Source organism: Salvelinus alpinus, chromosome 26 (assembly GCF_045679555.1).
Source record: "Salvelinus alpinus chromosome 26, SLU_Salpinus.1, whole genome shotgun sequence".
Lineage (NCBI taxonomy): Eukaryota > Metazoa > Chordata > Actinopteri > Salmoniformes > Salmonidae > Salvelinus > Salvelinus alpinus.
In genome coordinates, this window is record NC_092111.1 from 16,216,857 (window position 1) to 16,361,035 (window position 144,179).

At 42.5% G+C, this 144,179-nt stretch overlaps 3 protein-coding genes across 5 annotated transcripts; 1 reads left to right on the forward strand and 2 right to left on the reverse strand.

The window, feature by feature from the left end:
* Nucleotides 1–27,216: 27,216 nt before the first annotated feature.
* Nucleotides 27,217–36,618, reverse strand: polr3gla (RNA polymerase III subunit GL a). 2 transcript variants are annotated; one of them, XM_071368022.1, is made up of 8 exons: nucleotides 36,526–36,618; nucleotides 35,795–35,930; nucleotides 35,299–35,428; nucleotides 34,412–34,480; nucleotides 33,999–34,055; nucleotides 29,303–29,373; nucleotides 29,042–29,161; nucleotides 27,217–28,019 (listed from the first exon to the last, which is right to left on the reverse strand). In XM_071368022.1, exons 2-8 carry the CDS (start codon nucleotides 35,912–35,914, stop codon nucleotides 27,933–27,935), a joined length of 654 nt encoding a protein of 217 aa, XP_071224123.1. In that variant the 5' UTR covers nucleotides 35,915–35,930; nucleotides 36,526–36,618; the 3' UTR covers nucleotides 27,217–27,932. The 2 variants fall into 2 exon arrangements, with proteins under 2 accessions (XP_071224123.1, XP_071224122.1); XM_071368021.1 differs by having other exon boundaries at nucleotides 36,400–36,584.
* A 3,778-nt stretch (nucleotides 36,619–40,396) lies between these two features.
* On the reverse strand, nucleotides 40,397–86,835 carry LOC139554843 (transcriptional repressor p66-beta-like). 2 transcript variants are annotated; one of them, XM_071368018.1, is made up of 11 exons: nucleotides 86,704–86,835; nucleotides 58,401–58,775; nucleotides 57,877–58,006; nucleotides 57,553–57,684; nucleotides 56,834–56,962; nucleotides 55,964–56,131; nucleotides 55,288–55,672; nucleotides 54,722–54,924; nucleotides 51,539–51,649; nucleotides 46,025–46,268; nucleotides 40,397–41,972 (listed from the first exon to the last, which is right to left on the reverse strand). In XM_071368018.1, exons 2-11 carry the CDS (start codon nucleotides 58,772–58,774, stop codon nucleotides 41,836–41,838), a joined length of 2,013 nt encoding a protein of 670 aa, XP_071224119.1. In that variant the 5' UTR covers nucleotide 58,775; nucleotides 86,704–86,835; the 3' UTR covers nucleotides 40,397–41,835. The 2 variants fall into 2 exon arrangements, with proteins under 2 accessions (XP_071224119.1, XP_071224120.1); XM_071368019.1 differs by having other exon boundaries at nucleotides 41,692–41,972; nucleotides 46,049–46,268.
* Nucleotides 86,836–114,738: 27,903 nt separating this feature from the next.
* On the forward strand, nucleotides 114,739–129,412 carry LOC139554832 (gonadotropin-releasing hormone II receptor-like). Its single transcript, XM_071367997.1, has 3 exons — nucleotides 114,739–115,281; nucleotides 124,323–124,524; nucleotides 124,841–129,412. Exons 1-3 carry the CDS (start codon nucleotides 114,739–114,741, stop codon nucleotides 125,257–125,259), a joined length of 1,164 nt encoding a protein of 387 aa, XP_071224098.1. The 3' UTR covers nucleotides 125,260–129,412.
* Nucleotides 129,413–144,179: the final 14,767 nt, after the last annotated feature.

Below are 144,179 nucleotides of genomic sequence, written 5' to 3' on the forward strand. Positions count from 1 at the left end.
ATCAATGATGAGATGGTTCTACTGTTCCTTCCTTTCACTTTTCCGTCACTGATCTGATTCTGACATGGTGAGATTGCTGATAGCAAAAATGACTCATAAAATAATTTCAAGCAATTCTATGTCATTTTACATGACTGGAGACATTAGACAAATATTTTTTAATACCACACAAATGACCAAAATGACAGGCTAACACTGACAAACAATACCATGGTTTTAGCTATATTGTTACAGAAACTGTAATGGCATGTTTAAACATGTAGCACAGAAACTGCAACCAAGTTTCTACAGAACAAAAATATAAACACAACATGCAACAATTTCAATTTTTTTACTGAGTTTCAGTTCATATAGGGAAATCAGGGGGCCTCCCGAGTGGCGCAGGCCGGGTTGTCCTTGTCCCATGTCATTAATGAGGCTGAATGAACTGTTTCACTGACATACAAGGCTCCACTGATAGCCAGGTGTAGTGGTGGTAAGGATTCACTCCATGGTGCTGAAAAGAAAGCTCTGCTGTTGGGACAGCTTTATGTAGGCATGTCACGCCCTGACCTTAGAGAGCCTTTTAATTTCTCTATTTGGTTAGGTCGGGGTGTGATTAGGGTGGGCATTCTAGTTTTTCTATTTCTTTGTTGGTCAGAGGCAGCTGTCTATCGTTGTCTCTGATTGGGGATCATACTTAGGCAGCCTTTTTCCACCTTTAGTTTGTGGGATCTTGTTTGTGTGTAGTTGCTTTCTGCACTGCATGTAGCTTCACGTTCGGTTGTAGTTTATTGTTTTTTCGTGTTCATCAAAATAAATGATGTACGCTCACAACACTGCACCTTGGTCTGATTCTTCCATCAACGAACCTGACAAGGCACTAACAGTTTGTGGGCACCGTTTGAGTGCAATTAATGTATTGTTTAGTGTTACGAAGCCACACTGTGACGAGTAAATCTTGACTGTAATAATGTTTCATCAAATGTTGAGAACTGATTGAACTGATTGACACAAACCGGTGTGCCTTGCACCTACTACCATACCCTGTTCAAAGACAATTCAATATTTTGTCTTGCCCATTCACCCTCTCAATGGCACACATACACAATCCATGTCTAAATTGTCTCAAGGCTTTAAAATCCTTCTTTAAACTCTCCTCCCCTTAATCTATACTGAGTGAAGTGTATTTAACAAGTGACATCAGTAAGGGATCATAGCTTTCACCCTTGATTAATCTGTCATGGAAAGAGCAGGTGTCCTTAATAATTTGTACACTCAGTGTATATATCTGTAGATGACTGAGCCACCACCAAAGCTGTCTGCAGCCCCTTTTTATCTCACAATCGATTGGCTGACCAGCGATCCAGTGTTACTTAATGGGGTATACCACCCACATCTATTTCAGACGTGTATGCAAATAAACAAGGCCCCCTTAAAACAACTGAACTCTAGGGCCAGTTCTTAGAAACACTACTGGAAGCCTCGCTATGTTCCCTTGGCATAGGACGGAAGCTATTTCTCATCCGAGTGTGGAAAGATATCTCCGGTGGTACAGTATGGTCGTCTTTCACATGGTCATACTAGGTTATGAAGAAGACAACTCTATGTCCAAAATCAACACGCTATTGCTATGTGTCAACATTGCTGTCATTAGATAACTCTTGTGTGTGTTTATCTCTAAACAAAACCTGTGATCGTATATACGTACATAGCATGTGCTGTAAATAGTGCTCCTCAATGGGAAATATAGGGCACTGGGAGCAACCAGTACTTTACAAAGTACAAGGGCAGAAATCTTATCTGTGTGGACCTCTGCTTATATAAACAGTTTAGTGTGTGAGCAGCTCCTTACTTTCATCCTCTCAGATTCCACAACATACCCCAGCAGTCCCATTGTAGTGAGCCCCTACAGACACCATATGAGCAACCCAACACTTGTTTTCTCCACCTGCAGCTGTTCTTAGAATAGAGGAAGACTCCCCTTCGGACCTCTCACCTCTTTACCCAACCCCCTAGCTGTCAAAATAGCGGTCCAGGTAACTACAGACAGGAGAAACCAGACACGAGGGAGCGTCCAAGTGAGGCCAGGTCCATCACCACTTCCCTATTATGTGTGAGCATTTCCGACCCTCTCATCGGCAACTAATGACACTTGGCTTTGTTGTAATGATAGTACCAAACAGTACCAACCTTGTTAACATGCCCCCACCTCACAAGGCTAGGATCCAGGTTCATGCTATTTCCATGGGTATTTTATTGTGTTTGTGAGAGGAGGTAAAGTGTAGATGAACGGAGCCAGGAACTTATTGGAATTTGGAAATGTGACAGTATTTCAGTAGTATTTTCTGTTAGACGTCATTCATTCCGAACAATCTTTTGGTACAACCCACCTGAGGTATATAAAGAATAAATAAAAAATGCTTACGAATATTATATTTATATCTAAACAATTTTTTGCACTATCCCCAAACTCTCCCCTACATCCCATAAACCCTTTATCAAACCGAGAACTCTACTTTTAAGGATTTTTCTTGAGATCCTTCAGATATTTGTAGAACTATTAGTTGAACTATAGCATTATGGTCTATGGAAATAACAGAATTCATCTTAAAGCGGCAATCTGCAGTTGCTACATCAATTTTTGGTCTTATGAATGAATGATATATATCCATTGATTCTTGGAGAATATAACTGCCTGCTGAGCATAGTTAAACGTTCACACCCTGTCAGAACCCAAAATATAAGCTTGTTTCACTCCAATGTTTTGTAAACATAGCAAAAGTAAACAAATATTGTGTAGCCTCAAAACATGCTGAAATCTATAAGTTGTAAATCATGGATGACCAGTCCTGGCATCCATAGCATAAATTGAGAGTAGTTACATTTTCTCCAGCCCCATCCCTCAGCTTTTGACCAAAACAGGGGTAACCACTTTGTAATGTTTCAACTCTCTGTTTCAACACTCAACTCAGAATCTCTCAATTCTGAAGAGGCATATCGTCATCATCACCGTCACAAATGGAACTGAATGCCCTGTGGAACAACATGAGCTGCGAGTACAGTATGTGAACTGTGTAAGAGGAGAAACTGGCCTGATGAGCCCTATTTTATGTTAAATTACGCCATGTGGAACAAAGGTGACAGAAGATAAACCTGTTCTCCAGTTTCTATCACCTGCTGGGGAGCCAGCGACATTGCAGTGGAGATCACATTGCTTAAATCGTTTTAAATCCAGGCACTCGGGTGACATGCAACACGTGGTGTAAATGCATTTGTTTTGGAACGTTCAACGGCAAGCACAGCCTAGAGGTGGAACAAACAAGGTCATGTCCAGCGACCCCCTGAGCCGAGAGGACGTAATATGAGACCTGTTCTGGGATCTGTCTGAGAGAATTATATCAAAGCGAGTCTGACTGAGTAGCCCCATCTAGAATGATCTCATTACCAGCTTCCCTTTCACCCAGTTGGCAATACAAAGATCCTCAGGAACAAAGTGGATTCTATTTCTGAGACATTTGTGAAATGTAATCGGTCCCTAATCAATCAAAAGAAATGTGTATTGAGATATACACAGAAACTGCATGGTTATTGATAAAGATCCACATCTCTCTATAGGTCCAGTAAAAGCTCAGTCATTATAGAGTAAAAAGTACAACATCAATTTGACAGTCAATCCTCTGTGCATGAACAAACCAAATTCATCAAATAAAGCGGTTCTATGAGTGGTGTGTGTTTGGGTCGTCAAGAGAAATAAAGGACCATATAAGTCACAAAGCTTCAGGAAACTCATCTGAGAATGATGTCACAGAGAAGACACTCCACTCCACGGAACCCCAGGGCAGTAGGTGTAAAGCTAGCCATTGCAACCAGCACCACCAGACCATATTGATATGATGTAACTTAGATCTGTTTCATCTATTTTAAATATGCATCTGTTAATGCAAGCATTGTGAGTTATCTCCTATTGCTGAGCCATCCGTTCTGTACTTAAAGGTGCTGGAATGTCTTTGCAAGGACAGGGCAAGTGTGCACCCTGTCAGATAGCAGCCTGTTGATTAATAAGACATTGAAATCCTTGGATTAGTGGGGGCTAATTTTATACGGTGTTCATTAGTGCTCTGAGGCCCCAGCATGGGAAAGTATTTTTACACCTGCAATCAATTCATGGCAGTGTGTCACAGTGCCAAGTTCACGACCAGTCAAATTAGATTAAAAACATAGGGTCTAAAAGAAAGTGGAATACATTGGAATTCAAGCCAGAGTTCTAGATTTGACTTCATCAACCTTTACTTGAACTTTTTGAAAGAAATCATTTGACAACTCTACAAACAGCATCACTATAAAAACATGTTAGAAAGCCTGTTTAAATGGTTTTGCTCTGTGATCCTCAAGGTAATTGGAGCAAAAACAACATGGGAAGTTTGGTCCTTATCTCAGGTAGCTAAAGGCATTTCACACGCTCCTTATCAGAGCTCTGATTGGTTAAGGGGAGTTGTTCATGCAGTCTCCCATTGGCTGCCATGTCCCAGACACTTGCTTGGCAACTGACAGTTTGTAGCACATCTTGAGTTTCATATATTTATTTGGCCCCATGCCAAAGAGATTGAGACATAAAGTAAATGCACTAATTGTTCTACTGTCTTGTTTGTCTACGCGGATTGCAGAATCATCTTGAGGCATGGCATGGTATACAGACTACAGAGTGAATAGGATGGCGTCTGGTTTTCTGTGGGCTTCGTAGAGAGAGAGAGAGAGTTCTTTTGTACACCCAAACAGAGCAAAATATACAAACATGCACTAACACAAACACACGTGCCATCATTTTGGCTCTTGGCCATGGGGAAAAACTGCTGTAGCTGTGGATTAGCTCAGCTAATGGGAACAATCGAGTAGTCACTACCTCTCAGTGACATGTTGGAGTTTAACTGTTGTTTTGTCTGGTTAGCTTGGAGATTTCTCTCTTGGGGGATTTCTGTGACAGAGTGGTGGTGAAGGAGGATTTTGGTTCTCATTTAGCCTTTACTTTCCATATTCAAAGGCAACTATTTCAAGAAAGACTCTTATTTCGCAATATAACATGCCTCAGGGTCTAGTAGTCTATCACCACATCTCTCATTAAAGTTGTTTGTCTGTCACAGTATGTTAATCTCACAAAACGTTATATAACTTTGTAAGAAAAACAAAACTCAGAAACTAGATAAAGTTAAGTATAAATAAATATTGAACGTATAGTATAGTTCTTTGCAATTGAGGCTGTTTATGAGAAAGCTGAAGATGTTTCCTTTTCTATGTGTTTGCTCAATGAAAATTCCTGAAGGGGGAAATAATTCGGACAGGGAGCCTCCCATGTATGACGATGCCTTACTTGCCAGTTCATGTTAATCAATCAAGAATTTCATCATTATGAATCCCATTATAAATCCAGCTTGACACAGAGCTCTGGGAAGTGCTGTGCATGCAGAGTGCAAGTGGCAGCCCATGTGAAACTGGCCTCAGACAATGATGTTGTGATTTAGACCTCTGACCAATCAGAAACAAGTTGAGTCAGGACTAGAAAGAGGTAATCCTTAGTGATGACAAATATCAGAAACCAAGGTACTTTAGCAGTCTCTTTCCCTCTGACTGTTATCTTAGAACATTTGTATATGTGGAATATATTAGTCACCTTACCATTCACCATTCAGGCATACCCTATTGGGACATTCAATTGTTTCACAATGAACAATAATTGAAATAACAGACTAAAACTAATTTTCATCCATTTGTAACTGTTACAGGTATCCTGTGTGTATTTGTTTTCTCTCCTTCTGCCCTAGTCACAGGTGTCACTCATCAGTCGCCACTGAAGACACACCTGCTCCTTTCCCTTACCCAATCACATCCCCTTTCCCTTGGTTTAAAAACCCAGTCAGTTGTTTTCCCAAACTCTCTCTCTCTCTCCCTCTCTCTTTGTATGGAGCTATCTCTCTTTTGTTTTGGTGCCTACATCTCACTTTGTCCGTTATCCTGTGAGTGTATATTGTTGTGGTGCATGACTGTTTGTTTGTTGGTGGGAAAAGGGGATACCAAGGCAAGTCGCCCATGGGCATACACTACCCGTAGGAAAACTTTGTCTAAGAACCCTAGATAGAACTGGGCGGACCACCCACTGTATTTTATTGGTTAGTTAGCTAGCTGTGCTTGAGGCAGGTAAGACTAGCTTCTGGGTTTTGGATACCTATTATTTCTTTCCTTGGGTCCAGCTCAGCCCCTTTTTTCCCACACCCCATAACCGTGTGTTTGAAATAAACCTTAACTGTTTGATGGTAGATTTAAGTTTTCTGTGGATTTCTTTTAGTTCTCACTGTTTCTTTTCACTGTTATGATTTGCATGAGATATGTTACGGGTCTCGTTTCCATCCCCCCTAGACTGCAGGGCCAAAGGGGTTCGTAACAGTAACAAACACAAAGTCACCATGCAAAATGTCCTTAAACTTTTAATAATAATAAAAAGTGTTTATTTGTGTTCCCTATAGCTTTTCTGTGACAGAAGTGATGAGTCATTTGGTAAACTGTCAGAAAGGATGCATTAGAATATATGCCATGTAGCTGACGCTTTTATCCAAAGCGACTTACAGTCATGCGTGCATACATTTTACGTATGGGTAGTCCCGGGAATCGAACCCACTACACTGGCGTTACCAGCGCCATGCTCTACCAAATGAGCTATTATTCATGTAAAAGTGTTATTTAAGGGAGACGATGGATAAAATGTAACTACTTTACGTAAAGTTGACAGACATAATGCTTTATAACTTGTTATAAACATGTATGAGCTTTTATAATGTGTTATTATTTTAAGGATTCCTGTATGATATGTTATGTCTATGGAGCAAATTGTTGGATTCTAAATGCCTGTTATTTAGTAAGGATGTCATACGTGCTTATGGCAAGTCTGAATGCATCATAATGGCATGAATGCATCATAATGCTTATGGCATTATAAATGCATCATAATATATTATACCTTTTGGTGATATGTATTGTGTTGTGACCAAAGGCTTGGCCAGCATTGTAAAGCTGAGAGAAGCGCCATGTCAAAGTACACAATGTTCTCTTATACGTTCTCTCTGACCAAACAAGGTTAGTCTGTCTGCTGCAATGCTCTCCTTCCCTGTTCAGTGCTGCTCTGGTATGCCCTGACTACTATGGCCTGTGCTTCAAGACTTCCCAACACACGCACACTGGTCTCTTGCCCAGATATGTCCAGACGTTTTTCGAGGAAAAAGGAAATACTCCCCATCCAGTTTCCTCACCTGACCAGGCTAGTAAACCGTGAACGCTGAAGCTACTGTAGTAATAGTTCATGTTGCAGCTAACTTTCAGTCACCGACACAAGAATTGTACCCATTGTGTGGTTATGTTGGTCACTCTTGAATCAGATTTTGGAGTCACTGGTATATATCTTTCGCTTCAATGATCATTCCATATTCAGAAATAAGCAGGTATGAATACAATAAATATGACATTTTGTGGGAAGATATGCCAGGATGACACACAATTAACACAAATGACAATAATGATACCGTGGAACTCTATTCACTTCCTGAATACCTTTGGAAATAAGCCTCAATGTAAACATTGCAACACACTACCCTGCCCTCGTTCTAACACAAAACCCTCTGATGATATAAAACCATCATACTCAAAACAGCAGTCACACTCTCTGGTTTCTTTATAGGGCTTCTCATTGGCTCAGGCCCTTGATCACTCACATTGTGATTGGTCTAGCCGGTTGTTCACGAGGGCTCCCATTCAGTCAGCACGTGTTCACCACACCCTTCCCAAGAAATCCCTGCCCTCCCACTTGTGGATTTCCTGTTTATGTTCCAGTGGCCTGAGTCAAGCAAGCCTCCCTCTTTTCTCTACTCCTCCTTTCTGTTCTGCTTTTATTACAGTTGGTTGAGAGAATCCAGGCCACCATGTGCTTGTTAGGTGCTATAGAAAACAAACAGCATCTCTGATCAGTTATAGACATGCTTTTACGACTATTAGGTTTAGGCACTACTGAAAGGCCTCGATAAATGGCAGGGCACACAATAGAGTGTAACATAAAATGGTTTACAATAGACTCTAATGTAAAAGACTTCTATATTTTTACAAATATAGAACATATTTATTGTACAAAGAGATGGGTGGAGCACATGTGTGTTAGAAAAAAAGCATGTGTAAGATAACAATGAAGCCTGATCTGTGAAAGACTGTCATAAGCCATCATACTGCCAGGGCAACCGATTTCCGTCTATCTAAACCCCCATCAAACTGTGCAATCTTCCTTTCTGTGCCTTTCTCGTTCATGTTCCCAAGGGAGAGCATGTCCAGATAAATGCGTAGGCCTACTTGGCATGCTGGCTTTACATTATATTACAGTTCGGTTCGACTATTTGACTATTGAACATTGTAAATATTGACCCAAGACTACCCCTCGGGCCTTTTTCACTTGTAACAATTAACTTGACAAATTAGTGAGGAAGTCCTACTGTATGTAGACTACATGACACACAGGATATTTGATGGGTAGGTGAATGTTAACTTGACAACCATTTTGACATGGGCATTAGATAACTAGAGTCACAGTGTGACACAGAAGAGAGAGTATAGGGTAACTGTTATTCTCTTATGCAAGCATGGCCCCTTTCATTCCCATTATAGCCCAGTCTGACTCCGAAATAGGAAACTGAGCAGGTCAGTGTAAATGCTGAAAAAGGAGAGCTGATCTGATAGCAGTATATGATCTCACGGCAGGGATGATCAAAGTCAAAGTAGAGCCTTGTTGTACATATTTTTCTATGATTAAATGGGGAATTACTCATTGAAATATATATGGAATTGATGGTGAAAAGGAATGGGCTAAAAATGAATTTATCACAGGTTAAAGTTGATTTAAATGTGTAAAGGTTATATTGTTTTAGAAGAATCTAACAAACACATAATGTACTGTATGAAGTGATAGAATTTGTATGACCTTCAGAACATTTGCTACAGTACAACAGGCCCTCGCTTGAGGTGAACTCAGCCTTTCCTCTCTGCATATCCTCAACAGAAATTAAGTGAGCCCCCATTGGCCGACACGCACTATCACTCGCTCTCTGATTGGCTGAAGGGCGTGCGCATGCGGCTGCCATGCGAGGACGGCATGCAAGCATCCCCTGTACACTGATCAGTTCAGGCTCTGGTCTTGAGACATAGCTTTTTTTTTGGGAGAGAGGCTTTCTTAAGGGCCTCCCTCATGCCACTAAGGGAGTGAATGTTATTTATAATAAAATCTGACTTCTCTGAAATGAAAATGGATGGCCCTCCCTTCAGCAAAATATAGAGGAGGGAAGCAAAAGTTATTCCCCTACTTAAGGATAGTAAAGCCCCCTTTACAGGCTCAAATAGCCGACTAATCAGCCTGTTACCAACCCTTTGTAAACTTTTGGAAATAATGTGTGTTTGACCAGATACAATGCTATTTTACAGTAAACAAATTGACAACAGACTTTCAGCACGCTTATAGGGAAGGACATTCAACAAGCACAACACTTACACAAATGATTGATGATTGGCTGAGAGAAATTGATGATAAAAAGATTGTGGGGGCTGTTTTGTTAGACTTCAGTGCGGCTTTTGACATTATCGATCATAGACTGTTGCTGGAAAAACTTATGTGTTATGGCTTTACACCCCTTGCTATAATGTGGATAAAGACTTACTTGTCTAACAGAACACAGAGGGTGTTCTTTAATGGAAGCCTCTCAAACAAAATCCAGGGAGAGTCAGGAATTCCCCAGGGCAGCTGTCTAGACCCCTTACTTTTTTTCAGTCTTTATTAACGACATGCCCCTGGCTTTGAGTAAAGCCAGTCTATGTATGCGGATGACTCAACACTATACACGTCAGCTACCACAGCGACTGAAATGACTTCAACACTTAACAAAGAGCTGCAATTAGTTTCAGAATGGGTGGCAAGGAATAAGTTAAACCTAAATATTTCAAAAACTAAAACCATTGTATTTGGGACAAATCATTCACTAAAACTCAAATAAATAATGTAATGAATAATTTGGTAATTGAGAAAGTTGAGGAGACTAAAGTGCTTGGAGTAACCCTGGATTGTAAACTCTCATGGTCAAAACATATTGATACAACAGTAGCTAGGATTAGGAGAAGTCTGTTCATAATAAAGCGTTACTCTGCATTCTTAACAGCACTATCAAGAAGGCAGGTCCTACAGGCTCTAGTTTTGTCGCACCTGGACTACTGTTCAGTCGTGTGGTGATGTGCCACAAAGAGGGACTTAGGAAAATTGCAATTGGCTCAGAACAGGGCAGCACGGCTGGCCGTTGGAAGTACACAGAGACCTAACATTAATAATATGCATGTCAATCTCTCCTGGCTCTCAAAGTGGAGGAGAGATTGACTTCATCACTACATGTATTTGTGGGAGGTATTGACTTGTTGAATGCACCAAGTTGCCTGTTTGAACTACTGGCACACAGCTCGGACACCCATGCATACCCCACAAGACATGCCACCAGAGGTCTCTTTATAGTCCTCAAGTCCAGAACAGACTATAGGAGGCACACAGTTCTACATAGAGCCATGACTACATGGAACTCTATTCCACATCAAGTAACTCATGCAAGCAGTCAAATTAGATTAAAAAAACAGATAAAAATACACCTTATGGAACAGCGGGGACTGTGAAGCAACACAAACATAGGCACAGACACATGCATACAAACACATGATAACATATGTACTATACACACACGGATTTTGTGTTGTAGATACGTGGTAGTAGAGTATGGGCCTCTGGGCGCGCACTTAATATGTTGTGAAATCTGTTGTGAATGTATTATAATGTTTAAAAAAATGTATAACTGCGTTAATTTTGCTGGACAACCTGGAAGAGTAGCTGTTGGCTTGGCAGTAGCTAATGGGATCCATAATAAATACAAATACATGACAACGCAGGAATTTTGACAGCACACAGGGCTGCAGGCCAAAGGTTGTGGGTTTGCAGACCACTGTGGACAAGAGTAGGGGTTGAAAGATCTATTTTACAGTAAAAGCATTGAATGAATCTACCATCTTATTTGCCGGTCTGAGAAAAAAATTACTAATAAAAATGTCATGCAATTCTACTTCATTTTATATATTAGCAGAATATTTTTTTTTATATCAGCCAAAACACCAAAATTACAGGTTAAGAATGGACAGAGAGATAGGCCTATGTGTTCATCTTATCATATTTCTCCAATGACAAACCAAGTGTCTTGTTTGCAAAGAAACGGTCCCTGTTTGCAAATAATGAAATCTGAGACATCATTAGGAATCTGAGCATGGCATTTTCAAAAGTTAGGCCTACCTTTCCACCCCAGACAGAGTGGTTCCACCGACGCAGCAAAAATGTAAGCTTTAACTGCTGGCTACTCTTCTTCTGTGGCTTAACCCAACGAGAGAAGGTCACAAGTATTTTCCTAAAAGCTGTCTGGGTTTAAACATCTTCTATTGTACAGAAAGTGAATAGCTTAATCAATTGATAGTGACAGAATTAGATTACTTCCCAAGCAAAGTAAATGTTTTGTCTCCTCAGCTATAGAAGGTTGTAGCTCAGCCTCTGAATGTCAAAGAAACTAAACAATGTGCATCGGCGTCAAGTCTTTTCGAAGTATTTTACATCTTGTTTCTAGCATAAAGCATCGCGGACCAAAGTGCTGTTATAGATAACTTAAATAAATCAGATCCATTTTATTTTCTTCTGCCATTTTCTTTAATAAAACGTAGGCCTATGTCCTACCCTTGCAATTTGAGTCTTGGTTTTAACAGCCCTTCACTGACATAGAGTTAGGCAATTTAAGAGTGCATGTTGGGTGGAGGAATTGACCGACAAATCTATGAATATAGCAGCCTATAGCCTAATTTTGTCTGTCAAACAGGTAGACCTAACTCTTATTTCTTAAATAGGAATAAATAGGCTCCAACACAAAGCTCACTAAATTGTTAGTGAATTATGCCTACTAGAATTTCAGCCACATGAGCTGTCCATTTCCGATTGATTGTGCTTAAAGTTTCAACACCACAACGTAAATTACTAAAATCTGGTTATTGTGAGGTCAATAACTCTGATAAATAGGCCGACATCATGGGCAAGGAACATAATGTTTTTAATAAAATCAATTCTAGTTGTAGCAAACTATCAAAGTTGACCTCAGGTCCTCATCTTCATGCTCTTCTTCTCAAACTGAACAGAACATACAGTACCAGTCAAAAGTTTGGACACACCTACTCATTCAAGGGTTTTTATTTATTTTACTATTTTCTACTACATTGCAGAATAATAGTGAAGACATCAAAACTATGAAATTACACATATGGAATCATGTAGTAACCAAAAAAGTGTTAAACAAATCAAAATATATTTCATATTTTCATTCTTAAAAGTAGCCACCCTTTGCCTTGATGACAGCTTGGCATTCTCTCAACGAACTTCATGAGGTAGTCACCTGGAATGCTTTTCCAACAGTTTTGAAGGAGTTCCCACATATGCTGAGCACTTGTTGGCTGCTTTTCCTTCACTCTGCTGTCCAACTTATTCCAAACCATTTCAATTGGGTTGAGGTCGGGTGATTGTGGAGGCCAGGTCACCTGATGCAGCACTCCATCATTCTCCTTCTTGGTCAAATAGCCCTTACACAGCTTGGAGGTGTGTTTTGGGTCATTGTCCTGTTGAAAAACAAATGATCGTCCCACTAAGTGCAAACCAGATGGGATGGCGTATCGCTGCAGAATGCTGTGGTAGCCATGCTGGTTAAGTGTGCCTTAAATTCTAAATAAATCACTGACAGTGTCACCACCCCCACACCATCACACCTCCTCCTCCATGCTTCACGGTGGGAACCACACATGCAGAGATCATCTGTTCACTTACTCTGCGTCTCACAAAGACACGGAGGTTGTAACCAAAAATCTCTAATTTGGACTCATCAGATCAAAGAACAGATTTCCACCCATCTAATGTCCATTGCTCATGTTTCTTGGCCCAAGCAAGTGGTTTCTTTGCAGCAATTCAACCATGAAGGCCTGATTCACTCAATCTCCTCTGAACAGTTGATGTTGAGATCTGTCTGTTACTTGAACTCTGTGAAGCATTTATTTGGGCTGCAATCTGAGGTGCAGTTAATTGCTGATTTCTGAGGCTGGTAACTCTAATGAAATGATCCTCCACAGTAGAGGTAACTCTGGGTCTTCCTTTCCTGTGGCGGTCCTCATAAGAGCCCGTTTCATCATAGCACTTATTGTTTTTTTGCGACTGCACTTTAAGAAACGTTCAAAGTTCTTGATATTTTCCGTATTGACTGACCTTCATGTCTTAAAGTAATAATGAATGGTTGTTTCTCTTTGCTTATTTGAGCAGTCCTTGCCATAATATGGACTTGGTATTTTACCAAATAGGGCTATCTTCTGTATACCAACCCTATCTTGTCCCAACACAACTGATTGGCTCAAACGCATTAAGAAGGAAAGACATTCCACAAATGACCTTTTAACAAGGCACACCTTTTAATTGAAATGCATTCCAGGTGACTACCTCATGAAGCTGGTTGAGAGAATGCCAAGAGTGTGCAAAAATGTCGTCAAGGCAAAGGTGGTTACTTTGAAGAATCTCCATGATTGAGTGGACACAAAACCGTCAGTTATATGGGCCAAGTCTTCTAGCATATCCTCTATCTATAGACATATAGCTTATAACGTCACTTACAACGTCACAAAAAAAATGTGCGTGCTTCAATGGGGCAGAAGGCCGTGTGTTGTGATTCTGGATGGCCTGATGGCCAACAACGACAAGAAGCTGCCATGTGGGGAATCTTAGGTGGCCCGTTTCAGCAAGTTTTATATTGTTGTTAATACCATGTCTTGTTTTGAGTTGTTTTGACTGATGTCATGTCTACGCTAATATGACAACAAAAATTCTAGCTAACTAACCAACAACTGTATCAATGTATTTGAGAGACAAGTGCTCATTGTGCAAGTGTATTTGTTTTCAATAAACATTGTAGACGAAATATACATGTTGTCAACAATCTAAGCCAATCCTGTCAGTTTTGCTCCATAGTTGCGCACACGTTGGTGTTGTTGCTAAACAACCAACCTGTCTATGGCATAACACGGAACTCGTCTGAAACCATACTCTGATGTGGCCCATTTACTTTACTGTGCCCACTGTAGTAAATTGTGAAGTTGGAAAAGTTAGATAATTAAGCTAAACATATGTAGTGAGTAATTTTTTTTCTACTCTGTGTGACATGCCATGGCAAAATGGGGTTTAATGAAGAGGGAGAAAAGATATTTGCTCCAGTCATGAATCTCTTGACCATGAGTCTCTTTTCACTCTCAACGGGTGTGGAAATCAGACAGTTAAATAGTTACATAAGCAAGTCTTCAAATGCTATTAAAGGTAACATAAGACATTTTATTACAACAAATGACTGCTGAAATCAAAGCCTTTGTTCATCTATTGACATCTCTTTCACACTCTTTCACACCTGAACCACTACAATACGTCCCGCAGCAGTAACCACATGGCTTTTTTAATGTATTCGTTGTTTAACGCAGATAGAAGGTGCTTTCATGGTCAGGGACTGTGCTAACTTACACATAGTCATGAGACTCTGGCTGCGTTAAATCGGGTTGATCCGCTAACACAGCAAAACTGTAAAAGAGAAAACGCAACACAAGGACTGGTGAGACATATAACAGGACGAGGGCTGGTGAGAGATATAACAGGATGAGGGCTGGTTGAATTTGATATACTGCAGTCACATGTCTTAAATGATGTCATGTACAGTACATGCCCTCTGCAGAAGTTAGAGAAAGTACCTGCTATTCCGCCCACCCCACAACACACAGACATAATCTGTAGCTACTTGCCTGGTTAAACTCTATGGGGACAGTTTCGCACAGACACAGATTAAGCCTATTCCTGGACAAAAATTGATGTTCAGTGGAGAATTTCTAGATAAGCTTTTTATTCCAGGACTAAACTACACTAGGTTTAATCCATGTATGGGAAACTGGCTATTAACACATTTTCTGTCTGGATCATAGTAATGAAAGAGTCTATCTATGACCAGAATACACTTGGTTCTCCTTTAAGAAAATTTGAAGATAGAATCAAAACATCTTGGGCAAGATCGTTAACAAATGTGCACAGAGTGTGTGTGCGTGTGTCCTGCGTGCATGTGGTATATGTGTGCACATATTTGTGTGTGGACGTGCAGAGGCCTGCAGAGCAAGACTGAGCAAACACAGGCCTCCCACACTCGGTGAGGGATCGGAATGTGCTGTTTACCTGAAGCTTCAGCACACCAGGTGAAAAAGAGCAAAACAAGAGACACCACGAGGTTAACTCCCCTCGCAACGTCTAACTCCGCCTTAGTTATCTGATAATGACCTCACTGTACTGCTTGATTGTTGATAGCGTTGCAAAACACGCCAGTCAACTGTAATGCAACTGCATTTCAATTAGTTAAAACACACAATTTTGCTCAAAATGATACTTTTTTTTTACCCTTTAGTATGTGTACTTTACTGTATTTATACATGGGATTTCACTTTTCAACAGTAAAAGTTCAGAAATTACTGGAGAACGTCTTTAAGCTCTAAACAGCATTGCATGTGCCAGAGAGTTCCCTTACCTCTAAAAGTGCCTTGTAACTCGCAGAGAAATGCCCTTCTCACAATACCATGACACGGTCCCTCTGACCTAGGCTAATAATAGCATCAGTATCAATCATGGCCTGCTGAGCTCTGCTGGTTGTGGCAGTACGGAGCACGGATGTCCCCGCTGTCTCACTATGGGTCAGGGTTGAGTTGCCTCAGTGTCAACTTGTTGACATGGGCTTGGCAAAGGAACAGAATGACGATATGTCGCTGATTGGCCCTCTTAAATGGTAGAGAGAAGCTTTAATGAAAGGAATAAAGAGGTTACAGAGCATGGAGGGTTTTGACAGGACGTCAGGGAAACAGGCCTGGAAGTCCCATGCCACTGTTCTGTAAAATTGTAATGGAAGGAACTATAGGTCTTAAATTAGCCATTTGAGGAAACAAAGACAGATTGATATGATAGTAGACAGACAGATAAAGTGGTAATTTGTTTGAATGACTGCATTACATTACAGGAATTGTTTCAGGACACAGATTTGTCAACGTGGAAGATGCTCAGATGCAGCTGCTAAGTTTTTGTTCTGGACATCAGAAAAGAAAAACTGGAATCCTACCAAAGGAAAGGTCAGGGATTGTGTGACTAGAACTCTATAAATCACTCAGACGGAGTGTGACGTCATCAAGGCCTCGACGGAAGAAAACCAGTCCCTTTAGCCACACACTACTGACCTTGCGTTGTTCCGAGTATTTCACTCTGTTATGGCTAACGGCTAAATTTCAGCATATTGTTGTTTTGATTTTCCATGTACTCATCCAAAATAATTTATATGGCTATGGCCTGCTTTGTTGTCATGGATACTGCATATGCTCACTGATACCAATGGCTGTAAACTGCTTCTGATTTGGTTTGATAAGATGGAGTGTGTTTCACTTCGCTATGTGTGATGTAACAACCCTTCAAAAGGCAATGGCACATCAATCTTCAGAGGTCTGACCCTCAAAATACAGATACACTTACGTCGATATCATTGTACTTCCAGTCTCTTCCTATTAAAGATGACACGTAATGGTATCTTTAGCTTAGTCCTACATCCATGACATTACATTCATAACCCTTCAGCAATGTGCAGATCCACCTCAAAAAAGGTACAGTATGTAAAATATGGCAATGATTTAAAATGACTACGCATTACACAGCACTAAAGCTGATAGATAACATGGTGCCTTGATAGGGCTATGCTTTATGGGTGGCAATAACATCAGCATTGACTACCTCATTCATAAGCATTAAAGGTTAATGATCTGCTGCTCTTGAGGAAGTACACTGCCATCAATGAAAGTGCTATCGAGGGCACAGGCACACACATAGGTGGTGTTGACAGCTAGTAGGGCTTCATCTCTCCCAGGCTGTTCCCATGGCTGACTGTTAATGCATAGAGTAATTGGTTGAAAACACGAAGGCGAAAAGTCATCATGAGAACTGGGGACGAGGCCTTCATAGGATCAGTGATTCCTCTATAAAGAACATAAAAACCTTTGATGTTGATAATATAGTAAGTAAGAAACTGAATCAGTACAACATAGTCATGTAATAACCTATAAATAAAGGCTATGTGTTATTACATGTCCATAACAGAGGAAATATGAGAAACATAAGAAAAGGGGAAAGTGTCAAACCGGTTTCATGTCATATGTCCTGTTTATAACAACAATGAGGTGTTTGATTAGAAATGTGATATATATTATATTTAATTCAACCTTGGCAAGAGTAAACACTAATATTTTCTTTGCTTGTTGAAATAAGAGTGTGCAGTCTCAGGGTAGCAAGCCCGGGTCAACGACATAATCCCGAGGAAGCAAAAGCTGTAAAACAAACCAACATAGGATGTACAACATTGACCCTCCCACAGTCAGGGTCCATCCGGAAAGGAAACGCAATTAAATGGCTTGTTCTGCACTGTGGGCGAAACAGGAAGTGGTTTGTTGGCCTGTAGTCTCGTGGCAGTCAGGAGACATGAACACGGCACACCAAATCAGCATAGGAAAAAAGGGCAAGACTACCACGTCTGCCCCTTTAACAGCATAAACTGATTACAGGACATAAACATTATAATCCAACGGTGGCTTGATGGCATTCACATGAACCTGAAACCCTATTTTTAGATTTGTTTATTACACTTAGTTCAGTTTATCGTACAGCGTAAGATAAGTAAAGTAGGAGGAAACATGCGTTAAATCACCAGAGGCTGTGTTCATAAAATGGCAGAGGTCACGGTGTTCCATTTCTTTTTTTTAAACCAGTCACAAGACAGAGTCTATCAGATTAAAAAGACATTGGCTGTGAGCCAAATATACCCAACAATAGATACTTTTTTGTCAGCCCCACAAAACTTCAGATTTATGTTTTTTGAAGCCATGACATCATAAGAGAAAGCAAAACTAAGTTGATTGGGAAATGAGCTGATGCCTCTTGACGAGCAAGAATCTCTCTGATTTAAATCACTATATAAAGTTATTTCTATCCTCACAGTTAGACAGAGTATCAAACAATTAACGGCACAAATTGGTTCACTGTCATTTGGAGCTGTTGCTCCGGGCCCATATGGGGCTAACTTTGCTGTGGCCAAAGTAGAAGGCCTCATATTTTAAGCGCAGTGCTAGACATCCAAGTCAGCCTGTGGCCTGAGGTATAAGATGTAGGGCTCAAGTAAGAGGTCAGGAGTTCTAGTGCAGAGTAACGGCTCTCGGTTAACCTGTGATACTCCCTTTCTATAGGTATGCCTGGCTAAAGCTGAATTCATAGTTCACAGCCAGAGCTGCAATAGTACGGTAGCCCATTAGGACATAAATAAGAGCATCATTAAATTGACTCTTACGAGGTTCGGACAAGGGTAGTAATGGTCCGACAGACAATTGCGGCTGTTTCAAGCTTTTCTCTCCATTCCTACTGTTAGATTAGGGAAGAACAGATTAATGGACAGACCAGAGCATCAAGAACCTACACAATGGCATCAGTAAACTTAGGTTTGGGCACACTTCGTAGGGATCACATTGCTGTTATCCTCCTGTCGTCCTCCTCTTCCTCTCTCCTTCTGCTCAGCTCTCCTTGGCTGGAGTGACACCATGGGAAGTGGTGACATGTGCACCCTCTCATTGGTCCAATCCTATTTTTTGTTTTACTTACTGCGTTCTAGCAGTGCCCCTATATGTATCCCCTCTTCCATCCTCTACTTTCATCTGTCTTGTTTTAGTAGTGTGGTGGAAACCTGCGCCATGTTGTGTCACCTGAAAGGCGGGGTCAGAGCTTGGTGACCTGGGGGTGATGACGTAGAATGAGAAGGCTGAAATCGGATAAGCCCATCCGGTCATCCCGCATGCTACCAGGACTGGCTTAGCCTCTAATGGTGGAAGAAGCATCCAATTGGGCCAGCGCAGTGATTGGATGACCAGCGGTGATGACGCTCAAAAAATATGGTGTTTTTATTGGATGGCCACCTGTGAAAAGAGCCTCTGGGAGCCAAAGGATGAGCTGCGAGACTAGCTGTGGCATGTGCGTGAGTCTGTGCACTTGACCTGGCTGAGAAATCTTGGAAAGTACAGGCACTGGGGAACATAGGTACTAACACGTTACACTAACACGCCATCTTTGAATGTACAAAAAGTCTACTGTTAACCTTATAGTTGTGAATGTGTGCAAACATACTGGTTAGTGTTCTGCATTTACACTAATGACGAGCAGCTACTCAGTTCTTCTTCTTCAGTTCCTCAACCTAAACGACCATTACCTCAGTTCAAATCAGTCAATCTCCACTGTTTTAACCATTGTAACAAACCGCACCTTGGTCAGAACTAATCTCTCATTACAGTGGATACAGATGAGGGTAGTCAAGGCAAAAATCTTATTGATTAGTGATGAGCTCCTTCATGCATGACAGGTGCTTGGGAACCTAACCCACTTGTGTTACTCAGCAGAACTCAGCTGGGTCAGCCAGGCAGAAAACAAAACCTCTAAACAGGCTAACATTGCAGAACTAGCCTAGAACCAAAGGGATTCTTTGATTAGTCACATACATTACATTTAACATTTACATTTAAGTCATTTAGCAGACGCTCTTATCCAGAGCGACTTACAAACATACAGACTGGATTTAACCTTAATCAGGGTTGAGGCCATTTCCAGTAATGCTAATGTAAAGATATTCCCTTACTGTTAATGCTTAACTGTAATTACCTAGTATTTACATTTCTATGTCTTTGGGTGTCATTGAAAACACAATGAGGTACTGTCTACTACCAGGACCAACCAATTCTGTTGACATAGTTGAAGTAGCTAATTACACAACATTTCTGCAGTCCTACCGATTGGGGTTTGATATATAAAACACTAAGCATGTGATTAGGCCAATAAATATACACAGTTTACAAAACATTAAGAACACCTTCCCAATATTGAGTCAGACCAGAACAGCCTCAATTCGTCGGGGCATGGACTCAAGGTGTCGAAAGTGTTCCACAGGGATGCTGGCCCATGTTGACTCCAATGCTTCCTACAGTTGTTTCAAGTTTGCTGAATGTCCTTTGGGAGGTGGACCATTCTTGATACTCACAGGAAACTGTTAAGCGTGTAAAACCCAGCAGTGTTGCGGTTCTTGACACAAACCGGTGTGCCTGGCACCTACTACCATACCCCGATCAAAGGCACTTAAATATTTTGTCTTGCCCATTCACCCTCTAAATGGCACACACACAATCCGTCTCAATTGCCTCAAGGCTTAAACATCCTTCTTTAACCTGTCTCCACCCTTCATCTGCACTCATTGAAGTAGATTTAATAAGTGACATCAATAAGGGATCATAGCTTTCACCTGGATTCACCTGGTCAGTCCATATCATGGAAAGAACATGTTTTGGATACTCTGTGTATGATACCAGACATTCAGTTTGTGCCACTACTCCAATAGGAAGTACAAATACAGGGTGTCCTTTCATGTTGTCCAGGATTTCATGTAGATCTTTTGTGCCAAAAAACAAAACACACACACACATCGGATTGCCCTTGTCAGTCTCATTATCAATGATTGTACCCACTGTTTAACAAGAGAGACATTCACCCTAACCGCCATAAAGTTGATGGTGGCTTATGAACACCTGTGCACTGCCACGCAGACAAACATACGGTGTGCTGAATGAACAGAATGGAAGAAACATGAAGGACACAATAACAAACTTCTTCAATGTAACAAATAATTCAAGTGAACCTCAACTACAGCTAGAGTTGGTTGCTCCTTCGTCCTTGTATAGACATATCTACAGATATTGTAGCAAATGCATTTCTTTCGATTACATATGATGGTTATTACTTTAAGTAAAGAAAGAGCAACATGTGTTGCATAACCTCACATTGTTTCCGTGGTTGGCGGGAGAAAGTGAGACAAACAACAAGTTCCCCTCCTATGAACTGTTTTGAACATGGCTCAGAAGAGTATACTGCCCCCATGCAGATTATGGTGGAATTGCACCATCAGATACAGATTTGACTGAACAAGCATTGTACAAATCTACTACATCTGATCAGAGGTTGCAAAAATGTGTTGTCTTAGTCACTTGCTAAGGAAAGCAGTCGTGATAGAAAAGATAGGGAAGCATTGCAGCCACACAATATTGTGCCATATCCTTAGGAAAACACAATGACACATTGAATGAAACAGTCAGATGCATTGCACTATCACACTCTTAACAAGCACTTTCCATTGCGTGTCCCTATACACAAGTTTGATGAGTCTATTTTTTCTAAGAGTTCATTTTCTCTGCAGACACCCACCCATCAAAGGATTCAGTAGAGTACACAGCACACAATGTTCTAGCTATGTTCTCTCCCACCATAAACAAAAGGCAAAACGCAATACCACTTCCGCCCTTAAAGAGGAAACGCGATATTGCTCACCTTTTTTTTTAGCATGCCTTATTGCACTGTTAGGCTTGCATCAATAACCACCAATTCTTTTCACAAATGTTTTGAGATAGCACCCAAACATAAACCCAGTAGAAGACACTGACAAAATGGACTAGCATGGTAGGGGACAGAGGGGAACAGGGACAAACCTATATACGGTTCAAACACTAGGTTGTGGACAAAGAAATAAGTGTGTGCCCTTGTAAAAACCGGAGGATGTCGCTTGTTGTGAAAAGGGGTGCCAGCACTATGGCCACAGGCCATTCCACTCCATAAGGCTGACATTCTTGTAGGCAGTTCAAATGTAGGGGCTGTCGAGAGCTGTAAATTGTCGCCTGCTTGGCCAGACACTAGAATCCTCTCTGGTTACGTCCCAAGACCCTGATTCAAGGGGGAGCAGCATGGCTCGATTCCAGAAAGTGGGATACCCATGGAAGGAGTGTGGTGAACAAGTCCACGGTCATGTTCATTCAGGACACGCAACAGAAAATATTTTGCCACGGAAAACAAACGTTTGTGTTGCTCTCAACAGCCCAGGTACTCCCTTTCTGTTTGGTGCCAAATTAACACAACCTTGTTTTGAAGGAGCATTCTGTGATTTTGACGACAAACTCTTCAGAATCAGTCAAGAGGCTGTTTGTCCTCGTCTATTTAGGTTAAATCTCAAATTGGGTAATAATGTAATCAAATAGAATCTCTTCTGTATTGACAGTGGATAAAATGCACAATAAAGTGATGAAACTGAATTGGTGACATTTAATCATAAACTCAATGACATTATTTCCCTCAATCAAAAGAGTTACATGAGTCAAAGATGACAACAGTTTAATCCCCAGCAGTATTATAACTGCAGAACCAACTCAGCGAAGATCATAGGATGAGTTTTATGGAATACATTTTTCACCTTTGCATGCACAGAGCCCCTGATAAAGCGGTGTTTCACTCTAAAACAAATGGTGTCCAGAACAATCCTGTGCAATCTATAGACAACTGTGCGTGGGTCACACATGTATAGTATACCGTCTTCCCTCGAAGAAAAACACGTTGCACAACGAAGAGTCATTCGGCAGAAAGAGCAGATGAGATATGCAGGTGTGTAAATAGAACTCATGGTGGTGTGACCAACCGACAAAGGAGCACCGACACCTTCACTCCTTCTGTGTATGTGACAGTAGGTGGGGCTGCCACCATGAATAGAAAGGCCCACAGAGCTTTGCCTTTGTTTACCGCTGGCTGTGGCTCTATGGTTCCCATACTGAACTTATGAATGTGAAGGCCGCCCGCTCAAGCTCTATGCTTTGAGTTGACAACAACAGGAGGGGACATCTTTGCTAGGGGTTAGGTCTGTGTATGCGAAGGCACAAATGAGCTACAGTGGGGAGAACAAGTATTTGATACACTGCCGATTTTGCAGGTTTTCCTACTTACAAAGCATGTAGAGGTCTGTAATTTTTATCATAGGTACACTTCAACTGTGAGAGACTAAACAAAAATCCAGAAAATCACATTGTATGATTTTTAAGTAATTCATTTGCATAAGTATTTGATACATCAGAAAAGCAGAACTTAATATTTGGTACAGAAACCTTTGTTTGCAATTACAGAGATCATACGTTTCCTGTAATTCTTGACCAGGTTTGCACACACTGCAGCAGGGATTTTGGCCCACTCCTCCATACAGACCTTCTCCAGATCCTTCAGGTTTCGGGGCTGTCGCTGGGCAATACGGACTTTCAGCTCCCTCCAAAGATTTTCTATTGGGTTCAGGTCTGGAGACTGGCTAGGCCACTCCAGGACCTTGAGATGCTTCTTACGGAGCCACTCCTTAGTTGCCATGGCTGTGTGCTTCGTGTCGTTGTCATGCTGGAAGACCCAGCCACGACCCATCTTCAATGCTCTTACTGAGGGAAGGAGGTTGTTGGCCAAGATCTTGCGATACATGGCCCCATCCATCCTCCCCTCAATACGGTGCAGTCGTCCTGTCCCCTTTGCAGAAAAGCATCCCCAAAGAATGATGTTTCCACCTCCATGCCTCACGGTTGGGATGGTGTTCTTGGGGTTGTACTCATCCTTCTTCTTCCTCCAAACACGGCGAGTGGAGTTTAGACCAAAAAGCTCTATTTTTGTCTCATCAGACCACATGACCTTCTCCCATTCCTCCTCTGGATCATCCAGATGGTCATTGGCAAACTTCAGACGGGCCTGGACATGCGCTGGCTTGAGCAGGGGGACCTTGCGTGCGCTGCAGGATTTTAATCCATGACGGCGTAGTGTGTTACTAATGGTTTTCTTTGAGACTGTGGTCCCAGCTCTCTTCAGGTCATTGACCAGGTCCTGCTGTGTAGTTCTGGGCTGATCCCTCACCTTCCTCATGATCATTGATGCCCCACAAGGTGAGATCTTGCATGGAGCCCCAGACCGAGGGTGATTGACCGTCATCTTGAACTTCTTCCATTTTCTAATAATTGCGCCAACAGTTGTTGCCTTCTCACCAAGCTGCTTGCCTATTGTCCTGTAGCCCATCCCAGCCTTGTGCAGGTCTACAATTTTTTCCCTGATGTCCTTACACAGCTCTCTGGTCTTGGCCATTGTGGAGAGGTTGGAGTCTGTTTGATTGAGTGTGTGGACAGGTGTCTTTTATACAGGTAACAAGTTCAAACAGGTGCAGTTAATACAGGTAATGAGTGGAGAACAGGAGGGCTTCTTAAAGAAAAACTAACAGGTCTGTGAGAGCCGGAATTCTTACTGGTTGGTAGGTGATCAAATACTTATGTCATGCAATAAAATGCAAATTAATTACTTAAAAATCATACAATGTGATTTTCTGGATTTTTGTTTTAGATTCCGTCTCTCACAGTTGAAGTGTACCTATGATAAAAATTACAGACCTCTACATGCTTTGTAAGTAGGAAAACCTGCAAAATCGGCAGTGTATCAAATACTTGTTCTCCCCACTGTACATGCTTAATAATGTGAAACTCATCCTATAACATTACTCAATTTAGGCTGCGCTTTTCAGACGTGACACTAGATAACTTGAACTGAAAGCCAAGTAGACTGCAGCAACTATTACTTTGGATGAACTGTACTCCTTAGCTCAGGCTAAACCACATAACCATAGGCAATACAATGCTAAGTTAACCTTATCTGAAGCAACATGTGCTGCTCAACTGGTTAGTTCATGCAAATTCCTGAGGAAGTTGTGCTGTACATGTCTTTCCACACCTTGGGTGAAAGGAAGTATTTTTTTTATTTAATTAGGCAAGTCAGTTAAGAACAAATTCTTATTTACAATTAGGCCCTCGCCCCGTCCAAACCAGAACCAATTGTGTGCCAATTGTGCGCAGCCCTGTGGGACTCCCAATCACGGCCGGTTGTGATACAGCCTGGATTCGAACCAGGGTGTCTGTAGTGACGCTTCAAGCACTGAGATGCAGTTCCTTAGACCACTGCGCCACTCGGGAGCCCACATTGCTACTGTAGGACTACTGTAAATGTTTAAGTCCACACCCAAAACATTTGGTCGACTTAAAGGGATACAAGATTAACTTGTCAATATAATGTCTATGTGTCCAGTACAAAGGAAGTTGAGGTAGTTTTGCGAGCCAATGAGCAATGACTGGAAGTCTATGGGTATCTGCTTTAAAACGGCAGCCAGGGGGCTATGCAGAGTGGGCTTACACACACACAAGCGGTCAATTTGTTGCGCACAGCCTATGCTGACTACAGTCTTCGGTTCCTAAAAAGGAACTAACCCCAGGTCTAGGTCCCAACACTGTAGCAATGGGTATCACTTCCCTTAGCAAATACATGAAAACATATTTCCCCATTTTCAACATGCCTTTGAAAAGGAGAAGCCCTGGAGCCAGGTTGCCCCTAGAGCCTCTAATGAGGGAATCGCAGAGGGAATGCTTAGATTGCAGATACAACCATGCCAATATGTAAGCTAACACTTTTGCATACATGCACATTTTGCATACGTGCACAACGTGACAAGTGCTATGGCTCAAACAAAAATACCAAAGAATATCTTTGGCATTTGGTATACCTCCTTGATTTATACCCAGCAGCAGAGGAGATGGAGTGCAGCTGCAGTAGGCTAGTCTGGATCACGTCAGGTCTGTGTGAGGATGATTATGAATCACACAAGGTCTTAACCCACTTGTCTGCTGAGGACTTTTTCATTTTTATTTATTTACCCTTTATTTACCTAGGCAAGTCAGTTAAGAACAAATTATTATTTACAATGATGGCCTACCAAAAGGCCTCCTGCAGGGACGGGGGCTAGGATTAAAAAATATTTATATAAATATAGGACAAAACATATCACAAGAGAGACAACACAACACTATATAAAGAGAGACCTAAGACAACCAAATAGCAAGGCAGCAACACATGACAACACAGCATGGTAGCAACACAACATGACAACATGATAGCAACACAACATGGTAGCAGCACAAAACATGGTACAAACATTAATGGGGACAAACAGCACAAAAAGTTAAAGACAACAATACATCACGCAAAGCAGCCACAACTGTCAGTAAGAGTGTCCATGATTGAGTCTTTGAATGAAGAGATTGAGATAAAACTGTCCAGTTTGAATGTTTGTTGCAGCTCGTTCCAGTCGCTAGTGACTGGCAGAACGGGTGTTGTATGAGGGCTGCAGTAGACATCTCAGATAGGGGGGAGTGAGGCCTAAAAGGGTTTTATAAATAAGCATCAACCAGTGGGTCTTGCGACAGGTATACAGAGATGACCAGTTTACAGAGGAGTGCAGTGATGTGTCCTATAAGGAGCATTGGTGGCAAATCTGATGGCCCAATGGTAAAGCACATTTAGCCGCTCGACAGCACCCTTACCTGCCGATCTATAAATTATGATTAAATGAGTAGTAAACAGACTGTCGAGCGGCAAAATAGACATGGTTTTTTATAAAAATTATTATTATTTGAGGGGACGGCTTATATTTGTCCTGTTTCTGTATGTAACAGAAACTCCCCCTGAGACACCTGCAGGAAGTGGGGTCACAGCCAGGGTCACCATTGTCTAGCGTCCCAAGAGCAATTAGTGGTAAGTGCCTTGCTCAAGGGCACAGCGACAGATCTTTCAACTTGTCAGCTTTGGGATTCTAACAACCTTTAAGTTACTGGCCCAACACTTTAACCTTGAGGCTACCTGCCACCCCGTTTAAGTGTTATTGATGTTGTTTGGATAGAGAATTTCTCAAAATCCAAATGGTAAGAGAGCAGAAGACGTGTGAGTAAACAAATAAACAATGCCTTTTTTCAAAACTAGTCATGCAATGGAAACTTTCTGCCCTTCGGGTTTTATTTTCACTGCTGACGGCAACATGTTAAACCTTGTTCAATGAAATGGAGGATCACACCATTTCAAGGGTAGAAATAGAAGAAGAAACATTCTGGGAGCTCACCACTATAAATGGCCTTTTACTTGGCAATGGTGAATAACTTTTTTTTTTGTGAGCTGCATAACCTACCAACTACACACAGTGAACATAAACCGCCCCTTGATTTACCTTGGAGTAATATGCCATCTGCTGGCTGATACAAAACACAACTATTTGCTAGAGTTCTTTAAAATGTATTCAGAGAATCAAATTCAACACTTTCAAATGTTCAACTCGCATAACAGAAATTTCACATTACAGAAATAAAATATTTAAAATGAACAAAGGTAATTTTTCGATTAGCTAAGACATTGAAAACTGTAATTAAAAACTTTGATTGTCGTATACACTTTAAAAAACAAAGATTGGTACACCAAGGAATTGTAAAAGCTAAATTACCTTTCTCTAAAACATGCCTTTACTCTAAAAACCCTATCACTGCAATTGCACATTATTTGTTAATTAAAACCATAAAATCTATTATTAAAGTTATAAAAGGCAACAATGGCCTGTAAATAAATCAGCTCCCATTACTACCTCAACATAGCTGAAGAGAGGGGAACTGTCAGCATGACTAGTTAGTATCTTTGGGACTTTAAACCACCACATACAACAAGTCTGAGTATTCGCTCTAGACATCTACATTGAGCAACTGTTTCCACCAGCAGTCACCACCTTCCATGTCTTGGACCTAGGTTATCAGATAGCAGCATATTGTTCGTTCCATGTTTTAGACTATACCTGTCATGGCTGAATAGCAGCAGGCATTCAATGTCTGTTACCATGGCCAATGACTCCACAAGTAATTAAAATACTGTATCTGCATCCACAGGGACGATTACTTAAGGCCTCCTCTTCTAGTCTATTTAGTGTTATCAGCACTCTTACGGTCTCTCAGTAAGTAGCTTCGTCAATGTTGTCGTCGCTGTCCCCTCCAAACTCCTCTCCGTTGTCAAAGTAAGACATGATGTAGTCGGTATCCTGGAACGCAGATGAGAAGCAGCGTTTCCATTAGGAAAAACTTGTGAGACCCATGGTAAGACCAGATTTTAATTTGCAAGGGTGCCCCACTGCCAAATGACACCACATATGGAATCGAGTCGGTTGCAATTAATATTGAGCTATGCAAGGAGTAATGATAGCCTACCAAGTGAACAATGGCTCTATGCACAATGCACATCTCCCTTGGTCCCGCTGGCTTGTCAACATTCTCTGTTTCAGTGTCGCTTCATTTCCCCACTTGTCTGTACCTTCTTGGTATAGTAGCTAGCTAGTTTAATTTGAGCTGTTTTTAGCATGTTTGACATAGCTATTCAAACATATATTAGAGGAAGGCATCTTACTTAATCAAAATACTCCCCCTTTGTGAACTTGTATGACATTTCAGTGAGTCCTCATTTGGAGAGGTGAATCTCGCAAAACATCATAGAACACTTATGGCCTGAGTAAATACAGCCGTGTCTGTCACAAACTCAATGGCACGGGAAACTGAAGGCCGGATCCAGTTGATAAAATGTGGCAAGTTTGCAAGCAAGAGCGCAAGCTCAAGACAGACAGGAATAATCGACTGATGATTGAAAGACAACCTGAACCAATCTCCATGCATAGCCAAAGTGACTATAAGAAGATATGGATTTTCATCAGGATATTTTCTGCTGGACAATGTGTCCGGCAATGTTTTTATTTTCGGCTTTTATGGGGGGGTTTTAGCGACCAAAAGACGGCTATTATCAGCTAATGGACCTCTGATGAGAAGGTGGGGATTTTATGGAGCCTAAACACACCTTAAACACCGTTTATGCACTTATATATTTTGTGAATAGTATTTGAGTAGCTATTATGATAAACGAGTGTTGTTAGCATCAGTGTTACTCGCCGCCCATTATCTCAACTGGCATTTCACCCATTTTTTTACCACTAAAACCCTGACCATAACAATCAGGTTCAAAGAGGAGAGGGTTACAAAACGTAAATGGGCCACATCAGTCGTCAATACCCCTTACCTCTTCAAAGTCTTCCTCGAATTCCTCTTCCTCTGCCTGTTCTTCTTCCTCGTTCGTCTTCTTTTTCTCCCCGTCTTCCTCTTCCTCAGAGTTCACCGCCTCTTCTTTCTTTTCGAGAGTCTGAAGGGTGGGAATTTCCACGAAACATCAAAACCAGAGCACGGTATATGCAAATCTCCCTTAATTAGCAGTAACTAAAAGGAATAAATGTATGATCTCTAGCCTTTCGAAGAAAGGTTAGTAATTTTTGTAGTATCCTACCTCCAGCTTGGTGAGAATCTCCTCTTTTCCCACAAGAGGTTTCTTTGGCTGTTTAACTTGGGGTGGATGTCCTAGAAGAGAAGAACGGAACATGAAGGTTAACCTAAAAGTAAATAAATAAAAAAGGAGAACAGACATGGCAACAAATGGCACAAGACAGAAGTATGGCCGTAACTACATATGAGAACACAGAGGTCAGGACCTCGTGAATTTTTTTCTAATAAATGTATCTATATATATATCTATATCTATATATATCTCTATATATATACACAGTTGAAGTCGGACGTTTACATACACTTCTAATAAATGTATCTACATAGATATATATATCTATCTATCTATCTATCTCTATATATATACACAGTTGAAGTCGGACGTTTACATACACTTAGGTTGGAATCATTAAAACTCGTTTTTCAAACACTCCACAAATTTCTTGTTAACAAACTACAGTTTTGGCAAGTCGGCTAGGACATCTACTTTGTGCATGACACAAGTAATATTTCCAACAATCGTTTACAGACAGATTATTTCACTGTATCACAATTCCAGTGGGTCAGAAGTTTACATACACTAAGTTGACTGTGCCTTTAAACAGCTTGGAAAATTCCATATAATGATGTCATGGCTTTAGAAATTTCTGATAGGCTAATTGACACAAGTATATATTTTTAAACCTGCATATTTTGTTAATATTTCCTGCTAACATGAATTTCTTTTAACTAGGGAAATTGTGTCACTTCTCGTGCGTTCTGTGCAACAGAGTCAGGGTATATGCAGCAGTTTGGGCTGCATGGCTCGTTGCGAACTGTGACGACTATTTCTTCCTAGCAAAGACAGCCAACTTCGCCAAACGGTGGATGATTTAACAAAAGCGCATTTGTGAAAAAAAGCATAATCGTTGCACGAATGTACTTAACCATAAACATCAATGCCTTTCTTAAAATCAATACACAGAAGCATATATTTTTAAACCTGCATATTTAGTTAAAAGATATTCAGGTTAGCAGGCAATATTAAACTAGGGAAATTGTGTAACTTCTCTTGCGTTCATTGCACGCAGAGTCAGGGTATATGCAACAGTTTGGGCCGCCTGGCTCGTTGCGAACTAATTTGCCAGAATTTTACGTAATTATGACATAACATTGAAGGTTGTGCAATGTAACCGGAATATTTAGACTTATGGATACCACCCGTTAGATAAAATACGGAACGGTTCCGTATTTCACTGAAAGAATACACGTTTTATTTTCGAAATTATAGTTTCCGGATTTGACCATATTACATTTACATTTACATTTAAGTCATTTAGCAGACGCTCTTATCCAGAGCGACTTACAAATTGGAAAGTTCATACATATTCATCCTGGTCCCCCCGTGGGGAATGAACCCACAACCCTGGCGTTGCAAGCGCCATGCTCTACCAACTGAGCCACACGGGATATTAATGACCTAAGGCTCGTATTTCTGTGTGTTATTATGTTATAATTAAGTCTATGATTTGATATTTGATAGAGCAGTCTGACTGAGCGGCGGTAGGCAGCAGCAGGCTCGTAAGCATTCATTCAAACAGCACTTTCGTGCGTTCGCCAGCAGCTCTTCGCAATGCTTCAAGCATTGCGCTGTTTATGACTTCAAGCCTATCAACTCCCGAGATTAGGCTGGTGTAACCGATGTGAAATGGCTAGCTAGTTAGCGGGGTGCGCGCTAATAGCGTTTCAAACGTCACTCGCTCTGAGACTTGGAGCAGTTGTTCCCCTTGCTCTGCAAGGGCTGCGGCTTTTGTGGTGCGATGGGTAACGCTGCTTCGAGGGTGGCTGTTGTCGATGTGTTCCTGGTTCGAGCCCAGGTAGGGGCGAGGAGAGTGACGGAAGCTATACTGTTACACTGGCAATACTAAAGTGCCTATAAGAACATCCAATAGTCAAAGGTATATGAAATACAAATGGTATAGAGAGAAATAGTCCTATAATTCCTATAATAACCTCAACCTAAAACTTCTTATATGGGAATATTGAAGACTCATGTTAAAAGGAACCACCAGCTTTCATATGTTCTCATGTTCTGAGCAAGGAACTTAAACGTTAGCTTTCTTACATGGCACATATTGCACTTTTACTTTCTTCTCCAACACTTTGTTTTTGCATTATTTAAACCAAATTGAACATGTTTAATTATTTATTTGAGGCGATATTTATTTGATTGATGTATTATATTAAGTTAAAATAAAAGTGTACATTCAGTATTGTTGTAATTGTCCTTATTACAAATTTTAAAAAAGTACAAAATTAAATCGGCCAATTAATCGGTATCGGCTTTTTTTGGTCCTTCAATAATCGGTATCGGCGTTGAAAAATCATAATCGGTCAACCTCTAACACACACACACACACACACACACACACACACACACACACACACACACACACACACACACACACACACACACACACACACACACACACACACACACACACACACACACACACACACACACACACACACACACACACAATTGAGCTCAGATGCATCCTGTTTCCATTGATCATCCTTGAGATGTTTCTACAACTTGATTGAAGTGAATTCAATTGGACAGGATTTGGAAAGGAACACACCTGTCTATATAAAGGTGCAACATTTGAAAGTGCATGTCAGAGCAAAAACCAAGCCTTGAAGTCAAAGGAATTGTCCGTAGAGCTCTGAGACAGGATTGTGTCGAGGCACAGATCTGGGGAAGGGTACCAAAAAATGTCTGCAGCATTGAAGGTCCCCAAGAACACAGTGGCCTCTATCATTCTTAAATGGATGAAGTTTGGAACCACCAAGACTCTTCCTAGAGCTGGCCGCCTGGCAAAACCGAGCAATCGGGGGAGAAGTGCCTTGGTCAGGGAGGTAACCAAGAACCAGATGGTCACTCTGACAGAGGTCCTCTGGAGAATAACGCTGTAAGGTAACAAAAAGTGGAAAATGGGAAGGGGTCTGAATACTTTCCGAATGCACTGTATATACTGAGTATAGCTGGATGTCCTTTGGGTAGTGGACCATTCTTGATACACACAGGAAACAGTTGAGCGTGAAAAACCCAGCAGCGTTGTAGTTCTTGACACAAACTAGTGCGCCTGGCACTTACTACCATACCCCGTTCAAAGACACTTAAATATTTTGTCTTGCCCATTAACCCTCTGGATGGCACACACACACAATCCATGTTTCAATTGTTTCATGGCTTAAAAATCCTTCTTTAACCTGTCTCCTCCCCTTCATCTACACGGATTGAAGTGGATTTAACAAGTGACATCAATAAGGGATCATAGCTTTCACCTGGTCAGTCTATGTTTATTGTTTTGTATACTTAGAGTATTTTGTACACAATAAAGATAATTTATTATGGGCCAACATCTAAATATTGCTCCAAGCGTTGATTAAAACTCAGAACGCTTATTTTTTATCTGACAACGTTCTAATTGTGCCTGCCTCTTTGCGAACGAGTGGAATCATGAACAGTGGTTTGTTCATTATGTTCACCTGCGTCCCCCGGATATGCCTCCTGGATTTGCCTTTTTAGGAGAACATTCACCAGTCTCTCAAAAGGCTAACTCCACTCTCTCGTGGCACAGGCCTCACGAGGGCCTGAGACGTGAAACAAACTACCCCAGCCCACAGTCAGTTCAAGTAAACAAGAAGAGATGCTGCTGAAAGTGCGTTTGTGAGATTTCGGACAAAAGGCAATTTTAAAACCGTCTCGCGACTCTGTTCGTATCTACAAACATCCCCCAAACAAAAACGGACTCTCGGATAATGCACAACTGGTAAACAGTCACTTATGTCAGTCAGTTAGGTGGCTAGCTGCCGGCAGAGACTTCTATTGCAGTAACGTTGAAGGTCTCTGGCTAGTATTACTTAGCTTCTTACTTCATCCTACCTCAGCAGGAGCAAACGATACACCAATACGTTCTCATAATAGGTTTCATTTACAGAGAGTAGGCTACTGAGACAGACAGTGATGTGGGCATGTGGCACTCAGTGTTGAGGCTGGGGCAGGCTGCAATTCATGCAGGAGGTAGCAGAGGAGAGAGAGGAAGCAAGCAGAGAGAGAAGTTACTACAGTGCTTCCTAAACTTGGGCCTCAGAAAATCTGTACTTATCTTATCAAACAAGATAAGAACTTACAAAAAGTATGATATGTTTGAATATGAACATCTTCGCATGGCCTATCTTCCCTATAGGCCTAGATTAACATGCAAACAAAGTTGTAAAATGCCATACGTTTTCATTTCGTCCCTGACGCTACATGTCAGTGTGAACGATTTCTCACATAACATTACAATTATAAAACTAATAGGCCATGTGTTTGTAGAACGACTGAGGTGAACGAACCTACAGCAGCCAAGTTGAGAATGGCTGGGGTCATTTTTGCTGTTCACCAAATAGCATTTCAACGTTTTTTTTAACGGACCTCACTAAAACTCAAACCCTGGTTACAGCCCTTGACAGAAGGGGTGGGAAGCGGTTCAAAATTGTTTCGCAAGGAATTCAAAGGCCAAAGTAAGTAGCTAAGAAAATATGTTGATGAACATATTAGTTCACTTATTGAGTATCTGGGAAAGAAAATTCTCAATTGAAAACAATACATGGCTTCCACAAAGTTTGAATTCCACACACAAATCTCAAGGCCTTTCAGACAAAGTACTCACTTTTAGCCAGAGGCTTCCTCACTTTAATGCAAAGCTCTTTAGGTAATCTGCTCCAGTCTGAAACAGAACCATAGAAAAAGAGAAACATGTTAACACAGAAAAATACACCATAATGGATCTTATTCACAGTATAAGGAATAATGACACCACAGCACAAGATTAAAAATCAGATAAATTCAGACCAGAAATGGACTTGTCTGGCACCATCTGCTGGACATATACCAACACTGCATCAAAAGAAAGCACCAGAAAAAGGACCGACAGCCTGGCTAGGAGTTGCCACTGAAGACTACTAGCAGCAGGAAAGTGGCACAGAGAACTAAATAGTTTATGAAAGAAACAACTGTTCTGTGATCAGTTGGGTGCAGATTCTAACCCCCAGTATTTCCACAAACCAGCCCATCATCACTCACCTGGGCTCCACTCGATGGCACTGTCCTTGGGCTCTCCGCTCTGGTACTTATCAGAGTAGCGATCGACATCTACAATGGAAACACCAGCATAATTACAACTAATAATGTCCTATTCATATAATACCAGCAAGGGAAAACAAGTATAACACTCCATTACAAAACCTTCTATACCATTTGTCTGACATACATTAACATCCATCATAACTGGGTACTTTTACATGCATTCAATAACCCGATTATTGTGAATACTTTGATAATATAATAGATTGATTTAAACATTTACATGCTTTGCCCTTACAATCCGGTTTACATGGACAGCTGATAAATTGGCTACCTAAAGGGACTTTGAACATTTTTTAAATTTGCCAATCAAAAACAAAGGTTGTATTTCAGCAATCTTATACATTTTGGGAAGCGTATTTGATTGAGTTCAGACATATACACATTGTATGTGAAAACTATTTCTAAGATGCATACTTTCGAGTCTTACGAAATTATTTCACGCGCGACAAATGACATAACAAAAACTTGCAATTTTCTTTAAAAGTTTACAAATAACATTAACCATATGACTTTGGAACTTAGCTCAATCACGGTTAATAACATTCTACGATTTCTCCACCCCTTAAAATGAAACTCGGCAATATGACATTACAACGAGCAGCACCGCAGATGTTGCAGATGAGCGCGATGCAAGACAATGCACTCACCGAGTATCAGAGTAGTTGTGCATGTGCAATTCAATAGCTACAACGTGATAGCTATGGGACCAAAATGGCAGAGCCTCACGCTTCAATGCCCTTACTTGTTTGCGGAAATTGGCCTGATATTGCCCTTTACTTTGTGCATCGCTAACTCTACTTTCAATCCTGTGTGTGCTGGCTTACCTCTTTTGGGAGCGGCCCGTCTGATGTAGAAGGGCAGGGTCTTGTTGGCAGCCCTCAGTTCCTGTTTCAGAGCCAGCATGTACTCCACCTCCTCTCCTGTCTGCAGGGGCACAGGCTGGACTGGCATGGGCTGAGGTTAAGGAGGGGGGACAGATCAAGAGGCTGGGTTGTTATAGCGCCACAACACTAGCAGTAAGCAAAGACATTACTACATTTAAATTACTATACAGTATTTCAAAATACTGCAACCCAGTTAGAGGATGGTAGGCAATATTGTGTGTTTAAACCAGTCAGTGTCCATACAAATGATATTGTACCTCAGAGAGAAAAAATGCCTCTAAGAGAAAAACAAAACATGTCTCCATTACATTACTAGTAATATTAGATAACTGTAATTATTTTAATTTTGTGACGCTCAAGACAAGAGCACTATAAGCAACAGTGGCAAGGTAAGTCTAGGCTATGTTACAAGCCCTGACTCCATGTGCACACTCACAGGGAAGAGGGGTGAGGGCTTAAAGGTGGTGGGGGGCAGGCTGTCTCCCCTTCCTATGCCCAAGTCCTCCAGGTTGAAGGTCATCTGACCCCTTCCACGACCCCTGCCTCTTCCAGCCATGGTGATGAGTCTGTAGCTAAATGCATGAAAGAAAACTGATAGTAGCCTAACAAACACAAACGCACATAACAGCCAGTATTGTGGATATCTAACTAGCATTTGAGACAGGGCTCCCAACACTTGGGCCCCAATTTACCTGTTTATAGATTGCTAGTAACTAGTCAGGTAGCTAGCACTCAATAACCACATGGGAGTCCATACAGAATAGGAAAGCTAATTACAGTAGCTATTGCATTTCACCCTTGCCCTACTGACTGCTGTATGGGCCTGAGTTCTCGAGAGTTAATTTCACACATGATTACATCACATTTTTTAGCAGGCAAAATATCTAGCTAGCCGTGATATTTTAACTGCCATCCAGTGCAGCATTGTGGTTGTTGTATAGCCAGCTAACTAACATTAGTATTGGCTGGCATTCAAGCTAGCTAGCTATATTTCACCGCTAAGGGTCATTCTGGCATGGTATTGTTTCCACTTAACGTTACCTAAATGGTTTGATAGCGATGAAGCTAACGATTAAGCTTGCAGGTTGAGCCTTCTAATAAACTGCAGGCTATAATACATATGTTGCTTATACTGTAGAACATTCAACATGTTAGGAATAAACCCACACGTGCAGACTGCCGGATGTTTTCAACTGGAGTAAACGTGTGTTCCGTCAGCCTTGAATGTCTCATGAAACATATTCTGTGAGGAATTGTTCCGCCCTACTGCCAAGTACTGATATAGAATGATCGTTTCCAATTTAATCTACAATGACACAATTTCCCCTAAAAAATGTGTTAGTGTTTTTTAGCAGTTGTGGTGAGCCATATCATAGACAAAAATGTAGTAATTGTTATTAATTCATTCTTCTGTCTGGGCAATAAGGAAAAACAGCCTACAAGACATTGATGCTTTTCTCATTCGCCCCCAAATAGCTCGGCCAGTGCTGCCACCTGATGGCACTATTATTCCTAGCGTATTTTGTTATTTGCCAATGGCTTATGTACAATGATTTACGATTGTTTGAGAAAGTAAGGGTGTGGTGTTTAGTTCGGAGTGAATTTTAGATTTGCCTGTTAGCTTTGTGCTTGTGTTGCTGAAAAGGTTAGACTCTTAAATGGTATGTAATGCCAAATAATTACTTTACATTTCACATCTACCCCTATAGTGACTTCACAGGAAATACTGGGGATATTTCCTTTAACAGAGCACAAGTCACACTACAGAAGTAAATCGTTCCATCCTTTATTAAACATAGCTTGCAAGAGATAAATATTACAAAGTTATTTCCTCCAAAATTAGCTTATTTTTTCAGTCAATGCATAATCATTATTAATCAACTGGCAGTTTTCAAACAGCATCAATATTTATTTTTATTTTTTTTATATATATTTGAAGACATTTAAATATTAAGTATGTGCAAAAGGTCAGGATTTACATTTGAAATCAAAATAAAACAAAAAGGGCTTTTTTTTATAGGATCAAAATTCATTTTAATGTTTTCATCCATTCCCCAATGTCCATTCAATTGATACAGATTGAGTCATTATCAATGTCATTTTTTTCTCACAAATGTAATATACAACATCAACATTATGCAATGTTCAAACTGAGGAATTGCAGTTAATTTTATATGTATAAAAAGAAAAGATTTCAGCATATTCACATCAAATTTAGAAAATGATTTGCAATAAATCGCCCCCTCCCTCCCCTTCAAAAAGTTACCTGTATTTCCAACAATAACTAATATGCCAAGAGTAAATGAAATTATACCAATAAAATAATATTATACATTTGTGTAGCCAGGAAATGTGATCAGTCCTCCATCAGAATGACATCACGATTAGTAAACCCCATAACTAACACTGTCCTGATGGGCAGCTTTATCTGCCTTAAAATGTTTTAGTCACAACCCCATTCTTTTTTAACTCACTTATATGGCAGTCAATATACAGTATTGTCAGTTTGATAACGCCATGAAAATTCCCCCAAAACAGATGTTGACCAGAACAAAATGGTGATGAGGGCAATATTTCACTCATCTCCAACAGCTCCTAGCACACTAGATTAAAAACAAATACTTAAAAAAAAAAAGACAATTTAGACAATTTATATGTTCCAATGGAAAACATGAGCATTACAAAATGTCACATTTTCATATTAATAGAAATATGGAAGAAAGCAAAGGAAATGTACATGTTTTAACTTGTCATTTCAGACATGGGTAGCCCTGTAGTTCAGTACAGAAATTGAAGTCAACAAAACACAGAGAGATCTGTGGATTTGATGACCATCCCGGGGTAGTACTGTCCGTCAGCGCTTTGATCCATGCCACATCCTCACACATGAAGTCTGCATGGGCTCAACCAAAGTAAGAAATACACTGAACAGTGTTGAGTTTCTAATAGAACATACAACAAACATACGTGAACTTGACATTCTTCACGCTCGAAGCATGTGGAATGGATCTAACTCCATCAGAACAATGACCACTTTTCCAGCAAACACTACTTACTACAACAACAAAAAAATACATCCAGGGAGAAAATGTGTAAAAAAAATAAGAGAATAATAATCCCATACATTTTGCACATTTGTTACACAATAATACACAGTGATCACAAAACGAAATGACAAGCTTCACTATATTCATGGCTTTTTGTTTGCTTTTCTACACAATATACCATTTTTTTTTGAAGGGAGAAAAAAAGCTTATGTACAATAAGTCATTATTACTTCTGACCTAGCAAATATCGTGTCATTTTTTATTTCAGTCAATAAAATGTTGTTTAATTATTGTTTTTATTTTTTCTTGAAAACTTAAAACATTACAAACAAAACAAAAAATTAACTGAATTGAGACATCAGAAATAGAAGAATGACATTTAAAAACCCTAAAACATTTGACATTTAAAAAAAGAAAAAAGATTGGTTGAAATTACCAAGGTGTGTGGATTCATCTATTACAGTCTGCAAGAGAGAGAAAGGATCTTCAATATACAAGTCCAGCTTTGTAGCAAGAGGACATAGGAAAAAAAATGAGACAGCCAAATCAAATATATGATGGGGTGGGAAAGAAAATGTACCCCGACAAACATTTCTTTTATGACATCCTATACTAACCAACCACAAAAGTGGGAATTGATTGACAATTGTATAAGCAACAAAAAAACTCTCTTCTGAATGTAAACTTCCATTCACATCTACATATTGCACCTGCCAATCAAACCCAAGGTAGTTTCATAATGACTTGGTGTGTGTTCAGTATAAATAACTTACGAGAACTAGGAAAGGGAACTTGAAATTTCATAGGCCACTGCATGAGTGCACTTGACACACCAAATCTGTGTTTCCAGTGGGCAGAGCTTGTATGCAATCTTCAGACTACTCTGCCGTAGGACTAAATGTAAGCCCGTCATGTCAGGCCTGCCAAACTGCACACACCCAGTGATAGTAGTGTTAACTATCATGAGATTGATCCAAATCAGTAGATTACCTTGTTGGTTCAGCTCCTCATAGCTTCCACTCTAACAGTGTTGGTCATAATCTCACAACCAAACCATACAGGTTGTCAGTGCATAAGATGGTGAAAAACCCCAAACTCTTTCTTGAGGCCAGTGAACAATACAGGTCAGACATTTTTAAGTGCCAATATTATTGCAGTGTTTCCATTGGGTCTTTCGATGGTCCTTTGGCTTTACTTAAGTCTCTCTATGGCCATTGGGATGGTGATGTGCCCTAACCCTTTATTCTATAACCTATTTGACCAAAAACTGACATAATACGCTGTTGAGCCCATGGCCTACAGGGGCAAATGTTTTATGTCATTCAACGGTTGACCTAAACTCCTGATATAGTGAGAGGTGAAATTGCAAAGATAGGTTATAGCAGTAAATAATGCAACAATCCTCTAAAAGCCCGAAAGACTGAAAACTGTAAAACTGAACCTAGCACAAACTAAAAGTCCTGTCTGATCTTCCCAAGACTAGCCATAAACCCCCTATAGCTTCTACACGGACACACATGTAAAAACTTATCTCTTTGGCCAACGAGACAAACCCCAAACTGATTAAAGATCTGCTGGTCGACCTCTCTCGGAGTAATACTGCATATTTACTGAACACTGCTTTAATGTATTGTATGACGTGTAGCAAACTTAACTTCAAAACCAAACCGAAAAACAAACATAGAAAGTGCTGCTGGTGAAATGTGTGTGGCAGTGGTAAAAGAGTGTTGACAGGCGTGAGAGACCATGCTTGTATGACCGATGCCCCAAAGGACAATGGGGGGCAAAAAAATGATAAAAACAATTTGGTGTCAGTGCCAGCGTTAACAAACCTGTTCAAATCATTGAAAAGATAAGAGGGTTAACCAATTGAATGTCGTCTGATACAGTCCACATGAACACTCTGGACAATGGTCTCTCTCCCGACTCTCTCGTAGACAATCGGATGACATCCACACCTTGGGGTACCTGGGAATTATAACATTATTACATTTTTAACCTTTTATTTTTATTTTATTCATAATAAGAAAAGTGCTCCTCGAGAATGAGGCATCTCGTGTGCATTGCCTGAACACGATGATTGATCCATCTCTCCCATTTTCTAGATAAATCCATATCAGTCTCCTTTCTCTCAAGCTAGCCATCAATACATAATCCATATAGATATTTGAATAGTTTCAATCTGTTCACTATTTTTTGATAGTTATCGTCTCCTGGGACAAGTATCTCACAGATACGCAGCCTTTTCTACAGGAGACGGCGAAAAATAAAAATAAACTCATCAAGAAAGCCTACAACAACAAGAAAACAAATAACATGCCACTGCCACCTCCTGCTCGAGTCCTCTCCATTTCCCTCACGGTACCATAAGGAACAGTTGGGTTTAGAAAGGTTTGAAGTCTCTGCATACTCTGAAAGTGAAGGCATTGAGGGGCAATGGAGAATCTTGGGGGCAGCTTTCATGACCCCATTTTCAGGCCTGTGCCAAGCAGTGAGATGGGACGATACGCCACAGTACAAAATGGCTGCCAAGCTCCTTCTCTATGCAGACCATTGCCTCCACCGGTGACATGGCAGGTATTTTTTCTCACCGCAAACACCGGTGGACTTTCCTGTGCTTAGTTCATAGATTTTTTAAAACCTATCTGCTCCTTAGTGCGTACTTTCTGAATTTTCTCGCTTCCATTAATACTGTGTCAAATAAAAATATGAATAGTGCTTCCTGGTCATGATCCGTCATCTTTGCTGGTCGACTCGAAGCAGGGCAGTCAGTCATTGGACCAGTGTCCAGTTAGATCCGGTTCATTCCACATGATCGCCCTCTTACATAGCGATATGTCCATCTCTTTTGCTGCGTTGAAACTTCACAAGAATCCAATCCATAACAGAAGGTGGCTTTAAACATTTTGAAAACTAAAGAACCATACATATGGAGTGTAGAAGGGGAGTAACTAAAATACAATTATGCCAAAAGAAAAACAATGATATCCTAAAGCAACCCTGCATTAGTCCCCCCCCCCCAAATAAATAAAAGTAAAGGTATGAACTGAAAGGCGCTCTACGTAGCATAACAATAAAAAAGCTTAATAAGAGTAATAGTAACTGAAGCGGTAACAGTTATCATAATAATAATAGTAACAACGGCAATAATAGTAGTACAAATTATTTGAGAGTCTTCTAAATAATTTTGCTATAGTAAGAAAGTCGAGAAGTTGCACTGACAGTTTGGTTGTCTTTTGTCTGGCTGATTGTGTCGTTTCTCAGGCTGATTGTGTCGTTTCTCATGGGTTAGTTTAGGTAGGCACACGGACAGGCACTGCATGCAATGGGGTGGGGGAGGTGGTCTTTTTTTTGTGAGGGCCTGGTGGTGGGGGGTGGAGAAGGTGGCCCTTGGGGCGAGGATTGGGAAGGTGGGGGCAAAGGGCAGGGTTCATTTCTGTCCGTTGATGGACTGTGATATGGAGCGCGGCGGGATCATGTCCAACAGGTACTCCCTCTGGCGGTCAGCTAAGCTGGAGCCCTTGTGGGCCCCAACCCCTCCTTGGTTCAGGTATGCAATGTTCAATCCTGACAGAAAAGGAGAAAGAGATCAAGAATAATAGAGAACGAGAGAAAGAGACAGAGTTCAAACAAGAGGTTGAGAGAATGAACAAGGAAAGGGAAGTTAAAAGGACAGAAAGAAAGAGAGAGAGGAAAAAGAGAAAGAAAGAGGAACACATTCAATAAAACCCTTGTACCCACAACATATTTAAAAATAAAAACTGTTCCAGTCGGCTGTGTCTGTTTTGCCCACCAGGGTTGGGGTCAATTGCAATTTAATTTGAAATTCAAAATGTAACACTTGATTTTACTCACGAAGCGGAGAATTTACATTGAATTCAATTAAAGTTTTAACAATCTTCAAGTTATGGAATTATGATTGAATTGGAATTAGTGTGTTTGAATTGGAATTGTAAAAAAATGTAATTGAATATTTGTACATTTCACAGTTAATGCACTTAGTATCAAAAATTGACCGCAGGAGTTGTTTTAAAATTATTTAAAGTTGTATTTCTATGTCCAGTATAACTACAGTACACTGTCTGAACAATGACATGTTCAGTCTAACAGCCTGAGGGAATTTCATTGGAATTTGTGGAATTGTTGGGGATAATATTGAATTGGCAATTTGGTTTTAATAACATAACATTGGAACTTGGAGGGATTGAATTGTCTCTGAATTCAAAGACTAACCTGGAATTTGAATTGAATTTACAGGGAATTTAATTAGAATGTAATTTGTTGAATTAATCCCAACCCTGCTGTCCTCCTCACCAGAGATTTCAGAGTTTGTTAGACAATCATAAGGTATGACAATTATTATTGCAATAATTATTTTATTTATGCTCTCAGTATGGCCATCTTTGTGAAAAATGTGTAAAGCCCATCGTGTATCACTCTATCGCTTTCTTTGAAAGCTCAACATTTGGCATCACCTTCAGGTATAATGCATTATAATGCATTGTAAGACCAGCACGTATGACCCCCATATTATCGTCTCATCATCTCATAATGATCCTGACTGAATTAAAAACAGGCATTTGGAAGATGTTTAAAATGTGCTACATAGAAGACATAACTTATTTTGAGCCTTACACATTATACTAATCCCTTAAGGAAATCGAACCCACAACCATTTATACACTGAGTGTACAAAACATTAAGGACACCTGCTCTTTCCATGACATAGACTGACCAGGTGAAAGCTATGATCCCTTATTGATGTCACTTGTTAAATCCACTTAAAATCAGTGTAGATGAAGGGGAGGAGACAGGTTAAAGAAGGATTTTTAAGCCTTGAGACAATAGAGACATGTATTGTGTATGTGTGCCATTCAGAGGGTGAATGGGCAAGACAAAAGATTGAAGTGCCGTTGAATGGTGTATGGTAGTAAGTGCATGTGCACCAGTTTGTGTCAAAACTGCAATGCTGCTGGGTTTTTAAGCAGCATTGCAGCTTCTTCTACAATGTAGAAAATAGTAAAAATGAAGAAAAACCCTTGAATGATTAGGTGTGTCCAAACTTTTGACGGGTACTGCATATATACACACAGCACCAGTCAAAAGATTGGACACATCTACTCATTCCACGGTTTTTCTTTATTTTTACTATTTTCTACATTGTAGAATAATAGTGAAGACATCAAAACTATGAAATAACACATATGGAATCATGTAGTAACCAAAAAAGTGTTAAACAAATCAAAAATACATTTTATGTTTGAGATTCTTCAAAGTAGCCACCCTTTACCTTGGTGACAGCGTTGCACACTCTTGGCATTCTGTCTCCTCTGAACAGTTGATGTTGAGATGTGTCTGTTACTTGAACTCTGTGAAGCATTTATTTGGGCTGCAATTTCTGAGGCTAGTAACTCTAATGAACTTATCCTCTGCAGCAGAGGTAACTCTGGGTCTTCCTTTCATGTGGCGGTCCTCATGAGAGCCAGTTTCATCATAGCGCTTGATGGTTTTTACGACTGCACTTGAAGAAACTTTCAAAATTCTCCATATTGACTGACCTTCATGTCTTAAAGTAATGATGGACTGTCGTTTCTCTTTGCTTATTTAAGCTGTTCTTTCCATAATATGGACTTGGTCTTTTACCAAATAAGGCTATCTTCTATATACCAACTTTACCTTGTCACAACACAACGGATTGGCTCAAACGCATTAAGAAGGAAAGAAATACCACAAATGAACTTTTAACAAGGCACACCTGTTAATTAAAATGCATTCCAGGTGACTACCATATGAAGCTGGTTGAGAGAATGCCAAGAGTGTGCAAACTGTCATCAAGGCAAAGGGTGGCTACTTTGAAGAATCTCAAATATAAAATATATTTTGATTTGTTTAACACTTTTTGGTTACTACATGATTCTATATATGATATTTAATAGTATTGATGTCTTCACTATTATTATACAATGTAGAAAATAGTAAAAATAAAGAAAAACCCTGGAATGAGTAGGTGTGTCCAAACCTGACTTATATATCACACACATACATTACATACATACACACAAACATACATACATACAACATGTAATAGCATTATACAGTGCCTTTAGAAAGTATTCACACCCCTTGATTTTTCCCACATTTTGTTGTGTTACAGCCTGAATATAAAATTGGTTATATTTAGATGTTTGTCACTGGCCTACACACAATACCTCATAATGTCAAAGTTAAATTATGTTTTTAGAAATGTTTGTTTTGGCAAGCGTAAATAAGTTCAGGAGCTTAGCAACTCACATAACAAGTTGCATGGACTCACTCTGTGTGCATTAAAAGTGTTTAACAGGATTTTTGAATGACTACCTCATCTCTGTACCCCACACATACAATTAATTATCTGTAAGGTCCCTCAGTCAACCAGTGAATTTCAAACACAGATTCAACCACAAAGACCAGGGAGGTTTTCTAATGCCTCGCAAAAAAGGGCACCTATTGGTAGATGGGTAAAAATAAAACAAAGCAGACATTGAATACCCTTTTGAACATGGAGAACTTATTAATTACACTCTGGCTGGTGTATCGATACACGCAGTCACTACAGGCGTCATACCTAACTCAGTTGCCGGAGAGGAAGGAAACCACTCAGGGATTTCACCATGAGGCCAATGGTGACTTTGAAACAGTTACAGAGTATAATGGCTGTGGTAGGAGAAAATTGAGGATGGATCAACAACATTGTAGTTATTCCACAATATTAATATTAACCTAAATGAAAAGAAGCCTGTAAAAAAAATATATTGTCTGCAATAAGGCACTAAAGTAAAACAGCAAAAAATGTGGCAAAGAAATTACCTTTAAGTGCTGAATACAAAACGTTATGTTTGGGGCAAATCCAACACATCACTGAGGACCACTTTTCATATTTTCAAGCATTGTGGCGGATGGATCATGTTTTGGGTATGCTTGTCATCGGCAAGGACTAGGGAGTTTTTTGGGATAAAAAAACCCGGAGTAGAGCTAAGCGCAGGCCAAACCCTAGAGGAAAACCTGGTTCAGTCTGCTTTTCACCAGACATTGGGAGACAAATTCACCTTTCAGCAGGACAATAACCTAAAAGACAAGGCCAATTATACACTGGAGTTGCTTACCAAGACAACTTTGAATGTTCCTGAGTGGTCTAGTTACATTCAGTTTTGACTCAAATCTGCTTGAAAATCTATGGTAAGACTTGAAAATGGCTGTCTAGCAGTGATCAACACCCAACTTAACAGAGATTGAATAATTTTTTTAAGTATAATGTGCAAACATTGTACAATCCAGTGGTGCAAAGCTCTTTGAGATTGACCTATAAAGACCCACAGCTGTAATCACTGCCAAAGGTGATTCTAGCACGTATTGACTCAGGGGGTTGAATACTTATCTAATCAAGATATTTTTGTGTTTTATTTTTCATATTTAAGAGTTATTATTCCACTTTGTATTTTGTGTAGATCATTGACAAAAAAAATGCAATTAAATCAATTTCAATTCCACTTTGTACAACAACAAAATGTGGAAAAAGTCAAGGGGTGTGAATACTTTCAAGGCACTGTATCTGCAGGCTTTATGCCTAATTGAAGTGTTACCATAAGGGGTTCTCAAAAACCCACCGGGGATGTTGTAGATCTGGCGACGGCCATCATGCTGGATCCGACTGCTGCCACCGCCACCACCACTACCGCTCCCACCTCCTCCTCCGCAGCGCTGCTTCCCTGTCATCCCCAGCAGGCCGCTGGCCACGGAGAGCTGGGATGCCTGGGCGAAGTTGGAGAGGACGCCCCTCGCCGAGCTGGAGAGACCCCTCTGCATGGAGGCCTGAGGCTGGGGAGCCTGAGGGAGCAGAGAGTGGAGAGAAGGTGGAGGAAATCAGTGACCTCCAGATACATCAGTCCAGTCAAAACTGTTTTTTTTTTGTAACATTACAATTTAAAACATAATATGATACTGTGCTGGAGTATGGTCTACAAACACTGCCAACTAAAACAAATCAAATTTTATTGGTCACATACACATGGTTAGCAGATGTTAATGCGAGTGTAGCGAAATTAAATTAAAGCAGGAAGCACCAGTGACTCGGTCTATAAAAAAGTGGTCAGATGAAGCAGATGCTAAACAACAGGACTGTTTTACTATCACAGACTGGAACATGTTCCGAGATTCTTCCGATGGCATTGAGGAGAACACCCCATCAGTCACTGGCTTTATCAATAAGTGCATCGAGGACGTCGTCCCCACAGTGACTGTACGTACATACCCCAACCAGAAGCCATGGATTACAGGCAACATTCGCACTGAGCTAAAGGGCAGAGCTGCCGCTTTCAAGGTGCGGGACTCTAACCCGGAAGCTTACAAGAAATCCTGCAACGAACCATCAAACAGGCAAAGCGTTAATACAGGGCTAAGATTGAATCATACTACACCGACTCAGACGCTCGTCTTATGTGGCAGGGCTTGCAAACTATTACAGACTACAAAGGGAAGCACAGCCGCGAGCTACCCAGTGACACGAGCCTACCAGATGAGCTAAATCACTTCTATGCTTGCTTCAAGGCAAGCAACACTGAGGCATGCATGAGACTGTGTGTTCCGGACGACTGTGGGATCACGCTCTCCGTAACCGAAGTGAGTAAGACCTTTAAACAGGTCAACATACACAAGGCTGAGGAGCCAGATGGATTACCAGGACGTGTGCTCCGGGCATTCTGCTGACCAACTGGCAGGTGTCTTCACTGACATTTTCAACATGTCTCTGATTGAGTCTGTAATACAAACATGTTTCAAGCAGACCACCATAGTCCCTGTGTCCAAGAACACAAATGCAACCTGCCTAAATGACTACAGACCCATAGCACTCACGTCCGTAGCCATGAAGTGCTTTAATGGCTCACATCAACACCATTATCCCAGAAACCCTAGACCCACTCCAATTTGCATACCGCCCAAACAGATCCACAGATGATGCAATCTCTATTGCACTCCACACTGCCCTTTCCCACCTGGACAAAAGGAACACTCATGTGAGAATGTTATTCATTGACTACAGCTCAGCGTTCAACACCATAGTACTCTCAAAGCTCATCACTAAGCTAAGGATCCTGGGATTAAACACCTCCCTCTGCAACTGGATCCTGGACTTCCTGACGGGCCACCCCCAGGCGGTGAGGGTAGGTAGCGACACATCTGCCACGCTGATCCTCAACACTGGAACCCCCCAGGGGTGCGTGCTCAGTCCCCTCCTGTACTCCCTGTTCACCCACGACTGCATGGCCAGGCACAACATCATTACGTTTGCAGACGACACAACAGTGGTAGGCCTGATCACCGACAACGACGAGACAGCCTATAGGGAGGAGGTCAGAGACCTGGCTGGGTGGTGCCAGAATAACAACCTATCCCTCAACGTAACCAAGACTAAGGAGATGATTGTGGACTACAGGAAAAGGAGGACTGAGTACACCCCCATTCTCATCGATGGGGCTATAGTGGAGCAGGTTGAGAACTTCAAGTTCCTTGGTGTCCACATCAACAACAAACTAGAATGGTCCAAACACACCAAGACAGTCATGAAGAGGACATGACAAAGCCTGTTCCCCATCAGGAAACTAAAAAGATTTGGCATGGGTCCTGAGATCCTTAAAAGGTTCTACAGCTGCAACATCGACAGCATCCTGACTGGTTGCATCACTGCCTGGTACGGCAATTGCTCGGCCTCCGACCGCAAGGCACTACAGAGGGTAGTGCGTACGGCCCAGTACATCACTGGGGCTAAGCTGCCTGCCATCCAGGACCTCTACACCAGGCGGTGTCAGAGGAAGGCCCTAAAAATTGTCAAAGACCCCAGCCACCCCAGTCATAGACTGCTCTCTCTACTACCGCATGGCAAGCGGTACCGGAGTGCCAAGTCTAGGACAAAAAGGCTTCTCAACAGTTTTTACCCCAAGCCATAAGACTCCTGAACAGGTAATCAAATGGCTACACGGACTATTTGCATTGTGTGCCCCCCCCCCAACCCCTCTTTTACGCTGCTGCTACTCTCTGTTGATCATATCAGTCACTTTAACTATAAATTAATGTACATATGTACATACTACCTCAATTGGCCCGACCAACCAGTGCTCCCGCACATTGGCTAACCGTGCTATCTGCATTGTGTCCCACCCGCCACCCACTATCCGCCAACCCCTCTTTACGCTACTGCTACTCTCTTTTCATCATATATGCATAGTCACTTTAACCATATCTACATGTACATTCTACCTCAATCAGCCTGACTAACCGGTGTCTGTATGTAGCCTCGCTACTGTATATAGCCTCGCTACTGTTTTTCCACTGTCTTTTTACTGTTGTTTTTATTTCTTTACTTACCTATTGTTCACCTAATACATTTTTTGCACTATTGGTTAGAGCCTGTAAGTAAGCATTTCACTGTAAGGTCTACACCTGTTGATTTGATTTGAAATGCTTGTGCTTCTAGTTCCGACAGTGCAGTAATATCTAATAAGTAATCTAACAATTCCACAACAACAACCTAAAACACAAATCTAAAGGGATGGAACAAGAATATGTACATATAAATATATGGATGAGCGATGACCGAGCGGCATAGGCAAGATGCAATGGATGGTATAAAATACAGTATATACATATGAGATGAGTAATGTAAGATATGTAAACATTATTAAAGTGACATTATTTAAAGTGACTAGTGATACATCTATTAAAATGGCCAATGATTCAAGTCTGTGTGTAGGCAGCAGCCTCTCTGTGTTAGTGATGGCTGTTTAACAGTCTGATGGCTTTGAGATTGAAAAACAGCTTCAGTCTCTCGGTCCCAGCTTTGATGCACCTGTACTGACCTCGCCTTCTGGATGGTAGCGGGGTGAACAGGCAGTGGCTCGAGTGGCTGTTTTCCTTGATGATATTTTTGGCCTTCCTGTGACATCGGGTGCTGTAGGTGTCCTGGAGGGCACGTAGATTACCCCCAGTGATGCGTTGTGCAGACCGTACCACCCTCTGGAGAGCCTTGCGGTTGTGGGCGGTGCAGTTGCCGTACCAGGCGGTGATACAGCCCGACAGGATGCTCTCAATTGTGCATGCCCCCACCTCCTCCCTATAGGCTGTCTCGTTGTTGTTGGTAATCAAGCCTACTACTGTTGTGTCGTCTGCAAACTTGATGATCGAGTTGGAGGTGCCCATGGCCATGCAGTCATGGGTGAAAAGAGAGTACATGTGGTTGAGCACGCACCCTTGTGGGGCCTCAGTGTTGAGGATCAACAAAGTGGGGATGTTGTTTCCTACCTTCACCACCTGGGGGTGGCCCGTCTGGACGTCCAGGACCCAATTGCACAGGTTGGGGTTGAGACCCAGGGCCTCAAGCTTAATGATGAGCTTGGATGGTACTATGGTGTTAAATGCTGAGCTATAGTCAATGAACAGCATTCTTACATAGGTATTCCTCTTGTCCAGATGGAATAGGGCAGTGTGCAGTGTGATGGCAATTGCATCATCTGTGGACCTGTTGGGGCGGTATGCAAACTGAAGTGGGTCTAGGGTGGCGGGTAAGGTGGAGGTGATATGATCCTTGACTAGTTTCTCAAAGCACTTCATGATGACAAAAGTGAGTGCTACGGGGTGATAGTAATTTAGTTCAGTTATCTTTGCCTTCTTGGGTACAGGAACAATGGTGGCCATCTTGAAGCATGTGGGGACAGCAGACTGGGATAGGGATTGATTGAATATGTCCGTAAACACACCAACCAGCTGGTCTGCACATGCTCTGAGGATGGGGCTAGGGATGCCGCCTGGGCCAGTAGCCTTGCGACGTTTAAAACGTCGGCCGTGGAGAAGAAGGGGGGTCCGGCAGTACTTGGTAGCGGGCCGTGTTGGTGGCACTGTATTATCCTCAAAGCGGGCAAAGAAGGTGTTTAGTTTGTCTGGAAGCAAGACGTCGGTGTCCGTGAAGTGGCTGGTTTTCTTTTTGTAGTCCGTAATTGCCGGTAGACCCTGCCACATACATCTCGTGTCTGAGCCGTTGAATTGCGACTCTACTGTGTCCCTATACCGACATTTCGCTTGTTTGATTGCCTTGGAGGGAATAACTATACTGTTTATATTCTTCCATATTCCCAGTCATCTTTCCATGGTTAAATGAAGTGGTTCACGCTTTCAGTTTTGCGTGAATGCTGCCATCTATCCACGGTTTCTGGTTAGGGTAGGTTTTAATAGTCACAATGGGTACAACATCTCCAACGCACTTCCTTATAAACTCAGATAATATGGTTGGCATTTGATTGTAAGGAATTCTAGGTCAGGTGAACAAAAGGACTTTAGTTCCTGTATGTTGTTATGATTAACACATGAGTCATTAATCATGAAGCATACACCACCGCCCTTCTTCCCAGAGAGATGTTTATTTCTGTCGGCGCGACGCATGAAGAATCCTGATGGCTGTACCGACTCCGACAACATATCCTGAGAGAGCCATGTTTCCGTGAAAAAGAAAATGTTACAATCTCTGATGTCTCTCTGGAAGGCAACCGTTGCCCTAATTTCGTCTACCTTGTTGTCTAGAGACTGGACATTGGCAAGTAATATACTGGGAAGCGGTGGGTGGTGTGCACGCCTTCGAATTCTGACCAGGAGGCCCCTCCGTCTACCTCTTCTGCAGCGATGTTGTTTTGGGTCGGCCTCTGGGATTAGATCCAATGTCCTGGGTGGTGGTGCGAACAAAGGAGCCGCATCGGGAAAGTCGTATTCCTGGTCGTAATGTTGGTAAGTTGACACTCTTATATCCAATAGTTCTTCCGGGCTGTATGTAATAACATTTAAGATTTTCTGGGCTAACAATGTAAGAATTAATACATAAAAAAACAAAATACAGCATAGTTTTCTAAGGACTCGAAGCGAGGCGATCATAGCTGTTGGCGCCATCTTGCTATAGATGGTTGACTGGGGGATAACTGGATCTACGCAAACAGATTGGGGTGGGCCAAGGACTAATTTTAAGAAAAACAGACTACGTTTGAGGTCTGACAACAGCTGAGAAATTAAGGTTTTGCAGTGAACTGTCACTTTAAGGTGTCTAAGTGTAGGCCCGTTACCTGACGCAGGGCATGATGTCGGATCATGGTCTCGGCCTTGCTGACGTTGGGAACAGTCTGAGCCGTGCTGGGTGAGAGGGCTGCCTGCTGCTGGAGCCTTTGCTCAATCTCCTGTTAAACATGAGGAGAGAAAGAGATAAGGGTTGAGACAATGAACAACAGATGGAAAAAATAGTGGGACAAGGAGAGCGGGAGAGAAACAGACAAGAAATTAAAGTACAAAAGAACTGCCGCACACACACATCTGTAAAAAAGCATTGATGCTTATTATATTTATTTATTTAACAAAGTTATATAACACCCAATTCCCCTATGTGAATAAGTAATTGTCCCCTTACACTCAATAACTGGTTGTGCCACGTTTAGCTGCAATGACTGCAGCCCCAAATGCTTCCTGTAGTTGTTGATCAGTCTCTCACATTGCTGTGGAGGAATGTTGACCCACTCTTGCATGCAGAACTGCTTTAACTCAGCAACATTTGTGGGTTTTCAAGCATTAACTGCTCGTTTCAAGTCTTGCCACAACATCTCAATTGGGATTAGGTCTGGACTTTGACTAGGCCATTCTGAAACTTTTTTTTTTTTTAAACAAGTTTTTTAACCTTTTTCCTGTAAACTTGATTGTGTGTTTTGGATCATTGTCTTGCTGCTAGAGCCAGCTGTGCTGCAGCTTCAGCTCACAGACAGATGGCCTGACATTCTCCTGTAGAATTCTCTGATATATAGAATAATTAATAGTTCCTTCTATTAAGGCAAGTTGTCCAGGTCCCGAGGAAGCAAAGCATCCCCAAACCATCACACTACCACCACTATACTTGACCGTTGGTATGAGGTTCTTACTGTGGAATGCAGTGTTTGCCAGACATAAATGGTGCCCATCTTGTCCAAAATGTTGACTCAAGTTTGCCAAAAAAAAGCATCTGGAAGCACCTGGATGATCATCAAGACTCTTAGAAGAATGTTATATGGACAGCTGAGTCAAAAGTATAACTTTTTGGATGACATGGGTCCCATTATGCCTGGCGAAAACCAAACACTGCATTCCACAGTAAGAACCTTATACCAACGGTCAAGCAAGGTGGTGGCAGTGTGATGGTTTGGGGATGCTTTTCTTAATTTTTTTAACCCTTTTTCTCCCCAATTTCGTGGTATCCAATTGGTAGTTAGTCTTGTCCCATCGCTCGGGAGAGGCGAAGGTCGAGAGCCGTGCGTCCTCCGAAACAACCCAGCCGAGCCGCACTGCTTCTTGACACAATGCCCACTCAACCCGGAAGCCAGCCGCACCAATGTGTCTGAGGCGACCGTGTCAGCGTGCATTGCAACCGGCCCGCCACAGGAGTCGCTAGAGCGCGATGGGACAAGATCATCCCTGCCGGCCAAACCCTCCCCTAACCCGGACGACGCTGGGCCAATTGTGCAGACCCCCATGAGACCCCCATGGGTCTCCCGGCGCGGCCGGCTGCGACAGAGCCTGGACTTGAACCAGGATCTCTAGTGGCACAGCTAGCACATAGACCACTGCGCCAATCAGGAGGCCCGGGGATGCTTTTCTGCCTCAGGACCTGGACGACTTGCCTCAGAAGGAACCATGAATTCTGCTCTGTATCAGAGAATTCTACAGAAGAATGTCAGGACATCCGTCTGTGAGCTGAAACACAGCTGGGTCATGCAGCTAGAAAATGATCCAAGACACACAATCAAGTTAACATGAAAATGGCTAAAATGCAACACATTTGATGTTTTGGAATAGCCTAGTCACAGTCCAGACCTAATCCCAATTGAGATGTTGTGGCAGGACTTGAAATGAGCAGTTAATGCTTGAAAACACACAAATGTCACTAAGTTAAAGCAGTTCTGCATGCAAGTGTGGGCAAAATTCCTCCACAGCGATGTGAGGGACTGATCAACAACTACAGGATGCATTTGGGGCGGCAGGTAGCCTATCAGTTAGAGCGCTGGACTAGTAACCGAAAGGTTGCAAGATCGAATTCCAGAGCTGACAAGGTTAACCTACTCTTCCTAGGCCGTCATTGAAAATAAGAATTTGTTCTTAACTGACTTGCTTAGTTAAATAAATGTTTTTAAAAAAGGGCTGCAGTCATTGCAGCTAAAGGTGGCACAACCAGTATTTGAATGTAAGTAGGCAATTACTTTTTCACACAGGGAAATTGGATGTTGCATAACTTTGCTAATATTTTTTTTTTAATAAGTATATATTTTTTTTTCGTTATTTGTAAACTCAGGCTCCCTTTATCTAATACTAGGTTTTGGTTGAAGATCTGATAACATTCAGTATCAAAAATATGCAAAAATAGAGAAAATCAGAAAAGGGGCAAATACCTTATCACAGCACTGTATCTCTTTAATCCATGCCATGCCATGTGAAAAATAAAATCTGCCCACCTATTCATAAATTGGAATGTGGATCTAGGATAAATTGTCTTTCAGATCAGATTACAGTGCATTTGGAAAGTATTCAGACCCCTTCCCTTTTTCCACATTCTGTTACGTTACTACCTTATTCAAATTTATTTTTATGTTCATCAATCTACACACAATACCCCATAATGACAAAGCAAAAACAGGTTTTAGAAACTTTTTCAAATGTATATATAAAATGTAAAAAATCCTGAAATATCACATATACATTAGTATTCAGACCCTTTACTCAGTACTTCGTTGAAGCACCTTTGGCAGCGATTACAGCCTCGAGTTTTCTTGGGTATGATGCTACACACTTGGCACACTTGTATTTGGAGAGTTTCACCCATTCTTCTTTGCAGAAGAACCTCTGTCAGGTTGGTTAGGGAGAGTCGCTGCACAGCTTTTTTCAGGTCTCTCCAGAGATGTTTGATTGGGTTCAAGTCCGAGCTCTGGCTGGGCCACTCAAGGACATTCAGAGACTTGTCCCGAAGCCGTTGTCTTGGCTGTGTGCTGAGTAAAGGGTCTGAATACTTATGTAAATGTGATATCCGTTGTTTATATATACATTTGCTAAACTGTCTAATAACCTGTTTTTGCTTTGTCATTATGGGGCATTATGTGTAGATTGATGAGAAAAAAAACGATTTAATCCATTTTAGAATAAGGCTGTAATGTAGCAAAATGTGGAAAAAGTCAAGGGATCTGAATACTTTCCAAATGCACTGTAGATCAAGCCCTGTTAAAAGGGGTCGAGCTAACCTGCTCCTGCTGCAGGGCCTTGACGAATGCGTTCTTCAGTCTATTGGTGTGCTCCGCCTTCAGGGCCTTCTTCTGATTGGACGTCATGCACTGCTCGCAGAGGATACGCCCGCCCTTCTCCTGCTTCCAGTGGGGTGTGAAGTCGATCCTGCACTGGCCGCAGAAGAAGGGCTCCATGCGCGACAGCGTCCCCCGCAGCTTACCTGATGAGAGGCAGGAGAGAGGCATTTATTAAAGGTTTTGATTCTTGAGGGGGTCAGTTTAAACTAGCTGTCCTGTGTTTACAGATTTCTATGAAATATTAGCTATAATTAATAACAAAATAGTTTCCTTCCAAAGTTGTTTCATTATTTTCATAAATGTATGCTTTGACCACAAATTTGAGTATAGGATAAGTTAACAACATTATTTGGGTATGAGTTAACAGAATATGAACTTTAACAAGTTCGATTTTCACTGGACAGTATGGTGAGGCGCAGAATCACTAATCTTGATCATATAATGAGTAGTTATTTGGGATGCAGTGTGATTTGTAGATTTTTAGTGGTGCCTGTCCAGTGGCTCACCCTGGCTGTCGATGACGCTCTGCACCACCTCCTCCAGGCCTACCATGTAGATGAACTCGCTGTTGGCCGCCGACGGCAGGAAGTGCAGCAGTGGGGCCGGCGGCTTGGGTGGCGGGATCTCCAGCAGGGTCTTCTCCAGCTGTTTGCGCAAAGCCAGCTTGGCTGCCGCCTGGCTGCTGGCCTGGTCCGCCAGGGAACTCACGCCGGAGCTGCTGCCGCCACCTGTGCCGCTCGATATGGTGGAAGGGCTGACAGCGCCAATCCCACTGCCGCCCATCCCCACACCGCCCACACCACCAGCTCCCGAAGCCTGCATGTGGGCCAGGTTCATGTAGATTGCAGAGGAACCTGAACGCTGGGACGCCGCCACCTGCTGGCTAGTGGTCTGTGGTGCATTCAACACACAAGGGAAAAGGGGCACAGTGGAAAGACCGTGAGACAAGTTGAAGTGATTGCTATTATTCACACGGAATGGTCCTCTGGGTGGCTTTTATGACATTTAAACATGCTCATGGGATGAAGTGGTATAAGGAATATAGTGGGAACATCCTCCAGCCATGCTTGCAATGATCCAATGCTTTTAAATGCATGAGGGGGAGTGACCGAGTGCATACTCATGGGTCGGAATGCATCCAGTGTGTGCTGAAACGTGGAGAGCAGAGGGGTGGCACCATACCTGCTGGTAGCTGATGTTGCTCATACTACCCGTGCTGGAGCGGCCCATGCCAGGCTTGGAGGGCATTCTCTGGCCATGTAGCTGGGATGGGTTGGGGGCGATGACCCTCTGTGACATCATCATCGGTGGCAGGGAGGCGTTGGCCCCCGACCTGATGACTGTGTGACCCTGTGGAGAGAGGAGAGGAAAGGTTAGAGGAAATAGAAAGAGAAGGGATGTCCAGCAGGGATGGAGGAGGAAGAGGGACAGGAAAATGTGAGAAAGTAATAAAGAGGAGTGGGTTAATAAAATGAGGAGAATTATGAGGAGAACAATAAAAATTTGGATGCATATTAATTAATTCCGCAATTGAATTGATCAGGAATCCACATTTGCTACACGGCGTGTGCCATTGAAACAGAGAGAGCTAGTCATCCACGAATGTAATGCTTCTATGAATGGGTATATGTTGTACCGTTTGTGGTCACTAGAGGACAATAGATACTTGGCCTTATTGTCACAGTTCAGACAGACAGTGAACAGCTTAGATAAAAAGCTGACCTGACAAACCCATGTGCAATTCAAGGGATCATGGCAATGTCTTCCTAACAGATGTAAGATATCAATCTAACCAGGAACGATATACTTTTCTAAACACAAACATGATCCAAAGAGTAGTGAAATAGATTTGCCTAAGCATGCAAACACAAATTAGCTTTGAGTATTGATCCTACAGTGTTGGTATGTAATGCATTACAAGACGTTCCAACTGAAGGAGCAATAATGCTCTTGGAGCTGTGGATAGCAGGTTTGGCTGCTAGACCAGAGGTGCAGGTAGAGTTCCGGTTAGGCTACTGCCAAAATCACTGCAATACACACAGACACACACACCTGTGCACTGCGAAAGTTCTGGGGCTCCGGGGTGTGCATGCCAGGGCGCATCGGCAGCTTTCCCATCCCCTGTGAACTGTGGATGGGGGATGGCTGCACTAAAGAGGGGGTATTCTGGACCACTGGTACCTGGATGGGTTGGAATAGAACAGTTAGAATAGAAAACAATAAAATACAATAGACAACATTACACACAGACGTTACAAATCAATTGGTGCAATGTATATCATGTACATATACATCGTATTGTCACTTGCTTTACACGTGGCAGGGTCAGGTCTGGCAGGCGAACACACACGCAAAACTCTCTCTCTTTCAAAACAGAGACACACACAGCACACAAAAACGTCACTGATCTCTGCCATGTTTACTCCTGCTCTGTGACATTGAGATGTTTAGTCTGTGTCAGCACAATCTCACTACTACTTCAAACAGGGGACGTAGGTAACGCTACCTGCTGAGCCATTCCCATGTCACTAGTATCAGGCTGTTTCAGTGCCTGTATTTCGTGGGATATAGTAGATTTTAGTGATAATGCGTCCCTGATTGTGATTTTTGTTTACCGGTTGATTATCCATTGTAAAGTGAGGTAGCTGGCTAAGGAATTGTAACACCAATATATTGTCACAAACTAGGGTGCTGGGTCTCATTTTCTATAACGATATTTCAACTTTCTGAATTGAATATGGAACGGTATTAGCATCAACTCTGGTACTAACCTTCTGCACGACATTCTCCTTCTGGATCTGGCTCTGCCGAAGCTTCTTGAGCAGCACCAGACGGGCCTCCTCCAGACGCAGCTCTTCCCTCAGAGCCTTGATCATCTGCTGCCGCTCCTCGCCAGTCTTCCCCTAGAACACACACACAAACACACACGTTTATGGATAGGACAGTAAAGGGCTGACAGGAAAGGTAGGAGGAGTGTGAGTATGAAGGGGGGTGGGGCAGATTTGAACCATGCCGACTCTGGTCTACATGTGTGCCGGGGTCAGAGTCAGTGGCTTTAACCCCTAGACCACACAGGCCAAATGGTGGCAACATACCTTGAATATCTCCAGGTTGGCCTGGTGCAGCCTCTCCTCGGGGTGGGGCGTCCCCCTGGGACTGGATGCCTCGTTGTCCGACAGGATGATCACGTCCGGGGACGGAGTGTGTCGCTCGCGGTCCACATCGCTGGAGGTGGGAGAATGGTGAATGGTGTACGCTGTTTAGCACTGCATAGAGCTACACTGCATTACCTCCTCTACATGGAGCTACACAATACTAAACAGGTTACAACAATATACATTGTACAATGAATTAAATCAGTTGGCAACCCATCCCTTATGGGATTAATTGACACAAACCAACATTACAATAATTCACTGTGATAATTCAGTGATGATTCTTCCGGTATTCTCTGCAGTGCGCATCGCATGAATACATGTATAAGGTGTTTTTGTTTTTAAAATCTGCATAACACACCAACTAAATACACTTCCAAAGTCCACATCTTCTGCACAACTCATTTCCACCCATCACCTGTACTTCGTCCATTTTAAATCACGATTAATTATATGATAATTACCCTCTTCTGGCGCTAAAGTCCACTGGCTCATCCACCATGTTCTCCTTGCCGTTCTTACTCGGCCCTCCGTGGCCCCCCAGCCTCCCGTTCATCTTCTCCTCATAGGCCGCCGCTGCGCCCGCCAGCATACTCTGGTGGTGGTGGCTCCCCCCCAGTCCCCCTTTGCTGCCGTCCAGGGACCCGGCTGCCACCGCTGCCCCTTCCAACGCAGCCAGGTCCTTGCGCTTGAGCAGGGCCAGCATCTTGAGGTGCTCCATAGCCTCGTGGCCCTCCATCTTAAGGCGCTTGGCCAGTGCCTCTTCACGCTCCTCGGATGTCTCCAGGCCCCGCTTGAGCAGGTTCAGCCGCAGCGCCTCCTCAGGCATCCGCTCCATCCTGCAAACAAAGGAAGGGAGGGAGGAACGTGAGGTTCAATTCAACGCAATTCAATTCAACCAAATATTTGAAAGCATTTCACACATCACAGATACTTATGAACCATGGTTGAGAAGGGGCCTATGTGAAATTAACACCTCAAAACGAACAGCCTCGCCCCCGAGCTGTGTATTTTATTGTGAAAATAGTGCCGTTGTTGCTCTTTATGTGTGTGTCCATGTAAAAATGAGTGTGTGGGATTGCTATATTCCTGACTGCCCACTGACTAACTACGCAATCAGGTGACTCGCTGACAGCATCCAATGAACTAAATACACAAGCATTACATTTAGAAACCAGTCATATTCACCACTTGATGGCACTAATATTGAAGTCAACATAGATATTTAAAAAAAGGGATGTTTGAGTCTTGCAAAGGAGGGAAATTGTAAAATATTTGAACGCCTACAGAATTCTCATCCTCAATGGTGAATCTGTGAGAGTGAACTCTTCCACCTTCAGTGAATGGGGGTGTCCTTATTTTGCTATAGCACCAGATGACATCAGGTGCATTGACCCGTGACTAACTGACAATTATGTTAACAAGTAGATGACGGTTATTCATGTCATGTCGTTATATTAAAACAAGTTCCTATCCAGCAAATGAATGCATGAGAAGGAACACACAAATAAAATGAATGCGTGTTGACTTGACATTTTCAAGTAACCTACATTGTGGTGCTCAAGACATCTCTTCAGGACAGGGATCATCAACGAGATTCAGCCGTGGGCCGATTTTTCTTTAGCGGATGGTCAGGGTGCCGGAACATAATTGCAAATGATTTGTAGACTGCAAATTGACCGCAAGAAGCCCAAACAGATCATATTTGACTAAAACAATCAATCATTTCACTTGGAGCTGATATGCTAGTGTTTTTAATAGTCTTAAGTCCAACAATTAAAATAAAAAATACATTTAATTTGTATTTATTTTTGCTCAGAAAACTTCAAATCAAATAAAATCACATGCGAGCCAAATTGTGCGTGGTTACTATGTGGATCACATCAGTGAGGAAGACTTCGGTTGGGTGGCAACCAATGACCTCCAACAAACACGGCTTTGTCATGTGACTGGTTGCTATAAGTAGACTGACTGAACATTTGGTCCAATCAGAAGCCTGTGTCAGGAATGCAAGCTGGAAGTCTTAAAAATAAATTGCATGTTTACTGAATAAGGCAACAATATCAGATTGTACGTTTTACACATACATCTTCATAACGCACATGAAATGAGCCCTCGGTACAGTTACAGTAGAGCCGTAAGATTTAGATTCTAAAGAAAGGTCCTATAATATACACATAGGAAGAAACATTTCTCAGAGGCCAGTATCAATCCAGATCATACTAGTTAGTGGATGATCAACGTGTGTGGAGAACATATGCGCATGAGGTCATACGTGTTTAAGTGCCCGTGAGTTAAATTGTGTGCATACATACAGTCTGCTCCAGTTTGACCATGTGTCACGTACAAACGATCTAAATGATCATGTGTGTGCGTGCCAGTCACACTAAGTTAAGCACGCTTGGGTGGGCTATGGAAGGCCCGAGGACACACACCCACACCCCAGACAGTGTGTGGCGGCTTTTGTCTGCTGGCAACTCCCTATCTGCCCAATACATTTGTATTCCAGTCAGCATAGATAGCAAGCCTGAGATTAAGTGCATTACTATCAGGCGTTGCACTGCATAGTGCTCTGACGTCTGCATCGGTTCCTTGAGATCTTGCTCTGCATAGAGAGGATTTTCTGAGGTAAAAAGACCAACAATAAGCAGACAGTTCAGAACTGAACTTACAAAATGCTTTCCACTGTCTATACGTAGACAAAACACAAGATAGCTGTCAAAATATATTAGATAAAACATCCCAACCAGACATACAAACATAAAATAAACAACAGCACATCAAAGGATAGTATAAAGCATCAAAGGATAGTATAAACACAAGATGTTGGGAAAAACATGCTGAGTACATTCAAATCTGTGGATGCATGGCTTTGTTATAATCTTTAGGTATTTCCAGGATTTTCTACAAAGATAAGTTTCCCGTGGCAGCATATATGTATGGATTTCCATTGCAGATACAGTCAGTATCTGATGAAAACCCATCCAAATTAAGAAACTGTTTTGATTCATATTCAGACAAAGTGCGGTGAGAGCCAAGTTCATTCTCAGTTAACAGATGACAGATGAGGCCTTCAGTGATGCATACATGAGCGCACTGCACCAACAGTCAAACAGTGCTGTAGTAGTACCACCATGGAGGATGACTTGTCTGTAGTCGCACATACCACCTCAATGCAGGTGTATTGTGTTCGTTGTCCATAGCTCATGCCTGCCCATACCATAACCCCACTGCCACCATGGGGCACTCTGTTGACAACGTTGACACTTCAGCATACCGCTCGCTCACACGTCTCCATACACGCTGTCTGCCATCTGCCCGGTACAGTTGAAACCGGGATTCATCCGTGAAGAGCACACTTCTCTAACGTGCCAGTGGCATCAAAGGTGAGCATTTGCCCACAGAAGTCAGATATGACGCCAACTGCAATCAGGTCAAAAACCTGGTGAGGATGACAGGCATGCAGATGAGCTTCCCTGAGACAGTTACTGACAGTTTGTGCAGAAATTCTTTGGTTGTGCAAACCCACAGTTTCATCAGCTGTCCGGGTGGAGGTCCTGAGCTGGGGTAGTTACACGGGGTCTGCGGTTGTTGTTCGGTTGGACGTAGTGCCAAATTCTCTAAATCAATGTTGGAGGCGGCTTATGGTAGAGAAATGTACATTCAAATCTCTAGCAACAGCTCTGGTGGACATTCCTGCAGTCAGCATGCCAATTGCACGCTCCCTCAAAAGACATCTGTGACATTGTGTTGTGTGACAAAACTACATATTTTAGAGTATCCTTTTATTAAGGTGCACCTGTGTAATGATCATGCTGTTTAATCTGCTTCGTGATATGCCACACCTGTTAGGTAGATGGATTCTTTTGGCAAAGGAGAAATGTTCACTAACAGGGATGTAAACAAATTTGTGAACACAATTTTTTGGCTTATGGAACATTTCTGGGATCTTTTATTTCAGCTCATGAAACATGGGCCCAACACTTTACATGTTGCGTTTATATTTTTGTTCAATGTATTTTCTTTCATTATTATATTCCCCTAACCCTATCACCCCTCCTCTAATTGGAGTAAACTAATGGACAACAATACTTTGACTTTTACTTCCAAAGTATACATATACATATGCCCTTACTTATCCTTCTTTTCCTTTAGTCCCACCCTTCAGCTACCCTTAACACCTCCCATTTATCTCTGAAAACCATCCAGTTTTGATTTCTACTTGCCATATATTTTTCAACTATGTTGTAATGTTTCACAAAAGTTCTGAACCTTCCGATTGTCATAGTTTCTATAGATTCGAAATCAAATGTTTAGATTTTTACTAAGAGTATTATTAGACTATTGATCGATTGACTACGGATTTTCGAATCACCCAGCAGTGCCATTTGCAGAGTTACTTTTAGGTAAATGTTTCTATTTTCAGCCATTCCTGAACCTGTGACCAAAAACAAGCTACATATGGGCAGTACCAAAACAAGTGATCAAATGATTTTGTGTCTTTGCAGCAAAATCTGCAGAGCTGGGATGATTCTATCCTCCATATACAAAACGTTTTATTGGTTGCAAGAATTTTGTATAATAATTTAAATTGAAACAATAAGTTTTGAATCAGGCATTGTTTTGTGAATAAGTTCATAAACCAAGCACCATGGAATCGGCACATTGAAAATATTTGGCAACCTGTATGGCGCAGATGTGAATTTTTTGGTCCTTATTAAATGGAACTGGTATACTTGGAACTGGTATACCCAAAACATTTTTATACTAATTTTGGTCTTTAATGTAGGGCTGACAGACAAGTTCCTTAGCTTCTCCCCCTTTGACTTGCCTCCTCCATTTTTGCAGTAATGCTGCAATCAATTGGTTGTAATTTTGGACAGAGCAGACATTTCCAAATATTTTTGTTAGCTTGATGTGTGACATAACTCCACCAGTCCTATTTATGATATCATTAAGAAAAAGTAGACATATTTTTTAGATCAATTAGAATATTTGAGTTAACCATAATATTTGTTCTGTCTTTTCTGGTGGATGAAACTGAAATTGCAACCAGCTTTCTATGGCTTGTTTTAAAAAGAACACATTTTGTACATTATTTCATTTTCAAATAACTGAAAGTGGAGGATGTTGTAATCTGGATAAAGGGAAAAACATTTATTTAAACATTGTTTTGTTTTTTTACGGGGTGAGCCATTGTTACTAATCTGCTGGAGAACAAGTTTGGATATAAGTATAACTTTTGTATGACTGAAGCCTTTTGAACCTCTCTCTATGCTTTAATATTTAAATCATTAAAGCCCTCTCCGAATTCATATTCATTATATAAAATAGGCCCATTGAATTCTGTCTGGCTTGCCATTCCAAAATAAATGTAGAATATTTTCTGCTCATATAATTAAAATAAACAAGTTGTTCGGTGTAGGCAGGGCCACATATAGTGCATTCGGAAAATATTCAGACCCCATCCCCTTTTCCACATTTTGTTACGTTAAAGCCTTATTCTAAAATGGGTTCCTCAATCTACACAAAATACCCCATAATGACAAAGCAAAAACAGGTTTTTATATTTTTTTTGCAAATGTATTACATATAAAACAGAAATACCTCATCTACATAAGTATTCAGACCCTTTGCTACGAGACTCAATTGAGCTCAGGTGTATCCTGTTTCCATTAATCATCCTTGAGATGTTTCTAAAACTTGATTGTACATGCTTTCGAAAAGCACACACCTGTCTATATAAGGTCCCACAGTTGACAGTGCATGTCAGAGCAAAAACCAAGCCATGAGGTCAAAGGAATTGTTCATAGAGCTCCGAGACAGGATTATGTCAATGGCACAGATCTGGGGAAGGGTACCAAAACATTTCTGCAGCATTGAAGGTCTCCAAGAACACAGTTGCCTCCCTGATTCCTAAATGGAAGCAGTTTGGAACCACCAAGACTCTCCTAGAGCTGGCCGCCCAGCCAAACTGAGCAATCAGGGGAGAAGGGCCTTGGTCAGGGAGGTGACCAAGAACCCGATGATCACTCTGACAGAGCTCCAGAGTTCCTCTGTGGAGATGGGAGAACATTTCAGAAGGACAACTATCTCTGCAGCACTCCACCAATCAGGCCTTTATGGTAGTGGCCAGACAGAAGCCACTCCTCCGTAAAACACGACAGCCCGCTTGGAGTTTGCCGAAAGGCACATAAAGACTCTGACCATGAGAAACAAGATTCTCTGGTCTGATGAAACCACGATTGATCTCTTTGGCCTGAATGCCAAGCGTCACATCTGAAGGAAACCTGGCACCATCCCTACGGTGAAGCATGGTGGTGGCAGAATCAAGCTGTGGGGATGTTTTTCAGCGGCAGGGACTGGGAGACTAGTCACGATCATGGGAAAGACGAACAGAGCAAAGTACAGAGAGAACCTTGATGAAAACCTGCTCCAGGGCGCTCAGGACCTCAGACTGGGGTGAAGTTTCACCTTCCAACAGGACAACGACCCTAAGCACACAGCCAAGACAACGCAGGAGTGACTTTAGGACAAATCTCTGAATGTCCGTAAGTGGCCCAGACAGAGCCCGGACTTGAACACGATCGAACATTCTGGATAGATCTGAAAATAGCTGTGCAGCGACACCCCCCATCCAAGAAGAATGGGGGTAACTCCCTAAATACAGGTGTGCCAAGCATTAGAGTCATAACCAAAAAGACTTGAGGCTGTAATCGCTGCCAAAGATGCTTCAACAAAGTACTGAGTCAAGGGTCTGAAGATGTATGTAATTGTAGACTTTTTTTTAATACATTTGCAAAAATTTCAACAACAAAAAATAAAAAAAATAAAACGATTGAATCCATTTTACAATAAGGCTGTAATGTAACAAAATGTGGAAAAAGTCAAGGGGTCTGAATATTTTCTGAATGCACTGTAAGTAAATATGTAACCTAGGATATGACTAAATAATTACATCAGGAAAGATTTTCCACAAAAAGACAGGCATTTACCATTCCGTGGTAGCAAGATCTTATCCATTTTTGATAATCCATTTTTGATAACCTTCTATAAAAATGTATTGTAGTGATATAATTTATATGAATACTGAGTATGTCCACCATCAGACTATTTTATTAGTAACTACACAGGAATTTAAAAGTTTAAATTTTTGTGATCTAATACGCAATATGGTACATCATAGTTCAGTTGGAATCCAGAGAGGTTAGAGAAATGATCTAGATCCTCCAGGAGGCTGTGCAGTGATCCAGATTGCGGATTTAAAAGAAAACATGAGTCGTCACTCTCCAAACCAGTTTTGTCTAGCAGCATAGGACAATTGATTGTTTTTAAGCCTTTGATTTCTAGACCCTTGATAATATTGTTGGATCTGATTTAAATAGCTAACATTTTAATGGCCATAATAAATAGATACGCCAACAGTGGACAACCTTGTATAGTATGGTTTTTCTGCTGACGTTCTGACCTTATTCACCTTGGTGACAGGCAACCGCTATGCGTGTTCAGCCATGTTGACGGATGTGGTCTGATTCGCACTTGACCTCACAGAGATGGAGGCGTTTGATGAGGTCTGGTAAGAAGAACACAGTCTCCAGCCACACCGTCTGAAGAAGACTGGTGACTGTGTTCCACTGAATCCTTGGTACTCACAACACATACCAATGGTCTACTTTCTTGTGAAGTATTCTGTTTATAGCCTACCACTTTAGCACTAAGGTTTCAGTCCTGGTGCAAATGAGTCTCACAAAACTTGAAACCAAATAAAGAGCCAGTAGTACCCACCACCAGTAAAGTAATGTCCAAAAGTTAAGGGTCTCAAAGACGAAATGTATCCCAATTTGCTGTGATTGCAACTGTCAAAATAGAATAACTTGTGCCTCATCTATGCATGGGGCTGTCGCAAATGATTCAACATCAGGTTTACCTACAAACGTGGAGTCAGACTTCGAACAGTGTTACAAAAGGATCTATATTCTTGGGTAGACTCACAGGTAGCCAGACTGAGCTCTTGAAAACACAACTCTCAGACCATGCTCGCTGGTCATTGCCAAGTGAAGGGCAATGTGGAGGTCAAGCTCTTCAAGGGCAAGTTTGTTTCACTGGCTTCTCAAACCAGTCACTTTCTGTTTTAAGCTATCAGAGAATCAGATGCTCTGACAAAGGTCAAAAGCTTGGCACATTAAATTACTGAAATGTGCATTGTTCGAAGAGTGCAAAGACTCTTTTTCTAGTCCAAAATGTTCTCAACTTCAGCACTGAATCTCGTTAGAAGATTTATTTGGCCCTCAAAAGGGTCACAGTATGCAAACACCTGCCATGAAATGACCTTTGTAAGACTGAGCCATCAGCATTAGTAGTTCACCTGCACCGTAGTATAGGAACCATCATCTAATTAATCCCAAAGGCCCTACATCTAACTTTACAAAAATGTCATGTAGCGAGCTCCTCATCAATTGGAATTCAAATAAGATATTTAATTGGCCCCTTTTAATCGCTTAATCACTTCCCTATTAGTGGATTATTCCTTGTGATGTCTTTCTATAATTCCCCCTCATCTATAGCATTATCTTATTCTTTTGGCTGGCACCATTAAATCCATTCAGCCTGTCATTCTGTTACATCTCAATATTATCATCTCCAGATCTGAAGCGTTCTCTTTAAAAAAAAAAGTGAGGAATCTTTTACGATAACGTAATATCCCCTCCTCAATAATAAGGACTCAGGGAGTGTCGGGGCAATGCGAGTGCACATTCGCCTCGTTTCATTTTGGATGCCTCAAAAGGCATGATGTGAATCACAGTCTCCATTTCATGTATAAACACCCTTGCAACCTCCATGCCAAGCCACCCACCTCTAATGAGAGACAGAAAAAAAACAGAAAAAAAACACAAGCACGCGCATGGCCAACAATGGCACTGGCCGAGCCAATCAGTGCGGCTTCTGTGGTGCGCGTCAGTCTTGCCCCCACTGTTCCCCCGTCTGCCTTTACATAATATAATGTCTGTTTCAGTCAGCTGCTACACAAACCAGACTCTTTCTCCCCAACCACTCTCCTCCTTATCCCTCCGCCTAAACGCCCACCCCTCCCTCCTTTCACAGAAACCTGCACACGCGCATTCCGTGACAGACTCACGGCTTTGGGCACTTTGCCAGCCAACGCAGCAGCAGCTAAGGGAAACGAAAAAGAAAGAAAGACTGTGCGAGAGGGAGGAGAGATAATTTGAGACAAGAACATCATCCCCCTTTACCCCAAATCGCCATTTTTCATTTACCCCACCCCCCCCTCTCTGGGCAGAGTTCCTCACCTCACCACACACACACACACACACAACCGCTCAAAAGTATGGGGTCACTTAGAAATGTCCTTGTTTTTGAAAGAAAAGCAAATTTTTTGTCCATTAAAATAACATCAAATTGATCAGGAATACAGTGTAGACATTGTTAATGTTGTAAATGACTATTGTAGCTGGAAATGGCTGATTTTTTTTAATGGAATATCTACATAGGCGTACAGAGGCCCATTATCAGCAACCATCACTCCTGTGTTCCAATAGCATGTTGCGTTAGCTAATCCAAGTTTATAATTTTAAAAGGCTAATTGATCATTAGAAAACCCTTTTGCAATTATGTTAGCACAGCTGAAAACTGTGTGCTGATAAAAGAAGCAATACAACTGGCCTTCTTTAGACTAGTTGAGTATCTGGAGCATCAGCATTTGTGGGTTCGATTACAGGCTCAAAATGGCCAGAAACAAAGAACTTTCTTCTGAAACTCGTCAGTCTATTCTTGTTCTGAGAAATGAAGGCTATTTCATGCGAGAAATTGCAAAGAAACTGAAGATCTCGTACAATGCTGTGTACTACCCTCTTCACAGAACAGCGCAAACTGCCTCTAACCAGAATAGAACGAGGAGTGGGAGGCCCCGGTGCACAACTGAGCAAGAGGACACGTACATTAGAGTGTCTAGTTTGAGAAATAGACACCTCACAAGTCCTCAACTGGCAGCTTCACTAAATAGTACCCGCAAAACACCAGTCTCAACGTCAACAGTGAAGAGGCGATTCCAGGATGCTGTTCTTCTAGACAGAGTTGCAAAGAAAAAGCCATATCTCAGACTGGCCAATAAAAAGTATAGATTAAGATGGGCAAAAGAACACAGACACTGGACACAGCATCCCGGAGTCACCTCTTCACTGTTGACGTTGAGACTAGAGGTCGACCGATTATGATTTTTCAACGCCGATACCGATTATTGGAGGACCATAAAAAGCCGATACCGATTATTGGAGGACCATAAAAAGCCGATACCGATTAAAAATCGGCCAATTTTTTAAATTTCTTTGTAATGATGACAATTACAATAATACTGAATGAACACTAATTTTAACTTAATATAATACATCAATAAAATCAATTTAGCCTCAAATAAATAATGAAACATGTTCAATTTGGTTTAAATAATGCAAAAACAAAGTGTTGGAGAAGAAAGTAAAAGTGCAATATGTGCCATGTAAAAAAGCTAACGTTTAAGTTCCTTGCTCAGAACATATGAAAGCTGTTGGTTCAATATTCCCAGTTCTTCAATATTCGCAGTTAAGAAGTTTTAGGTTGTAGTTATTATAGGAATTATAGGACTATTTCTCTCTATAACATTTGTATTTCATTAACCTTTGACTATTGGATGTTCTTATAGGCACTTTAGTATTGCCAGTGTAACAGTATAGCTTCCATCCCTCTCCTCGCTCCTACCTGGGCTCGAACCAGGAACACAACGACAACAGCCACCCTCGAAGCAGCGTTACCCATGCAGAGCAAGGGGAATAACTACTCCAAGTCTCAGAGCGAGTGACGTTTGAAACGCTATTGGCGCGCACTCCGCTAACTAGCTAGCCATTTCACATCGGTTACACCAGCCTAATCTCAGGAGTTGATAGGCTTGAAGCACAGCGAAGAGCTTCAGGCTAAACGCAGGAAAGTGCTGTTTGAATGAATGCTTACGAGCGTGCTGCTGCCTACCACCGCTCAGTCAGACTGCTCTATCAAATCATAGACTTAATTATAACATAATAACAAACAGAAATACGAGCCTTAGGTCATTAATATGGTCAAATCCGGAAACTATCATCTCGAAAATAAAACGTTTATTCTTTCAGTGAAATACGGAACTGTTCCGTATTTTATCTAACGGGTGGCATCCATAAGTCTAAATATTCCTGTCACATTGCACAACCTTCAATGTTATGTCATAATTACGTAAAATTCTGGCAAATTAGGCGGCCCAAACTGTTGCATATACACTGACTATGCGTGCAATGAACGCAAGAGAAGTGACACAATTTCACCTGGTTAATATTGCCTGCTAACCTGGATTTCTTTTAGCTAAATATGCAGGTTTAAAAATATATACTTCTGTGTATTGATTTTAAGAAAAGGCATTGATGTTTATGGTTAGGTACACATTTGAGCAACGATACGCACTGCATCGATTATATGCAACGCAGGACACGCTAGATAAACTAGTAATATCATCAACCATGTGTAGTTAACTAGTGATTGTGATTTAATGCTAGCTAGCAACTTACCTTGGCTTCTACTGCATTCACGTAACAGGCAGGCTCCTCGTGGAGTGCAATGTAATCAGGTGGTTAGAGCGTTGGACTAGTTAACTGTAAAGTTGCAAGATTGAATTGCCCGAGCTGACAAGGTAAAAATCTGTTGTTCTGCCCCTGAACGAGGCAGTTAACCCACCGTTCCTAGGCCGTCATTGAAAATAAGAATGTGTTCTTAACTGACTTGCCTAGTTAAATAAAGATTAAATAAAGGTGTAAAAAAAAAAATACTAATAAAAAATATTCGGCCAAATCGGTGTCCAAAAATACCGATTTCCGATTGTTATGAAAACTTGAAATTGGCCAAAATTAAATCAGCCAATCCGATTAATCGGTCGACCTCTAGTTGAGACTGGTGTTTTGCGGGTACTATTTTTTTATTTTTTTATTTAAATTTTACCCCCTTTTCTCCCTAATTTTCGTGGTATCCAATCGCTAGTAATTACTATCTTGTCTCATCGCTACAACTCCCGTACGGGCTCGGGAGAGACGAAGGTCGAAAGTCATGTGTCCTCCGAAGCACAACCCAACCAAGCCGCACTGCTTCTTAACACAGCGCGCCTCCAACCCGGAAGCCAGCCGCACCAATGTGTCGGAGGAAACACCGTGCACCCGCCCCCCTTGGTTAGCGCGCACTGCGCCCGGCCCGCCACAGGAGTCGCTGGAGCGCGATGAGACAAGGATATCCCTACCGGCCAAACCCTCCCTAACCCGGACGACGCTAGGCCAATTGTGCGTCGCCCCACGGACCCCCCGGTCGCGGCCGGCTGCGACAGAGCCTGGGCGCGAACCCAGAGACTCTGGTGGCACAGCTAGCGCTGCGATGCAGTGCCCTAGAACACTGCGCCACCCGGGAGGCCCTTGCGGGTACTATTTAATGAAGCTGCCAGTTGAGGCATCCTACCCCAAAAATGTGTCACACTGGAACATAACAGACCATTCCAACATAAGGCACTCTTTTGTAACCCCCCCTCATCCATGCTCAACCCTCGTCTTCCCCTCTCCAGCATTCTACTACAGCTGTGCCACACCACAAAGAAGTGTGCATAAGTGACTCCTCCCTTCTCCTGCACCCCCCCTCCCCCCAAAAATAGAAGTATTGCCCCCCCCCCCATCTCTCCCCCCTCGTTGTAAAAATAAACACACATGCTTACTTTCTGGGGGCCCTCGAAGGTACTGAGAGCGGAGGGCTTTATTTTTTATTAATGCATTTACATTACACTACCCCCATCTAAAAAAGTGTGTGTGCGTGGTGGGGGATGCTGTGTGAGGAAGAGATAGGTGGGAGGGTGGGGGCGAGGACAGAGGAAGATCGAGCAGAAAAAAATACAAAAATGCTCTCGACACGCTACCCTGTCATAATGCCAACCGTTAATTCCCCCCCCCCCCATCCACCCACCGACACACACCATTTTCTTTATGTGCACACAACTGCTGCCTGTCGATCAGATCAGAGCACACACACACAGCAAAATGTCCCCCTTTTTTTTGCACCCCAAGAATCCAACACCTCCAGACACCTTAACGTCAAAATGTCCACACAATCAATCGTCCTATGCTGCTAGACATAACTGGTTTGGAGTTTACCAAACAGGCCAAATTCCAGATGGTGGGGTACAACAGTAATAAGGCCATTTGCAACAATACGGTGGAATCCGCAGCTCATTTCACCATGATCTGCATCATGCCAATTCATTTGGCTGACGCAACTCCTGCACCCCACCTTCCCCAACCCAAAACGCTGGTGGCACTGCATCTTTCACCCAGGGCTAGAGAGAGGGAGAAAAAGAGCAGAAAGAAATTCTTCACCCCCTTCTGACTCAACTTCACACAAGACTGAGAGCATCCTCTTTTTCTAATATATATATATATTTATTAACCGTTACGTTCGTCTGATGGTAGGGGTGCTTATCGCAGAGGCGCAGGGGGGGGGGGGGGGGGGGGGTGTTCGCCATCACCACCCTGCCCCTCATCTCCATCCTGTGATCCTGGCTAAACTCCCAAAAAATCTCTGGCTCTACCCATCCAGCTTGTCTGATCACGCACCAGCTCAATTGGCTCGATTAATCCTTTTCCTCTTCACCGCATCTGATGCCGAGCGAGCATTGCAGGCACACAAAATGGCCGCCATCACCATAACACAAGTGGACACTCACCCCTGTGAAATGCTCTGGGGCTGAATCCCTAATCGAGTCAACATATTTGTCATTACAAATCATCTGTATCATCATCACAGTTATCACCATGGCCTTATAAGTCATTTATGTATGGTGTTCTAAGTAATGTATGTAATTTGTGGTATAGTATCACAAAGCTTTGGGCTGTGACCCAGTTAGGAGTTATAAAAGCCTGGCCTTGTCACAGGGTCAGACAGGGTGAGCATTGCAAGTCTCTGGGGATGCGGGGTGGCTGCTGGGCTCTGGGACCTTTCTGGAAACGCACAATCCAGTCCTGCTTTCCCCCTTGGCCTTGTATGTGGTTTGGAGGGATAGTGCCACGACTACGTACATATGCTGAAATTAAAAAGGAGTCTAATTGATTAACTAGCTTGCATAATTAACAAACTTCATTCAAAGTTGTATTATAGTGTTTCATGGAAGTTCATGCGGATGAGGAATAGGCACCTATTTGTTTAAGATAATGGTTGGTGAAGTGAAAAGGTAAGTGTTGGCATGAGTCAGCTTCTCTAAGGCTATAGGGCAGACATCTTTAATTTGAGCTCAGCGCCCATGGCCATTGATGGCTGACTAATCTCCAGTTCCACATTCCCAGTTCCAAAGCAGGATAGAGTAACTATAGACATAGGTTGGTGTGCTTGTACCACAGATAAATATAAACTGTCTGAGGAATAGCACGGAAAATAGAAATACTGGCTTTCCATTGTGATTAATGGATTTCTGAGAGAAATCCTATGAACCTTTCACGAACTGGTGAACATTTATTAACCAGTTGAACATGGCAATAATGCTATTGGAATAATGACATCATGTGGAGGTCATATCATTTGTCATATGATTTTGGTTGCTGAAAATAGCTTCATACACGTGACTGGTGTTTAAATTGGCTGTAACCCCCCCCGAGTATCCCTCACGCATCCTCAGATTTTGAGTTCTTCTGAATTCCACAGGCCGTTTGCGACCCTAGTATCAACGGATCAGATAAGGGCCTATTTTCATTAGCGTAGCTGTATGCTCTGAACTCCTGAGGGATATTTATGATTAACATTCGGCGGCAGACCCACATTTCTGCACAATGGAAACAAAGTCCAGATTTAAGGCAGTTGAGCCGCCCTGCTCGGGGTTGAAGGTCGTCACGACAAACAGCCAATCCTTTGTGATTAGGAGAGCAGTCCGATGGGGCTCTGCACAGCAGGGCACAGACACTGTGAACTCTCTTACACAGGCGACAACGCACCAGGCGAGAGTGCGACATCCCCAAGGGCACATAAAGCAGAAATATTACTTCAGTAGCAGACACTGGTTTCATGATCTCATGCTGCAGCCATTCATGCACCTCGTAACGGCGCAGGCGACGTATTGCAGGAGACAAAACACCATACAGGTCAGAAACGCTGGGGTTGCAGAGGTCCTGTTTCCACCTTTCCCTCCATTTCACTCGATAAGATCTCTTCGGTGTAATAGCATTTGCAGATGAGCCATCTTTTTTCTTTTATAGTGCTTATAGTTAAGGAAAATGCATTATAGGGGAACATGAGCCTACCAAATGGTGAGCAGCACCAAAATGCCAGAGATGTGGGTTCATTTGGGGCCAAAGCTTGGTTTCTACAGAGGTTTCCTACAAGAGCTCCATACCCATTCCTTAGTAATTATATAACCTTATATTGGTTTCCAGGCTTAGTACCCCAAAAATCAACATTGATTGATGAGTTCATAAAAATAAAAAACAGTAATCTAGTTGATGGAAATCTATACCTTGATTAGTATTGGTCTTACGATTGGAATAAACCTTGATGCAGGTTAGAAAACTACCTGGCTATGCAAATGTTGTAAGCAGAAAACAGTGGAAGCATACAGCGAGAACATCTAAATCCCATCGTTCAAGAAAATGGAGGGGAGATGTAGACGAGCCCATTTTATTAGTCACCAAATCTGTTAAAACGGATTATTGACAAATTCACTGGCACACTAAGGCAGGGCAGAGAATTGGAACAATGAGCCAATTAGCTTTACGAGTTGTTGGGAGGTATACTGTTAGCTTGGCTTTTGCACTAAACGTTGTGCAAATACATAGAAAAACAAACTGGTGATGGTAAGTGGGCCAATTGATTGAGCTACAAGATAGAGAGAATAGTTCATACATTTTTTCAATGAAGCAACATTACATGGTATCAATAGCAGCTAATGCTGAATTATTTGATCCCATTTACAAATAAATATACAATCAATTCATCAACACAATAAAATCTAAAAATGTCAAATACATATTTTCTGGAAAGACCATCAGTGCTGGGAGTTTGGTAGACACCGATCACAAGTAAAGTTCACATTAGTGAGACAAAAGGTGGCAGTCCATAGCTCACAATTATTGTGCTCTTTTCGCACAAATGTAGATATATGTTACTATAGCCTAGGACTGATCAGTAACACATTTTTGTTGTTAGAAAGGGAATTTGAGGTCAACCGTATCACAATTGTTGTGCTGATAAAGTTATGTCTGGGAAAAGCAAAAAAACAAGGCACAGCAATTTTTTTTAAGCCAATGGGAGGTCTGGGCAGGGGGCAGCTGCTAAGCTCATTGGTTAATGTACTAATTGGACCTACATCCTGATCAACCCACACACTGGCAACGTATATTACTCAGATGGGGCGCTGCTGGGAATATGACCAGAATTTGCATACGGCTAGTTTCTGACACTAATGAGGCCAATTAGGCAGATTGCGCCCATGGCAACAAAGTTGTAATTGGTTGGCTTGAACTGCTCAGGAGTTATGGATAAGAGGATGTGGGTTCAAAGTCAATAGTAAGCACTGCAACTGTGAGATGTTGACAGACTTACAACATCTCATTTCATATTGGTGGTTTTTGTTCACCCTCAGGTTGAGTAAGCCTATCAAGGTTTAGACTGTGACAGAGAAAATCAGTCTCACATCTCAGAAGCAACAACATCCACGTAAAGGGGGACTTCCAAATAAATACAGATGATGTCAGAAGTTTACATACACTTAGGTTGGAGTCATTAAAACTCGTTTTTCAACCACTCCACAAATTTCTTGTTACTAAACTATAGTTTTGGCAAGTCACGTAGGACATCTACTGTGTGCATGACACAAGTCACTTTCCAACAATTGTTTACAGACAGATTATTTCATTGTATCACAATTACAGTGGGTCAGAAGTTTACATACACTAAGTTGACTGTGCCTTTAAAAAGCTTAGAAAATTCCAGAAAATTATGTCATGGCTTTAGAAGCTTCTGATAGGCTAATTGACATAATTTGAGTCAATTTGAGGTATGCCTGTGGATGTATTTCAAGGCCTACTTTCAAATGCAGTGCCTCTTTGCTTGACATCATGGGAAAATCAAAAGAAATCAGCCAAGACTTCAGAAAAAAAATTGTAGATCTCCACAAGTCTGGTTCATCCTTGGGAGCAATTTCCAAACGTCTGAAGGTACCACGTTCATCTGTACAAACAATAGTACGCAAGTATAAACACCATGGGACCATGCAGCCGTCATACCGCTCAGGAAGGAGACGCGTTCTGTCCCCTAGAGATGAACGTACTTTGGTGCGAAAAGTGCAAATCAATCCCAGAACAGCAGCAAAGGACCTTGTGAAGATGCTGGATGAAACAGGTACAAAAGTATCTATATCCACAGTAAAACGAGTCCTATAATCGACATAACCTGAAAGGCCGCTCAGCAAGGAAGAAGCCACTGCTCCATAAAAAGCCAGACTACAGTTTGCAACTGCATATGGGGAGAAAGATCGTACCTTTTAGAGACATGTCCTCTGGTCTGATGAAACAAAAGGGAACTGTTTGGCCATAATGACCATTGTTATGTTTGGAGGAAAAGGGGGGATGCTTACAAGCCGAAGAACACCAGCCCAACCGTGAAGCATGGGGGTGGCAGCATCATGTTGTAGGGGTGCTTTGCTGCAGGAGGGACTGGTGCACTTCACAAAATAGATGGCATCATGAGGAAAGGAAAAGTATGTGGATATATTGAAGCAACATCACAAGACATCAGTCAGGAAGTTAAAGCTTGGTCGCAAATGGGTCTTCCAAATGGACAATGACCCCAAGCATACTTCCAAAGTTGTGGCAAAATGGCTTAACGACAATAAAGTCAAGGTATTGGAGTGGCCATCACAAAGCACTGACCTCAATCCTATAGAACATTTGTGGGCAAAACTGAAAGAATGTGTGCGAGCAAGGAGGGCTACAAACCTGACTCAGTTAGACCAGCTCTGTCAGGAGGAACGGGCCAGAATTCACCCAACTTATTGTGGGAAGGTTGTGGAAGGCTACCCAAAACGTTTGACCCAAGTTAAACAATTTAAAGGCAATGCTACCAAATACGAATGGAGTGTATGTAATCTTCTGACCCACTGGGAATGTGATGAATGAAATAAAAGCTGAAATAAATCATTCTCTCTACTATTATTCTGACATTTCACATTCTTAAAATAAAATGGTGATCCTAACTGACCTAAGACAGGCAATTTTTACTAGGATTACATGTCAGGAATTGTGAAAAACTGAGTTTAAATGCATTTGGCTAAGGAGTATGTAAACTTCCGACTTCAACTGTACAAACATATGTGCACACCTGCACACTAACATAAAATAAGAGCAAGTCTCCCTCATCTACTGAACACCAAACGCACATCTCTCCTTCAGGCAGCAAACACACCCGCATCGATACACACCTACGTCTCTCCTCCCGCTCGCACTACCACTGCTCAGCCACAATACTTAAAACACACCCCTGGTCTTCATTAAACAAGACAACAGCTCATTGTGGCCATCGCCATGACAACCGACCCCCTTCTATTTTTAAGCTGTGCCACTAATCAATTCCTGTTCTGCTGTCGCCTGAGGGAGGGAGAGAGGGGCGGCTAGGAAGGAGGAGGGTGGTGGTGAAGAGGGGTGGGCAGTGGCAGGGGGCACAGTGGAGGAAGTGTGTGGGGGTGTGAAGTTTGGAGACAAAGAGTCGAGCGCACAAACGCGAGCCCCGAGGTAGCTGACATGGCGGAGCTCGACAGTGGCCTTGAGGGACCATCAGTGGTGAGCAGCAAGCAGTTGCAGCATTATCAAGAAAAGGAATGAATCTTCAACTAGGGCTGTGTTCAACAGTTTTAAACTATTTTGAGAATATTTTTGCAACACAAAAATGTGCGTTTCTTACTGGACAAGTCCATGTTGTCCCTCCCTTCAGTTCAGTCAGTTTTCTTACAGTTGGTGCCAAATGAACACAACCCAGGATTTAATTCCAATAAGTCCCCGACAGACGGCAGGGCTGCCTAACCGTCTGGGTTTTTGGAGACTACCATACGGGCGGTAACGGACAAGAACCCAATGGGTCATCATGGTTACCAATCACAGACCAAATTGGTCCAGGACCCAATAAGTTTAGGTTACATAGCTGAGAACAAATCTAGCTCATCTGAGGCCCTACGGCATAGGCTAGTTTCCCATGTTTCATTTGGGAAAGACATAAATGACATAACCCATGGTCACAAAGATCAGATGGGTTCTGAAGAATGCCCATTAACAAAATGTGTTGTCTCAAAGACCGGTGTGGGATATTCAGTGCTTGGGGTAGTACGAATGCTAAAAAAAGAAAGAAACAAAAACAAACTTATGCTAAACACCATATTCCATAATACAACAAACAGATTGGACACATACCTATACACTGGGATCGAAATGAAATTGGTTACAGTACCTCCAGTTCCAGTAACATCTCTACATTGAATTTGAGCGTAAACTCATTGCATTAATTTAATTGAACCTGAATGGGAATTCATTCCATTCATTTCAATGGAACCCATCTTATATTCAGCACTTCCTGGAAAACCATGATTCGCTCAAATGAGAAAACCATTGGGTACTGAGGTGTGAATATTTAGCTGATAAATTATAAATATTATCTAACATAAAATGTGTTTTTTGAAAAACATTGATACTCCAGCTATGTTTCTACTGAAATATCATGCTGTTTTCTGGTCTACTCAGACCAATGAGTTTCATTTTTGAGTGTTGGTCATATGGACATGACGTTGTGCTTTTATAGATTATGATTGTGTGCATATCAAGCATGGAACCATTTCACTTTAAGTGGGCATGCTGACATACAGCAGTGTGGCATATACAGTAGGTTAGCATACAGATTAACTAATTATGATTTTCACTGAGACTGGATTTTCCCTGACCTACCTTACCGTAATGTAACTACATAACAATGACTGGTGACACTGTTTTTTGAGGTACTCTGCCTCCTCAAGGAGGAATTGGAGAGGCAAGGGTAGAACAAAAGATAAGTGCATTTTAAGAGGGCATCAGAAACCATCCCAAGTCATTGGTTCACCATGAAAACAAGTCTACTCTAATGAATTGAGTTTCGTTCATTGAGAATGTGTGGTTATCCCTACGATTACCACATTTTGCGATGAGAATCTGTAGTCTACTCCATCCACTATTTGTATTTGTGGACGTGCCTGTGTTTCTCAGACACAGTACCCTAACTTAATGTCACTCTTGGCATAAATGTCTCCTGTTCCTTTAAAAAAAGTCACAATTCTGTTCACTTTTCTTTTTTTATTACCCAGAGTACCCAGCACAGTCAAAAACGTGAGAGAGCTAGTCTAAGCCGGTTTGTAACCTCAGGGTATGGAATTATCTCTTAATATGTAGCCGTTAGTGGTCAGGACGTCACACGAAGACAGGGAGAGAGAAAAAGTCAGAGGGAGGGAGGGAGAGAGGGGGTGGGGGAGGGGCAATGAAGCCCCTGTGCTTTCAGGGCAGAAGAGGAAAATCTACTTCTTGCAAGACCTTGATTCTAAAACCTGGCACCTTGACAAAATGGGATCATTGCGGAACTTCAGACCACAGGGTGGGGCATTCGTTGTTTAAACAAAAAAAAAGGGGGGGTGGGAATGCTGGAACTTTGGCCATCTGGAGAGACTGAGGTAGCTGAGAGATTTGTAAAATGGGGTTGAATGGGGCAGTGAGGGTATCGATGTCTTCCACGAAATGAGAGGAGAGCAGAGAATAATAGGTACAGTGAAGACATCAACACAGACGCACACAGACTGATTTTCTACATTAAACCCTGTGAGCACTAATCCCTTGAATCACACAACTGACACTCTTACGAGAGGGATGCTTCATCAAGAGGAGATAGCGTCACTTGTCTCAACCTAAGAGTAATGGGTACGTACGTATACACTCACACACATACACAAAGGACAACACAAGATCCCACTATACAGGGCCAGGTGAAAATAGGTTACAGGAAGGAAGAGAGAAGGAAGCTACAAAGACAGAGCATATGAAAACATCTTGCTCGTTTCCGATGCCTTCTGTGGGCTGACGCCACTAACTGTACGAACTAAATACATTTGAGGTCTGGCCACAGCCACACAAAGGTGCCCTATTGCAGAAGGTAAACCGTAGTTTTCTAATCATGGTGGGCTGACGCTGCCATAAAGGACACGGATGAGGAAATATCTCAATGGGTAGAATAGCAATCTGTTCCAGTGCATAAACATGTTCATATGAGAGAGGGAGGGAGAGGGCTGTGGGTGAAGACGACTAGGACATAGCCCTCGGGGACCCCCAACCATTGCAGATATTTGTTCCATTTCAACACACCGGATTCAACAAATCAAAGGCTGGACTGATTAGTTGAATCAAGTGGTGCTGGAATCAAAGACATACGTTGAGAAACGCTGTCCTGAAGGAGAGTCCAAGATGGACGCCATTGATAACAGCACAGTTATTGACAGAAAAACGGAGTGCAAGATTCTCCTTCACCTACTGACCGTAGTGTAGAGAACTAAGACAGCGAGAGCAAAGAAATTAAACTATAACTAGACTGAACTTGCGTTCAGTGTTTACCAACCAGTTCTGTTAACACTACTTTTCATCTCCGGCTGAATCGTAACAGCATAGACATCACTACTGATACAGTAAATGAATGGGACAGTGTTTGGGTGACGATAAGGGATACATGACAGCTAGGACACGTCCCCCTGGGAACATGGGACACAGAGTTCAACACAGGGAAAAAAGGTCAAAAGAGCAAAGGCGTGACATGATACACGTTCTACAAAAGGTCACAGGGTCAAAGTGGTGTGATGTGTGAATGGCATAGTTTGGTGAAAAAAAATAAAAAAATAAACATTGTGTTAGGTGACAATTAAATTCACTTCATTTAACAAGACGTGGCACAACATAAAACTGAAATCATTTTGTTTTTGTAGGGCGTAACAGTGATTTCCTGTCTAAGCAATTTTCAAAAGGACTTTTTTCAGATGTGAAATGTACACAGTGCAACAAAAGGAGAGCTACAGTAGTGTAGCACTGCAGCTGCACAATAAACCTTGAGAAAATCTGAGAAGTTACTGCCTGGTGGATCTGGGAAGTGCTATAACTCATCCCCTTCATGCCAACCTCCCAGCCTACCTTTGCAGTCCATTCATTTGCATTTTAAGCTCAACTTAACAAAAAACATAATTAACCCAACAAGGAACACCCAGAAATGGGGATGTTGTGAAAGCCAACAGTGGCAAACTACTCATCCAGAACAAGGGTGCCAATTAGCCATCATGGTGCCCTACGTGTTTTAACCTTTTGGTCACTGACACGGAGGTCCAACACAACAGAACATGGTGGCAATAGGACCCCTGTGGACCTAAAATGTTCTTATGAAAGGAGTCATTTAAAAGGTCTCAGTTTCGTCTGATCAAACCAATTAAAGGCTATCCTGTTCACACTACTCATCTGAGCCAAGTCGTACTGGGCTGGCTTGGTTACGCATCCACCATCTTTGCTGGAACTATACTGGAAAACAAAATATATATTCCAGCACAGCAAGGTTCGGGTTGGCATGGTAGTGTGAAAGGGTATAAGTCAGCTGGGACCTGGTGATTCTTGGTGACCACAACTGCGTTTTGCTGCGTTTCCCGCTGTAGCTTAGAGTCGAAACGTTGGGGAGGCCCGCTAATTAAGAGTTGCAGGGAGCCATTCATCTGGGCTGTTTGTTTCTGCGTAGGGTTTAATAAGCCTTGCGTGAAGCCCACTGAACACAGCCGCCCCGATTCAGGTGTTAACAAGGATGCGACACCAAAACACACACACACACACTTAACACGCAAAAACCAAGCATTCTTGAGACCCATTCACAAACCAATTACATCCCATGCTGCTAATTCATTAAATTGATACTCTTCTCAGTTTGCTGGTTAAGGTTGCTTTGCCCATTGAAAGAAGGGGCATTCCAAGGTGAGTGGTAAAAGGTACTTTCTTCTATGATTGACAACAAATAGGCCAATGTAATAAAATAAATGAAAAATGCTGTATTTATTTATTTATTTAAACCTTTAACTAGGGAAGTCAGTTAAGAACAAATTCTTATTTACAATGACGGCCTACCGGGGAACAATAGGTTAACTGCCTTGTTCAGAGGCAGAACGACGGATTTTTACCTTGTCAGCTCAGGGATTCGATCCAGCAACCTTTCGGTTACTGGCCCAACGCTGTAACCACTAGGCTACCTGCCACCCCAAATACCGGTGTAATATCTGTGGGAAAGTCTAGCCAATTACCTTCCCCTCTCACCTACCGATTCAAAATTATGGATTTTGGTAAACCAATGGATATGTGTAAGCATGTAGAGCCTACAGCTGCTGGAAATTTCATTTAGTCTACCCATTTTTGATTCAGGACTTTCACTGAACAGAACCCACATTACAAGCAAGGATATCCCCCAATGCATGCCTCAACACTCCTCTTTGGGAATGCCTTGGCTCTCACTAAAACTCTTACTCATTGGCTTGGACCGGGACTGCTTTTAAATTACAATTATTTCAAGGAACAGCACAGGCTAAATATGTTGAAACATTACACAAACTATACATGTAATTAACGGGACATCATTAGCTGGGCTGACCTTTCATGACCCGTAGAAAGGGAGAAAATGGCTAAAACCAACACTGCATTAGAGTGATCTTCTCAATACTCCATTTTCTGTACAAGCTGCAATGTGCACAATCGCAATGTGAATCAACTGCGATATCATTTGCAAAACATTATTCCTGGGCATGTCAGAAACAAATTACAAGCCTGTGAAGAAATTTTTTCACACTCCCGTTGTACCCACGTTGCTATGCAAGATAAATCCCTTGTTTATAGTTACACTTTACATGCATTCATTACCATCACACATATCAATTAGCGCCACGTGCCAGCTACCGACAAGGCTTCTCCCCCTCAAAGGAGTTTCACTTGGGCGGATTCTTAAATAAACTAAATTTTCCTGATTAAGAGCTAATTATACAGATTTCTCTCCCCTCGAACTGAGAGCGTTTATCTCTTAATTTCAAATAAGTATGGACCACTAAATGAGCATAGATTTTAATGGGGTGCTAAGGATCCCTCTTCCCATGACTGAAAACACAAGGAAGGAGTTGTTGGAAACAGCAGCTTTCAGAAATTACCACAGGCTGTGTTGGGTATGACAATCCTTTTGCACTGCAAATATTTGAGCTCAAAAACATAGGCCTAGTTTTGAATGCTGGACAATAACATAGCAATATAGTGGTACCAAAGCTGACTGACTCAACTGCAAATTTGACCTCCTTTAAGTAAAACATTAAAGGCTACGGTCTTAAAATGTACCCTACCCCCTCAAAATCAGCTCTGATAAAAACTTAAGTGGGAAAGCTGCCGGACTATAGCTTCTCCAGACCAATAAGTCGTACACTCATGATATTTTTCAGAGAGCTTTCCTGTACACTCTGTCATAGGAAAGTCTGAGGTAATGGTGTTGTCATGACTCTGCTTTTGTATAGAACCAACAGGGAATGTGAACAGCTGGTGTCAAGGCACACATGCTTTATCTGTGAGAGAGAGAACATCAGTCCCCTGCCCAACCCAGGGCCATTGAGTCAATCTGGACATGCCAACTCAGTGGTGGGGTCATCACACACACAAACACAGGTCTCTTGAAACACAAGCACGTGTCTGAATCAATGGGTGAGTGCAATCAACACCGTATTTTTCCCCCACACCATGAGAGACAAATCCCCTCCCTCTGAAGGTCATGAGATCAATATTAGGATATTCAACATTGAAGCTTCTCCAACACAACATGATCCTTTCATCAGAGGTCGTTGTGACTGCATCCTAAGCACATCAGTGGAGGGCACCTGGTTTATTGTTATTCAACCGCAGGTGCACTGGTCGTTTATTTAGAGGAACCCTTTTTTCTTTTGACCAAGGTCAACAACCCTGAAGCACGGCCAAGACCACCTACATTGAGTGCTTTTGTGATCTTTCCCTCCAAAAATGATAAATGCCTACATAAAACTGCCCCGTTTGTCCGATATAGGCATAAAATCTCATTTATAAGCAATGTTAATTTGGAACAGATTTGTTCCCAGGAGAGGAAGCGGTTGCTTATCCTTAAAATTAGAATGATGCAGAACCTGATAGTTTTAGCGGATGATAAAAATTCAATCGGCATGTTCTACTGAGCCAAGGGACTGGCTGTAGCCATAATCTGTGATCGATCTGAAATATTGCGTTGATGATACACATCTACAGAAACCGACCAGTGGAACATTTATCAAGGCAATAGCGTACCTTTCTTTGTGGAACTGAATCTGTATCAATAGGAACTTGTCAGGGTTGAATCTTGGCACAATGTGGCATCAGAAATGCAGGAGGACGAGTAACAGAGGCCTCATGGGCTTTGCTACACCAGGCAGTCAGTAGCGATAAGGCACCATGGAAATTAAAGTGTGCACACTGTGTGAAATCCCTTCACGGGCAGTGCCAGTGTACTGGAGCACATCAATTGTGTTAAAGAACCGCAAAGAAATCAAATAAATAAATAACATTGTATGTCACATACTACCTAAACTGGGTAAAACCTCCTTGATGATGAACTATTGATGCTCTATATCAGGAATAGAATTCAAGAATATGCTACAGCCACCCCAAAAATACATTTGTTATGGATTCCTCTTCTACCCCATGTAGTTGAGCGTGATCAGGGCCACAGGTCTCTCCATACACATATGGGAAGGAGCGTATGGATGGTAGAGTGATACACATTAGAGTACATGGCCATGGATGGTCCATCATTGACAAAGCAGTGCCGTAACCATTCATTCATACTGCTAGAGAGTGTTCAACACCAGGGAGTCCCATTCACAGACTGCAGACTTTCATTCATACAGAGAGATAGAGAGGTAGGTAGACACAGAGAGAGAGAGCTGAGCACTAGATTTTCCAGGGCTCAGAAAGTACTGTACTTTTGGATTACTTGGTAGAATATAGTGTCTGGTGGAAAAGCACAGGTTGAAATACTTCTCAAAGAGTATTGTAGGCCTATAAAGACAGGGAACATTAAATAAGCAAAAATACAATATTCAGACAAGCCCCATGATGAAGGATCCATGTTTAGACGTGTTTATCCTTAATTCCTGCATATCTTGAATTGGTATAGATACAGTAGGTTATGCATGTCTTAGTTCCATATATGATCTGAAAGACAATACTTCCTCTTGGCTTCAGAGTTTTAACTCCAAAAGGAACTTGTTCATTGCGCCCGAGTACCCCTGCGTCATTCTGAAGTTGAGATCCCAAAATATAACAGATATAGGCATAGCCGCGGGAAGTAGTTTGGGGGTGGTTTGCCCACGCTGAAGATGTCTATATCGGTCTGCTAACACAGGACTAGTAAAGGCCCAGTGCACTACTTTTGTGATTTTTTTTAAATTAGATGTATTTTAGTATTTACCAGCATTTGTAACTTGAGTCTTGTAATTATCTGCACGAATCAGTTAATCTGATAATACTTGTGGAATATAAAAATTCTTGCTTGATATATACATTTTCCAGTTTCTTTAAATACTTCGCAAATGCAACTTATTTCTATGTGAAAACTGAAATTATCTATTCATTCCTTTTCCATTTTAGTAGACACTCTTATCCAGAGCATCTTACACTAGTGAGTGCATACATTTTCGTACTGGTCCCCCGTGGGAATCGAACCCACAACCCTAGCGTTGCAAGTGCCATGCTACCAACTGAGCCACATCATCACATCTCATTACAAACCACTTGATGTCTCAATTACTATATTGTGCATTGTTTTTCTTTATGGTGATGGAAAGTCTACAGGTACAAAACTAGATGACTAGCCTATTTACAATATAGTAATGTACATTAAGTGGTTTGTAAGGATGGTAAATTAATACTGCACAAAAAGTGGTTGTTTCCCATATTTAATTTTATGTGGTTGTTTTGTGTCTTTGCCCATAACTTTGCACCTTTCGATGTAAATGTTTGAGGACAGAGTTTGTTTGTTCTGGATCCCATTATAATGACAATCACAGAGAAAGGGACAGGGCAACCACTCTTACAATTACAACTACTGAATCCTGCAAGATACTGTTCTTAATTATACAACTACCTTTTTTGCCAAAGCAGAAAGAAAAACGCTTACCCTGTGCTGGAGATGCTTCAAACGTGTATAATATATATAAAAGGCCCAGTGCACTATTTTTGTGAAAAATATGTTTTTTTCATTATTTTGTATGATTAATAACATTTTAAAAAATCAATTCTGATTATTCAGGAGGGTGCTTAGCACCCCTAATTCCTGTGGCTATGGACATAGGCTTTATTTGGAACTTTTACGAATGGTCTCTCCTGTGTTCCAACTAGTCTTCATCAATTCAGCAGACTTTTCCTTACATTGTTCTGTAAACTGAAGGTTATAGCCAGGCCTACATAGACACTGAGCTCCCGTTGTCAGATAACATTTTAGAAAGTAATTCAACGAGGGAAGGGTAGAATATTTTAAATTGAATTCAATCCAAGTCTTTTGGCAATCCCATTGATAGGCTAATACATGGGTTAAAACTATTCTCAGTGGGAACCAATGTATATATATTCCAACAGATGCCTGGCAAGAAAGTATACACACGGACTCCCCAAAATGTTGCCAAAGCCGCATAAGGATCAGACAGTTAGGCTTGGCCCAGTTGGGTAGCCTCGACTCTACCCAATCTGCCTATCTAAATAAACTAGGCGCTGTCTCACTATTGACTTGTCTGCCGCACCGAGAATAATAGCCGGCCCATATTAGCTATTGATCTGCGTTTCTTTCCTAAACTCATCTACTGCTGCCAGTGGTTGCCCCTGCGTTAGAATTACATTTCAAGTCTTACGACATGTCATGCGTCGGGCAGCCATTTGAGTGCATATGGAACAAGTTAAGAACGTCCTCACTTACGTATATGGCTGATAGATTTTCGGATTTAAATTTTTTTATTGTACAGCCTCAGCTACACAGCTCTGTGAAGCTACCACTTTAGTCGTGTGTCTACAACTACCACTACATTGGTCTTACACACGGATATGCTTCATACAAGGTGTTTTAAAGCGCAATATTTGTGTATATTTAGAGGATTTCACCGTGTGCACATGCTTTGCTTGTGTAGCCATCCGGGCACACGCAGGGCTTTCTCCGCCAATCTGAGTTAACCCCCAGAGACGCTAAATTAAACAATGAAACGAATTTGTTGCCATTGCACGAATCTTTAATATTGCTCTCAACTTTTGTTTCTTTCACATGAGTCCTTTATGACAAAGCGCGACATGTATCCAAAAAATGCCTATCAAATGATCCCAGACCTTGATTAGTCACTTTGAACCAACCGTTGGTTGTTGGTCGCTTGCAAATCAGCTTGCATCAATATATGAACCATGTTATTGTATTGTCTGTCTTTGCAGCACCCCCCCCAAAAAAAAAAAATCACCCCCCATAACCTTGGATGCGATTATTACTACCCAATGAGAGTTTACTCCATCCGAAAGAATCCAAATCCTGCCGCCGCAATTTCAAAAATTATATTCCATCTCAGCTAGGCCTTATCCATATCCTCGGACTCACCTGACTCGACTTTCCCCTCAGGTTCCACAAGCTCGGGGTTCTCTTTCAGATCCTGAAGCGCTGCAGTAGCTCCTCGCGACCAGTCCCCGGCACCGGCAGGCAACACAAAAGCGCTGATTGGGCCTCGGCTAGCGCTCATCCCCTTGGTCTCAGCCCAGACAGACGGGTTATTGGTCGCCGGCTATGTCGAAGGCGCGCCCCTATTATTAAGGTGTGTGTTGTTGTCTATGTCTGGAGGGGAGGGGACAAGAAGCAGTGAAATGATGGTAACTAAATGGGTTGTTATGCGCGCCGTGTCGGCAGCACAAGGCAAGCTTACTACATTGACAGATAGTGGACAGCCATATGAACTCCCTCTTCATTCGGCGATGGTCATCGACTGAATCTCAGAGGAACAATGCCGTTTCTAGGACTCATCTTGAACCTAGTATTTTTTCCCAAATGTTATTTCAATTATCTTGTTGTATCGCCTTTCGACCAAGAACACTAGATCAACCGCTTGATACGGCAGTAAATCATATGCGCAAAAGCGTAAATAAGATAACTCAATTTGGTGTTATATAATTGATCTATTTTCAAATTGTATATTTTTGACACAATTTAGGATTTGTATAAAAAATATAGGCTATATAGCCTATATACATATTCTACATATAGGGCTTGCACATACATATTCATACACATGACCATGTAACATCAGTAGCCTATAATTTAGGCTACAATAGAAATACACTCAAAATAATCGATTATGAACAATAAAATGCCTTCCACTTGCTGACCTACTTAACAAACCATAACCCAATCGAATGTAAATGTTTCAATATGCATATTTGGAACTAAAATAGGATTGTTAAAACAGGGATTTGGCTCAGAAGTATTGTTGAACTCCACTTTAGGTTGTCCATACAAGGCAAACAATATTGTTATTCATTAAAAAAATGTTTGCATTTGTTATGCATAGGCTATGTAAGCATTGTAAGCATCTTGGCCATGTTCTGTTATAATCTCCACCCGGCACAGCCAGAAGAGGACTGGCCTCCCCTTATAGCCTGGTTCCTCTCTAGGTTTCTTCCTAGGTTTTGGCCTTTCTAGGGAGTTTTTCCTAGCCACCGTGCTTCTACACCTGCATTGCTTGCTGTTTGGGGTTTTAGGCTGGGTTTCTGTACAGCACTTTGATATATCAGCTGATGTAAGAAGGGCTATATAAATAAATTGGATTTGATTTGATTTTTCATTAATTAGGCTATTATCTCTTGAAATTCGTGGACAATATGGACACAGATATAAAAATGAATACTCCATATGAAGACATTTTATAAAAGTTATTAGTATAAATTACCAACGTGACGATAGATTGCCATACATTTTCTATTAATTACCAATATTACTGAAGATTCTGGTAAACTTTGGTATATTACCCGTAGCTCTGAAACCCTATGCAGGCGTGCAGAGCCGCAGTTTTCTTGATATGAATCGCAATTGTGTTGATCTTCACTGTTAAAAATCATTACGTTTGGCAACAGGGGTAACTGAGCCCTCTATGACACGCAAAGGAACCCTCGCTTGACACATGGCCAAGTGCCAAGGTCATGATACTATATGTACAATAGGCCTATCAGGCGATTGTATAAAATCACAAAGACTATGCTACTCATGTAAGTGATGCAAATTTTAGGCTTTACCATCTGTAAATTATGGGTTTCACATAATTTTTTTTGTTATTTACCATAAACGTTATATTACACTGTATATAATTAATTATTCACGATTAAAATTAAACTGGGTCACGTTGGTCTTATAACCCGAGCTGGCTTAGCCATGTCATGTAAAATAGAATGTCACGTTATCAACCACTGATATAATCATGATGGCAAGGCCACAGGGTCAGCATTTAAAATCTTGAAGTCATCTTATCCTGCTTTTCGATTAACCCCAGGAAGAGTAGCCAAGGAAACCTGGTTAGGGAGCTTTGTTCACTAACTGACGTTACTCAATGGGATGAGGTAATGCCTCCAAAACAAGCAGACTCTTGCTCAGGGTCCTTCAGTCTCTATGTACAGTATTGTACAGTGAAAATAGGAGCTTTGTCACCCTTTATGGGCAGAATATGATGACTTCGGAAATTTTTTCATTTTTAGAATGTGTGTGTTTGTGTGTCTGTGTGCATGTGTATGGCGTGTGTGTGTTTGTGTGTTTCTAATTAACCCCTGCCATCAACGTATTGCTTGATACTGAGAGCGGACTCCAAATATGAGAAATGTATGTGTCACAAAAAAATGTATGTGTCACTGTAAATGTATGTGTCACTATAAATGTCACTCAGTGAGAAGCAAGTTTTTTTGCTGTTGCTGATGTCGATTACTTCTCTCTTTTTGGACTCTCTCATCACCAAAGAATTGTGAATCATAAAATTAAGATTACAGGGAAAATCTTCACAGAATATAAACACATTACTTCTCTGCAGTTTGTCAGGGTCAAGTGAACCTTGATAGGGGTCAGTTCCCGGTTATGTCCCCTACTCTAAATTCAGACAAAACGCTTCCCTTGTTTTCATTATCCAAATTCCCTAGCCAGCTGGTCATCTTTCTAACTGCAGTACTGTACTGTACGTTTCAAACACATCCAGAACCTTTCCCAGAAGTGACCTACCACTGCTGCCCAAAAATAACCCACAAACACAGGAAGTCAACCTGTTTTCGGTAGCCTGCTTTGTCTTCTAGAGTAAAGCGCTAATTATGCGCAAGGCAGTGGGTTTGCAATGGTAGGTACGTATTACATACTAGTAGGAACGGAATGCGACATAGTCCCCTGCACCGAATGTCTCGTTAACATCCACGGAGCCGCTGTACTATCAGAGGACCATGCAGGGCACAAAACGTGCAAGCCAGAGTGTTCTTCTCTGGTGCCTGCTCTAAATCATTCATGTGAAGGTGGGCACTGCAACTGGACAAGAGATCAACAGAAAACAGAGAAGGCATCTGGAGGGTTGCAGCACCGCAACACTGCAGTAGTCCACCAACTGCATTATGTTACATTATATTCATTGTACCTTGCTTTGAGAGAGGATGCTGTGTGACTTATCTCATGCATTATTTAATCTCAGTGCCTTAATGCACATTGCTTGAGCCAGCAGTGTGATTTAGATATGAACCTTTTGAATACAGTATTTGTCAACTATTGGCCCAACAAAGGCCTTTGTAAAGTTCCATATTTCCCTGCAAAATTTGGTCAAAGTATTCTCCTTGTGAAGCACCTACTTGAACACTACTTCCTCTGTGAAGCTGGCCTGATTATTCAGTGGTGACTTCCTACAATGTGGATCATTCACTGAATTTAGGTATTAAATAGATTACAGATACATTTCAAACATGTCCATTGTAATCCAACAACATGTTCTCTAATGGTTGGCCATTTTTGTGTGGAAAGGAAGAGAGGGGAAGTATTATTTTACATGGCTACACAGAACTTACACCATAACAGTCATGTCAAATCAATGACTCCTCCAATGAAAGGAGGAAGAACACCTCTTCAAAGTACTTCCAACAGAGACACTGAGTGACTTCCTGACCCCATATGAAAGGATGCGTGACCATTGATGCCAAAGCTCTCCATCACAGGAGGTGGGGATTAAGGGTTATGAAAAGTTATTTTTTGATTACATGACAGGAAATTACAGTTAAATGGGTGAGGGACCGCTCAAAACACTGCAGATACGGAGAGAGGGTGATGCACAGTAGTGTAACCTGTGTCATGTTCATTAGTGGAAAATGTATCCGCGATTCATATTGGACAAGTCCAGGAAGTCCCTCTTTCAGTGAGTTTTCTTCATTAGGGAGTTTGGTGCCTAATGAACACAACCCTTGCCCTTCCCAACCATTCGGAAGACATAGGCCAGGATTCAGTCTAAGAGAGCAATACAGTTGTTCCTTTTAAATTATTTTTTTAACGTCAGTTATGATGCACCTCCATGCATTGAATCCCGGCCATATTCTTTGTTTACAGCACTGGAGATTCCCCTGACATTCCAGTAAAATAGTTTGGTTAATTGGCTATTAAGTGATTAGCATGCATGGCAAAGAAAAACTGTGTCATCTCAAACGTTGATTGATTGATTGCTGATGAGAACTGCAGCCAGTACAGGTATATTCTGCCACTCATATGGTTGTCTGGCAGTTGCTTGACCATGCAGGTATAAATCATGCTTACATTGATCCACCAATAACATCAGGTTGTTCATCCCTCTAAGATGAGTGGGCAATTCCCCTCCTCTTGAGGGCCTGATTGGTGTCACAGTTTTGCCCCAACCCCCAGCTAACACACCTGACTCCAATAATCACCTAATCATGATCTTCAGTTTAGAATGCAATTTGATTAATCAGCTGTGTTTGCTAGGGATGGAGAAAAAGTGTGACACCAATCAGGAACTCGAGGACTGGAGTTGCCCACCCCTGCTCTAAGGGACGGGGAGTCTAAAAGAATGTGGTTAAAGATATCTGCTTTGTTATCCCTTCATAGGCATTTTCTCACATCTAATTGATGGACAGATTTTCTTGGCAGTGGCCCCGTCTCTATAGATCAAAGTGGGGTTTTGTCGTCACTCAAAAACACTTGTTTGAAAAAAAATCGCCCCGGCTGAGACGGAGATATGTTAACACCATAATTAGATGTGCTGTTTGGCCTAATCTGACATTAACCTCTCGTCGACATACAGTAGGGTAGAAAGGGAAAAACATTCACACACAGGGAGATCTGATGGAGTATGTAGGTTTCAAATGGCCTGGTCCAGTCTTTGCCAAAAAAAACACTTCATTACGGTTGCCCAAATTCAATCTATAATCCTGCCCCCTTTAAATTTGGTGTGTCAACATGGGGCCCACATTAAATACTGACTCTAAATAGATTACGAGGTTTAACTCCTGATTAAAAACCCATACTACCCATACTACGGATAAGGCAGCAAACACTTTGGTAAGACTGCCATATGTTAGAGAGAGGAACAAGTGGTGTTCTAGACAGTAGATACAGTGGACAAGCAGACAGACACACCATGTGAGAACATAAAGTAGTAAAGAAACTATAACTGAAGAGAAGATATAACTCACATTGACACAATAGTCCAACTGTCTTGTCGATTGTTCCTGAAAGCATTTTCCTCATACTGTAACCTGTTAACCTCTGGATTGCTGGCATCCAAATCATCTCCTAACTGCTTACCCCGAGGCACTCCTGCAGATCTAAAATCATTGAATAAATGTATGGACTGTGCTGAAAATTCCACCCAGGGCAAGGTGAAGCAATTACCATATTGCCTCAAACCCATCTGATGCTTTCAGATTTACAGGAGTGCCTAGGTACCAATGACATTTTTTTTTTAAATGAATGCTTAAACACTAACAGTGATTATTGACGCACTCTCTCTGAAACCATTACCACTTGTAGCCAATGCATTTAATAAGTGTGCCAAACAATGCACGTTCTCTGCTTTACAATCAGTTTTCAAATTAATAACACACTTCTACAAAACTGTAAACATTGGTCTCTACATTGCTACACTATTTCGCCAGTTGCCTTTCCACATTGACACATGTGAAAACACTTTTAAATAATGAGTTCACTTACAAATCAGAGCTTGAGCGCTATGAAACTACTTCTCAGACAGAGTTCACTGTGTCAAATCGGAGGGCCTGTTGTCCGGACCTCTGGCAGTCTCTATAGGGGTGCCACAGGGTTCTATCCTCGGGCCGACTCTTTTCTCTGTATACATCAATGATGTCTACGCAGATGACACCATTCTGTATACTTCTGGCCCTTCTTTGGACATTGTGTTAACTTATGGATAGGGGGCAGCATTTTCACGTTTGGATGAAAAGCGTGCCCAGAGTAAACTGCCTGCTACTCAGTCCCAGTTGCTAATATATGCATTAGCATATTTGGATAGAACACACTCTGAAGTTTCTAAAACTGTTTGAATGATGTCTGTGAGTATAACAGAACTCATATGGCAGGCAAAAACCTGAGAAAAAATCCAACCAGGAAGTGGGAAATCTGAGGTTGGTAGTTTTTCAACTCATTCCCTATTGAAGATACAGTGGGATATGGGTCATGTTGCACTTCCTCAGGCTTCCACTAGATGTCAACAGTCTTTAGAACCTTGTTTGATGCTTCTACTGTGAAGTGGGGCCGAATGAGAGGGGAATGAGTCAGAGGTCTGCCGGAATGCCTTGAGCTCGTGACGCTCGTTCACGTGAGAGCGAGCTCTGTTCCATTGCTTTTCTGAAGACAAAGGAATTTTCCGGTTGGAACATTATTGAAGATTTATGTTAAAAACATCCTAAAGATTGATTCTATACTTCGTTTGACATGTTTCTACGGACTGTAATATGACTTTTCGTCTGAACTTTTGCCTGGACCTGCCCGCGCGTCGTGAGTTTAGATTGTGTACTGAACGCGCGAACAACAAGGAGGAATTTGGACATAAATGATGGACTTTATGGAACGAATCAAACATTTATTGTAGAACTGGGATTCCTGAGAGTGCATTCTGACGAAGATCATCAAAGGTAAGTGAATATTTATAATGCTATTTCTGACTTATGTTGACTCCAACATGGTGGATATCTTCTTGGGTTGTGTTGGTCTCTGAGCGCCGTACCCAGATTATTGCATGGTTTGCTTTTTCCGTAAAGTTTTTTTGAAATCTGACACAGCGGTTGCATTAAGGAGAAGTATATCTTTAAATCCGTGAATAACACTTGTATCTTTTATCAATGTTTATTATAAGTATTTCTGTGATTTCTGTGGCTCTGTGCAAATTCACGGGATGTTTTGGAGGCAAAGCCAAATGTAAACTGAGGTTTTTGGATATAAATATGAACTTGATCGAACAAAACATACATGTATTGTGTAACATGTTGTCCCGGGAGTGTCATCTGATGAAGAATATCAAAGGTTAGTGATTCATTTGATCAATATTTCTGCTTTTTGTGACTCCTCTCTTTGGTTGGAAAATCACTGTATGATTTCTGCAACTAGTTGCTGACCTAACATAATGATATGTTCTGCTTTCGCCGAAAAGCTTTTTTGAAATCGCACACTGTGGTTGGATTAACGAGAATTTTATCTTTAAAATGGTGTCTAATACTTGTATGTTTGAGAAAATGTAATTATGAGATTTCTGTTGATTGAATTTGGCACCCTGCAATTTCATTGGCTGTTGGCGAGGGGCCCCAGTCCTAGACAGGTTAACTAACCTCCAGACGAGTTTCAATGCCATACAACTCTCCTTCCGTGGCCTCCAACTGCTCTTAAATGCAAAACTAAATGCATGCTCTTCAATCGATCACTGTCCACACCTGCCCACCCATCCAGCATCACTACTCTGGACGGTTCTCACTTAGAATATGTGCACAACTACAAATACCTAGGTGTCTGGCTAGACTGTAAACTCTTCTTCCAGACTCACATTAAGCATCTCCAATCCAAAATTAAATATAGAATCGGCTTCCTATTTCGCAACAAAGCATCCTTCACTCATGATGCCAAACATACCCTCGTAACACTGACTATCCTACCGATCCTTGACTTCGGCGATGTCATTTACAAATAGCCTCCAACACGCTACTCATTAAATTGGATGCAGTCTATCACAGTGCAATCCGTTTTGTCACCAAAGCCCCATATACTACCCACCACTGCGACCCGTATGCTCTTGTTGGCAGGCCCTCGCTTCATACTCGTCGCCAAACCCACTGGCTCCAGGTCATCTATAAGTCTTTGCTAGGTAAAGCCCAGCCTTATCTTAGCTCACTGGTCACCATAGCAGCACCCGCCCATAGCACGCGCTCCAGCAGGTATATTTCACTGGTCACCACCAAAGCCAATTCTTCCTTTGGCTGCCTTTCCTTCCAGTTCTCTGCTGCCAATGACCCTCCCAGTCAACCAGGTACTGGAAACCCCTGCCCCGTGGTTGAACCTTCAGGGGCAAATCCCTAGTGGAAAGTCATACCCTCTGCCCATGCGGTAGCGGGGAGCTGGGGTCCGGCGATTGTCCGCTTGTCGACGATACCTGGGGTTGGTCTTGAGAATACCCGCCCTGGCTCTTCTCCAGGTACGTCGACAGTGGCGAACAAACATCTGGGCCGAGGGTACACTGAGCTCCTGCTCTTGTTCCGGGAAGAGTGGAGGCGGATACCTCATGGAGCACTCAAAAGGGGAGAGTCCTGTGGCAGAACTGGGAAGAGTGTTCCGGGCATACTCCACCCAGACCAGTTGACGGCTCCAGGTAGTGGGGTTAGTTGAGACCAGGCACCTTAAGGTGGTCTCCAGGTCTTGGTTGGCTCGCTCTGACTGACCGTTAGTTTTGGGATGAAATCCGGATGACAGGCTGGCCGACGACCCAATAATGGTGCAGAATGCCTTCCAGAACTGAGATGAGAACCCTGATCGGAGACCATGTCTCCCGGGAGTCCATGGATAAGGAGGACATGCTGCACCATAAGCTGGGCCGACTACCATTAGAATGACAGTGCTGCCATCAGACGGAGGGAGCCCAGTGTCAAAATACAGCGATATGAGACCAGGGACGATGAGGAACCAGTAGTGGCTGCAGGAGGCCAGAAGGAGCTTGCCGTGGAGTCTTGTTTTGAGCACATAGTGCATCTGGTAATGAAGGCAGAGACGTCAGGGACCATTGTGGGCCACCAGAAACGTTGTCAAAGGCAAGGCTAGTGTATGATGGGACCTTGGATGACAGGTCAGCCTGGAGGATTGAGCCCATTCCAGGACCCGGGACCAGACTGGGTTAGGGACAAACAGCCGGTTAGACGAGCCCCCTTCAGGTCCAGGCTGGGAGCGTTGCGCCTCGCGAACCAGTTTCTCAATACCCCAATCCACAGTGGCAGCAAGGCATGAGGTAGGGAGAATGGTTTCGGAAGTCGAGGGTGTGGCAGAGGAACTGTATAGGTGGGAGAGAGCATCAGGCTTCACATTTTTAGACCCAGGATGGTAGGAAATGGTAAAGTTGAATCTGGTAAACTGGAGGGCCCACCGGACCTGCCTTAAGTTGAGGCACTTGGCTGAACGGAGATATTCCAAGTTATGGTCGGTCCAGACCAGGAATGGCTGTTCTGCTCCTTCCAGCCAGTGCCTCCACTCCTCCAATGCCATCTTCATCGCCAGGAGTTCTCGCTTGCCAACATCGTAGTTCCTCTCAGCAGGATTGAGATGATGGGACAAGAAGGCACAGGGATGAAGCTTCTGGTCCTGGGCAGATCGCTGGGACAGGATGGCCCCCACGCCAACATCCGAAGCATCCACTTCCACCACAAATTGACGCGAGGGGTCCAGATGGATGAGGATGGGTGCTGTTGTGAACCGATGCTTCAGGTCCACAAAGGCTTTGTCGACAGCTGGAGATCATTTGAATGGTACCTTGGGGGAGGGGAGTGCCGAGAGGGGGGCTGCCAAGGTGCTGTAATCCTGAATGAAACGGCGGTAGAAGTTTGCAAACCCAAGAAACCATTGCAACTACACCCTGGACGTTGGTTGAGGCCAATCCACCACTGCTTTCACCTTTCCAGAATCCATCTGAATAATTACATATCCCAGAAAGGTGATAGAAGAGCGGTGGAACTCACTTCTCAGCTTTCACAAACAATTGGTTCTCCAGGAGGCGCTGAAGGACCTGTCTGACATGGAGTACATGTTCTTGGGAAGATTGGGGAAAAAAACAGGATGTCGTCCAGGTAGACGAACACAAACCAGTTTAGCATGTCCCGAAGCACATAATTGACCAAAGCCTGGAAGACAGTGGGGGCTTTGGGGAGTCCAAATGGCATGACCTGGTACTCATAATGTCCACTGGCTATGTTGAAGGCTGTCTTCCACTCATCCCCCTCGCGTATCCGAACCAAGTGGTAGGCATTCCGAAGGTTCAACTTTGAAAACATGTTAACCCCCTGGGGAGGTTCAAACGCCATGGAGAGGTAGGGGGTAACGATTAACAGTGATATCATTAAGTCCCCAGTAGTCGATACACGGGCGCAGGGTCGGACGGACGCCCCCATTGGCCTGAGACTCCTCTATGTACTCCTCCATAGCTATGGTCTCTGGTGTGGACAGAGAATACAGCCGACACCGAGGTGGTGTAGTGCCTGGGAGAAGGTCAATGGCACAATTATAAGGACAGTGCAGGGGAAGGGAAGTAGCACGTGCCTTACTGAACACTTCCAGGAGGTCATGGTATTCAGTAGGAATAGCAGAGACATATTTAGTCTTGCTAACATCCTGAGGAGGATGACTTGGGGAAGGCTGTGCTGCTTGAAGGCAGTGGGAATGGCAAAAAGGACTCCAACCCAGGATGGAGCTTGTGGTCCAGTCAATCACAGGATTGTGTTTTTGTAGCCAGGAACATACCAACAGAACCGGGACATGGGGAGATGCAATGAGGAGGAACTGTACGGTCTCACTGTGGTTACCAGAAACCTGTAATTGAACGGGCACAGTATTATGGGTGACTTCCCCTATAGAGCGGCCGTCCAGTGCCCTAGCATCCATGGGCACAGAGAGAGACTAAGTGGGGATACCAAGCTGCGAAGCTATCGTGGCATCAATAAGACATTCATCAGCCCCAGAGTCAGTGAGCACTCGGGGAGACTTAGATTGGTCTCCCCACAGCACAAGAGCAAAAACGGGTGTGCGGGTGATGGGAATTAGGGAACTCCCAGTCTGATTCACCATAGTACTGGTACCCACTAGAGACAAGGGTTTCCTAATAGAGCAGGTAGCTATAAAATGTCCTGCCCCTCCACAGTACAGACAACAGTTATTATTCATCCTCCGTGAGCGCTCCCAAACTGATAGACTAGTTCTTCCCAACTGCATAGACTCAGGAGTATCCAACTCACCCGTCGTAGATTCATGAGAGAGCTCGGGTGACTTTGACTCCTCTCGGAAGAGCTGCCTTTGGAAACTTCCGGATTCCATAGGAGATGAACGCACCATGTCGGGTGCACAAGTGTGCCCAAGACCAGACCTACTCTCACTATTGCCTTCCCTTTGGCGTCCATCAATTTTAATTGTTAAAGTAATAAGAGAGTCGAGGTCCACCGACAGTTCCAGAGCAGCTAGCTCGTCCTTTACCTCAGATAATCCGTGCAGAAAAGTATCAAAAAGAGACTCCGGATTCCAGGCACTCTCGGCGGCCAACGTGTGAAAGGCCACCGCGTAGTCTGCCACACTACGGGAGTTTTGACGTAAGTCAAGTAGTTTGCTGGCCGCCTTTCTCCCGGATACCAGATACTCAAACTCTTTTCACCTCTTTCATGAATTCCTCCAAATGACCGCAAATGGCAGATTGTTGTTCCCAAACTGCCGTAAGCCACGAAAGCGCCCTTCCCGACATTACAGTAATTATATACTCTATCTTCGATCGGTCTGAAGAAAACGAAGATGGCTGTAGCTCAAAAATAAGCGAGCACTGAGAAAGAAAACACCGGCAGGTACCAGGATTCCCAAATATCGCTCTGGAGGTGGTAAGCAGGATTCATGGGGAGTCGGGATAGGCTGTACAAACTCACCACAGATAGGGGGAAAAAATTACTGGGTGATTGGGGTTTTTCAGAGGAGGCAGACAGTCTGAGCTAACTCCCTGATTTGCTCCATAATAGCCTTTAACCCATGGCTGTAGTGTTCCATCAAGGAACTGAGCCCTTCCAAAAGGCCCTGTTGCAACTCCTGATGTCTCCCAATGGTGGCTCCCTGCAGGGAGACAGCTTGGCAGAGCTGGTCCAGTCTGCTGGGTCAGGCATGGCCAGTTCGTACTATCAAGGCACAAGGCGAGACCCAAATGCAGACACAGGACGAAAATGGTTGGAGTCTTACAATGTTTATTAATCCAAAGGGGTATGCAAGACAATGGTCGTGGACAGACAAAAGGTCAAAACCAGATCAGAGTCCAGGCGGGTACAATGTCCAGAAACAGGCAAGGGTCAAAACCAGGAGGACTAGAAAAAGGAAAATGCAAAAAGCAGGGGAACAGGAAAAACACACTGGTTGACTTGAAAACATACAAGACGAACTGGCACAGAGAGACTGGAAACACAGGGATAAATACACTGGGGAAAATAAGCGACACCTGGAGGGGGTGGAGACAATCACAAGGACATGTGAAACAGATCAGGGCGTGACAAGAGGAGAAGGAGAAGACAGGGAAAAGGAAGAGGAAGGGGAGTCAGGAACACAATAACTGATGAAATCAGAGCGACTGTGGTTGACCATGTTGTCAACCATGGAATGAGCAGTTGGGAGGCTGGGCAACGGGTTCAACCAAATCTGAGCCGTTATACTGTTGCAGAAATGAGAACCGGTAAGTAACTGTAAGTGCTGTAGTCTTACTGGTACAGTAATATGTACTGTGCTTTCATAATGAGAAGGTACTATCACTAAAACCATTCAAATGTTTTTACAAAACTGCAAAAGAACAAGTATCTGGTGGAAGAGGTTGACTGTTCACCCCAGAGCAGGAGACCCACATTGTAAATATGGTCATTGCAAATAACTGCATCAGACTCAGAGAACTGCAGGACCACATAATGGCAGATAACACCATATTCCAAAACGTCTACACTGTCTCGTCTACTGAAATGCAATAGAATTAAGATGAATCAGCTGTACAGAGTCCCTTTCAAAAGAAACTCAGACCGTGTAAAACAACTGAGATATGAATATGTGCACATAAGCTATACTATCTTATCATTGGTGCTGGATCTGGAAGTGTATGGTGCTACATCATATTGACTGATCCCTGTCTTTTCGTACTGTGCTACATTGTTTTGTCTTGTCTCTTTCAGAGAGACATGGAGCTAGAAGCAGATGCTGTGCATCATGAACTAATATATGTGGACGAGGCAGGTTTCAACCTTGCAAAAACAAGGGGCCGCGGCAGAAATATCGTAGGACATCGTGCCATCATCAACGCCCCGGGACAACGTGGTGGCAACATATTGTGTGCGGCTATTAGTCAAAACAGTGTCCTTCACCATCATGTAATCCTAGGCCTATACAACACTGCACACATTATCACATTTCTGGACACCCTCTACAGACTAATCCCTAATGACCAGGGGCCAAAGCAGCCCAGGTACGTTATCATCTGGGACAATGTTAGTTTCCACCGGGCTGCTGTGGTCCGCAATTGGTTCACAGGTCACCCACTTTTCATCGCACTCAATCTCCCCCCATACTCTCCGTTCTTGAATCCTATTGAATAATTATTCTCTGCATGGCACTGGAAGGTGTATGATCGCTAGCCCCACCAACGTATACCCCTTCTACAGTTAATGGAGGAGGCTTGTGTTACGTGGGGCGGTGCAGGTGAACCCAAATGCAGACTCAGACAAGGAGACAAGGATAGGTAACCAATGTATTTATTGAAGGAGGAGATGTGGTGCAGTCAGGGGAATCTCGGGAGGGTAGTAGGGAATCCGGACTGAGGCTGGGAGCAAGGAGATTAGGAACCGGGTAAGCAGGTCTGGAGCTGAATCCAAAGAAGCAGTAGAGCGGGGATCCAGGGCAGGGAAGCAGGACTGAGGAGACAGGTACCAGAGTCAAAGCAGATGGTACTGTAGCGGAGAGAAAAAGCAGCGTGAGGCTAGGGAAAACAGGCACAACAGGATGACAAAATCTATGCAGGCACAAACAACTAGCGATACAGACTGACTGAGTAGAGGCTACGATCTGGTAGTGTGGAAGTGGCATGGCTGAGAATTTGTAGGGTTCTTGATTATGGAACAGGTTGCAGCTGGTGGGAATCTGCTCTGCTTCCAGCACACCTGTCTCCACTCACACAATCACATACACACGGAGAGAGAGAGGGAGCGAGCACTGGGGAAGTGGTGGCACATTTAGGGAGGTCCAGGATGAGAAGTAGAGGGCATGGTAGGAGCAGATGTAACAGCTTGTGGAGATCAGGGGTCACACTAGGCCTGGTTACGGCACTCCAGGCGATACTTTCTATGCTGCCTAACTCAAGACAACATCGCATGTGATTTGGATGAAGTCTTCTGGCCAGACCCACAATGAAGGTGAGATGTACCCTAATATTTTTATGTTATTTTTTTTCCTAGCACAAATGTTTTTGTTTTCTTCTACTGCACTTTTGTTGTTTGATGAGAGTTAGAAAATGCTGAGAAAAAACGTAATTAACTTTTTCCCCTTATTTGTATTGATAGTGTGTTATGTTCAGAATACACATCCATACTTTACACATTTCCATACCTGTGTGTATGTGTGCTTACTACATGTATGACAAAACTTTATTGCAAACTCCTATACCCTGCACACAGAAAAAGCAAAAGCCACAAGTGTTTTTCATTTATACTACCAGTGCGTAGTTGGTGCTCCGTGTGCTTATTCAAATGATGGTTTGTGTGTACTGTATTGATGCAAAAACAAAAAAATGTAAAACGAGTTTGAAGAGTTTTGCAAGAATTGTTTGCTTTTGCAAGAGTTGTATAATGTTTGGTATAATGTTTGGCGTAAGGTTTTGTGATTAGTGTGTACAGTTTTGTAAAAATAACCTATAGTTTCAAAGATAGTGCCTAAGCAATCAGAAAAACATGTAATGTATCAACCCATTGCTAGTGACTAGGGGTCGATTTGGGGATTCAAATACATGAAAACATTAAAGAGAATATTCAAGGGGAGCCCTCCATCTAGTGGCCATATTCTGGCATTGCATTCCTTTACATAAATTCCTTTAATCAGTTTTGAGTTTGAGTTACTCAACATGTATTCAGTAAGGGTGTGGATGGTTCTGTCCTCCATATTGTAGGTGTGTTTGTTCAAATGCTTCACAGGGAGATTTTCACAAGATGTCCGCTTCCAGAACACCATTGATGGTTGAAGCTGTATCCACTACTGTTCCTGCCTGCTCCTCCTTAACAATGTGACCAACTCATTAATAGCCTACTGTATAATGTTTGGATATGAATATGGATGTTCTCAGACTGTTATGCAACACACATTAATATGAAGAAAGAACAATGATACACACTTTATTCAACATATCAAGCAAGGTAGCGACCCTGTATTGTCATTGCATCTCAAAGAAACCGAAGTGTAGCCTAATTAGGATACTTTGTAATTATTAGGTAAATACTATTATTACAGGTGCTTTCAAAGTAACTACCTATTAAAAAGCTGGGCTGTAAAATAAAGTGTTACTTTTAAATAGTACATACACATACGTATATTTAAAAGTATACTTATATAATAAGGCCACATGCTTTGGTTCATATTTGATATACTATATATTCAATTTTACATTATTAAACGGAACAATCTGGGATATTTCCTATTGTTCAATGCTTATTTAAATGAATGATATGATTATTGAAGAATGTAATAATAGGAATAAATACATCATGGGCTTAGTACAACTGCCTTACCCTATCATAGAGCTCATGGATTGTCAGTCCTTGCATCTGTTGCTCTGTCTATGCATTTAAGAGTGGTTACATTCCTCATCCTCACACCAAACCATTGGATGAATTAAGCCTGAGCTACTATCTCTTTAATTCTCAGTAACCCTTAAAAAAAACACTGGGGATTCTTGTACCCTTTTTATCACTTGAAATATGAGTGGCAGAATCTAAGTTACATCTAACAATGTACTCCAAAATAATTCCATACTCTAACTTCTGTAATATTCTGGAGTATGGTTTAGGAAACATATTCCTGCTATTCTTTTCCATAACACAAGGAATGCCAAAGTATGAAATCATTGTTTGTGTGAAACAGAGGATCGCACACTATCAATAGCACAGGGCATGGAACCAAGGATCTACTTGTAGTCTGACACACAAGTTATGTAAACAAACAGAGGGTGCATACATTATGAGCTTATGAGGGTTACATAACCCTGTCTGCGGGGATGGACTACATCACAAACTAAAACAGTTGCTTTCTACCCAATACCACTGTGAATAAAAATAACTTGCATGAAGAGAATCTGTGAGTGGAGAAAGAGATTGCTGAAAAGAAATACAAATCTCATTAATTTTCTAATTTTAGGGGAAAAAATGGTGCAAGCAAGTAGGCACTGTCACTAGGCACCGTATGTATGAAAATGGTCAAAACATATCTGAGGCCTGGTCTGAAAATGAAATGACATTGTAGGAGACAGGATATCTGGTCAGAATAGTGTACTCACATTCATAAAGTTAATAGGTGAAGGGTAGGTGTAATAACGTGTGAAAAGAAGAATAGATTAGGACAATTACAGCATTATAGATGTGACATTTGCTCTGAAAATACAAGCATAAATGAAACGCTTGAACTTGGTGCCTACCTTTAACCATATCTGGGCTCAGTTTGATTAATAATGTAACAATGCACTCTTCTTTCCCCAAGGTAACCGCCAATCTGACATGGTAAAATAAATGTTAATCTATCCACTTCCAGGACAGTGATTACCGCAAGGAAGGGAGGAAAGATGGATGTACTTTAAAGGTATTTGTGTGGCCTAGCGGTCGAAGCCGCTGCCTACAGTGCACATCTACCACTGCATCATGGATTTGAATTCATTTTAATTTGAATCATCAGGCCCACTTCTATCTCAACATACTCTCCTCATTGCTCTCTACTTCTTTCCTATCCAGTAAATAAAAACATCTGTAAGGAGTGGGACTTGCCCCACTCCTTATAAAAAATAAAAAGGTATTTGAACAGGGACATGGTGCCACCATGTCCCGATTGGAAACCCCCCAAAATAAAGAGAACACCCAGCTGCACCTTATGAATATGAACAGCAGAGGTCAGTATTCTCCTTTCACTTACTTAATTCTCTAGTCCAGTGGTTCGCAAACTTTTTATAGTCCCGTACCCCTTCAAACATTCAACCTCCAGCTGCGTACCCCCTCTAGAACCAGGGTCAGCGCACTCTCAAATGTTGTTTTTTGCCATCATTGTAAGCCTGCCACACACACACTATACGATACATTTATTATACATAAGAATGAGTGTGAGTTTTTGTCACAACCCAGCTCGTGGGAAGTGACAAAGAGCTCTTGTAGGACCAGGGCACAAATAATAATATAATAATAATCAATCATTTTGCTCTTTATTTAGCCATATTACACATAAAACCTTATTTGGTCATCAACAATTGTGAATAACTCACCACAGGTTAATGAGAAGGGTGTGCTTGAAAGGATGCACATAACTCTGCAATGTTGTGTTGTATTGGAGAGAGTCTCAGTCTTAAATCATTTTCAACACACAGTCTGTGCCTGTATTTAGTTTTCATGCTAGTGGGGCCGAGAATCCACTCTCACATAGGTACGTGGTTGCAAAGTGCATCTGTGTCTTAACAGCTCAATTTGCTAAGGCAGGATACTCTGAGCGCAACACTATCCAGAAATCTGGCAGTGGCTTCTGATTAAATTAAATTTTCACAGAACCGCTTGTTGGAATTTCGACGAGGCTCTCTTGTTCAGATATTGGTAAGTTGACTGGAGGCAGGGCATGAAAGGGATAATGAATCCAGTTGTTTGTGTCATCTGTTTCGGGAAATTACCTGCGTAATTGCGTACCCAGCTCACTCAGGTGCTTCGCTATATCACATTTGACATTGTCCATAAACTTGAGTTAATTTGCAAACGCAAAAAATCATACGATGATGGAAGGACCTGTGTGTTGCCCTTGTTAATGCAAACAGAGAAGAGTTCCAACTTCTTAATCATAGCCTCAATTTTGTCCCACACATTGAATATAGTTGTGGGGAATCCCTGTAATCCTAGATTCAGATCATTCAGGCGAGAAGAAACATCACCCAGATAGGCCAATCGTGTGAGAAACTTGTCATCATGCAAGCGGTCAGACAAGTGAAAATTATGGTCAGTAAATTAAACTTTAAGCTCCTCTCTCAATTCAATACTTTGGCCCTTGATAACCGGCACACTTCTGTATGTTGTAAAAGCGTTACATGGTTGCTGCCCATATCATTGCATAATGCAGAAAATACGTGAGAGTTCAGGGGCCTTGCTTTAACAAGTTTGGGAATACCTGCTCTAGTCAAACCCTATGGAGGAATCTCAATAGTTTAAAAAGGTTTCCTCTCCCATCTCCTACTCTATTCACAATAAAGCAGTCCCTCTGTAGACTTCCGCCATACTGCTTCACTTGTCCTGTCTTTTCAGATGAGAGAGGAGACATTAGGTCTGCAATGCATTGACATTTACAGCTCTGCGGCTCCTTCCAGCCTCTTGTAGGCTAGGTGTAGTGTCATATGTGTAGTACCTTGGGGGTTGGGAAAAAAGGCATAAGACAAATGTCAATTTCACAAATGACAAAAAGAGTTGAATGAACAAAAGTGTAATTAATAAACTTTAATTAAAAACAACAACTATTGCACTCAGGAAACACTAGTCATACCAATCTATCAGATCTAAGTAGAAACAAAGAAGAGGGATATATTTTTCCAACTTCCAAAATCATTCACTAGACTAGGCCTACTATACCTGTGTAGGGCTACAAAATAATTTGGACTCTGATAAACAATGCGAGTAGCCTATAGAGGAAAGTAGGGTGCACATCCAAAGATTCCTTTGCGAAATGCCCAGCCGAAAGTTTCGTTGACTGGTTTAACGGATATATCAATAATGAAAGCTAAAGAAACATTTTATTTGCGTGTTGTTAGCATGACAAATCATCTCTATAGTTGCCATCTACCCCATTCAGAGCATTTAGTGCTGTTTAACAAAATGTCTAACTCTGGATGGTCTTTTCTGTGGGAACTTGACGCACTGGAAGTGGCATAATTGGCCTTTATTAGTCAGCAACCTTTGAACTTAGAAGACAGCATTTATTACTGATCAGGTTGTCTTGTCCACAGTTGCCATTTTGTTAATGATCTACAGGGTGGATGGAAAATTAAAGAGGAAATCACTTTTTAATCAGGAAAATGAAATCTGTGGGTTTGTGCGTTGCATGTCTCCTCATAAATTTAAATAACTTTCGTTATGATTATGCCATTAATATATTTCCTGTCTGTTTCTAGTTAGCTCATGTTCTTCTTATTCTTCGATGAGGTTTAACGGCAGTTGGCATCCAAAGAATGTTGCATTACCACCGCCTACTAGACTGGAGTATAACTCCCTTATACTTTGCTTGAAAATAAAGAAATCCAATAAAGAAATACCCTACCAACTAACCTTACACTCACTAAAACCCCACCACCCTCCTCCACTATTGAAATCTATCTAGTCCTACATCAGGCCAACAGCCTGAAAAGATGGGACAGCACCACTGAACACACCCTGTAACTCTTTTAACATCAAGTCTTGTACACCCAAATACTTCTCTGCAGCTGCCACCACAACCTCCATTTTCTGCGACTTAAATTCCACCTCTGCAGTACAGTTGATAACAATTGCTATAAATGCTAAAAATCCAATCTTACTGAAGCATATATCACTTGTTGGCCCATCCCTCCATACTGGTACAGATCTACTACTCAGACCACTCTTCTCAGGATCCCTCCCCTTTGATCTATCCTTCTACATTTTCTTCCCTGCCTCAGCATACGACAACTTCTGCAATACTCTAACCCTGGGAACCTCATCCTGCCTCTCTCGCACTGGACATTTCTGATCCCAAGCCCCATAGGCACCCCTACAATTAACATGTACCACTACTTTCCCCAATGCTACACATTCCTTTGTCTCATGCCCTACTGCACACTTCTCACAATAAGGAATCTCCCTCCTACACACTGCTGCCACATGCCCATAAACTTGACACCCCTAACAACGTAATGTATTCGACACAAAAGCCTGTATGGGATAACTTATATATCCTAACATCACTTTGTCGGGCAAAGACTCAACATCAAAACTCAAAAGAACAGACAACAACTTCTGTTTCACCACTCACGCCACCCTGTCTGCGTTGCACCAAACAACGAGCATCACAAACACCGGGAATCTTCCCCTTCAGTTGTGAACTGTCACATTTACCGCTACCCCAGTAATCACTAATTTCAATGGTGCCCTTTTCTTGAGAGCAAAACAATTCACATCTCTTGCTCACATTCCTTTGACGCGGAGTGCCTGCTCCCTCTGACCAGCAGAAACACAAACAATTATCACAGACCACTTTTGGTTACCTTCACCGATTCCACAGCACGTAATTCTGTTTTCACCCACCCTGAAACCACAAATGGATCAGCCAAAAGGCAAGGGTCCACTTTTTCCAAAAATGTCACTCCTACCGTCACAGACTCATCTTTATCCTAACCTTCGGTGCAAGTCTCAGGCTCCGAGAACTTTCCCACACCTAACCCCTCCGATACTTCGCCCTCATACACTTCCATTTCTTCTCCTGTCTTAGATCCGGTGTACAGCTCACTCTGCTTACACTTTCTACCATTCTTCTTTAACAAACCATGTCCCCCTTTCCCACCATTTTTAACCTATTCAAGCTCACCCTCTTCCTCCCTCTCTCTCTTCTACCCCCTCAGCCTCTCCTTTTCCCTCCATTCCTCATCCATATTCCAAGTATACGTCTCCTTATGATTATACGACACTTCTCCTGACATACATCTTGTTCTTGCCCTCTCAAGGGACGCATTCCTCTCTTCCTGATGACTCCACTTTTCCACTTCCTAGTTAGCTCATGGGGGCGGTAAGTAGCATATAGAGCTTAGAGAGGCGTCAAACTCTCTGACTTAAAGGTGTGCAGGCACACGTATCAATGCGCGCACACACAATAACACAAGTAGACAACCACAAGTGGACAATCTGATATAGGCCTATACAGTGGGTATCATAAGTATTCAACCCCTTGGCTTTCTTCACATTTTATTGTTACAAAGTGGGATTAAAACATATTTAATTGTCATTTTTTTGTCAACGATCTACACCTAATACTCTGTAATGTCAAAATGTAAAAAATTATTCTAACATTTCTGAAAAATGTATGAAAAATTAAACACTAATGGTAGTGGTTGGAATTTGTGAAGAGTAAACACAGATCCGAGATCTGTGCCAAAAGGCAACGTCTTATTCACACATTTTTCGAGATCGAAATAATTATTAATGTCTTTCTTGTCACAAAAAGGGTCTTAAAAAGAGTCCTAAAATAGAATAACTGCCTCAAAGACATATGGAATTATGGATTTTCAGGATGATTTGGCTACCGCAGGCGGTCCTGTTGTCTCCAATGCAGTGAAATATTGATAGGTCAGACGGGAAGTTTTGCCTGAGATGTCATTGGTGCGTGACGAGGAGGATGGGATGGGAAGAGGGGAGGCGCCAGTGTCAGTGAGATAAATCTCGAATAGCGGACTGTACTGGAGTCTTTTAATCTTTGGCAATAGACTTGAACATTTATTACAGAATAAATCAACCAAGTTTCGTTTTTCTCTGCTGCTGATAAGAAAGTTGAATATTAATTCCATATTAATCGCATATGAATTGAGTGCTTCATTTAATGTGTTGTTTTTATAGTGAATTTCGATATATATGGATTAACATGTGGAGGTTCTTTAACACGTTTGCGCGAGATGGTTAAAAAGTCGCGCTTCAGCCTTTGGTGCACGGACAGCTCCTCTCTATGCTGCCAGGTTGGTCTTTGTCGCAGTGCCATGCACACCCTCTTCTATTATTTCGGTGTAAGTAGCCTACCCTACAGTGTGCACTGTTTGGAAGTGCACTATATTGTAAATGCATGAACTCATATTTCTTAAAGAGATATTTTGACACCAGTCAGTTTGGACAACAGTGGAATATCGTGGCAGACTTGTCAGGACTAGGAATTGAGCCGTCAGTGACCACGACCACTTGAGAGTGAACGCTTTTTTCATGTTTTTGGAAGATGGAAACATAAGCACTGTGTCAAACAGTTCAGAAAAAAAGCCCAACTCACTGTTTTTGTATGACAGTATTTGGAAGGAGTGAATTCGTGGGACTTGAGTCGGCCCATCGGATTTATTTGGAATTATTTAATTGTTCAATTGTGTTGTGCCAAACTAATCGGGTAAGCATGTGTCTTGATAATCAGAGAATCCTTCAGTCATTTTTGTCTCTTGCGTTACATTTCCTCACATCCAAATCAATTTTTTTGGAGTTTGAAATCTTAAGGATTTGACACTGATAATCACTTATTTCTAGCCTACATAAGTTTTTGTCTGCTATATAATTGTCCGCCTGTCAAAGCCTTAGGAACATTATCCATGCCTTGAGCAGGGGAGCTACAGTACCATGGACAGCGGCAGCGCATCGTATAGAAAAGATCAATAAACGTAATTTCCATAGCCTAAAGTGAAAGGTCCTCTATTAAATAATGCATCTTTATTGACTGTCTCATGTCTAAATTACTTGAAATATACATTTTAGAAACATAATTTTAGTAACATGTCCAACAAAAAGCGGTCTCTTGGCACAATTTACCCAGATATGGGGTAAATTGAACCGCAGAAAAGGGTAAGTTCAGCCGCCTACAAATTTCTGTACTGAATTAAATATTACCACTACCTTTTTAAAACTATGTCTATCTTTATTTCCCAAACACAATCCAACACAATCACATTCATTTTATTTAGCCTTTAAGCATTTTAAGCATTTTTTATAAACACAGGTGTAACACTTAAACACTTAGGCCATAGGCCAGTCTGTGTTGTTACCTCAATAGAAAACACTTGAATTTGCTCAACTTGCCTTGGTTCAACCATTGGCTCAACTCACCCCATGGCAATTGGATCAACTAACCCCAAACCAAACATTTGGAACATTTCAGCCCACACAGCTACAAGGATGCACTTCCATGCTAGGTTAAGGATCTCATATTGAAGCTTTAGAGATGCCAACTGATTTATAGAACAATTTTAAAATGATCTACTTTGGTTTAGATACAAGCAAACAATAAATTAGTTTGACTTGGTGAAAATCTGTTATTTTTTAGATCTAACATGCGTATCACTTTTTCAATGTGGTTTCTTCTTTCACAGACTCCATTAAATGATGAACTCTTCCTAAATATTTGATCAAATTATTAATTTTGTGTATGGTTTCCTAGAAAACAATGGTGGCTCAACTTACCCCTATTGTGCAACTCAGCCCACTCTCCCTTACAGTCAGCCATATCATTTATTGAAAATGTGAGTAAATTATTTCGTCTCATACCTTTAATAGATGATAATAGTATAGGTGGACACTTTCAAAGCTGTTGGTCCAATATTTCCTTATTGGACCCAATGTAACAAGTTTCATGCCTTTTATGAACAACCCTTAAGCATTTTATTCATACTTTGATTGTCTTGCTAGTATTCAATAGCCATAGAGGGTTGTCTTTAAACCCCAATTTGTTACATACAGGTTCAATCATTCTGTCAGGGAACATAAACCTACATTATATTAACCAATATACTGTAGCACAAACAACCAGGAGCTTTAAGTGTGCTGACTGCTGTAAGTGTTCCTACTGTCACACCCTGATATGTTTCACCTGTCTTTGTGCTTGTCTCCACACACCTCCAGGTGTCGCCCATCTTCCCCATTATCCCCAGTGTATTTATATCTGTATTCTCTGTTTGTCTGTTGCCAGTTTGTCTTGTCAAGCCTACCAGCGTTTTTCCCGTACTCCAGTTTTTTCCCCAGTCCCTGTTTTCTAGGTTTTGACCATTCTGCCTCCCTGACCCTGAGCCTGCCTGCCATTCTGTACCTTTCGGACTCTGCTCTGGATTACTGACCTCTGCTTGCCCTTGACCTGTCGTTTGTCTGCCTTTTGTTACTTCGAACTGTCTGCATCTGGGTCTTCTCCTGAGCTGTGATTGTACGAACTGGCCAAGACTTCGCTGGAGAGTCGGAAACATGTCGGCATTTCTCGCTCAGTGTTCTCATCTTCGAGCTGCAGCCCTCCTCCTTCCCCTTCGTCTAGTAGGCTCGTGTCACTAGGCAGCTCGTGGCTGTGCTTCCCTTTGTAGTCCGTCATAGTTTGCAAGCTCTGCCACATCCGACGAGCATCAGAGCCGGTGTAGTACAATTCAGTCTCAGTCTAGTATTGACGCTTTGCCTGTTTGATGTTTCGTCAGCAGGCATAGTGGGATTTCTTAAAAGCATTTGGGTTAGAGTCCCGCTCCTTGAAAGCGGCAGCTCTAGCCTTTAGCTCAGTGCGGATGTTGCCTGTAATCCATGGGTTCTGGTTGGGTTATGTACGTACGGTCACTGTGGGGACGACGTCATCAATGCACTTATTGATGAAGCCAGTAACTGATGTGGTGAACTCCTCTGTGCCCTCGGAAGAATCCCAGAACATATTCCAGTCTGTGCTAGAAAAACAGTCCTGTAGCTTAGCATCTGCGTCCTCTGACCACTTCCTTATTGAGCGAGTTACTGGTACTTCCTGTTTTAGTTTTTGCTTGTAAGCAGGAATCAGGAGGATAGAGTTATGGTCAGATTTGCCAAATGGAGGGCGATGGAGAGCTTTGTACGTTTCTCTGTGTGTGGAGTAAAGATGGTCTAGAGTTTTTTTCCCTCTGGTTGCACATTTAACATGCTAGTTGAAATTAGGTAAAACAGATGTAAGTTTCCCTGCATTAAAGTCCCCTGCCACTAAGAGCTCAGCCTCTGGATGAGCATTTTCCAATTTGCTTATGGCCCTATACAGTTCATTTGAGGGCCGTCTTAGTTCCAGCATCAGTTTGTGGTGGTAAATAGACAGCTACGAAAAATATAGATGAAAACTCTATTGGTAAATAATGTGGTCTACAGCTTATTATGAGATACTCTACCTCAGACGAGCAAAACCTTGAGACTTCCTTACTATTAGATTTCGTGCACCAGCTGTTATTTACAAATTGACACAGACCTCCACTCCTTGTCTTACCGGAGGCAGCTGTTCTATCTTGCCGATGGACCGAAAACCCCGCCAGCTGTATGTTATCCATGTCGTCATTCAGCCACGACTCGGTGAAACATAAGATATTACAGTTTTTAATGTACCGTTGGTAGGATATTCTTGATTGGAGCTTATCCATTTTGTTATCCAATGATTGCACGTTGGCTAATAGGACTGATGGTATAGGGGGTTGACTCACATGCCTACGAATTCTCAGAAGGCAGCCCATACTCCGCCCCCCTTTTTATCCTTCTTTTCTTCATTCAATTTTTTATTTATTTTTTTTATTTTTTATTTCACCTTTATTTAACCAGGTAGGCTAGTTGAGAACAAGTTCTCATTTGCAACTGCGACCTGGCCAAGATAAAGCATAGCAGTGTGAACAGACAACACAGAGTTACACATGGAGTAAACAATAAACAATTCAATAACATGGTAGAAAAAAAAGAGAATCTATATACAATGTGTGCAAAAGGCATGAGGTAGGCAATAAATCGAATAATTACAATTTAGCAGATTAACACTGGAGTGATAAATCATCAGATGATCATGTGCAAGAAGAGATACTGGTGTGCAAAAGAGCAGAAAAGTAAATAAATAAAAGCAGTATGGGGGGTGAGGTAGGTAAATTGGGTGGGTAGTTTACAGATGGACTATGTACAGCTGCAGCGATCGGTTAGCTGCTCGGATAGCAGATTTTTAAAGTTGTTGAGGGAGATAAAAGTCTCCAACTTCAGAGATTTTTGCAATTCGTTCCAGTCGCAGGCAGCAGAGAACTGGAAGGAAAGGCGTCCAAATGAGGTTTTGGCTTTAGGGATGATCAGTGAGATACACCTGCTGGAGCGCGTGCTGCGGGTGGGTGTAGCCATCGTGACCAGTGAACTGAGATAAGACGGCACTTTACCTAGCATAGCCTTGTAGATGACCTGGAGCCAGTGGGTCTGACGACGAACATGTAGCGAGGGCCAGCCGACTAGGGCATACAGGTCGCAGTGGTGGGTCGTATAAGGTGCATCAGCTAAATGATGGGGATTAGGGCCCGTTCCCGAGAAAGCAGTATGTCCTTCGCGTCGGACTCGTTATAGAAAAAATCTTCGTCCAGTTCGAGGTGAGTAATCGCTATTCTGATGTCCAGAAGTTATTTTTGGTCATAAGTGACGGTAGCAGCAACATTATGTACAAAATAAGTCACAATGCAAAAAATCGAGCAAAATAGCACAGTTGGTTAGGAGCATGTAAAACGGCAGCCATCCTCTCTGGCGCCATTCTTCCAATTCTTCCCACAGCTGTGTCAAGTTGCCTGGATGTCCTTTGGGTGGTTGACCAATCTTGATACACATGGAAAACTGTTGAGCATGAAAAACCCATCACCATACGCACAAAAACCTTATTTCTATCACATTTTGTGCACAAATTTGTTTACATCCCTGTTAGTGAGCATTTCTCCTTTGCCAAGATAATCCATCCACATGACAGGCGTAGCATGACAGGTGTAGCATATCAAGAAGCTGATCAAAAAGCACGCTCATTACGCAGGTGCACCTTGTGCTGGGGACAATAAAAGGCCACTCTAAAATGTGCAGTTTTGTCACAGATGTCTCAACTTTTGAGGGAGTGTGCAATTGGCATGCTGACTGCAGGAATGTCCACCAGAGATATTGCCAGAAAATAGAATGTTCATTTCTCACAACCGCAGACCAGGTGTAACCACGCCAGCCCATTTCTCACAACCGCAGACCAGGTGTAACCACGCCAGCCCATTTCTCACAACCGCAGACCAGGTGTAACCACGCCAGGCCATGACCTCCACATCCGGCTTCTTCGCCTGCGGGATCATTTGAGACAAGCCACCCGGACAGCTGATGAAACTGTTGGTTTGCACAACCAAATTTATTTTGCACAAACTATCAGAAACTGTCTCAGGGAAGCTCATCTTTATGCTCGTCATCCTCACCAGGGTCTTGACCTGACTGCAGTTCGGCATTGTAACAGACTTCAGTGGGCAAATGCTCACCTTCGATGGCCACTGGCAAGCTGGAGAAATGTGCTCTTCACGGATGAATACCGGTTTCAACTGTATCGGGCAGATGGCAGCGTTTTGCTGATGTCAACGTTGGCAGTGGGGTTATGGTATGGGCAGTCATAAGCTACAGACAACGAACACATTTGCATTTTATCGATGGCAATTTGAATGCACAGAGATACGGTGACGAGATCCTGAGGCCCATTGTGGTGTGGGGGTGCTTTGCTGGTGACACTGTCTGTGATTTATTTAGAATTCAATGCACACTTAACCAGCATGGCTACCACAGCATTCTGCAGCAATAAGCCATACCATCTGGTTTGCGCTTAGTTAGACTATCAATTGTTTTTCAACAGGACAATGACTCAACACACCTCCAGGCTATGTAAGGGCTATTTGACCAAGAAGGAGAGTGATGGAGTGCTGCATCAGATGACCTGGCCTCCACAATCCCCCAACCTCAAACCAATTAAGATGGTTTGGGATGAGTTGTACTGCAGAGCGAAGGAAAAGCAGCCAACAAGTACTCAGCATATGTGGGAACTCCTTCAAGACTGTTGGAAAAGCATTCCAGGTGAAGCTGGTTGAGAGAATGCCAAGAGTGTGCAAAGCTGTCATCAATGCAAAGGGTGGCAACACTGAAGAATATAAAAGCTGCCAAACTGTATATCAGCTGCCAAACCGTATATCATCTGCCAAACCATATATATCAGCTCCCAAACCGTATATCAGCTGCCAAACCATTTATCAGCTGCCAAACCGTATATCAGCTTTAGGAGGCTGAAACTGCACTCAGGCAGTAAGCTGGCAGTGTGCCTGTGCTCCTATATTAATCATCCTAAATGAATTATTAGCGCCAAGAGAATGTTGTCCTTGTTGGGCCAATGTTACATTAATTAATGTTTTCACTTAGAGCCGTTTAAAATGAACCGGCTGGCTAAATCTGGCACATTTATAGAAATGTTGACTAATGTCCATTGTTCCTTTCAGATAAACCAAATCAAGTTAAGTGAATCACTTTGTACAGTGATTTCTTCCTATGAAAAGCTCATTACAAATGAAAACTATTATTATGATGATGATAAGGATAATGATTTTATTCCCTTCTTCCTCCTAGGATGTCGGATGACAGGATGTCGGACAACTGGTCTCTTTGTTCGGCGACGCCAATGTTCCCAGCAGTGAACTCCTCTTTTAACTCCTCCCTCCCTCCGTCATTCATGGACTGGGAGGCTCCCACCTTCACCGCCGCTGCCCGCGTTCGCGTGGCCGCCACCATGGTCCTCTTTGTGTTCGCTGCCTTCTCCAACCTCTCTGTGCTGATCAGCGTGGCACGGGGCCGCGGGCGCCGCCTGGCCGCCCATCTCCGGCCACTCATTGCCAGCCTGGCCTCTGCAGACCTGGTGATGACGTTCGTGGTGATGCCGCTGGATGCGGCGTGGAACGTCACCGTACAGTGGTACGCCGGTGATGCCATGTGCAAGCTGCTGTGCTTCCTCAAGCTGTTTGCCATGCACTCGTCTGCCTTCATCCTGGTGGTGGTCAGCCTGGATCGCCACCATGCTATTCTGCACCCGCTGGATGCGCTGGACGCCGGACGCAGAAACAAGAGGATGCTGCTGGTTGCCTGGGTCCTCAGCTTGCTCCTGGCCTCCCCACAGGTGGGTGTACATACGGTAGCCACTACATTGTTCTCAGACTACAACATAACAACATGGATATTCATTAGTAAGCCTTGTATTTCTCTCTTATGTTCGGAAGGCAGTGGTCCACTTGAGATTGCTGTTACTAGCCTGCTATCCACACTGATTATCACTCCATTTCATTATGGTTTCACTTCACTGAATCACCTTGCGCACGCATTCAATGAATCATTTGCGCCTATGTCTTTAACGTTTATGCATAACGAATTGGTCGATGACAGGATCACCATCCACAAATGTTGCCAAACAAAAATATTTTGTTGGGCAACATTTGTCCACGTGAGTTGTAGACTAAACATTCCTATATTTTCTTAGAGGAATACTCTCTAGCCGGTCCAAGTGCCCTTCTAATGGAACAGGTCCAGACTGAATCAGTGTATTGGAGCGATAGTGAAATGGAGCGCTATTCCGTTTGGAATAGTAAGATTGCAGGGCAGCAATCGATCTTAAGTTGTTCACTGTCTTCCTCACACAATAGAGCATACAGTCAGTGATCTGCCAATCAAATGAAGTCCTATGGGTAGGTGGGTGGTGCATTGTTAGGAAATAATCTCTCAGCAAAATAGAGAGCATTCAGTGTATTCAACTTTAATTCTATAGGACAAGCACACCAGCTCTTGATTGATGGCTTTAGTAATGTGAGTTGAATGGCTTAGAAATGGAAGCAGCTGTCAGCTTGGTAACAAAGTGTTGCTATGATCAAATCAAATGATCAAATTGGCTCAGGAGGTCACCTGCATATTGATAATAGTCCCACCTCAATCCAAACAGTAGTGCTGTGAATGATATAAGCTTTTACCCACCCTGACAAGTAGGGAGAGAGAGAAGGCAGGGTGGGAGAAAGAGATTGTGTTCACTCAAATGTAAATACTGTATATCCAAAAATATGAGATGTATTGTCAATTGGTCTTTAGAAACAAAGCATGCGGATTTATGCAATTTTACTAATTTTCAAACAATTTATTTTGTAATATTTTTGTATTTACATGTCTTTCATGCCAATGAGCACTGAATTTGATTTGAATTTAAAAATGTGGGAACAGATTTTATTCCATGCTCACAGATCAATTTGTAGGTGGAGGTACAGTACTTTGGACACTCCATCAATTACAGTTCATAGTTGAAGGTCTCCTTACATTGCACTAAGAGAAAATAGCTTTCCTTCCCAGCATGGTTAGATGTCTGAGTGTTCCCTCCTTGTTTTTACTGTCACGCAGAGAGAGAGAGAGTTTCCACAAATCCAATCCCCTTAATGTCAAGGTCTCGTAGAGGTGACCTTTCTGGCTGTAAGTGGATGCGACCTTTGAGGTGCTAGTCAGTAACTGGTGTTCCAAATGAATAGGAAGAAGGGAAAAACACAGAACCTCTGCTGTAGGAAGAGGGACAGAGGGAGAGACACAAGGCGGGGGAGCCAGTCGAACGTGGAGAAGGGACAGATGTTAGACAGCTCAAAGACAGGAGGTTTGGTGGTGAGTTGTGGACAGATCAATATACCCCCATTCTCAACCACACGCACGTGCTTGACATGGATGGTCATTCTACAGGAAATGCATGTTCCTGGTTAAGCAATTAAGGCAACCCATCTTATGGTGACTAAACACAGCACTGTTGACTGCGGCTGTGAAGAGTCCATCTAATTTACTACGCACCCACGCACGCACGCAGGCACACACGCACACACTTTACATTATGATAATCAAGTAGATATGTGCCGACTGAAGCCAACTCATTTTGAGTGTTTCCTTGTTCATGCGTACTAATTGACCAATGACTTTCAAGGATTGGTGGAGATGGCAAACGGTTAAAGTAATTCAGCACAAAGCATGGTTGAATAAACATTGTTTCCACGTCATTTAGAGATGTGATGATGTTGACTCAACGTGGGAAACGGATTGGATTAGTATTTTATTCACCCAACTTTTCTCATGAATCCAATGATATGGTCATTTTTTGTTGTTGATTTCAAGTTGAATTCATGTTAGTTGACAACTCTACCAAATGTAAATCCAAAGTAGACGTTGAAATGACGTCTGTGCCCAGTGGGAGGTAACTGCAGGCCGATTTAATTAGCACTTCAATACAGCAGAACAATGGCACCCTCATCAAAAACAGCGCCAAAAATACAATAGCGAAGTGAAGCTATCCCAGCTGGCAAAACTGGTTGCAGTGACGTTATTCCGACGTCTTCTGTGATGTCATGGGTGTATACTATTTTTAAATTAGTCCAGAAAGAAACATTTACCTAGGTGTAATATCTCTGACGTTTCTACAACCAGAAAACCAATTTACAATCATATGTCATGATGATAAATTATGTCACCAACTTTTATCTGCTATGATAGCTATAGATATGAGGAAATTATGATGGAATGTGTTACAAGGGAAGGGAAGCTATTATCATCTGGTTCCCTGTGCCATTGTGTTGTGTGTATTTATAGGAGATTAGTGTGTCTAATAGAGGTGTCTGCATAGCTGACAAAGCCAGAGAAAATATGGTAATTAACATTGATGTGTCACGACTCAGGATATGACCCAGGGATAGAGGCTCAGCAGGCTCAGGACAGGCAGAAAGGTCAGAACCGGGAAGACTAGAAAACAAGAACTTGAGAACAGGAGAAACAGGAAACACTGGTAATACCTGACAAAACAAGACGAACTGGCAACAGACAAACAGAAAACAGGAGACAAAGGGCTGTGAGAGAGAGGTTTAATCCTAGACACATGGAAAGTGGGATGTATACGGAGGGTGCGGAGCACCAGAAGACCAACAGCAGTGGGGCTAAGGATTTTAGAGATTGGGAAAGGGCCGGTAAAGCAGGGGAAAGTTTATGGGACTCGACCCGAAGGGGCAGATCCTGAGTGGAGAGCCATACCCTCTGCCCGAAATGATAGCGGGGAGCCGGGGTCCAGTGGTGGTCCGCCTGTCACCCGTACATGGAGGTGGTTGAAGAGCAGACAGGCTCTCTTCCAGGTATACCGAGAGCGGTGGACGAACATCTGGGCCGAGGGTATGCTGACTTCTTCCTCTTGCTCAGGGAAGAGCGGAGGCTGGTAACCCAAGGAACACTCGAAGGGCGAGAGACCAGTGGCCGAGCAGGGAAGGGTGTTGCGGGTACTCCACAAGAGTTGCTGATTCCAGGTGGTGGGGTTGGCAGAGACGAGGCAACGAAGAATCGTCTCCAGGTCCAGATAGGCTCTCTCCGACTGGCCGTTAGATTGGGGATGAAACCCTTGAGTACAGGCTGGCCGATGACCCAATGAGGGTGCAGAACGCCTTCCAGAATCGGGATGAGAACTGAGGCCCACGATTGGAGACCATGTCAACCAGAAGTCCATGGATCCGGAGGACATGCTGAACCATGAGCTGGGCCGTCTCCTTGGCTGAGAGTAACTTGGGAAGGGGAATGAAATAGGCGGCTTTGAAAAACATATCCACTACCATAAGGATGGTGATGTTGCCATCGGACGGAGGGAGACCATTGACAAAGTCCAGGGATATATGAGACCAGGGGTGGTGAGGAACAGGGAGTGGTTGGAGGAGGCCTGCCACAGCTTGCCGCGGAGTCTTTTTCTGCACTCACACAGTGCAGGCGGCGACGAACGTAGAGACGCCAGGAACCATGGTGGGCCACCAAAACCATTGTCGTAGGAAAGCCAGGGTCTGGCGGGAGCCAGGTTGGCAGGTAAGGTGAGAGGAATGAGCCCGTTCCAGGACCTGTGTCTGGCAGAATCTGAGACAAACAACCGGTTAGCCAGGCCCCCTCGCGGGTCCGTCTGGGAACACTGCGTCTTGCGAACCAAGTTCTCAATACCCCAGACGAGTCTAGCTGCCAGACAGGAGGTAGGGAGGATGGTCTCTGGGTCAGACGGTGTAGCTGCGAAGCTATGCAAGTGAGAAAGGGCATCAGGCTTCACATTCTTAGACCCAGAGCGGTAGGAGATGGTAAAATTAAAACGAGTGAACAACAGAGCCCAACGAGCCTGAGTTGAGGCCCTTGGCAGTGCAGAGATATTCCAGATTCTTATGGCCGGTCCACACTAAGAATGGATGTTTCGCCCCTTCTAGCCAGTGTCTCCATTCCTCCAGGGCCATCTTGACTGCATGAAGTTCCCTATTTCCCACGTCGTAGTTCCTCTCAGCGGGATTAAGACGACGGGACAGGAAAGCGCAGGGATGCAGCTTTTGGTACTGGGCAGAACGCTGGGGCAGGACGGCCTCCACTCCAACGTCGGGGACTTCCGAGATTCTTCGGAGGCGAGGGGGAACCCGTGGACAAGCACGTGTGGCCGGGAACAGACCTCTCCCTGCTGCATTCCCTTAACCGCCCATCGATCCTAATGGTCAAGGCTATGAGGGAGCCGAGGTCCATGGGCAGCTCCCGGGCTCTTTAATTCCCTCCGATAGTCCGTGAAGGAAGGTTTCGAACAGGGACTCCGGGTTCCAGGCACTGTCGGCGGCCAACGTGTGAAAATCTACCGCGTAGTCTGCCACACTACGGGAGTCTTGAAAAAGCCAAAGTAGCTTCCGAGCCACCTCACTCCCGGATACCGGAAAATTGAACACCTTCTTTACCTCCGCCATGAAATCCTCCAGACTAAGGCAAATGGTGGATTGCTGCTCCCACACCGCCGTAGTCCATGCGAGCGCCCTCCCGGACATCAGCATTATAAGATACGCTATCTTCAAACGATCCGAAGGAAACGAAGAGGGCTGTAGCTCAAAGATTAGGGAGCACTGGGAGAGAAACGCCCGGCAGGTTCCAGGATCCCTGGCATAGTGCTCCGGAGGAGGTAAGTGGGGTTATTGGGAAGCCGGGGTAGGCTGGGGAGAAGCACCGCTGAACTGGAAGTTTACCGTTGTGGCTTGCTGCCTAGTAGAGAGTCTGCGCAATTGTTCCAACAGTATATTGAAGGCATGGTCATGGCATTCCGTCAAGGTATGGAGTCTCTCCACAAGGTTATGAAGTAACTCCTCGTGTCTTCCAATGGAGGCTCCTTGGAGGGAGACAGTGTTGCAGAGCTGGTCCGAGTCAGGCAACAGACAAACCGAAAACGCTGGTATAAATACACAGGGGATAATGGGGAAAAATAGGATACACCTGGTGGGGGATCGAGCACAAGACAGGTGAAACAGATCAGGGTGTGACAATGTGTGTGTGTACTAGTGCTGGAGGAAGTGGAAAACAGCTAGCAAGAAGAAGTGGAGTGTATGACAGTCTGTCATTAATCAAATTAATTACTGAGAATGTGCAAGAATTTGCATTAATAGGAAGTTATCATACAGCAAAAGGAAAAAATACAGTTTAAAAGATAAAAGCATAGACAGTTAATTTCCTCCATTGCCGATATCTAGGACCAACTCTTACGGAAAATGTATGAATTTATTGCCATCCTCAACAATAACATGAAGTATTGGCCTAACCATCTCACACTTGTGCTCAGTGTTAAAATGGAGAAGCCGGCAGCCTACTTAGTTGGTGTGGAGCAGCAACTGTTGAGACGGAGTCAGTAGATCAGGTGCAAAAATAGATGGTATTTATTTACAGTGCAGGTAATGGAGAAAATGTGTGAAAATTTGCTGACAAAAATATATACAGTGGGGAGAACAAGTATTTGATACACTGCCGATTTTGCAGGTTTTCCTACTTACAAAGCATGTAGAGGTCTGTAATTTTTATCATAGGTACACTTCAACTGTGAGAGACGGAATCTAAAACAAAAATCGAGAAAATCACATTGTATGATTTTTAAGTAATTCATTTGCATTTTATTGCATGACATAAGTATTTGATCACCTACCAACCAGTAAGAATTCCAGCTCTCACAGACCTGTTAGTTTTTCTTTAAGAAGCCCTCCTGTTCTCCACTCATTACCTGTATTAACTGCACCTGTTTGAACTCGTTACCTGTATAAAAGACACCTGTCCACACACTCAATCAAACAGACTCCAACCTCTCCACAATGGCCAAGACCAGAGAGCTGTGTAAGGACATCAGGGATAAAATTGTAGACCTGCACAAGGCTGGGATGGGCTACAGGACAATAGGCAAGCAGCTTGGTGAGAAGGCAACAACTGTTGGCGCAATTATTAGAAGATAGAAGAAAATAGAAGAAGTTCAAGATGATGGTCAATCACCCTCGGTCTGGGGCTCCATGCAAGATCTCACTTCGTGGGGCATCAATGATCATGAGGAAGGTGAGGGATCAGCCCAGAACTACACGGCAGGACCTGGTCAATGACCTGAAGAGAGCTGGGACCACAGTCTCAAAGAAAACCATTAGTAACACACTACGCCGTCATGGATTAAAATCCTGCAGCGCACACAAGGTCCCCCTGCTCAAGCAGGCGCATGTCCAGGCCCGTCTGAAGTTTGCCAATGACCATCTGGATGATCCAGAGGAGGAATGGGAGAAGGTCATGTGGTCTGATGATTCAAAAATAGAGCTTTTTGGTCTAAACTCCACTCGCCGTGTTTGGAGGAAGAAGAAGGATGAGTACAACCCCAAGAACACCATCCCAACCGTGAAGCATGGAGGTGGAAACATCATTCTTTGGGGATGCTTTTCTGCAAAGGGGACAGGACGACTGCACCGTATTGAGGGGAGGATGGATGGGGCCATGTATTGCGAGATCTTAGCCAACAACCTCCTTCCCTCAGTAAGAGCATTGATGATGGGTCGTGGCTGGGTCTTCCAGCATGACAACGACCCGAAACACACAGCCAGGGCAACTAAGGAGTGGCTCCGTAAGAAGTATCTCAAGGTCCTGGAGTGGCCTAGCCAGTCTCCAGACCTAAACCCAATAGAAAATCTTTGGAGGGAGCTGAAAGTCCGTATTGCCCAGCGACAGCCCCGAAACCTGAAGGATCTGGAGAAGGTCTGTATGGAGGAGTGGGCCAAAATCCCTGCTGCAGTGTGTGCAAACCTGGTCAAGAACTACAGGAAACGTATGATCTCTGTAATTGCAAACAAAGGATTCTGTACCAAATATTAAGTTCTGCTTTTCTGATGTATCAAAGACTTATGTCATGCAATAAAATGCTAATTAATTACTTAAAAATCATACAATGTGATTTTCTGGATTTTTGTTTTAGATTCCGTCTCTCACAGTTGAAGTGTACCTATGATAAAAATTACAGACCTCTACATGCTTTTTAAGTAGGAAAATCTGCAAAATCGGCAGTGTATCAAATACTTGTTCTCCCCACTGTATGTCTAGGAGCAACAACGGCTCAGCTGCGAAGTAATAGTACACACAAGCTCACAGAATGGGACCACTGAGTGCTGAAACGCGTAGCTCGTAATAATCATCTCTCCTCAGTTGCAACACTCACAACCGAGTTCAAAACTGCCTCTGGAAGCAACATCAGCGCAAGAACTGTTCAGCGAGGGCTGCATGAAATTGGTTTCCATGGCCGAGCAGCCGCACAGAAGCCTAAGATCACCATGCGCAATGCCAAATGTCGGCTGGAGTGGTGTAAAGCTCACCACAATTGGACTCTGGAGCAGTGGAAACGTGTTCTCTGGAGTGATTTATCACGCTTCACCATCTGTCAGTCCGACGGACAAATCTGTCTTTGGCGAATACCAGGAGAACACAACCTGGCCTAATGCATAATGCCAACTGTAACGTTTGGTGGAGGCGGAATAATGGTCTGGGACTGTTTTTCATGGTTCGGGCTAGGCCCCTTAGTTCCAGTGAAGGGAAACCTTAACACTACACTATACAATAACATTCTAGACAATTCTGTGCTTCCAACTTTGTGGCAACAGTTTGGGGAAGACCTTTTCCTGTTTCAGCATCACAATGCCCCCATGCACAAAGTGAGGTCCATACAGAAATGGTTTGTCGAGATCAGTGTGGAAGAAGTTGACTTGCCTGCACAGAGCCCTGACTTCAACCCCATCGAACACCTTTGGGATGAATTGGAATGCCGACTGCAAACCAGGCATAAACGCCCAACATCAGTGCACAACCTCACTAGAGCTCTTGTGGCTGAATGGAAATACCCGCAGAAATGTTCCAACATCTAGTGGAAATCCTTCCCAGAAGAGTGAAGACTGTTATAGCAGCAATGGGGGGACCAACTCCATATTAATGCCCATGATTTTGGGTGAGATGTTCAACGAGCAGGTGTCCACATACTTTCATTCATGTAGTGAATCATAACACTTCTATATCATATCACCTCTGGTGCAGAAACTGTATTGAAAGGATTCATCATTCTAATAGATTAGAATAGATTGATTTTGTAATGGATTTCTGATTAGGTCATTAAAAGTCTGCTGCATGTGCGTCATTCCTTTGTAATTATACTTTTCTTCACTCCACTGACTGAACAAAAATATAACCGCCAAAATGTTACTGAGTTACAGTTCGTATAAGGAAATCAGTTCATTTAAATAAACTCATTAGGCCCTAATCTATGGTTTTCACATGACTGGGCATGGGCGCAGCCATGAGTGGGCCTGGGAGGGCATAGGCCCACCCACTTGGGAGCCAGGCCCAGCCAATCAAAATGTGTTTTTCCCCACAAAGGGGCTTTATTCCAGACAGAAATACTCCTCCTTTATTTCTGATGGGCACTACATATCCTCTACCCAGTACAGCCAGAGAATGGGACCCACCCTCTGAGGGCTTGATTCAATCCGTATCGCAGCAGTTCAGCGCTATTAGAATTTTAAGGTCATTTCTGATTGAGCCGGCATAGGCAGCGTTTACCGTGAATGCAGTCTCCAAGGATGCAGAAACATTGCCTTTAAATTTCAATCACTCGACCTCAATTGAATTGAGCTCTGAATCTCATTTGTCTCTAGGTTTCTTCCCTCTAGGGAGATTTTCCTTGCCACTGTGCTTTAGTATGCATAGGTCCGGTTTACTTTAAAGACCTTTGCGACAACTGTTAGAGTCAAAAGGGCTCGAGATACATTTTATTGATTGATTGATATACCTTTATCATGATTTCTCACTTCCCCTTTGTCTCTCTTTATCTCATAGCTGTTCATCTTTCGAGCAATCAAAGCAGAGGGAGTGGAATTCACTCAGTGTGTGACGCATGGAAGCTTCCACCATCGCTGGCAAGAGACGGCCTACAACATGTTTCACTTTGTCACGCTTTATGTGTTCCCCCTGTTAGTAATGAGCTTCTGCTACACCCGCATCCTCATCGAGATCAGCCGTCAGATGCACAAAGGCAAAGGTGTGTGTATGTCTGTCTGTGTGTGTGTTAGTGTATAAGGTGAAGAGACTGCACACTGCATTCTTTGCTCCCATGTGATATATTTGACTATTGAATGTTTTGACAACACATACTTGTCATATTTAGGGCCAAAATGTGTTACTGTCTGTCAGGAAAATCTCATATTTTTGTACATCTAGTACAAATGAATCAATCCAACAGAGGCAGGTCCTGGTCAGGTCACATGGTCAGAAAGACTCAGGGCATCACAACCCTCAATTTACATAGTACTATTCCATTTCTCCTCACAAACTGTTTATGTCTGAAATCCCTCCAGGTGGGGCTCCATGCCTGAGGCGAAGTGGCACAGACATGATCCCCAAGGCCCGAATGAAGACCCTGAAGATGACCATCGTGATCGTGGCGTCCTTCGTGATCTGCTGGACGCCCTACTACCTCCTGGGTATCTGGTACTGGTTCCAGCCGGCCATGCTTCAGGAGACGCCCGAGTATGTCCACCACGCACTTTTCGTCTTCGGCAACCTCAACACATGCTGCGACCCAGTGATATACGGCTTTTTCACACCCTCCTTCCGGGCCGATCTGGCTGATGTGGTCCACTGCTGCTGCCGCTGCCGATCACAGAACATCTCCCCAAGGTCCCTGGACCGCCTGGCGTGTCGGAGGGGCAGGGCAAGCGGTGAGGCAGAGTCTGATAATCCCAGTGGCGACCAGCCAAGTGGAAACCTGGGGTAGATATCGGTGGGCCTCTTGTATAACTGCACTGTAAAAAATATATATCTTTTTTTTTTGATTCAACCTACAATTGTAAGACAACCAGCTGCAACAGGATTGTGAGGTTGCTCCAAATTTGTTCACTCGACTTTGAATTTTATGTTGAGTGAACATATCATTTAACTTGAGAATATATTCTACCTTATTTGCATATTTGCATATTTCCCAGAGAAATGTTCATATTTCCCAGCCTTTCTAGTGAATTGTAATTACCACCCATGACTGTATTTGTTAGCGACAGAAACATGGTTGTTGTGTTCAATGGTTTTCAGTACTGTAGCCTTCACCAAGTGAGTGTCTAAGTGAATATGTTATCTTTAAAATTCAACTCTTTATGACAATACATTACATAAATCATAAGGCCTTTCTTTGAGGGCCTAATTAGACCCTAACACGGTAGTCTGAAACTCCTAATTTACAGGCCACATCAAACCTACAAGTCACATTATGCTGGCTTGCAAAGTGATGTGTAATCCCTATTGGAATCCAGCCAGAGTGAGGATATCCAACAACTGAAACTTTTAATCACACGCAACCTGCATTCAGAATGACTGCGGGGTAGGGAAGATTGATTATTGAGACTACCTAAATCATATAAACTATCTCAGAAAAGTCCAACTACTAACAGATTGGATAAGTTTAGAAAAATGTATGTTATTTATGTTTGTGTAGCGTAAGATGAATCAACCAATCAAAAGTACATGCAAAAACACAGTTATTAAAACAAACAATTCTGAAAATTAACCCGCAGGAGAGCATGCTGGGAAATAGGAAAATGATGGCATCGGTTTGAGTTTCTCAACAAGCTTTTACAAATTCAGCTGACTTCAAGCAGAGATTGTTGAGGAAACACACTAAAATATTAGCTCAAATGATTGTATTTTTGAAGTCCACTCAACTAACAGAATAATGCTGATTAAGCAATTGGTTAAATTGTCTTTTTTTTTTACAGTGTGTGGTATACAGATTTTTTTTACTCACTGAACTCTTTAGTGCTCATTTCCCAGCCCGAAATTAAGGGTTAATTCGGTTGAACTATCGCTGAAGTTCAACATTACAGTGTGATTAAAATTTAAAGGTATGGTTCACGCATTAGCATTCACGGTAAACGATACATATGTCAGCACAATCGGAAATTACCTTTACATTTCTATTGCGCAATCTGTAACGCTTCAGCGATACAGATTGAATAGAGACCTAAGACTACTTAACCAAACACGTGGACAATGGAGACTCCATTGAAAAAGCTTTTTAGTCTTGGTTTGTGCTTAATCTGGATCAGGAAAACTGGCCCTATTTCCTGTGTCACATACAGCTACACAAAGCTGGGATAATTTAAGAAAGGATTCGAGAACATTGCCGTATTACTGAGGGGATCTCGCAAGTTCCACTATGAATGTAAAGACCTCCAGTGTCTTACACAAAAGACTCAAACACTTCCTTTCAACCAGTTTCTGGGAGAATATCTAGTTAACTAGTACCTTCGATTAATGGTCCATATCTTCACTGAATGACTTTGTACTTTGAGATTGCAGTGAATACCCTGTTTGCAGTACATGAGATCATATTTACAGAACAGTATAGACTTCCTAGAAAACCACTCTGCTTCTGACACTAACCAAACAACTCTTATGTACCCAAGGAAGATCATATTTATGATCAAATATTTGGACCACATACTTTGGGACTTTGGCCAGGGAAGACAGAACTTTAGGACTTCTTTTGAATGTCTGTCCTCTGGATCATCTCACTGGAGTTGCATCAAGATGAACTGTGCACACTTGACATGCATTGTTGAACCAAACACTCATTACAACTCATTCCTGAGTAAGTCCGTCCACAGGCTTCATTTATTTTTTAAATTGATGTAGTTCTATCCTTGACCTGTTCTTGTCTATTAATGTTCTGTATTATGTCATGTTTTGTGTGGACCCCAGGAAGAGTAGCTGCTGATTTTGCAACAGCTAATGGGGATCCTAATAATATAAAGACAGAAAATGTGTTGTGATACACTGTAGGCTCAGTGGAACTGTTTCTAATAAATGTTTACCGCTTTAGTCAAAGGGAAGACATTTACAATTTAGGTCTCCGTGGAGCAAGTGACGTTATCAGGTAGCCCTAGAAAATCAAACTCCAGTGAGTAGGCAACTGGTCATAGTTTAATAAGGAACAAATGTATATACAAAAATGTGTGTTTTCTCAATGTCTTGTTGTTCTCAGCCTAATCGTCTCTGTTTACTCATCTGATTTATTCCACTATTGTTATCATGCCATGCACGGCTAAAATGTTCCACTGTATTTTAGGCTGCATTTAGACAGTCAGCACAATTCTTATATTTTATTCACTAATTTGTCTTTTGACAAATCACAAAAGCTCTGAAAAAGATCTGATGTGATTGGTCAAAACACCAATTAGTGGAAAAATCATCAGAATTGGACTGCCTGTCTGAACACGGCCTTCATGGTCCAGTATTAATTGCAATTGCTTAGATCCAAAGTGATGTTTTTATTATTTAACCTTCATTTAACTAGGCAAGTCAGTAAAGAACATGTTCTTATTTACAATCAAAGCCTACCAGGGAACAGTGGGTTAACTGCGTTGTCCAGGGGTCACCCCTGGTGAGACAAAACCGCGACTCATCAGTGAAGAGCACTTTTTGCCAGTCCTGTCTGGTCCAGCGACGGTGGGTTCCTGCCCATAGGCGACGTTGTTGCCGGTGATGTCTGGTGAGGACCTGCCTTACAACAGGCCTACAAGCCCTCAGTCCAGCCTCTCTCAGCTCATTGCAGACAGTCTGAGCACTGATGGAGGGATTGTACGTTCCTGGTGTAACTCGGGCAGTTGTTGTTGCCATCCTGTACCTGTCCCGCAGGTGTGATGTTCGGATGTACCGATCCTGTGCAGGTGTTGTTACACGTGGTCTGCCACTGCGAGGACGATCAGCTGTCCGTCCTGTGTCCCTGTAGCTCTGTCTTAGGCGTATCACAGTACGGACATTGCAATTTATTGCCCTGGCAACATCTGCAGTCCTCATGCCTCCTTGCGGCATGTCTAAGGTACATTCACGCAGATGTGCAGGGACCCTGGGCATCTTTCTTTTGGTGTTTTTCAGAGTCAGTAGAAAGGCCTCTTTAGTATCCTAAGTTTTCATGAATGTGACCTTAATTGCCTACAGTCTGTAAGCTGTTAGTGTCGTAATAACTGTTCCACAGGTGAATGTTCATTAATTGTTTATGGTTCATTGAACAAGCATGGGAAACAGTGTTTAAACCCTTTACAATGAAGATCTGTGAAGTCATTTGGATTTTTACGAATTATCTTTGAAAGACAGGTTCCTGAAAAAGGAACGTTTCTTTTTTTGATGGGTATATTTTTCATTCACCCATCTACACACAATATCTCATAATAACAAATTGAAGACATGTTTTTAGAAATGTTGGCAATTGTATTGAAAATGAAATACAGAAATATTTAATTTACATAAGTATTCAGACCCCTGAGTCAATACATGTTAGGATCACCTTTGGCAGCGATTAAGGCTGTGAGTCTTTCTGGGTAAGTCTCTAAGAGCTTTGCACACCTGGATTGTACAATATTTGAACTTTATTTTTAAAGTTCTCCAAGCTCTGTAAATTTGGTTCTTGATCATTGCTAGACAGCAAATTAAGTCAAAACTGTAACAAGACCCCTCAGGAACATTCATTGTATATTAGGCCTTGTGTTTAAGGTTATTGTCCTGCTGAAAGGTAAATGTGTCTCCCAGTGTGTCACGTTCTGACCATAGTTCGCTTTGTATCTTTCTATGTTTTATGTCTAGGTTGTCTATTTCTGTGTTTGTTAAGGGCGTGAGCTGGGGTGGGCATTCTATGTTGTTTTTTCTATGTTTGCATTTCTGTGTGTGGCCTGGTATGGTTCTCAATCAGAGGCAGCTGTCGATCGTTGTCTCTGATTGAGAATCATACTTAGGTAGCCGGTTTTCTCACTATGGGTTGTGGGTAGTTATTTTCCGTTTCAGTGTTTGCACCATACGGGACTGTGTCGGTTTTCATTTATTCTCTTGTTCATTTTGTATTCATTCTCGATTAAACGATATTATGGATACGTACCACGCTGCATTTTGGTCCTCCTCTCCTTCCACCAACGAAAGCCGTTACACAGTGTCTGTTGGAAAGCAGACTGAACCAGGGTTTCCTCTAGGATTTTGCCTGTGCTTAGCTCTATTTCGTTTTTTTAAATTTAAAACAATACTCCCAGTCCTTGCCGATGACAAGCATATCCATAACATAACTTTAGTGCCTTATTGCAAACAGGATGCATGTTTTGGAATATTTTTATTCTGTACAGGCTTCCCTTTCACTCTGTCATTTAGGTTAGTATTGTTGATCCATCCTCAGTTTTCATCCTCAGTTTTCAATCATGACTCTTTTTAAAGTCACGATTGGCCTCATGGCGAAATCCCTGAGCGGTTTCCTTCCTCTCTGGCAACTGAGTTAGGAAGGGCGCCTGTATCTTTGTAGTGACTGAGTGTATTGATTCACCATCCAAAGTGTAATTAATAACTTCACCATGTTCAAAAGGATATTCAATGTCTGCTTTGTTTTATTCTTACCCATCTACCAATACGTGCCCTTCTTTGCGAGGCATTGGACAACTTCCCTGGTCTTTGTGGTTGAATCTGTGTTTGAAATTCACTGGTCGACTGAGGGACCTTACAGATAATTAATTGTATGTGTAGGGTACAGAGATGAGGTAGTCATTCAAAAATTCTGTTAAACACTTTTAATGCACTCAGAGGGAGTCCATGCAACTTGTTATGTGAGTTGCTAAGCTCCTGAACTTATTTACGCTTGCCAAAACAAACATTTCTAAAAACATAATTCAACTTTGACATTATGGGGTATTGTTTGTAGGCCAGTGACACAAAATCCAAATGTAATCCATTTTCAATTCAGGCTGTAACACAAAATGTGGAAAAGTCCAGTGCTGTGAACTCTCTGAAGGAACTGTATGTGCAGGATTATCACAAAAAAACACATTGCCAAATTGTATTTATTTACTTACAAGCCCTTAACCAACAATGCAGTTTTGAGAAAAATGTTAAGAAAGTATTAAAAAGTACTAAAATATACTGAAGTAACAAATAAAGGGTTAAGGTAAGGGTCATGGGAAGGTAAAAGGGTTAGGGTTAGGGGAAGTAGTTGAAAAGTTGCTAAAATGCTGAAGTTGTCCTTGATGAGATTTGCTAGACGTTGGGTTGCTAGATGTTTACGTTATATGGCTACCCATCAACCCCGACCAACCACCCTACTTTCATATTTACCTTAAGTAACCATCTGTCTTATGTAATCCTACGAAATGTAACATATCATACCATATCAATGGAGTATCTCAGATTTACATACAGAGCAATATTAAATGCTCTGAGACCAGGATAGGATAAAGGGCGGGTGGGCGGCAGGCAGGTTGAATACAGAGAAAAACATTACCTTAAATCCAGAAATGTATAATTCTTGTGCAATGTATAGGCTACATTGAGGTTTTTCTTTCATTATTTTAGGCAATCTGGTATTAGTGTATAAGCCTAAACTTTAGGGCCTAACTGTATGCATGCCGAATAACCTACACGCCAATCACCAAATTATTTTGGGAACAGGCAGAAAAAGTTAACATCGATCCACAGAGGCAAAAAGGACAATGTCGGAGTTAAATACAATAAGAGAAAACCTGCGAAATGGAGATTTGAAAATAAAGAGAAGGGAGGGCCATAAAAGTAATGTTTGGAAGAGATTTGGTGAAGTGGTAAAAGAGGATGATGGCAGTGCCAGCTATGTTATTTGTGATGATTGTGAGGGCTATACAAATCAACAAGATGGGGACTTCCAATAGTCCTATAGCACGTCAAGGAAACTGTACAGTAGCTTACTGTTCAAATGGGTTAAATGGAAACTGAAATCTGGACACTGACTGTAGGTCTATAACCTCTCACATACATAGCCTCCTTCGCATAGAGTTGATCAGGCTGTTGATAGTGGCCTGTGGAATGTTGTCCCACTCCTCTTCAATGGCTGTGCGAAGTTGCTGGATATTTGTGGGAACTGGAACACGCTGTTGTACACGTTGATCCAGAGCATCCCAAACATGCTCTATGTCTCTATGCTCTATGTCATCTTCCAGGGATTGTGTACAGATCCTTGCGACATGGGGCTGTGCATTATCGTGCTGAAACATGAGGTGATGACGGCGGATAAATGGCACGACAACGGGCCTCATGGTATTTCTGTGCATTCAGCTCTGGTGGACATTCCTGCAGTCAGCATGCCAATTGAACGCTCCCTTAACTTGAGACATCTGTGGCATTGTGTTGTGTGACAAAACTGCACATTTTAGAGTGTCCTTTTATTGCCATCAATAAAATGCAGCTGTGATCTTTTTCCACTAATTGGTCTTTTGACCAATCAGATCAGCTCTTTTGCAAATAATTGGAGAAAATATAAGAATTGGTCTGCCTGTGTGAACACAGATTTTTACCATCTGTCTCGGGTTGCATCTTTAATAAGCAACCCATATTTACCCCTTTTTATACAGTTACTGTTATGTATAAAAAAATATATTAAAAAAGGAGTACACTCTTTTACCAGATGGTCCTGCTGGAAAATGTGTGATCAAAGACTAACCTACCCTTTAAAGCTCTGCGAGTCTTTTCACATTTTGTTGGTAATTTGCAGGGGGTAATAAATAGTTCCATAATCTCAGCTGAGATAGTGTACTGTCATTGAGCAACATTGAATAGTAATGGGGGAAATATTCCTTGGGGGAACAGCGGCTGAGCAAAATGGAGCAATGTTGGATTGATGAGAGACGTGACGCAAGTGAAAGTGGCCCGGGAAACGAATAAGTGGCAATTGCATTTGCAGATACACGCCTCAGAGCGACTGAGATGTCATTGTGGGCGCACTGAGTTCACATTAAGTCTCAATCTCAGCCATTCTTATTTTATATTATCTTCATCTCTCGAAGACTCTCAGGACATGTTGTGCCACATCATTTTTCATCAGCTCTGTTCCTTTCTTGCTATGACATTGAGCTGTGCTTACTTTCTGGCTTTGAAAATCAAGTTATGTTCAGCTTCCTGTATTGTTGGAACATTGAGCTTTGTTCAATTTCCTGTCTTGTGACATTGAGCTGTGTTCAGTTCATGGCTTTGTACGACTGTAAGATCAAGCTAAATTCAGTTTCTGGCTTTAAAGATCGAGCTGTGTTCAGTTTCCTGCCTTCTTGTGGGATTGACCTGTTAACCAGTTCCTGCTTGTTGTGACATTGTTCTGTTCATGGTTTGGTAGGGTCCAGCTGTGTTGAGCAGTCACGGTGACCTTCCTCTGTTCTATCCAGCTAAAATTGCAGGTGCAATTTCTAGGAGCACAGAGGCACTTAGCCCCTTAAAGCTCAGAAGACACTTATTCCTTGTTCTCTCAGCTGGAGGTGCTGGATTTCTATTTCTAGACCTCTTAACACCTCAGGTTCCCTGTTTCTCAGAGAACTGAACTGGCTCTGTAAAACCATGTGTCGTGTCTTTGCTATCGTTAAATTGAAGACTTACTAGTTTTTATCATAGATTCCTATAATTAGGGATTACGCGATCACTTGAGTAATAACGTAACTAATTAACTATGAATTCGAGGGCACCAGGGAAAGTTATTAGATTACAAAGTTATCATTTCCCAATATAACCTTTCAGATATTTCATATCTGATCAATGGTCTTCTAATTAATGATTGATTTACTCTACCTTACGTCAGTCTCATTCCAAACGTCGTAAATCGCTGATCTGCACGAACCCAGTCTTCACTATGAGTCATCCATACATCAATTGTCTTAAATCATTTATTTATTACTAACTAATTAATTCACAGAAATGCATAAACAAACAAACTTAAAATAGTTACATGAAATGGGAGAAAATATGCCCTAGTGGGCTAAACCGGCATGGCGGCTGTTAGACAAAGGGAAAGTTGCGTTCGACTAAGAATTCACTACAGAGTCCATAATTATAACAATTGACATGCTAATCCTTACACATGAACGCTCACTCATTCGGGAACAATTGCAATCAATATATATATAGTTACGTTCAGTGTGTGTGTCCTTGGTCGTTGGAGAGAAGTTCGTTTTGGTTGTGGATTGTTCAGAGTGTCATTCGTAATAGAATGGATGTTTCGGCGGTTGTCTTTCTTCGCGTTCAATGATACCGAATTCCTAGCTGCAGACTAGAAGTCAATATCAAAGACTTGTTATGATTCGTATAAGAGTTTTAACCACGTGGGATGGTTAAAAGATTCAGCAGTCTGGTCTCAAACCTTTGTCCTCTCGTGATAGAGAGAAACATGGTCTAATGGTAATTTCCTAAAAGTTGGCTTTTATTCAGATAGCAGAGAGGGGTGGTCCCATGGTCTCTGACCCAACTGGCTCAGGGGCGGTCCTTGGATTTAGTTCAAATACAACCAAATAGTTCAAATAGTTCAAATACAAATACAATTGTATTTTCCTTCATTAAACTGTTCAAAATCATATTACACAATTATACCAACAGTATCATACTCACTCATTCATTTTATACAACAAACAGATGTTAACCTCATATCTGAGGTTATTATATAAACAGCGGTATGGTAATGTGGTCAACCCGTCTCTCCTGAGTTTCCCACATGGGGACAAATGGACCGGTTCATAGCTGGACCTTCACCGATCATTCCTACTTGTGCAGGAATATGAAATATGTTCGTACCTCAAGTTCTGTGAGGTGGAAGAGAATTCCTTTGTCCTGAAAGTTTACCCTCTGTCTTAATACTGTTTGTGGTGGGGAGATTCTCAGGAATTTACGACATCTCTCTGTGATCACAGCATGGGTTGAAGGAGTGGAGGCAGGGAGAGGGGGATGGGGTTTGCTATACCCACGCAGGCAACGTCATGACACATGCTTACATAGTACCTTCTAGTGTATAGACAAAATCCTTCTTTACAGAAGGGGATCCAAAGGGTATCAAAAGCCTTGTGAAAGAGGAGAACAAACACAAGTCAACATTTACTGAGGGATTGTCTCTTGTTGCTGTTAACTTAAAATGAAAAGTGGTGCTTAGATCTTTATTTTAGATTTGAGGTGGCAGGTAGCCTAGTGGTTAGAGCGTTGGACCAGTAACTGAAAGATTGCTAGACCAAACCCCCGAGCTGACAAGGTAAAAAAAAGTCTGTTGTTCTGCCCCTAACACTGTTCCTAGGGCGTCATTGTAAATAATAATTTGTTCTTAACTGACTTGCCTAGGTAAATAAAATAGTGTGGTAAGGAAGCTGTATGGAACATTAACAAAGACAGGCAGATTATGAGTATAGAAGTGTATGGGTCACTTATCCAACAAGGAAGGGAACTGACATTTGTGACCCGATTCAGGAAACTAGACATATGTTGCAAGTCAAGACTTCACAGGAGAGCCGTTTGAACGTTAAAATATTTTTTTATCAAAATGAGTTTTTTGGCAGAAATGCCTTCTCGAACATGTGAACGTTTATGTGCGTTAATAACAAACTTGTATGCAATCTGTAAATACGAATACAATTGTTAATTACGAGCCTTGTTGGTTAAGCCACAGAAAAAGTGAGCAACCATCCCAATAGCAATGATTGGCTGAGATAAGGAGTGGGCTGGACATGCCGAGAGAGGAGTTCGGATTGGTCTGCCATGTTGAGGTCGTCCTGTCTATTTGAGCTCGTCAGTCTGTGTTGGTAATCCTGTCGTCCTGTCTATTTGAGCTCGTCAGTCTGTGTTGGTAATCCTGTCGTCCTGTCTATTTGAGCTCGTCAGTCTGTGTTGGTAATCCTGTCGTCCTGTCTATTTGAGCTCGTCAGTCTGTGTTGGTAATCCTGTCGTCCTGTCTATTTGAGCTCGTCAGTCTGTGTTGGTAATCCTGTCGTCCTGTCTATTTGAGCTCGTCAGTCTGTGTTGGTAATCCTGTCGTCCTGTCTATTTGAGCTCGTCAGTCTGTGTTGGTAATCCTGTCGTCCTGTCTATTTGAGCTCGTCAGTCTGTGTTGGTAATCCTGTCGTCCTGTCTATTTGAGCTCGTCAGTCTGTGTTGGTAATCCTGTCGTCCTGTCTATTTAAGCTCGTCAGTCTGCGTTGGTAATCCTGTCGTCCTGTCTATTTGAGCTCGTTAGTCTGTGTTGGTAATCCTGTCGTCCTGTCTATTTGAGCTCGTCAGTCTGTGTTGGTAATCCTGTCGTCCTGTCTATTTGAGCTCGTCAGTCTGTGTTGGTAATCCTGTCGTCCTGTCTATTTGAGCTCGTCAGTCTGTGTTGGTAATCCTGTCGTTCTGTCTATTTGAGCTCGTCAGTCTGTGTTGGTAATCCTGTCGTCCTGTCTATTTGAGCTCGTCAGTCTGTGTTGGTAATCCTGTCGTCCTGTCTATTTGAGCGCGTCAGTCTGTGTTGGTAATCCTGTCGTCCTGTCTATTTGAGCTCGTCAGTCTGTGTTGGTAATCCTGTCGAACGTGGATTTATTTTAAAATGTATTGTGTAGTGGAGCTGCATAAGTGTTGCTCTTAATTTTCTGGAGGATCAAGTTTTGAAATCAGTGGAATTAGAGTATGATAGATAAAGAGATGGAGAAAACACCTGTCTCCGGATTACATCTTCAAACTAAGGTCAACCGTGGTATGGCATTCCTGACAGGGAGACTCGTCCATGATGCATGTTGATGTATGCAGGTAAAATAGTCTAGCGTTAGCTAGCTACATTTTCATATATTACATGTTTCTAATTTTGACAGAAAGGGGTTTCATTTCAAGCTAAAGTGTTCTGTTAGCTAGGTAACATTAGCTGGCTGGCTCCCTAGCTGACGTTATTATTTGTTTCCCAGTGCCGTTTGCTTTTCTAGTTAGAGTCTAATGTTAGCTAGCTAATGAAAAGTTTCCACTTTATTCATTGTTGTTTAACTAGCTAACGTTAGCTGGCTGGCTCGTTAGCTTATGTTACGTGTATGTGATCTTAAACATTGTTTACCTAGCTAGGTTCATTGTTTAACGGTAACTAACTCACTTTTGTACATCGCGCTGGTCCGTACAACTGACCTTATTTTAGGGCCCAAAAAACGTAATACTTCCAGATCAACTGTAATATCAATACCATTGTAAAGAACAATTTCTCCCCTTTCCATCAAAATCAACGACGAGACCTTCATGATGCCCGTCTCTGCATGATTGAAGAAGGCAATTAGCTCCGTCGGGTCTTTAAAAAAATGGTGGGTGGGGAAGCGAAACCTACTGCGTGATAGTGAAAGGGGGAGATATGTAAGTGTGAGGAAACAGCTTTTTTCACCCGATCTATCCAACGCATCACCTCTAAAATGTAAATAAAACACTATAAAGAGTTTAGATAATGTGTCATTACATACCTATTTGAAGGTTTGTGTTGAATTTTAAATACGTTTTTTAGGGCGGCGATAAAATTATCTTCAGAAGTAAACAGCAGCTGTCGCGGCTTTTGAGAGTCCTGATGGCTTGCAGTGATGATGCAAAAAATGTATGTATTCAGTTGTACAATTGACTAGGTATTCCCCTTACCCTGCCCCCTTTCTTGTTTTTAATATAGAGAAGTGCTACCCCTGGTGGAAAGAGGTTGTACGGTACAACATTTGTTGCAAATGCGTGCCATACGTTACATCGTGACACGTACCGCGTCAGAGGGGTCAGTTTTTTCATATTTTCTCGAATACTATTAGTCCATTACCATGTCAATCAACGCTGAATTGAAACTTAGCTCACACCCCGGATTTTGATGGAACACAGTCGCTACAGCTCCATTTAGTTTTCATTGCAGCCTGGTTTGAATGCTGCGGTTGCGCAAATTTGTACGGAATGGGGTTAGTCACTGTTACCTAGCTAGCTATATGTCTTAAGCTAAAGTGTACTGTTAGCCAGCTAGCTAATGTTTGCTGGCTGGCTCCCTAGCGGACGATATTATTAGTTTCCCAGAGCTGTTTGCCTTTCTAGTTAGAGCCTAATGTTAGGCAGTGTTGGCACTTTGTTCATTGTTGATTAACAAGCTGACGTTAGCTGACTGGCTTGTTAGCTAACATTACGTGACGTGTGTACAACACTCGTTGAATATGGCCGGTGTCAGTAAACGTCTGCAAAAAAGCGTAATGAAATTGTTGCCAGCGGGGCTGTTTTCATGTTATTCAGAGGTAAACAAATCATCAGCCAGAGCGTCAAGTGTGCGCTCCGAGAGCGAAACGAGGTGGGTGGGGCTAAGGTTTAACAGGGTGTGAACGATGCTGAATGGGTGTAGACAAAGAAGAGCTCTTCACTAGATACCAAATCATTCAAAGGCGATTTTCTCAAAATTGAGTTAACAAGTTGATCAACTTTCAAAGCAGAATTACTTTCCCATTGATCCTCAAATGCACTGTCTCTACTTTTATCCAATGTAAAAAACACCACTTCACATTTTGCTACATAAGACCGAATCCAGTTGGTGAGTCACATTTTGAGGTGACAAAGCTACGAGAATGTTTCTACACAAGAAACAGCATGAAGGCTCTCTTGGAGAGACAAGACAGTAGCTCTCTCTTTGAACACAGTTATTCTTAGGGCAGCATTGTTTTTGATTGCTGTCTAACTCAGATAAACCCTGCAGATAGTTCTGGGACATGGCATGGATTAATGGAGCATTATAGGGGGATCTGAGTCTGTATACCTGTTGATGGAATTTATAGGTTTAAATGAATGACTAGAATATTCCACCCTGAAGCCATATAATTGTATGAAATTGATTAATAGTCAGTAAAATTATAATAAATGATGTATGTAGTTTTAGTCATGATGTGTGTAGTTTTAGTCAGAATTTGGGTAAAACAATATAAACTGTACAATATGTCTCTAAAGTGTCTGAAACACAGACTGTCTGAGCAAGATTCGGTGCCGACCTTGGCTGGGGGCCACTGAGAGTACTTCCCAGGGTCTCCCTATCTTGAGGGAGGACGGGGAGTGATTCTCACGGACTCCCCTAATCGTTGTCGGCTGGGTAGCAGGACAGTGTGTGCGTAGGATACCTACTGTTTGTGTGCAAATGTATGTGCGTATGAATTCTGTTTGTGTGCAAGAGTATGTGTGTAAGGAGCTAGTATAAAATGAATGGTTTTGTACAACTAACCAGCGCTCTCGTGAATAAACCTTATTGACTATCTTAGCTGGGCCTCCGTCTGTTTCATTTCAATCAGTATCTTACAAATCCTGATTTGCAGGCTGAGTAGTTTAATTGAATTGGTTTATGAACATCGAGAACATAATTCTCATGACAATACCTGAAGACAGTGGGCCATGTGGTGTGTTTGAAATTATAGGTACTATATCAAGGTACAATGGCAGAGTTTAAAGAGTGGGAACTTCCAATCTTTTGTATTTTTGAGGAGAATGTTTGGCCAAAGTAGAAAAAATGGGATTTGGTCTCATGAAGATATGCACTGAAAAGTGGTGGTGTTACCCAGTAGAATCATTTCAGGCCACACAGGCAGTTATTTCTTCCAATATCAGTCATCCCATGGGGTATTCTGGGATCTGTGTGTTTGCATACAATATCAGTCAAAAGTTTGGACACACCTACTCATTCAATGGTTTTTCTTTATTTTTACTATTTTCTACATTGTAGAATAATAGTGAAGACATCCGCACTATGAAATAACACATATGGAATCATGTAGTAATCAAAAAAGTACTAAACAAATCAAAATATAGTTTGTATTTTCTTCAAAGTAGCCACCATTTGCCTTGATGGCAGCTTTGCACATACTTAGCATTCTCTCAACCAGCTTCATGAGGTAGTCACCTGGAATGCATTTCAATTAACAGGTGTGCCTTGTTAAAAGGGAAATTGTGGAATTTATTTCCTTATTAATGCGTTTGAGCCAATCAGTTTTGTTGTGACAAGGTAGGGGTGGTATACTTAAGATAGCCCTATTTCGTAAATACCAAGTCCATATTATGGAAAGAACAGCTCAACTAAGCAAAGACAAACAAATACTCAGATGAAACATATTGTGCTATTTGTGCCAAAGTTGAACAAGGACTCTCTTCCTCACCAGTGTCATGATCAAAGATATGATCAAGAGTCTCACATACAGTATATCGTTTGGTCATTGTGCTGCCACAGAATGAGTTGTGAGCAAGGCCTCAAAAAAGCATTTTAAACCAGAGCTGGGAGAAAAGTTCTATATATTATTGAAACAATGTGGCGATTGTTTGTGAGAATGCCAACAGGTGTGGTTCCCGTGAGGGAAAGATTCTATTGGGGAAAGGTTCCCGTGGGGGTTGCCAATGGAGCCAAAAAGGGGAGTGAGGTGTTTGTGTGTGTGTGCTCAAACACACATGCATGTGGGGGTCTGGGAGAGGAAGTGTGTCCATCTGATGAATGGACATGTGCCTGAACTCAATTTTATACATTAATTGTAGTCTCACCCATTCATTTCTAATGACCGGTCATTTTTTACCGGGAACACCACATATGTGGCGCAGCAGTAAGACGGCGCAGCAGTAAGACGTGTTTGACGTGTTTGTTTTCGTCCCATGTAAATTTGGTCTTTTTCTGTTTTTTTTTGTATACGTGTCAATCTCTTTTTTCCATTTTCAAAATAAATATACATTCCTGCAACCCGCCTCACCCAATGTGGTACGGATCAGTTTTTTTTAGACCTTATAACTGGAACCTCCATCAGAAGCTAGCCAGCTAATTAGCTACTAGTGATTTAGTCATTGTTAGCCTCTGCTAGCAGTCTTTACCTTTAGCTCGGACTCCTGCTGCTTTAGCCTGGATAGTCCGGATAATACCTGCCAGTCTACACAGTGTGTTTCAAGTCCTGAGCATATCGGACTGCTTTTTTCCACTACATCACCGGATTTCTGCCGCAAGCTCTGGACCATTACACCGGATCTTCGCAGCTAGCTATTTGCTACCGAGGAGCTATGGTGGCTAACGCCCTTGTCCAGAAGCATGCACCAGTTATCCCTGAGCTAGGCCCATCTCCCAGCTAGCACACAAAGTACACCAACTACATCACTTCTCTTGCCAATTTGCCTGGACCCTTTGTCGACACGGAGCCTCGCCAATCCATCACGACTGGTCTGCTGATGTAACTTGGCCAATGTGCTCTCAACCGGCCTCTGCGTCGTGGATGTTTGGTGTTGATCCATCTGCTAGCCCCGGCCTGCTAGTTCCCTGAACGCCGTGTCTCCCGCTCGCTCGACTACCGAACTGTTCCCTGTTTCATCTAGTGCTGCTCATTGGACCCTATGATCACTCGGCTACACAGCCGATACCTGCTGGACTGTCCATTAACACGAACTGGAACCCCCAACAGAAGCTAGCCAGCTAACTAGCTACTAGCTAGTAGTCAGTTAGCCACTGCTAGTGGTCATCAGCTAACCTTAACCCAGTCAACTCCTGCCAGTCTGCACAGCGCGATTCAACCCAGAGCATACCGGACTCCTTTTTCTCCATCAAATCTCGATATCTCCGGATTCCTACCGCAAGCTCTGAACCTTTTCATCTGGATCAGTGCAGCTAGGTAGCTGCTATCCGAGTGACTACTCCTGGCTAATGTCTCTGTCTCGAAGCAAGCACCAGTTAGCCGGGAACTAGCCTCATGCTAGGCCCATCTCCCGGCTAGCTGAAGAGGTCCTTCAGCCACCCCTTGGGCTACAATACCTATTTTGCCAATTGGCCTGGAATCCTTTTTCTGCCGAAACGGAGCACCGCCGATCCATCACGTCTGGTCTACCGACGTAATCCGTCCAAGGGGGTTTCAACAGGCTCCTCCGTCGCGACGTCCCCTGAAGGCCCATCCGCTAGCCTGCTAGCCGTGGCCTGCTAGCTGTCTAGAACATATCGGACTGTTAGCTGAAGAGGTCCCACAGCCGATTTCTTGGGCTACAATACCTATTTTGGCAATTGGCCTGGACCCTTTTACTGCCTACACGGAGCCCTGCCGATCCATCACGACTGGTCTGCCGACGTAACCGTCCGAAGGGGCTACAACAGAGTCTTCCGTTGCAACGTTCCCCTAAGGCCCTTCTGCTATCCCCGGCCCGCTAGCTGTCTGAATCGCCGTGTCTCCAGCTCGCCTAGCTACTCACTGGTCCCTATGATCACTCGGCTATGTTTGCCTCTCCCTAATGTCAATAGGCCTTGTCCATTGCTGTTTTGGTTAGTGATTGTCTTATTTCACTGTAGAGCCTCCAGCCCTGCTCAATATGCCTTAGCTAGCCCTTTTGTTCCAACTCCCACACATGCGGTGACCTCACCTGGTTTAAATGGTGTCTCTAGAGACAAAACCTCTCTCATCTTCACTCAGTGCCTAGGTTTACCTCCAATGTATTCACATCCAACCATACCCTTGTTTGTACATAATGCCTTTAATCTATTCTTCCGCGCCCAGAAACCTGCTCCTTTAACTCTCTGTTCCCGAACGCACTAGACGACCAGTTCTTATAGCCTTTAGCTGTACCCTTATCCTACTCCTCCTCTGTTCCTCTGGTGATGTAGAGGTTAATCCAGGCCCTGCAGCGCCTAGCTCCACTCCCATTTCACAGGCGCTCTCATTTGTTGACTTCTGTAACCGTAAAAGCCTTGGTTTCATGCATGTTAACATTAGAAGACTTCACTGCTTTAGCACACTCTGCCAACACGGATATCCTAGTCGTGTATGAATCCTAGCTTGGGAAGGCCACCAAAAATCCTGAAATTTCCATCCCTAACTATAACATTTTCCGACAAGATAGAACTGCCAAAGGGGGTGAAATTGTAATCTACTGCAGAGATAGCCTGCAGAGTTCTGTCATACTATCCAGGTCTGTGCCCAAACAATTCGAGCTTCTACTTCTAAAAATCCACCTTTCCAGAAACAAGTCTCTCACCGTTGTCGCTTGTTATAGACCACCTTCAGCCCCGAGCTGATGCTCTGGACACCATATGTGAATTTATTTCCCCCCATCTATCTTCAGAGCTTGTACTGTTAGGTGACCTAAACTGGGACATGCTTAACACCCCGGGTGTCCTATAATCTAAGCTAGATGCCCTCAATCTCACACAAATTATCAATGAACCTACCAGGTACGACCCCAAATCCGTAAACATGGGCACCGTCATAGATATCATCCTGACCAACCTGCCCTCTAAATACACCTCGACTGTCTTCAACCATGATCTCAGCAATCACTGCCTCATTATCTGCGTCCTTAATGGGTCTGCGGTCGAACGACCACCCCTCATCACTGTCAAATGCTCCCTAAAACAATTCAGCGAGCAGGCCTTTCTAATCAACCTGGCCCGGGTATCCTGGAAGGATATTGACCTCATTCCGTCAGTGGAGGATGCCTGGTTAAAAATGTAGAACCAGGAACAGATATAGCCCCTGGTTCACTCCAGACCTGACTGCCCTTGACCAGCACAAAAACATCCTGTGGTGTACAGAATTAGCATCGAATAGCCCCCGCGATATGCAACTTTTCAGGGAAAAAGTTCCCCCATTTCTCCATCACCCAAATCCAGATAGCTGATGTTCTGAAAGAGTTGCAAAATCTGGACCCCTACAAATCAGCTGAGCCAGACAATCTGGACCCTTTCTTCCTAAAATTATCCGCCGCAATTGTTGCAGCCCCTATTACTAGCCTGTTCATTACTAGCCTGCTGTGTCTGCCTCATCTTCTGGGTTCTGCCGACTATTAGTGGCTCAGTTTGCTAAGTGACTGTTTCTCACACCGGGGACCCGACTTCGTAACTGGGTCCTGACAGATTCCATATGTGTTATTTCATAGTTTTGATGTCTTCACTATTATTCTACAATGTAGAAAATAGTTTTAAAAAATTATAATTGAATGAGCATGTCAAATCAAATGTTATTTGTCACATGCGCTGAATACAACAGTGAAATGCTTACTTAAAAGCCCTTAACCAACAATGCAGTTTTAAGAAAATACCCCCCCCCCCCCAAAAAGTAAGAGATAAGAATAACAAATAATAAAAGAGAAGCCGTAAGTAACAATAGCGGGGCTATATACAGGGGGAACCGGTACAGAGTCAATGTGCGGGGACACCGGTGTCGAGGTAATTGACGTAATATGTACATGTAGGTAGAGTTATTAAAGTGACTATGCATAGATAATAACAGAGTAGCATCAGCATAGAAGAGGGGGTGCAATGCTAATAGTCTTGAGTAGCCATTTGATTAGCTGTTCAGTAGTCTTATGGCTTGGGGGGGAGAAGCTGTTTAGAAGCCTTTTGGACCTAGACTTGGTCCTCCTGTACCACTTGGCGCTCCTCTACCGCTTGCCGTGCGGTAGCAGAGAGAACAGTCTATGACTAGGGTGGCTGGAGTCTTGGACAATTTTTAGGGCCTTCCTCTGACACCGCCTGGTGTAGAGGTCCTGGATGGCAGGCAGCTTAGCCCCAGTGATGTACTGGGCCGTACACAGTACCCTCTGTGGTGCCTTGCGGTCGGAGGCCGAGCAGTTGCCACACCAGATAGTGAGGAAACATGTCAGGATGCTCTCGGTGGTGCAGCTGTAAAACCATTTGAGGATCTGAGGACCCATGTCAAATCTTTTCAGTCTCCTGAGGGGGAATAGGTTTTGTCGTGCCCTCTTCACGACTGTCTTGGTGTGCTTGGACCATGTTAGTTTGTTGGTGATGTGGACGCCAAGGAACTTGAAGCTCTCAACCTGCCTCACTACAGCCACGTCGATGAGAATTGGGGCGTGCTCGGTCCTCCTTTTCCTTTAGTCCACGATCATCTCCTGAGTCTTGATCACGTTGAGGGAGAGGTTGTTATCCTTGCACCACAC

Excerpts from the sequence above, each read along its gene's own strand:
- polr3gla (XM_071368022.1), bottom strand. The coding sequence starts at position 35,914 with ATGGCTGGAAGAGGCAGGGGTCGTGGAAGGGGTCAGATGACCTTCAAC. Across the intron at positions 29,374-33,998 it reads GAGGAAGCCTCTGGCTAAAA|GACATCCACCCCAAGTTAAA; the intron begins GTGAGTACTTTG and ends CTTCTCTTCTAG. Across the intron at positions 28,020-29,041 it reads TCGAGGAAGACTTTGAAGAG|GATACCGACTACATCATGTC; the intron begins GTAAGGGGTATT and ends TCTGCGTTCCAG.
- LOC139554843 (XM_071368018.1), bottom strand. The coding sequence starts at position 58,774 with ATGGAGCGGATGCCTGAGGAGGCGCTGCGGCTGAACCTGCTCAAGCGG. Across the intron at positions 54,925-55,287 it reads GAGCGTCATCGACAGCCAGG|GTAAGCTGCGGGGGACGCTG; the intron begins GTGAGCCACTGG and ends GCCTCTCATCAG. Across the intron at positions 41,973-46,024 it reads GTTTTTGAGAACCCCTTATG|GATTGAACATTGCATACCTG; the intron begins GTAACACTTCAA and ends CTTTTCTGTCAG.
- LOC139554832 (XM_071367997.1), top strand. The coding sequence starts at position 114,739 with ATGTCGGATGACAGGATGTCGGACAACTGGTCTCTTTGTTCGGCGACG. Across the intron at positions 115,282-124,322 it reads TGCTCCTGGCCTCCCCACAG|CTGTTCATCTTTCGAGCAAT; the intron begins GTGGGTGTACAT and ends TTTATCTCATAG. Across the intron at positions 124,525-124,840 it reads TCAGATGCACAAAGGCAAAG|GTGGGGCTCCATGCCTGAGG; the intron begins GTGTGTGTATGT and ends AAATCCCTCCAG.